This window comes from Megalops cyprinoides, chromosome 13 (assembly GCF_013368585.1).
Source record: "Megalops cyprinoides isolate fMegCyp1 chromosome 13, fMegCyp1.pri, whole genome shotgun sequence".
NCBI lineage: Eukaryota > Metazoa > Chordata > Actinopteri > Elopiformes > Megalopidae > Megalops > Megalops cyprinoides.
The window spans coordinates 10728343-10845000 of record NC_050595.1 but is presented as its reverse complement, the minus strand read 5'-3'; the positions used below and the strand labels follow the sequence as shown (position 1 = coordinate 10845000).

The 116658-nt window shown below is 41.7% G+C and overlaps 6 protein-coding genes across 10 annotated transcripts; 2 read left to right on the top strand and 4 right to left on the bottom strand.

Annotated features, from left to right (window-relative positions):
- Positions 1 to 7496: 7496 nt before the first annotated feature.
- Positions 7497 to 10169, bottom strand: LOC118788040 (BET1-like protein). Its single transcript, XM_036543873.1, has 4 exons — positions 10114 to 10169; positions 9539 to 9624; positions 9327 to 9383; positions 7497 to 9159 (listed from the first exon to the last, which is right to left on the bottom strand). Exons 1-4 carry the CDS (start codon positions 10130 to 10132, stop codon positions 8992 to 8994), a joined length of 330 nt encoding a protein of 109 aa, XP_036399766.1. The 5' UTR covers positions 10133 to 10169; the 3' UTR covers positions 7497 to 8991.
- A 1291-nt stretch (positions 10170 to 11460) lies between these two features.
- On the top strand, positions 11461 to 28148 carry LOC118787918 (synembryn-A-like). Its single transcript, XM_036543685.1, has 10 exons — positions 11461 to 11674; positions 15059 to 15106; positions 17979 to 18605; positions 19220 to 19314; positions 23104 to 23254; positions 23554 to 23649; positions 23769 to 23913; positions 24055 to 24199; positions 24781 to 24900; positions 27631 to 28148. Exons 1-10 carry the CDS (start codon positions 11585 to 11587, stop codon positions 27761 to 27763), a joined length of 1650 nt encoding a protein of 549 aa, XP_036399578.1. The 5' UTR covers positions 11461 to 11584; the 3' UTR covers positions 27764 to 28148.
- Positions 28149 to 47796: 19648 nt separating this feature from the next.
- Positions 47797 to 53641, bottom strand: LOC118788571 (galanin peptides-like). The gene is made up of 6 exons (XM_036544612.1): positions 53580 to 53641; positions 53300 to 53380; positions 52478 to 52532; positions 48360 to 48446; positions 48130 to 48201; positions 47797 to 47864 (listed from the first exon to the last, which is right to left on the bottom strand). The coding sequence occupies exons 2-6, from the start codon at positions 53378 to 53380 to the stop codon at positions 47797 to 47799; spliced, it is 363 nt and encodes a 120-aa protein (XP_036400505.1). The 5' UTR covers positions 53580 to 53641.
- Positions 53642 to 63841: 10200 nt separating this feature from the next.
- Positions 63842 to 85382, bottom strand: LOC118787699 (serine/threonine-protein phosphatase 6 regulatory subunit 3-like). 5 transcript variants are annotated; one of them, XM_036543311.1, is made up of 26 exons: positions 85164 to 85382; positions 78828 to 79003; positions 78261 to 78509; positions 77257 to 77443; positions 76970 to 77107; positions 76412 to 76477; positions 76083 to 76195; positions 75593 to 75706; positions 75371 to 75500; positions 74465 to 74617; positions 73751 to 73909; positions 73600 to 73664; positions 73378 to 73493; positions 72686 to 72771; positions 72505 to 72591; positions 72087 to 72184; positions 71318 to 71372; positions 70086 to 70216; positions 69861 to 69982; positions 69075 to 69264; positions 67538 to 67635; positions 67233 to 67422; positions 66729 to 66746; positions 65519 to 65641; positions 65234 to 65305; positions 63842 to 64671 (listed from the first exon to the last, which is right to left on the bottom strand). In XM_036543311.1, exons 3-26 carry the CDS (start codon positions 78485 to 78487, stop codon positions 64620 to 64622), a joined length of 2790 nt encoding a protein of 929 aa, XP_036399204.1. In that variant the 5' UTR covers positions 78488 to 78509; positions 78828 to 79003; positions 85164 to 85382; the 3' UTR covers positions 63842 to 64619. The 5 variants fall into 5 exon arrangements, with proteins under 5 accessions (XP_036399204.1, XP_036399203.1, XP_036399207.1 ...); XM_036543310.1 differs by having other exon boundaries at positions 85014 to 85192; XM_036543314.1 differs by having other exon boundaries at positions 72087 to 72133; positions 85014 to 85192.
- A 7368-nt stretch (positions 85383 to 92750) lies between these two features.
- On the bottom strand, positions 92751 to 101100 carry LOC118788090 (uncharacterized protein C11orf24 homolog). Its single transcript, XM_036543957.1, has 4 exons — positions 100853 to 101100; positions 95908 to 96141; positions 94828 to 94953; positions 92751 to 94635 (listed from the first exon to the last, which is right to left on the bottom strand). The coding sequence occupies exons 2-4, from the start codon at positions 96041 to 96043 to the stop codon at positions 93704 to 93706; spliced, it is 1194 nt and encodes a 397-aa protein (XP_036399850.1). The 5' UTR covers positions 96044 to 96141; positions 100853 to 101100; the 3' UTR covers positions 92751 to 93703.
- A 4056-nt stretch (positions 101101 to 105156) lies between these two features.
- On the top strand, positions 105157 to 116407 carry LOC118788487 (histone-lysine N-methyltransferase KMT5B-like). The gene is made up of 10 exons (XM_036544503.1): positions 105157 to 105369; positions 108668 to 108917; positions 110445 to 110592; positions 110880 to 111045; positions 111204 to 111313; positions 111476 to 111642; positions 112310 to 112329; positions 112438 to 112574; positions 113171 to 113370; positions 113755 to 116407. Exons 1-10 carry the CDS (start codon positions 105262 to 105264, stop codon positions 115176 to 115178), a joined length of 2730 nt encoding a protein of 909 aa, XP_036400396.1. The 5' UTR covers positions 105157 to 105261; the 3' UTR covers positions 115179 to 116407.
- The last annotated feature ends 251 nt before the right edge of the window (positions 116408 to 116658 follow it).

Genomic DNA, 116658 nt, shown 5'->3' with positions numbered 1-116658 from the left:
CCTTCATTCAAGTTCAGTAATCAAGTGAAGACCCGGGGATAACTACGAATTTGTATGCCAATTTGCTTCCCTGTCACCAGACCTACCTGTGCTGCCAGTCAGACTGAGCCGGGCTCTTGAAGATGGTGACCTTAGCATCCTCAGCTGAATCTTTGTCAAAAGGTCAGGGTGCCTTGCGGTGGTGATCTTGGCCCAAAAGTGACATGGTGATCGGAGTGACAGAAAGGACCACATATGAATTAACCATCATGTCACATACGCCACAGAGGAATCAAAGACATCACAGGCCACAGAGGTGTCAGGCCATGCTGCACATTCCACAGAGGAGGAGTCAAAGTACATCACAAATGCCAAAGAGGAGTCAAAGCAAATTACAAATGCCATAGCAGAGACAAACCATGTTAGACATGCCAGACAGGCCACAGAGGACTCAAACCACACTAGACAGCCCACAGAGAAGACTAAGACAATGATAAACTTCTGTGCCAGTTTGCATTATGGCTTGCACTTAGCTGTGGGAAGAGCAATAACAGACCATGCTCTCTTGCAACGTTCACATGGATGGAAAAGGCATTTTTATGTATATTTTTCATTCACTACAACGTCATAAATCCACAGAATGTTGATCCAATATATGTAGTTAAAGCATGGATATTAAAGCTTGGTGAGATTTCTTTCAAATTGTGACCGGCTCTGAGAAATGTTAGCTGGTGTTGTCAGTAACTCTCATCTCCTTTTGATTCATGGGCTTTCATCCAGGATTGGCAGGACACCCGTGACAGCAGCATTCATCTTTTTGACAGGATGCGGACATTTCCATTGTTCGCTTTCTCCACTCGGAAAAGGCACTATGAGCAATTCACTGCCTGCACTGAGACCTCTCTTCGACAAATCGTGTACAGTTTTGTCTTTCTGAGCTCACCTGTATCTGTTGTCAGAAAAGGGCAAAGGATTAGTGGAACTGAATTGAATCCAGTACTCGTTTCATCACCATTGCTTGACATGAGGCCTTGTGCATTTCTTTTGTTTTAGGTTTAGCCTTTTGGTGTAGCCTTAATAAAATTATTGGATTTAGTTTATGTGAAAAGGGCATTTGTGGGGGAGGGGGGGAATAAAAGGCAGTTTTTTATATCAAGTTTTTTTTGATTCATACAGGAAATTAACTTAACATTGAAACAAAAGTACATTCTGAAATCATGGGGAAAAGGGTACCCACAGCCTTACGTTAGTGCCTATAATATGCATATGCACTTATTTATATATAAGGGCACATGGACAACAGTAGAGATATTGATAAAATCAGTAACATATATTTACAAGGTTATGAATGTATGTATGAATGTATAGAGCTACAATGTCCATGGTGCTATATAGAAAAAAGTGCTACACTGATCAAAAAAACAACTGTAACTTATGTAAAAAAATGCTACATTAACTACAAAGCCCCACACAAATATTTAAGACTGATAAAGCAAGTGTTACGACATAAAAAACACCTTACCTCTAGGAAATTGTAATCAGGTTTAGGAAAGCCAAGATGCTGTGTGAGGTCTTCAGTCTGTATCAGACAGCCATCAACACCGCTGTTCTGACCATTGTGGGAAGCTCATTCCACTACATGTGGGGGAGAGGTCAGAACAGGCAGAAAGTGTCAGCAGAATGTGTGACCCTGAGGGAGTGTGTGGCCAGGTGTCCTGAGGCTGCAGGATGGAGTTGTCTGGTTGATGTGTAAGGTCTGATAATTGCTTGTGAATAAGGGGAAGCTGTTCTCTTCCCTGCCCAATAGTCCATAACCAGTGCTTTGAGGTAGAGAGTGAGTGGTGGGAGAAAAGAAGAGGTGAGACACAAGAGTTTTTTGGGAGGTCACAGACCGGTTGAGTAGTGGTGTTAGAGATGAGCTACAGATGCAGATGTGCTGAGGAGGTGGGACTTCCTCCTTCCTGGATGTGGCCTCTCCACCCTCTCCCTTCCCTTCACATCTTATAGGACAGCAGCAGCTCGAGGCGGGGCCAGACTGGAACAGCATCAAGGGAGAGAGAGAGAAGGACAGTCTTTCTGCCTCTTCCCTCTAAAGAACCTAACAACACCGAAAAGAGACTGTCTAGCAACAAGACCAGAAAGCAACAGCCATGGCCAATCAGGGCCCCTGAGACTGCACATAAGGCTGGACACCGGCAGCTTCTGTGACATGTTGGAATGGAATTTCTTTCTGATGGGACCAGCTACAAATTTACGATCTATTTGTATGGGTGTCCGCAGAGCTCTAAATTAACCGCAAAGCTGCATTCCTCTTTGTCATCTGACCGTGTCATGGAAACAATCTGGAAACTTCTGACACTTCATTATTGAATGCCAATCACACACAATATGGAGCGGACACTCCGTCCGGCCACTGTTGTGAAAGAGAAGGAAGGACACTTTCGATCCGTATCTTTCTATTTCCTTTCGCACATCACACTGTCTGCAGATAAGGGGGAAAACGAAATAAGGCAGCAGTTTGCTATAAAGTATTCTGGGCATTCAAGGGAAATTGTATTTTTCCTAGTCCTTTTTTATCTTAAAAACATACATTAATAAGCCAGGAACTTGAAAGCTTATGCTCCTTCTGTTCCAGCGGGCTGCTACAACTTTGGCTCACAGTTGTTAACTTACAAAATAGGAACACTCAGAATGCGCAGAGGTGCAATTTGAGTTTGACATTTTTCAGGTCATGGGAGTAGTAATAAATTCAGATGACCGTATTTATGTGTCCCCCACTGTGAGAGGCTGCCCATCCTTGAAGCACTAGAGGAAAGATTGAATGAAAAGGACAGAAAAAGCATTGAGAATGTTGTACATCACAATTAGAAGTTTTGAAAAAACATTTCAAACATGCTAAAATTATAATTAGGGATTCCATTGTATGCTGTTCATAAAGTTTATCATAACGAAATCTGTATCTGATCGGATCTACTGTTTTCTTCTACTTAGTGAAACCTGCCTGTGTTCATTGCCGTTTTGAATATGAATTAAACTATATCGCTAAGGTTATGCCACCAAGATTACGTGCGAGTCCGTATTTGAATGCAGGATACTTTGAGGCTGCATGGATTGCCTTTGTAAGCCTAGTTGAGAATCATCTAAAAAAGACTTACCTGCAGTGCAGAGCTGAAAACCTATCATTTTAAAAAGACAGCCCTATATAATCAGAATTTAGCTGGGACCCAGGTGTGAGACTCTGGCAGCAGAACTAAACAACAGCATCACAGCTGGAAGGTGACAGTATCTGGGTGTTGATCAAAATCCCTAAATAAATTCATAGCTCTAATTACAATGAGAAGAGTCACACTGTTTACAAGAAAACATCTGTACTGTACACGAGGGAGAAGTCTTTCTCTCACTCTAAAGAAGTATTAGCACCTAGCACATGACTGCAAAGAGTCAGGTTTGAATCAGAGCAGAAACAGGTCAATTGGTGTATGAAGGGTAGTTGCAGTAGCACTCTCTAGTGTCCAAAGAGTATAATTCGCGTTTTGTTTCTCTACATTGACTGTGGAATATTTCAAGACTTGATACCTCACTTTCAAGCACATATACAAATTTCTTGCTAAACTTTGCATAGGATCTTTTTTTTTTACCACATATAAGGGCAAATATTTAAGTATTTACATATTTACCAAAAATGTGTTCATGAGAATGCTCTTTCCTTTGTGGAAAAAAAATGAGACAGTGTGTAGGAGCATTCCCTTGTGGCCGAATCATGGTACTGCAGGAAAGAAGCATAACTTCTAACCCCCAAGTGAATAAATGGAGTCATTTGTGCCCCAAGGCATATATTATTGTTAATTTTTTAAAGGTGGTTACATTTACATTTACATTCAGTCATTAGCAAATGCTCTCTTCCAGAACAGAATCTGAGTAATTACATAACAGTGACTAGTGACTGTGATGCATGGTAGTATACTTACCTGCGCTTGTATAGTCAGGTTGCACAAGTCAGCTTGTCATAGGGCTTTAATAGTGTTATGCTCATACTCAGTGGTCTGGGAGTGTTGTTAGCCTGGTCTGACACTATTGCTCATTCAGCTTGAATGGATATACTTTTGTTCTTTTGTGCTGGAAGATAAGAGCATCTGTTAAATAATTGTAATGTAATGTTATGTTATATTGTGTTAAATGCCATAGTAGGTGCAAGGTGAAGTTTGAGGGTTCAGTAAATGTATGTGAGGATATAGTATAGATATTCAGACTTCAGTGTTACTTGAGCCAAGATGCAGTTTGAACAAATTAGTTTTCAGTACTTGGTAAAACATTAAACTTAAAACTTAAAAGTTGTTACATGTCTAATGAAACTGTAACAGAAAAGCTAAATAAAACATTTTTGTCATGAATGTAATGTAATCCGCGCAAAACCAATTAAAAACAGTTTGCTATAACCGTGACAATTTGGACCAAAGTAATGGTATGTAGTGTCACAATGACAGATCCTGTGTGTTTGAAAGATCTGGCTAATGTGGCATTCAGGTTAGAGAGTTAAAGGATTTCTTTATTTTTTTAACCAAAGGCAAAGTAAAGCTAACATGTTGTGACTGATTACAAAGAAATTCTCATAAATCTATGGGATGACACAGTGCCTCCATTAACGAGCCCAACATGTTGTACGCATGCTATCCCAACAAACATACAGGTGGCATCAACCCTCTGCTTGTTTGCCCACAGACATCTTTAGATGGGAGATTGCAGACAGGTCAGCGATATCACAGTCAGCTTTAAATAACGCCATGCTTCGCCCTTTATAACACGACCCAGAAATATGGGATCCCTGTGGGGCCAGAAGACACGAAGGGAGATGACCCATTACCAGCTCAGTCTCTAAATGAAGCTGCTATCCAATGATGGTATGAGAACATAATGCACCTGTGAGATTGTACAGGTACAATTTTAATTTAACCAATTGATACAATGGATTTTTTAATATTCTGTTTCAAAGAAACAGATGGTACGAAGCCCCACCATTTTAGAACTGTGATGATTCATTCAATGCTTTTGACAATTTGTCTGTAGGGGACAGGCAGCCGTGGTCTGGGAACGCAAGTACATGTTCAAGCTAACAATCACTCATTGTAAAACAGTTAAATGTGCTCATATATCAATAAATTAATAAACAAATCAATCAATAAATATTTGTTATAGCACATTTTTACAATCAAGATTGTCACTAAGTGCTGTATAGACATGGTCATCAGTTATCAAGTAAAGACTTGTGTCACATTGGCTACATATTTTTTCCACATGCTGTCTGTAGGATGGAGGCCAGTTGGTAAATAACGTAAATGCCTTGGTTACCTGTGACGACCAATGCATTGATGTGTTCGTTGTCTCTGCTGAGGTACATACTAAAAAATACAGTACCATTTATTCAGATATTGTAAGACTACTACACATGTTTTCGTGGTTGGCATGGTCCAGCTGATAATTGTATCTTACTTTTATTTCAGCAAACTATTATCGATTCCATCTTTCTCCTTCCTGCTAAAATTCTAAAAATGAATTTTTGTATTTTTTAGTAAGTTTAGTCAGACATCATCATATTTCACATTGTCAGTGTCCATGTAAATACCAGTAATATAATCCTTTCAGAGCTGTAAATGCAGACTTTCATAAACTATATGCCAGATTAATCCTAGGGATTAGGGAAGTTGTACTTTTACCCCTTTGCTGCATTGTTAGATCATTCATGTAGACTCAATGGAGATGAATGCAAGGAGGAATGCAATTTTTGCATATTGAGATGGGTTTTAATTGGCCTAAAGCAACCTAAGAGGGCAGGTGTTTTAACCTAAATTGTTTTTACAATATGACAGTGCAGTCTCAGGTGTGGCTTTTCACTTCTTTTGCACTGAATTAGGGTTTACAGCAAAAGTATGCACCTGGTTCCTTAGAAAGGGGATTTAAGGCAGAGGCTCTCTCAGCTAACCTCTCAGCTGTACTTACTGCTGTTAGCTAGCTCTGCCAGTTCGTCAACACACTCACATTGTATTTGACACAGTACCTCAAACTGCACAGGCAGATGACACCAGTTACTGTCAACGTGAATGATTCATATGCTATTTATGATCACCAGATGCACTGTATTTATAAGTCCTATTCGTAACAAAATTGTGCAATTTTACAATAATCTTAACAAAGCCCAATAAGGCAAAGATATTAAGGTATTTAAAATATTATTTTAAAATATGTGGAAATTTTTTACAGTAAATGACAGTAGTGCTCAATGAGAGACACTACAGGATACACTACCATTTCATGAATCATACCAGACCCTTTGCCACCCCATGAAACACTGCCGAGTGCCATATGTTAAGAATGTGTATTTCCAAAAATAATCTGGCTGCCAAGAACTTTCCATCATGCTCTCTGGTGCTTTTGCTCCCCCTAGTGGTGGAAGGACATACTTGAGTCCTTTCTGGTTTTAAACTGAATGCCACTGGAGTTCCTGTAGTGTCAATAACGTAACAAAGCAATTGATTAAAAAGTCAATATTGCATTTTTTTTTATTATTTTAAAAGGAATGTCCGGCAATAAATTGTAAGTACTCTTCATAACAAGTGTGCATGACCAAATGGGCTGTAACTCCACATCAGGATAAAATATGTAGTTTCTCAGTACTAAACATGTCAAACTATATTGAAAGAAATCTTCACCATTAAATCAAACCTGCTATACGCACCTTCATTTTTAATTTTTCATTCCATTAACTGTGGTTGGCAAGAAAATGATACGAAAAAAGGAAAGTGCTTTCCACCAGTGAAACTGAAATTGGTCCATCTTTATTGTGCCGGGATTGTAAATATATGAGACTACCCAGAACATGCTGATCTTATTAAGCAGTCTTTATAGAGACTTAAAACCTGAAGACAGCTTCCTTGTTCACAAGCATCAGTTTACAGTTGGCACTATGCAAATCCACTAACCCTGATATGCATTTACTTAAGGAACAAAAAAGTGCAAAACATATCACTTTATAATTTAGTGAGCATCAAACTAAAGACAACCAAACCATCCAAAGGGAGAGAAACCTTCCTTTCATTTCTCAACCTTTACATGCTTTGGCATCTGAATGTACCACTTCCCCTCTCCATTGAATTAGAAGTGAATGGAATCTTCACTTAAGATCCTTGCAAAAATTCAGTATTATTACAATTTGAGCCTTCAAAGCATGTTTAGGTGCCTTTCCTGGACCAGTTATGCCATTCACATTTTCAAAGGGATATTTGGTGAGATTTCAGTTGAAAGAGAACATGAAGCCTTCAACAATGTTCCTGTTTGCCTGCAGTCCCCAGCACGCACAACCACCTTGTCCAGTCCAGACACAGAGAGAAATGGCCAGATCCTTCTGGGGTTTGTAATGAGACTTTGTTGCTGTAGAACTGGTTATGGGATTATGAAAGAATTTCAAAGTTGGTTACTGTGTAGGTTGCCAAAAAAGGCCCTTGGTAAAGAAGAGGGACAACATGTAATTGAGAAACAATTTAATGATCTGCCTCCATTATCAGTCCAGTCTAACCATATATAGGGATTAGTGTATTTGCCTGTGAACAATCAGATTACGTTAACCATTACCTCCAAGCAAACAATTGTGTATCCACTAGATGTACCTCTTCCTACCATTATCTCTCTCATGTTTGGTCAGTGTCTAGTCATGTTCTGAGTCTGCACAATATAATATATTGTTGCACTTTGTACACTGGTCTCCAAAACTATTGATAGAATTTACAGATAAACTATCAAAAAAATAATTTAATTCAAGGAATGCAAGGTACGCAAGTAACGTTTTTTGAACAAATAAGTAAAAATCAGTAATATTTTCAAAATGCTGGCATTTCATAAAGCAACAGTATATTTTACGTGTTTTTCAAAAATCACAATGGTCAGAAGTAATGTCATAATGCATTTATATCAAAATATAATGCTATAAATGTTATCCTGCACCCATGTCTGGAACTTAAAACATGTTTACATCACCAGTGTTAGCATCTGGTGTACAAGGAGATTTCATAATCCCTTGGTAGGTTTCACTGTGGTTCCAGTCAGGAAGCTGTCTGAAAATTCTTTATAACAGCACACTGCATGAGCATGGTTAATGCCTGGATTTGAAGTAAAGGAATGTCAAGACTTAAGTTTAAAATGAAAAAAAAAAAAGAATATCACATAATATCAGTCTATCACCCTTCCGGCTATCAAAAATATTATTATCAGCTTTGAAAAATCAATACTGGTTGACCTCTACTGCATCTATCATTCAGGAGTGTAAAATGCAATGCTGAACTCTACCCGTCTCTCAGCTGTGACCTTTCTGATGAGTTAGAACTGCCACAAGCACTGAAGCCCCACAAGTGCAACCCTACAATATACTAGAATACAACCAGCGGGTAATTTTTACACGACAGGTCCCACAGAGTACCAGGAGAGCAGACACCAAATGGAGAATAGGCACTTATGCCTTATGTCAGCTGACCAACCTGTAAGCGCCCGATCAGTACCAGAGCATGACAGTGGGCCAGGCTGGACCACGCCAGGCCGGGCTCAGAAGCGCCTTAATTAGCAGTGGTACGACGCCACTCAGGAGCCCCCATCAGAATCATTTCCACCACATAATTACAGGAACAGGGACAACTCAGAATGTGGAAGGATGTTCCGATTCTTTTGCTGTCAGCTTGGGAAATTGAACTACACATTAAATGGGGGTCACAGTGTGGGACTCTTTAAGTCTTCTCCACCTACTTGACAACACACAGGTGACTGCTCAAGACACTGGGCTCAGTAACAATCTGTCCCTAAGGAGGATAATCAATCATATGCTCTCTTAGAGTGGAAACAAGAAAACATGCTGTTTTTGGAGGGGTGGGGGGTGGTGAAAGTACAATTCCCATACAACTGAGAAATTAACTCACCACTCCATTGTCTAAGTAGGAGTGAAATCATGACCTATATTCCTCAGACGTGCTTTCCTTATGTCTGGGCTCTGGAGATCGCATAGTAGAGCAGGATGAAGCCGATCACCAGGCCCGCAGACACGTAGCACATTAGCTTGCGATTGTCCCGGCCAGAGCGCACCATGGTGGAGAACCTTTTCACACTTCCGGTCAATAGTCCTGTAGCGCTCAGAAAGTTGGAATCCTTTGGGAAAGGGGGTAAAGTGCGTTTAAACACTCAGATAAAGCACAGTCACAATGCTATAGCATTTATTCTCTAACAACGTTCTACCCTCATATGACATATGTATTTGTGTTGTGGATTTTTTTTTGATGTGTAAACGTGCCAGTGCACTTCTCTGTCAATCTTACCATCCCGTCCAGATACGAATTCTGCTCTTCTGCCTCTTTGTCAATGTCATAGGCCAGCTGAAAAAAGAGCAAGAAAAGTTAACTTATGTGTCACACACGCACACATAAAACACCAGCAGTATTATCAACTGCGGTGCGTCTGCTATGTTTGTAATGCACTGCACTGTACTGTACTAATTATGTGACAGAATACTTAACGTTATCATACATACTGATTTCAGCCTGGAGACTTTGGTGGCCAGGTTATCCGCCAGCAGCTTATTTTCGGCGTCCAACATGTCATCAACCGCGCCATGGCCTATAACAGCAGCAAAATGATACTTTCGGTTTTAGCACTTTAGAACTCCTCAGACGACTGGCTAGACTAGCCACATCAACAAGCTAGTCAGCCCGACGACTAGTCACCATTTAAAATATTTTTCCATGGCAATGTCGAGTATCACAGCTACCCAGTAATTATTAGTAGTGGCTGTTTTTAACCTCACATGAAGTCAAATGTGTTAAGAACATGCATTACCTTACAGGTTAAACTGTTTATATACTAGCAAACTACAGTCTGTACAAGTTCCTCAGTTGTGCTATCTAACGTAGTTCATGTTAGCTTGCTGGACATAGCTCCGTCGAGCTAAAGACATCACGTACAGCAAGATTTTGCTGATATTAACGAGCATCTTAACTTTGAGTGTAGGAAGTCTAGTATTTAATATCAGAATAAGAGAAAGAACCTGAAAAACATATATTCAGTAAAAATGTATAAGTATTTCACAGCTGACGTGTCAGTAATTACCTCTATTCCAGTCTGCCATCTTTGTTTACTTCCTGATTCGGTGAAAGGTCATTTCCTGTCTATGCCATTTTAGAGCCTTCTGATAGGCGCAGATATTGTATTTATTTTGGCCAGATATTCAGCTGACGATCTTGTTCTGTTTTGCTTTCCTTTTTGTAATATTTTTCTGGATCCAAAGAATGCGATAATGTTCTGTGAAGCTTCACTCCATCTGTATATCACTGATCCTAAAAAGGCCCATCTTCACTGGCATTAGCTTAGAGTAAGGTCTGCATCCACTCAGTTTTGTATCATGTGGATGGACTGACAGTGACCGTTGCTAAACAGATTCTGCTTGGGCTCGTGACGTCCTGACGATGTGAATGTAGGCTACTTTATTCCAAATGAATATGGAATTCACGCTCTGTTGTAATGAGAATTTCTGTTTTCCTGGGTTTATTCTGTTTTCTCCCGGTGAATGTAAAGCCGGCCTGTTTTAAACAGCTAAAAAGGGTTACGTATTAGCACTTCATGTAAAATGCCCTGATAAGTGACTGCAAGTGTATGAAGATATACTTTTACATTGTTTCCAAACTGTCAAAGGATTGACATGCCTGTACTGTACTGTGCGTGCCTGGCAGTGAAACTAAAGCCAGATAGTTACTGTAATTACCTATGACAGACTGTAGCTAATTACCTGACAAGCTATATCAACAAAAAGTGAATGCAGTAGATAATAAATAATTACCATTCACAATATGCACTGGGTTATGTATGTGATTAAAGTTTGTTGTTTTATTCACATTTTATTACAGAGATCAGTAAAACCAATTCTATAGTTAGAGGTTTACAGATTACTACCAATTGATAAGTAGTCAGGCAGTGTTACCCAGGAGCTGGAAATATGATTTATGCAGACATATATCAAAGAAGCCAGAAACCAGGAAATGTTTAACTACTGGTTTGTCATTTCAAAAAGCCTCCAGTCTATCTGCTCCATGGTCTATCTGGTGGTTGTTGTCTTGATCTCTACACTATTTACACAAATTAAAGTGCCGCTTAACTTTAACTGTACCTACATTGTTGAGCTGGGTTCATTTAGACAGCAACTGTTCAAACCCTGCCATTGAAATCTATGTACTACCACCCAGATCGAGAGGAAAGCTATTTTTTTGTTGTTGTTTTTATCTTTATTATTATTTAATATGAAAATGGGCAAGTTCGTTTATGTACACATACGCACAATAAATATTTAAAGATGAGATGCGTAGTCTATTTTAGAACTTCATATCCCAGAATCCTCTGCTGTGAGCTTGAGATCCTCCGCTAATCTTATCAACCCAGAGCTTTCTAGTTCCAGGGATCAAAACCTAGGAGTGAGGAGCCGAAGTAAAGAGTAAAGAGCGGTGTGAGTCACATCGGAATATTGCCATCGGAAGGGCTGGTGCGTGATTGTGTCGTGTGAAGATAGGAGTGCACCGGAGACATAGCCATGAAGATGGATTTAAATACCGTTATTGAAAATATGGAAACTGGCGATCAAGATGCTGCGTTGATGGCTCTTCAGGCATACAATAAAGAGGTAAATTGTCATCATCGTATGAATTATTCGTTATCCATCACGTCCAGTTGGATTCAAAACAAACAAAAACATACCGGCAATTGTGAGGCATTTTCAGCTCTTCGATATGTGGGCTGCGTTTAAAAAAAATAATACTGTGGCTGTGAAGTCAAAACAAATCACAAAATGTAGTTACATGTATTGTTCTGTGATACCACGAGAGATCATGATCAGAAATTAACATCAAATGATCAGTGGATTTTTTTGGACATCGTAACTTATAGTCTTGATAACATTTCATGCAACCATGAATGACATAATGCAATTCAATAATACTAATAATCTGTACACAATAATGATATTTCGTGTTAGTGACCGCCGAGAAACCCATCCACCTGTTTTGTGAAAATTTATTTTTTACTAAAATGTCGGCGGTTTGGCATCTGTCTTTTATTTTCGTGTGTATTTGACTGTAAAGTATTTACCTCTACATGCGTGGTCTTGTAATTCTGTTTTTGAACACCAAGCGATTTATTGCAAGTGATTTATTGGGCGTTTATAGAGCCCAATAAATCACTTGCAACACTGCAATCAAACGAAGGAAATGATGTTTTATTTAATTTTATTAAAGCAAAGATAAACGCCGCTCTGAAGTGTTCACGCTCCAATAAAATATGGTATATTTACTTGTAAATGATTACTCTTTAGTATTAACAGCCCATTTGCGAGTTAATACGGATCCTTAAAAACAGAGATCGCTGGTTTTTGGCTTGAGGTGGGGTAGGAGGAAGAACAATTCCATAATTTACTAGAGCATACTCACTATATGAAAAGGGCAGAGGCGATTCTGGAACCAACTGTTAATCCGGCGTTAGACGCCTTTGAGGGTGTCATCGATGCGATTATGACAGTGTCACGGACTTTTTAGAGCAGGCTGATCCACTTAAAACGTGAACTGCAAAATCAACACTAAGACACATTTTAAAGGGCGAGTCTACGTGTGACTAGAAAGTAGGCTAGTGTCTTATTAGACTATGTATGAAATATTGACTACTTTTACACAAGCCCTGACAGGTAATGAAGGAACAACATCGCTTATGTATAAAATCTTTAAAGTGGCCAATTAAGCAATTACATTCACGACTATAACTGTAGCCTATTATTTGACATCATGTCAACTTTAACAGGAGAAAAGGAGCAACAGGAAATCTCATGAAATAAAACACTAGGTTTACGAATTTCAACTTTTTAAAATACATTTAAAAGTAAGATACTATTTACCTAAACAAGATGTCTGAATATCTGGCCACATTCCTCATGTATACTGATACAGTTGTTAAAATCTTTTTATCAATATAAATAGGCCTTTAAAATGTAGTGCAGCCTGGTTCTAGTTTATGTTAAACGTTACTGTGAGGATTTTTTGTTTAAGGGTTATAGAGGTATAAGAGCATTAGGTGTCTTTGTGAGTGGAGTTTTTAATAAAGAATGAGCATGGGACTTCAATGAATAACACCTGTAAGATATGAACATTGTAATTAATATACTCAGAGTAAATTAAATCACCTGGGTTAAATTGGATTAATGCTCTGTGTTTTCACCTCAAGATGTGTCAGACTCTCAGTAAAGGCTCTCTCCTAAGAATTAATGTAGTGTTAAAAAGGTTATTCCTTCCAGTGAAAGTAAGTGAAAGTCATGACTCAAACATGGGATTAAACATTTCTGACATTAAACAGAACAGGAACCAATGCAGTTAGAGAGCTGATCTGTCATATTTCTCAATCTATATATTTAATCTAGTTTAGTCTATTTAATGTATTATTTAGGAGAGAGAGACAAAATTTGGGGCATTTCTTGGAATTTAAAGGCCTGAAATTTCTACCTACAGAGGGTTTTAACTAATACTGTGATGCACCAGGACCATATGTCTGTTCATTTGTGTTTGAATATGTGTGTGTATTCATATGTGCGCACATACACACGTGTGTCTGTGTGTGTTATATCAATTGGATTAGGGTGACCAAGCGGCATGAGCATATTTCTCAGGGCCCTGCCAAATCCAGTGAATCTGTTTCACTCTTGATGTAGCTTGGCAAGAGAGCGCTCTCATCACAGAGGTCCTCTAAGATGAGTACCCTAATCGATGCCGGAGCGTGCTCTGTGTGGCCTGGCTCCAGTGATGAAGAATCAACGTTATCCTGATATTTTTATCCCTGGATGAACCCCGGCTCCATCAGGAAAACGAAAGCAAAGCGGCTGCTCATTTGGGGCTGGGGTGACCAACCTGTAGCCCTGGGGCTTCATGGGGCTCCCTCAGGGCATCATCTGTGTGAAGGAAAAATGCACACATTAATAATTAATTGGAGTAATGCTCTGATTAAAAGCGTTATTGCTGGGTCCTGTAAAACGCATGAAATGCCATTACGGTGTGGACAAATATACAGGCTTTCTTTTTTACGTGTTTGCTCTTTTTCACTCTGACCTTGATGAGGCCAACTGTGCATCACATCTTTGCCCAGGCCCACTGAAGCATGGTAAATGCTCATAGGCAGCCAGTGGTTATTTTTTACACTACAAGTCCCACAACACACCGCACGCATGTGAGCGCCGAATGGAGGATAGACACAGCTGTCACTGATGTCATCCAGTTCATACAAGTACACATCAGATGACTTGTGAGAGTGAACTAATGAGTGGTGTGGCTAATAGAGGACCCTGGCCAATATAAACCACCCTACCCCAGTGGAATGGAGCCGTTACATTCTGCTGCTATGGACCCCAGAATACTGTCAGCTAATGACACAGCTCAGACTCAAACTTGTAATGTTTTGAACTCTAGGGCTCAGCCTGCACTTGCAATGAGTGCCTTTATCGACTGAGCCACTCAAGAGCAATAGGTGGGCTTTCTTGGGCAAGGAGTGTTCAGGATAACCTGGTCGTGTCACCAGGAGCATAAAACTAATGAAACTGGGATGGATGCTTGGAAAAATCGCCATTCTGTCACCTCCCACTGAAGCAGAAAATGAAATATTTCACTTATAATGAATTCAAGGATGGATAAAAAAAGCATTTGAGCATTTGACATTTCTCAATATGAAAAATTGCGTATCACAGTTTGGAAAGTGTATTCATAGTGACCCTTCAAAAATGAGCGTAAAATTCTGGCTCCTACTCTGTCAGACGGCCACACCTAGTTTGAAGTTTGCATGGAATGATGTCACCAGGATGTCTGACACAAATGCCACTTTGTGTTCAGAACACTTTCATTCAAGGCATAAAAGGATGTGAAGGCTATTAGGCATTAATGAGAAAAAGAAATAATTTTTCAGTGTTTTATGAATTATGTAATATCTCAAAATCTGGTATATACTGACATCTTTTTTTGTCTTTTTCTGTTTGTTGTAGAAAAGCCAGTGTTTCACATTTAACACAAAGGAACAAGAAGAGAGAGAGGTATGGCGTTGTTCATAGCAACATTATTGATATCTGAAGATGTACATTTACATATTTTTCTGCATATATCCTTGCTGATAACTGAACTCTTGGCTTTTTCACATTGCTGTGTGGCCTTCTGCTGGTTACTATAGAAACAAGTGCTGACTTTCAGCAAGCTCAAACTAATCACCCTCTTAACTACATGAACAGAGGATGTTGCCAAAGAGAAATGCAGGGTACCATGTCTCATTAATATTAATCACAACCAGCACCGACAAATGTATGTTTTAGATGGTAGCTTTGTAGTGTCATTGAATCTGCTGTTTCTGTTATGCACTAACTTATTCTTTTATCTTTTTCTTGCATGACCATGTATTAGGATGGAAATTTGCAAGAGGTATAAGTGCAGACAAAATATATCAATTGTAGTTCAGTAGGACAATTTAACCCAAGGTGTATTTCTGAATAATAAATTCAATTTACAAACAGCAATGAAAACTTTTATATTTATATATTAGTCAATGTCAAAACTATGACTGTCAAACAAAAACAATCTGAAATTTTTCATGAGTCACATTCTTACATTCTAGATAACATGAACTGGGAGTTGTTGAACATTATTACGAAATAAGCTTTGGGTTTGCGTTGCATTGCATAATCCTCCAAGGTAGACTGATTAGTCTGTCTGGTTTTAAGACAATTTGCATGATGTCATTGTCACTGTGTTTTTCAATTCGACCAGCCTGTGCTCAGTCTTACTGAATGAATAGATGGCTTTGGCCCCTGCCAGCATTGGGACATTCATATTGTATTGACTGCAATGCAGACATTCTTAAGTGACGTCAGCTTTCCCTGCCGCTTTTACCGATTGTGTAATATAGCTTTCCACCTGGCGCAGGACCAGGAGAAGCCTGACATCATTTGTCACCATGGGGTCAAGTAGACACACGTTTGGTGTGAGGTTCTTTTCAGTTTCCATTGGTGGAAAAACATGCGTTATCTAACAAGGAAGAGGAAGCATTACTGCAGGGTGACTGAAAACAAGGACTACGTGACGCCAGCATCCCGACCCTAAGACGTTCGGTAAATCAGCTTAGCGGGGGCTGTGTGTGTTGAGCTTATTTAGGTTGACAACCTGGCAAGTAACTCTTACTTGGCCATCTCATTGACACGCATGTCTTTTGGGGCTTCCTCTCCAGGGCTCACGGGACCATTGCTGTTAATGACTTGCCAAGAAGGCATCTGTTGCTGCATGTATTGGTTGCTTGAGCATTACACCAGGGTATGATTTTTGCTGCACATCAATAAGATTAATTATCGACACAGGCCCGGCTTGTAATGGGCTGGGAGAGAAATAAAGCGGCCATTGTAATTTACAGGAGGGGCTGTTTTATCTGCCTTTTCCCAGATGTTCACTGCAGTAAAACATCATGCCCTGTAACAATTGAAGACACAAAATTTATACAGTCGATTACGTTACATTTCTAGGCTACAGTGGCTGTAGAAAGTGGAGAAGTGGTGCTATCAAATATCAGTGATGGTTTGTCAGTCAGTTTTTTATGTGGTTTGTGCCTCTATGTGTCATTGCCACATCAAACCTATCAAAACATTCAAGCAAGTTAGCACTGCATGTGTTACAATATAGATAAGTCGTGTGCAAGCACGGACTGAAAACTTTTAGGTCAAACTTAAAGGTGAGCTCAGATTCTTTAGAGATACTACAAGTACGATGGTGCCTACAGGCGTGACAAAAGATGAAGATAAAACCAATCATGACAATTAGATAGGTCTGACACATTGTATCATAATTCCCAGTGGATGGAATGATAGACACAATCGTAGCTGGAAATGTGCAAAATAACCACATTCGATTAAAAATGTAGGTTACGTGTCAGCAGAGCTGAGCAAAGACACCAGAGCTAAGGGAATAACTGATTAATACATTGTATCCAGTTCATATTTAGTCTGCAGATCCCATAAAAGCTGCCTTTCCTCCTAAGTCTGTGACAAATGTGCTACAGCCCTGAAACTTGTTCACAGTTTAAAGTGATGTTCGGTGTCATGCAGGAACTGTCCACACTCTGACTAAAGCACTGATAATTACTCTCCGGTAAGCCTTTTACTCAAGTGGAATCCTCTTAAACATAAAGTATTAAATTATAGCCCAGGAAGGTCCTTAGTAAATCCTGAGCAAGAGACTGAAATAGACACCAGTGCACATCTTAATCGCTCACCACAGTGTCCTTGGAAGTGGCCAGGGAGTATGATAGATTTGTGAATTTTGCTATTTTTAATGGTTTATTTGAATTCAGTTTTTTTGTGACTGCGATCAAAGTCAGAAAATAAAGACTTTATCTTCCAGTAAGTGATACTGGAAGGTTAAGGTTAAACTGATTTGTGGATTAGGGAGGAGGCAGTTAGTTCGGATGAAAGCCTCTTGTGGCTTTGGTGTGTTGGTGGAGTCTAGTTGAAGGACACTTTCTCTCAGTAAATCAACAAGCAATGAGTTCAGCCAACAGGCATGCATGTGTCTCATAGACCTGTGAGACTATTGGTGGAACACTCAGATTAAATAATTATGTTGTTTCCTAAAGGTGTGAAAGATTCTGACCCAGGCTTATATGTTGCCTGCAATAACATATCCATGTCTGATTTAGTGCAGCTTGTGAATTACTAGCTTCAGTTGCAGAGCCACTGAAGAGTCATAAAAACAGTAAACCCAATGCTGTGCTGGTGGGACAACATCAAAAATTAAATTCAGTATCGCTCAGTGACATTCAGCCTCATGCAAATAAGAAGTCCCTCCCACGCCTTGCCCTCCCCTTGTAGCCCCGCCCAGGTGGGGGTGTTGGCGAGGAGGGTGCTTACAGCGCTTCCTTGACCCCCGCAGCGGCTCGGCGAGCTGGTGCTGAGCTTCCTGGAGCGGGACCTGCAGCCGTCCTGCCAGCTGGCCTGCCTGGAGACCATCCGCATCCTGTCCCGGGACAAGGGCAGCCTGGCGCCCTTCGCCACGCGCGACGCCATCCAGACGCTGAGCCGGCACGCCGGCATCGCCCATGGAGAGGGCCCCACGCCCGAGATCCCCGACCTGGACGTGATCGTGGAGGCGCTCAAGTGCCTGTGCAACATCGTGTTCAACAGCGAGGCGGCGCAGGAGCTGGGGGCAGAGCTGCGGCTGATGGCGGGCCTGGCCGAGCGGATCAAGCAGTGCCACGAGCGGCAGTGGAGCCACGAGGTGCGCTTCTTCGACCTGCGCCTCGCCTTCCTCTTCACCGCGCTGCGCGTGGACGTGCGCACCCAGCTCGCCCAGGAGCTGCGGGGCGTCAGCCTGCTTGCCAACGCCCTGGAGGCCACGCTGGGGCTCCGATGGCTGGACACCTTCGAGGTGGCCCGGGCTGACGCCGAGGAGGGGGCGGAGGTGCCCCCGCTGGGGCGGGAGGAGACGGAGCGCGCCATGGAGATCCTCAAGATCCTCTTCAACATCACCTACGACACCAACCGCCGCAAGGTGGATGAGGTGAGGCAGGCCACAGTCTGTTTATTATAATCAAGACTTACAGTTGTCTGTTTGATAATTAAAAAAAAAACACTGCTGATGTCTCAATTTCACCATCAACTTGTGGTTTTTAGAGTAACAGGTAGAAAAGAAAAAATTACATTTTCAAAAATTTCATTTTAAAATGTCTTATTTCACTGTAGTCCACTGTAATCATCCTGGAAACAAATGCATACTATACTGATGTACATAGCCTACATTTGGACACGGAGTTTGTGATTTTGAGAAAGACTAGAACGGTAGCAATGAGTAGCACAAAGAGAAAATTGCCCATTATTATGTGAAATAAAAGATGAAAAATATCATATATATTGATTAGAACAATGTGCATGAGTGTTCACATCCTTGATTTATTTTAAATACTGATGAAAGGAGACAATATTTTATATTTTTTAAAAATCAAAGTTAGGAATCAGCGCAACAGTAAGTACTCAAAAACTTACTCCCAATAAATGACAAATAAAGGCTGCAGCATGCAAGTCCTAACTGCAATGCAACTGCATTACAAATTATGCAATTGAAATTGAAAGTCAGTTTCACCTATGTTTTGGCTCCGTTTTACTGGCACCCCTCAGGAGGAGGCAGCTACATACAGACACCTGGCCGCCATCCTGAGGCAGAGTCTGATGTGTGTGGCTGACGGAGAGGAGCGCACGGAGGAGCTCCACAGGTGAGTGAGCACAGAGACACACACAACCGAGAGAGTGCAGATGCACATACAGGTGAGAGTGCAGAGACACACACAGGTGAGTGAGCGCGGAGATACACACAGGTGAGTGGGTGCGGAGATACACACGGGTGAGAGAGAATAGAGATGCACACAGGTGAGAGAGACCACAAAGACAAACCCAGGTAAGCAAGCATAGAAACATAGCTGAGACAGCATAGATACACACAGGTCAGAGAACACAGAGACAAGGATGAGGTAGCCCCAAGGATAAACGAAGGTGAGAGAGTACAGAGACTCACGCCAGCGTGAAACCAGAGAGACATGCAGTTGAGAGAATTTGAATTTTGACTGGGCTTTATTGAAACAAGTAAAGAGAAACAGAAGTCGTACTTTTTTAAAACCAACCATCAAGAGTGAGTCTCATCCAAGGGACACAACAGGAAATTACAATTAATTGTCACAGTGTTAGAATGTTAGGGTGGAATGTTAGCTGGCAGTGAGAGAAGGTTAAAAATTCAATAACAGTTCACTGAGGGTTCATTTCCCTTTGCACACATTCCCTAAACCACGGATAAAATCAGCCACATGGTCAGTAAGCTCATAGTAGGCAAACTCAGTTTTCACTTAAGCAGCGACCAAACCCAGCATCGTATGCAGGAGCCTGTGGGCAACCTAGAAGCGTGTTCTTTCTGGTCTTCAAAATTGCCAGCGTGACCTGACCAGACAAACAGTTCTCCAAACAAACTATCCTTCTCTTTGAGCGTACATATTTGGGTCCCAAAATGAACAGTGAAATCATGGCCCAGCCCATGAAGTAAACAAGCTCCATAATCCTCTGCAGTGGAAAAAAAAGATGTTCTACTGACCCTGCCTGGCCACGGAAATGACACTCCCTCCCCACTGTTGGATCTAGGTGTGTCACGTGTCTGTTTGTAACAATGGCTCCATGCAGAACCCTCCTCAAAAGAGGAGCCTGGTCCAAACAACTCAGCCCATATAGACGCCTTTAGTAACATTAGACAGGCCACATGTGAAATCATCACACTGCCTATTGGCTTCCCAATAGGACCACAGCTCAGGGGTCTTAAAGGAGAGCAGCATCATATCGTCCTTCCATCACTGACCTCCAGCTGCAGGAATGTTAAGGGTTGGAAAAACCACATCAGCCTTCTCATCTTGGCCCTGTGATGCTGTCACCTCAGTGGCCCTTCTGGAAGAAGCCAGCAAACCAGTTGGTATTTCATGCGCCACGTTTGGCAGTAAGCAGAGTGACGATATGCCTGTCATCTCGCCCAGAGGAGCAGCTGAAATCCATCTATTCTGAGAGGGGCAAGCTAGCTTTGTGCACCCAGCTCTAACGAGACAAGCCTATAAACTGGCAGAGAACAAAGATCCGGCCTGCACCAGAGGGTTGTATAGCAGGGGTTCCTCTTTAATCCGTGGGCCTTGAGTGGAAGTGTCTCTGTGAGGTGCCAGCATCAGCTGCCAAGCCTTTAAAGACAGACTCATAATAGGACATTGTAGAGGTCAGATCTATGTCTGTATAAGAACAAGTGTCTGTCATACTCAGGATGGCCAACCTCCGCAATAGTGCACGTGTAGTGTCCTCCCAGCTCAAGTTTTGCTGGTACAAAAGTCTTTGTCACTGTCTGGAGTCAAAAAGCCTTCCCCCTGCTATCAGTGTCAATCAGACCTTGCTCACCTTCCCATAATGGCTACTACAGTACTGCTGCAGTGCTTCCTAGACCGGAAAAAAGTACACCAGTTATCTCTGACCATCCCTAATAAGGTTATTTGGCGGCTGGAGGACAATCAGCTTATGCTACAATGTTGAGCCAGGTGACGTTTGCCAAGCATTGTGAGATGATCTTATAATCAAGGCAGAGCAATGGCACAATTTTTTCAGTAGATCCAACACACCGTTTTTAGGCATAAGTAAATGATCTGCATGACCACAAATTGTTGTCAGCGACTGGTGCTAATAGTATTCTCTACACACCTCAAAGACATCACCCCCGTGTTTTCAACCACAGAAGTGCTTACAGAATTGTGGTTACAGTTCATCCACCCCAGGGGCACATCCTGAGGAGAGCTGTACTGAAGCTGTGAGAGGTGAAGGGTTAGCTCTGTGTCCAGTTCACCCCTTTGCCCAGGAGTGAGCCTGGGCATGTCTCTCAGTAACTCCTCCACGAATCACACATCACCTGCACGAGCCCCTATACAATCTACTCATCCTGGCCCTTATTGATGCTCTTTTCACCCTCCTCTCCAAGAAGGACCCTAGCGGCTGCACGCAGGTGAGAGAGCGCAGACACACAGACAGATGAGAGAATGTGGGAGACACGCAATAAAGAGAGCTCAGAGATTCGCCAGAGAGCGCAGAGAGACTCACGCTGAGAGAGCATAGAGGAGCACACTGCCGCCGCTGTAATGCCTCACGCGGATTCACAGCACACCTGCAAAACAGCCATCAAACAAACAGTCGGCCCACTCTCCGTTCCGCTGGCTTAACCTTGCGCATTTAAGGGAGGCTTAAAATGGAGCGTTTTAAAGTGCAGACCTAGTTTTTAAGGCCCACACCCCCCCTCCCTCTCGTAACTGTTTTTCAACATTCCATTTTGAATGAAAAGTGGAGCAGAGAAAATTGTTCGTCCGTGGGGATTTGTCACATTTTGTTCTCTTGGCTTAGAAAAGGGTTTCTGGAAGAAATGACGAAAGTGAAATACATTGGTGTAAAAGAGAAGTGCAGAGAAAATCTGGGTTTGGCACTCTGGATGGCCGGTATCAACTGAAGGGCACTGCAGCCTGTGCCAACAACTCAGTGTTTTTCATCTGTTCATAAAAGTTGGTTTGATGGCTCTGTGCTACTGACTCCTTGATATTTTTAAATATTTTTAACTCGATGTTCTGTTTTTGTTTCTTGCTTCTTCAACTGTTTACTGTATACTGAGAATTTAGTGCACATTGCTGTCAGGATCAAGCAAGTTAATTCATTATTTCATCTGTTCCAATTCAATTGACTTCCTATAGCTCTCAGTTATGCCTGATATCAGAGCTTACTGGTGCCTTAATCTACTGAATGTGAGCTGTTGAAATAGCATAATAATGTTCTGTCACAGTCCCACAAATTTTCCTGTTCCTTTCAGATGGTGAATTCCTTCCTCTGACCTGACCTGAATGTACCATTATTTATGTTTCTTCTATTTAGACCAGAATATAAATGAATAATCCCTGGGTAATTTTTAGGACTGATGTCTTAGTCCTGTCATGGAAGTGGCGTGAAACTGTGCTCTTTAATGAGGCCTCTAATAGCCTACTCTTACGCTCTTTCCCTCTGGGCGAGGCGGGTGTCTCTCAGGGAGGTCATAGAATGATTTGACCCAGGCTTTACATGCGTATATACAGCCTTCAGAGGTACTGTGTAATGGCTGTCAGCACAATGATCATTCTAAAGGTCAGCTCTCAAATAAAGTGTGACAGCATGTTTTCAGCAGTCAAATATTTTACTGTTCTAAAAAACAGTATCTCTGCTGCCAGTTTTTGGAATGTTCCAGACAATATCGTTGAGCATTGACGGAACATAGACGGAAAGTTTTCTTTAACCCGGTGTCCTTTGTTTGAAGGTGGTCAATGAGCATAGTGGAAATGTAGTGAGAATGCCATATGCAGTATGCCTATATGCAGATTTCTTGGTTTCTCTGTACTTTATGTGAGGACTCAGAGGCTTGTGGTGTGTGTGTGTGTGTGTGTGTGTGTGTGTGTGTGTGTGTGTGTGTGTGCACCCTGCAGTCACACGGTGAACCTGCTGGGGAACCTGCCGCTGCTGTGCCTGGATGTGCTGCTCGTTCCCAAGGTCCAGCAGGGCTCCATCGAGTACATGGGCGTGAACATGGACGCCGTCAACATGCTGCTGGAGTTCATGGAGAAGAGGCTGGACAGGGTGAGCCGGTGTTGCACGCAGAGACGTGAATGAACTCTTAGGTGCAGCTGTGCGTGTTTTAAACCCCCTGCCAGCTTCCTGTAGAGAGAACTGTCAAGGAACATTCATAAGGTGTTTCCACCATCTGGCACAGACAATTACTACGGTCTTTTGTACCTCTCTCTCTCCTTTTCTCTTCATATTCTATATTCATATACAAGACTCTCTGAAATCAGTATCATTTTGATCATTTTTCCAAATATTTGCAAAGGACTGATAGGATTTTATAAATGATGGCATATTCCTCTCTTCACCTCCAGGGAAATAAGCTGAAAGAAACCCTTTTACCCTCCCTGAACCTTCTGACAGAGAGCGCTCGCATCCACAGAGAGACCAGGAAGTTCCTGAGGATGAAAGTGAGACCCTACTATAACCCCACTACTCTGTCCATTCTCACTCCACCCGCTTGTTAATCCACCGCTATTGAAGGTATCTGACTGTGCTCCCGTTTGTGTGCACGCACAATCCCGTGCAGGTTCTGCCACCGCTGCGTGACGTGAAGAACCGGCCGGAGGTGGGGAACGCCCTGCGGAACAAGCTGGTGCGCCTGATGACCCACATCGACACCGACGTCAAGCACTGCGCTGCCGAGTTCCTCTTCGTGCTCTGCAAGGAGAGCGGTGGGTGAGATCCCCTAATTGTGACATCACACTCTTGCAGCCCCACAGTACCATGTAGTCGTGCCCCTAATATGGCTCTAACTCCTGCTGCATTGGTGTAATTCCTCTGCCCTCCACCCCTCCACCCCTTCCACACCACAGTGTCCCGCTTCATCAAGTACACGGGTTACGGCAACGCCGCGGGCCTGCTGGCCGCGCGGGGGCTGATGCGGGGGGGCGGGGCCCCGGGCCACTACTCCGAGGATGAGGACAGTGACACAGAGGAGTACCGGGAGGCCAAGCCGCAGTAAGTGGCAGGACAGCTTATGTGTAAACTAAACAGAATGTTGGTGTTACTTTGTGGCAATGTTATCACATTGGAAAACGCATTCAAGAAAGAGGGGTCACTCACCACTGTCCCTGAAAATCCTTGAAAATACCTGGAAAAGTCCTGGAAAGATGCCTGAATTTGAAAAATTATCCTGACTTTTTTATAGCTTGAAAAATGTGTCCATCTTTCTGACTTAAATCTATAAAGAACTGTCTTCTTGCCAATTTGCTTAATGTGATTTACTATAAGTTCTGCCTACCCTCCATCTTGACATGAATCCAATTTCAAAAATTTTGCGTAGCAATAAGAACAAATACTAATTCATGCAAATCCAATGTTTATCCTTAAAACATCATTGAAATTAAATCATATTTGAGTTGGAACCCTTTAAAAGGTTTGAGAGCATTGTGATACTTTGAAGGCATGCTGCTCAACAGGCAGTCGTAGAGTAGTAGAGGTTGCTGCTTTGGTATTAGGAGGTACACAGGGAAACTGTTGGTTGCATATTCTCTCTCTGATATTATAAATTCGTAATAATATAAATTTCCCTTCGTCAGCATTAACCCGGTGACGGGGCGCGTGGAGGACGAGCAGCCAAACCCCATGGAAGGAATGACAGAGGAACAGAAGGAATACGAGGCCATGAAGCTGGTCAAAATGTTCGACAAGCTCTCCAGGTGAGACAGCATTTTACCATCTGTTTGCAAGACAGATCGCCCGATCCACAAACGGAGCCACAAAGCTGATTGTCTGATTCGTGTACCCCGGTTTCACAGCTGACTAACCACGCAACAGCAGCACGTCTTTTTTTCTTACACAGCTCTTGTGTCAGTGTCAGTGTGTTATTACTGTCAGAAAAAGATGGTCCAGGTTACGGAACCACTTCAATTTAAAGGTTTCTCCTGGGTGGCCATAGAAATTACTTGGCATAATGTTAGAGACACCCACACATTTGTCATATTAAGCACTCATCAGCTGTTTTTTACATTTAGAAAACTGCATTTCTAAAAAGCATTTTTTGCATACTCTGGTACCCATAGCCAATTTCATTTTAATGAATTTTAAGTCTGCAGCTATTTCAGCATAATGTTTTTCGTTCATCTTATCTGTCATCATTGAATCAGGCACCATTTGGCTGCATTTAAAGACATAACTTTTGAGAGAGAAAATGTTATGTCTTTAAATGCAGCCAAATGGTGAGAGAGAAAAGGCACCAGAAAATGTTTTATCAAACACAGTTATGCAGCACTGGTTAAACACAAGCAGGATGGCAAATTAAACAAGCAAGAAAATAGTAGAGTCTGGGCCACCCTACAATAGGGTGTCGGACCCAGGGTCTTTCCCACCTCAACAAAAGATACCACATAACAAACTAAAACAACAAGCCAAGAAAAGGATGCTGCCCACCAGCATACCATCTACAGAAAGACAACAGAGGGCAACTACAGAAAGGAAACAAACAAACACTGAATGGAGGTTAGCTGGAGATCTTTCTGGAGGTCACCTCCCCTTAAAAAGGTGCTGCACAGGTAAACGCAATCAGCACCAATTTGCAGAAAAGCTTTCAGCTGTCAGGTAAGAATGTGGTGGAAACTGCATTAATATTTACTATTAATATTTACTCATTCTATCTAGCTGCTGATAAACTCCATAGCAAGCTATCAGGCTTCCTGTCAGTGTTGTTTTATGAAAGTACTGGTTAATTCACAGGACACTGGCAAGGGACAGCACCTCTAGGCTCCAGACTAACACACAAGCTTCAGTGATAAGCTTGGAATAACAGAGAAAGTGCAGCAATGGAGAGGATGTGTGGGAGGAAAGTGAGAGATGTCTGAGAGCGCTGACACCTCTATGCCGGACCGCACCAGCGAAGGTTGGGCAAGCGGGGGCGGTGAGCGGCGATTTGGGGAAGATTTCCACCTGAAGCATCTTGGGGCGTGAGGGTAGGGGGAGGGGCGGGGGTGGCGGATGTGTGGCCGCGGTGTCTGAGCGAGTGACAGCATGCTGACAGACACCCGCGGAGTCGTGCTATGAAGGCACCGGAGGCTGCCGGTGGGGAGCTGTCCTCCCCTGCTGCTCCGGGCTGACACATCATTAAAGCAGCCCAGGAAGGAGTCAGACAGAGGGGCTGGTTCTGACAGCCTCCGCCGCCCACGCCCAGGCCTCTCCACTCCCTGCACTGCAGCCCCCGGGCAGACAAACCTGGCCCTGCAGTGCTCGTTTCTGTCCCATCTCATCTCTTAATTTCATAACTGAATCAACTATTGGGCTAATTTAACATAAGTGATGCATTCTGAGTGGTAAAATGCTGACTCCCTGGAGAACGTGGTCGCCTGCATTAATTAAGCAGAGTGGTGACATGTGATTAAGAGTCGTGATGGGACATAAATCAGAAACACCTTCACCACTCCAGGACCAGCGTACCTACACCTGCACCCCAAAAGGCTCCTCTGTCTCATATGATTTAGAACTGATTGCATACCTGCATCTCTGTGGTTTTATATTGAGTAACAGAAATGTTCAGGTCAGAAATAGACGTGCGTCACCCTGACACATTCTGCAGGTGATTTCGCTGTTCCACCCACTTCATGTGGGTCTTATGTTGCACTCATGACATTTCAATACATAATGCATCTAAAACATGTCATGAGCATAGGTAACTATTATAACATTATACATTTACATTTACATTTTTTCATTTGGCAGATACTTTTATCCAAAGTGATCTACAAGTGAGGCAGAGTACAACACAAGCTAAAGCCATACAGGGAGTCAACAATATTAGAAGTGCTGCATGACCAAGTTTCAATAGTTTGCCAGACAAGGTACAGGTTAGCTGGTAGATGATGTGTGAAAGGTTATCCACCATTGGGGGACAAAGGCAGAGAAAGATCTGGATAGTGATTTTGTGCCGCAATGTGACAGGACAACTAGACGCCGTTGAGTAGTAGACTGTAGTGGTCAGGAGGGAACATGCGCTTGTAGTATAGCATTCAGGTAGGTAGGTGCAGCTTTGTTGGTTGTTCTGAATGCAAGCAACAAAGCCTTGTACCTGATGCGGGCAGCTACTTGGAGCCAATGGAGCAAAAACAAAGAGAGATGTAACGTGGGCCCTCTTCGGCTGGCCACATTTTTTATCAACTGCAGGGGCCTAATGGTGCATGCAGGAAGGCCAGCCAAGAGAGTTATAACAGATGGGTATGTTTAAAAGGTTTACTGTATCAATCGATGGTCCAGAACCAGTATTTTTGGTGAAAAACCTTACATCTGTAGTTATAAATAGATCATCAATGTTTATGTATGCCCATATGGATTGTAGTCATTGTTTAAAGATAGGCGCATTATGATGGCTATGTACAACAAGGCCCACTTCAAGTAAAATTATATCATATTGTCTTCGTTTGCAGAGACCATGTGATCCAGCCAATGAAACTGGGGCCTGATGGGAAAATGACCTCAATGGATCCTTCTGACTTGCACAGACTACCGCAGCAGGGACCACATCAGTGCTGCTCAGACAGTGAAGAGGAGGGTGACTAGGAAGAACGCCCAGCTTATTCCAGTATTTGTATAGTATATTTACACATCTAAACCTGCCAAAATTAAATCAACAAATTATGACACATTGTGGAATATTGAAATAAATAACTGAAATATTCAAATTAAATATATAAATAATGATACATCCTTCAGTGGCTTTCTAAATTTTGATCCTTTCATTCAACAAACACACTTCACATTTCACACACTTCACTGACATATCGCAATGATATGTTTAATTGCACGGAGATGAGGCAGATGGTTGATAAAACCAGGATGGGTGGTATGAAGCCTGGCATTAGCTACTTACTGCCTGAGGTCAGTGCTCTTTTTATTTCACATTTCACATTATTTCTCATTAACAACTTTGGTGAAAATCAAACTGACACTGAGCAAATCTCCAATTTATTATATTCTTGACTACAGTGTGTTCCCCAGGTATTCCAGCAACTGTTGTTAATAAAATACACATAAGCACCAATCCCAAACAGTGATTAGCCAACGCTATGCTCAAGCTCACCCTTGCTGGTTTCATTGACAGATTGTCTTGTGATTGTTCATTTTAATTTTATTCTGGACAAGAATAAATTCTGAAATAAATCATTCTAAAATGAAATAAGTTATGACATGGAATTCACCAAGAATGGAATAGCTTTGCATTATTTCACTATTTATTTCAAAATTTCATATCTTAATTTTAGCAGGTTTCCTTTGAGTAGAGGTATGACAAAAGAAAGAGTGTTGAGAACACATTCAGCCCCACTATTACGATCTGATGGATTTCATGTGGCTGGACAAAGAATTGTTGAAACAGTACATAACTCCCTTCTGAAGATCTTAGTTTCCTTATGAAAGTACAGCAATTTGTTAAATATATGGGGCACCAAAGGAAGGAAAATGGTACTTCTGCATTTTTATGAAACAAGGAAAAACCTCTTGTTGTGATGTCCTCTTGTAATTTTATAAGTGGAGATAGTGTTTTGAGTCCGTCCAAACTTGGGTCTCCCTTGGCCAATATCTGATCTCTGCTCCAAAGTAGAGCCTTTTCACTACATATGTACTGTAAACTAGCTTCCAAAGTTCACACCTGTTTTGAGCTGTGCCTAGAACATCAGTAGAGGTCAGTTTTTTGTTGTTTTGCATGCTTCTGTAAATGAAATCTAAATTTAACTGAAATACATTTGGATTTTTGGTTTGACAACTTGGAAACAAGAATTTAGGAGAAATTTCCTTTCCTTTTTTGGTGTTGATTTTAAGTCTTGCTTTTTGAAATATTTTAAAAAGCATTTAATATTTAATAAGCTTTGTTGACCTCTAAAAGCTGTGGAACTTTGTTTGGAGTCACAAATATCACATGACACCATCTTCATGGTGTAGTCTGGCAGTGATGTATCTTAATGCCACTGTATAATTTTAGTGGTGATTCCATTAAACAGTGATTGTAAACTGAAGAGATTTTCAGAAATACTGATGCCATTCCAAGGCTGTAACACGTCAACATGTCATTGAGTGATGAGACAGAATCTCTGACCATTATTTTTAGACAGAAAAATGTGCAATTTCCCGTATGTTCAATTAGGCGAGAAAATAAGAAATATGGACATACTTACCTTTATAAGTTTAAAGTGATATTAATAAAAAAAAAAAGTTTCAAACTGTTGTCTTTTTTCCTGTATATTAAGTGTACACTTGTAAGCCACACATTGAGAACAATAGTGCTTCTCTTGTTACCAGGATGAATGCAGGTACATTTCTGGAAGATTACATGGATTTAAGACCTGAGTCACACTCAATTCAGTAGTAGTATTGCTGGTACTTTGCTGGAAGCAGGTGTGATGTAAAAGGGGTAAAACTCAACTGATGTGTGTCCATTTTCTTGTATTATACATGATTGAATAAATTATTTCAGTGGCTGTCCAATGTGTAAGTAATCGCAGCTGTTACAGAAAAAAAATAGTTGTGGTGAATTGTTCAGAGCTATAAACTGTTACTGTGGAACACGGTGGCGACACCATTGAGGATCCTTCCTTCAGCTCTACAAGCTCACACAGTTCCTTAGAAGTCCTTCACTCTCCGAGTCACCTGGCACAAAAGCTTAACACTACGTCAAACGCCTGTAGAGTCAAATTCAAGTGGAAGTCGATAACTGCTTTCCGACATTATGTGGAGTGGAGAGCTGAGTGCAGAGACCTCTCAAGAAGAAACCAGATTATGCTTGGCAGTCCTAGCGCTCAGTGACAGGCACATATAGTATCTTAGACATCCCATTCACAGGCAGAGAGGCCGGAGGGAAGATCGCTGTGATTCATCTTACACCTCAGTCCTCATTGATTTCTGCAGCTGGAAAATGAGAGCCACGTCGGATGTGGTCAGGGAATAGGTAGCGTCAGCTCATCTCATTCAGTTCCTCCCCAACTGTCAGTGAGACTGCTTTCAGTGTGCCATTACCTTCACTCAAGGTGGCCTATAATTACACAGGCATCCAAGTGACACAGAGGTGACAGACTGAAAGGTCTGTGGCCAGAGTCAGACATGTTAGGTTGGGGGTTCTATTACATGAAGCTAGTGAATGTAAACCTGGCAGGTTGCCAATTCTTCAGGGTTAGGCTTCCTTATCCTGGTCCTGGGGACCCCCTGTGTACGCTGCCTCTCATTCCAGCTGAGCTCTCACTTATTTAGGTTTGATCGAGCTGTTAAATGAGTACTCGCCTCTGTTCGACTTCCACAGTACCTGCTGTCAGGTCCCTGGCACAAATATTGGTTGTCTGAAATGTGTTTGCTCTAACAGAAGCATGCAAGTGAGATATTTATGCAAGATACTGAGTCCCTTGCACAGCAGCTAACACCTCAGTCAAACCTAAACAAGCAAGAGCTCATCTGGAATGAAAACCACTACACACAGGGGGTCCCCGGGACCAGGATTTGGAAACACTAAATTAGGGTTTTAGTATTGTTCAGGGAAGACATATTGCATCTCCATAGTGGGACTATTAAAAAAGAAAGGAAGCAATCATGAACTAAATTTAAAAATCAATTCTAATGTTCCAGTGCTAATTATGTTCTTGCAAAGACAATGGGGGGGGGGACCTGAACTGGCAGTCTGTTCAATTTCTCCATGTTGATTTAACGGAGCCATAGACCACAGATAAATCAGCAAAAGACATGTATTTAAATTGTAACATGCTTCTTGCCCAGTAAAGATTAACATTAATTGAATATGCAACACATGACTACACAATCTCTTTACAAGGGGTCTAAAATTAACAGGATTGTGGCTGTCATTGTGCAGTAATACCTTTTACAGGAGCATGTTGTGAAGCTGCTAAATAAGGTCACTGGTATTTAATGTTTTGATTTAACTGAATAGTAAATTCACCTGCACATTAGGAATAATTCTTGTCTGGCAGGACTTAACCCAATTTACCACAAATAAAAATGTGGGGGAAGAGAAACCTGCAGTTAATCTCATTGTGTTGATTTAGTGATCCTTTACTTGTGCATTATTAAAATTTCCTAGCTGTTAGCACAGCTACCGGCTTGAAATAAAAATGAAAAATCTGCATAAAAATGTGCAGATGTTTTACCACCCTTGGGGCTACAAATATGCATACCTTGTTAACAGGCAAATATTAATATCAAAGCATTTAACAGCCAGGTGCAGGTGCTTGCTGAAGTCCATTATCCACTGTGAGGCAATGTGAAACTGGGTTATGGATAGGCTCCATTTACCGGTGAAAAGACACCACCTGCTGGACAGCTGACACACAGCACCTCAACCAACCCAGTACACATACGGTGAAAATTTCAACATGCTCCATCAAGGCAATCATTTGGGATGTACTTAAATGCACGGCTGAAATAAACCTACCAATACTTCAGAATGAAGACTGACAGGGCATCCTCTAACCTTTGACCCCTGTGTTTGTTGCCACAGGGCCATTACAGAACATGTGAATCTCCTACCCCCTACCCCCCAGCCTGTGGGTTGAGCCTCTTCCACATCCCAGGAGACCACCCCATTCCAGAATGGTGACCTGCAATGGGTAAACTGCAGAACCATCTTACGTAGCCTTTTAATACTAGGTATTGTATTTGACAATTATCTGATTTTTGGGGGATACATCTTGGGAAACACACACCTCTGCAAAGAGCACAACACAGCTTTTGTACTTCTACTTTAAATTTAATTAAGGATGCAATATACAATGCATCAGCAGCAGCGCCGCACCGCACCCTGTAAAGCAAACGTCACTGGCTTGCTTTAGCTTGCTTTGTATTCCTCCAAGTGCGAGAGAACCCATCCTGCAGGACCCAGCATGCTGATGAAGAGGGTGACCATCGCAAAGGTCTGCTCCTGAGGAACAAATGATCGATTGGCAGTCACACAAATAGCCTATATGCTATAACCATATTGCACGACTAACAGTTACGCAGCTTAAAAGTCACCCATCAACTTGATTGACAGTACAGACAGCAAACTCCAATTTATGTCAGTATACAAACAACCGTGCATCCTTTTTGGGCCAACTACAATGCACTCAGCCTACAGACAAAGCACTTTAGCAATTTTGGTTCCCTACCTAGCTTGCCCATTATCCAAACCGGTGAGCAATCCAAGTTGCCCATCTAGGAAGAATCTTTTTTATGCATATAATACTTGGCTAACCAGTTGTGTATAGGTGGGCATGCAAGCTCTCTCACCACTTCAGTACCTTGTCTTTTAGGCTAGCCATATGATAGCCTAATATACAGTAGCTAACTGCTTGCGTTGATTTAGTTAAATAGTTACCAGTAGTCATGTTCACATAGATGGGGATTGTTGGAGTGGTTTCCCTCGTTTCCAGTGTGTATAGTTATGATCGACAAGTTTTACGAACAAAAAAGTTATTTGTAGTTGGCAACACTTGATCAACCCGCTATAATGCTTACTTTAATATGCTACGGCTGTCAATTAGACAAGTGCCAAGACAGTCATTCAAAAATAAATAAATAAATAACCGAAACACATTAAGTTGAAGCGAAAGTACACAAACCCACAACTGTTAATAACACAGGGATTTAGCCATATATGAACGCGATAGCAAACGCCATCAGAACTCACACCAACTGGGATAACATGCTTCGCGGGCATGGACGAAATGTTGGCCTTGGGAGTTGTCAACGGCTTCAGCGTGCTTCTGAGAATAGTGAAGGAACGATTAAACCCAGGCATGCTTTCCTCTCTCTTCTGCCCTTTTAATAAATACTACAATGGCGGCCAACAGCTAAGTAGCTGGAACTGACTTAAGTTAGAATTCGTAACTTAATCAGACACGAGGTAGGTCCGATCATGCAGCACTGCTTTTTAAAACTGAAGCGGCGCTCGTGCCCGCGAAATCCAGTCAGATACGTTTTTCATTGGTTGGCTTCATCCTGGTCAATTGAGGGCGATTTCCTGTTCAATTAATGCTAAATTGATTCCGACCGTGTCAAGTGTCTTGTTGACTTATGGCTTGTTAACATTTGGTGCTTTACTGTGTTTAAGAACCATGGTATTTTAAAAACATGAACATCAATTCATACAATGTGCGCTAATGTTCAAATTTGTATTGAAGTTTGAATTTGTGCCAGCTTCCTGAGATTATACAGGACATAAATAAATCTTGGAATACTACTGACAGACATTTTAATCGGTTGATGATGCCCAACTGAAGCTTTAGATTATCCCGAGACAGACGCGGACAATTGGTGTGTAAAGGTCTAATGTTTTAACATTGATTTTAATTTGTTGCTTAAGACCAATTGTTGTTGGCTCTGTAACAATTAACAAACTACCACATTAAATTTAATTATATTATCTATTAGTATATTAAAATCAGACGTATCCGTTTAAATAAAATGTAACATTATGATTACTTTTTTTCTTTTTATTAGCACAAATACACAAAAGCACATTTATTTGACAGAAAAAAAGTAGGTACTGTTCAGTGATATTAAACACAGATCAGTATTTAAGGAAATCTAATAACATTATCTTATTTGGAGCAACAACAACAAACCAACATACACAATAGCTTGGAATGGCTTGGGAATGGACTGATAAATTGTGTCACTGATAAAGCAGTTTGCATTGCAAAATGCAGGTGGGGAGTACAAACAGGAAGGAGATTTGGTCTAAAATCTGCCAGTCTTCCAATGTACACCAAAGGAACAGGCACCACATTGCCTTCCATTGAATCAAACACAACATTCTCTACCCAAAAATGAGATTCTAATCAGGGCAACTTCTCATAAATTCCACCTATAGGGCAGGTAGGTGTATGCATATAAGCACAATCCACAGATGTGACAGGTAAGAAAACCAAACAAACTATGCTGCCATGACATTTTAGACATTAATCATGTTGTTTTCTACATCTTGTACAACATTCCATGCATTACATTGAGCAATACACTTTCAAAGGAGAAAGATACTGTTCTTCTGAATATGGTAGACCCAAACAGCATCAGCTTTAACACAAGCAGCAAACTAACAATCATGTATTGCAAAAATATTTTATGCATAGAAATCCACAGTTGTCTAAAAACAGTGTGAATAAATGTCCATGATTAAATGATAAATTAAGTTCAATATCTGGGGGCTGTAGTATGCTGTGGTACAAGCGTTACATGCCCTCACTCCCGGTAGTGGATTACAACATTTTCAGTCCTCAGCATTCTTCTGGCTTTCCTGACCTCCATTGGCTTTGACCTGGAGAATCCTGACAAGGAATGCAAGAGTATGCAATTGATTCAGCATAATCAACAGAAAAATGTATTTCATAAAACACAAAACCCTGTGATGTTTTATGCAAATCAGACAACTTTAAACAGTTTTCCATTCAGTGTGGTTTTTTGTTTGTTTGTTGCATCTTTGCAATTTGTGTTCTGCAGTTTTGAAACCTCTGAAGTCACCATTGAGAAAGAAGCCTGCAAATAAATGTTTAATGTTCAAATGTAAGTACATATTAAGTACAGAATACAAAATAAACTTTACATACCTTTGAGAACTGTATACCAGTCACTGAATCCTAACTTATATATATTGTCTTCATCATAGTCAGGTACAAATCTTCTGCCATCTGTAAGTCATTAAGAACACTGCTGTCATTTGTCTTTCGTGGATTGTTCTCAGTAAACTAAAGCTGAACACATCAATTAGGGCTCCTTTGGCTAGCTGTTGATTGACTGGCTCTGGTACCTTCTCACCTCTGTACAAGCATGGACCCTTGAAAGAGTGAGCCGGTTATAAAGCTTACATTTTCCTTTAAGGTACATCATCGACTGTGGACCCCAGTTGTTTGCACTCAGTTTATTCTGTTGGAATCACAGACAGTAATCATTATTTGCTTTACTAATTTAACTTATAGAATTGCACTAATTATAATCGCCATCAACATTTTTACAAATTAGTTTCAGTAGATACATACACAGATTGTCTTTTACCTTTGAAGCAGAATGTGATTCCACCGCCAGAAAAATAAATGCGATTGTGCAAGTACACATGAACGTTCTCCTGTTCTGGAAATTGGAGAAAACATGCATTACTTCTTTAAAATTATTATATTAAGGCGCGCAAAATAAGTAATATCAAATGCTTACCATTTCGAAGAGAGTGAGACCAAGTCTTGTAGTCAGGCGAACAAAACAATCTGCAGCTTTAACTGTGTTATTTTCTTTCTTTTATTCTCGCGTAAAAACTGGAAACAACGGGGTCCCGGGTTCGATACTACCCCCTGCGCGAGTCAGCTCTGGCGGTAACGTAGTCTCTGCTGGAGAAGGTGTGTATGCCAAATTGAAAACAAAAGCTTACGTCAAGACCTTAACGGTAGGAATGAACGAAAGCTGACGATTTATCCTCGTACTTAAGTTTAACTTAGCAATTTCTCAGTGTTGCCCAGAAAAGAGTTTTACTTTACAATGACAACGGCGTGAGATTAAAAAAATGGAAAAAGGTTAAACTTTGGACGTAAGTTTGGACATTTAGTGATGTTATGTTTGAATAGCTTTCTGTGAACATGAGCTATGATTAGCTGAAACAATAGGCATAGACATACAAGAGCTCATTACATATGTGCCTATATATGTGAATTTGCTAATCCATTTCTACATGAAAAACAATGATCATTATCTTCACTGAAAAGTCTAGTTAGCTCCTTAAAATTGGGGTGGGGGGGTGAGGAGGCTTTGTGTTCTTGGCCTTTGATGTGACCTGGAAGTTGAAATGGTTCTGGGAGAGCAGTCAGGATAGAACCACTGTCAGTTGTAATCAGACTTAATGCACATTTGGCTTTATTAAGGACTGTGAATCAGGAAAACCTGAGTCTCTGTATTGTGGACTTTTGACCTGGAAACTGGTAGCAGGATAATAGTTATGTCAGGTTTAGTCAAAATTCATGTGCAGTTTCCCAGGTTAGAGACTGGAAAGCACTTTTCTAACAGAACCATGGGAGGACAGATGTACAACATTGAAAACATACTGCCCCTTTGATTTTGTCCCTGGTTCATGAAAAATGTGGAAAAATGCACGTTGCAAAGCTAAATGTACAAGTTCTCTCATTTCATCTTATAGCACAACAGTTTTGATTAGTTATCTGGTTATTCCTTTTAATTTTTTATTCTATTAAAGAGAGGGCTGTGTTGTAATTCAGATGCAAGGTCTGATAGTCTTTCGACCACAGTTAACAAGATGGGCAGTGGAGGTGCTGTTAAAGGACATTCTACCCTGAACATCCCTAGGGCTAAGAAAAATATTTCATTCAATAATTACCCATTTTGTTTTGTAGCTGGTAATTACACGGTTTATTATTAATGGTCGTAAATCTCCACATGGAGAAAGCTGAATTATTGATCAGCTTCAGCTGCTGGACATTTCACCCTCATAAAATAGTTTGCCACAGGATCACCTTTAGAGTGTTACAGATTGATGTATATAGATAAAAATGTGCACATGATCATGAATGAAATTCAGTCTTTTTCATGGGTTTATTCAGTAACAAAAATGTACAAGCTGTAAGATGCACAATCGAATTTTTACAAATGCTATCCTGCAATTCAAAGTGAAGAATCTCAAACCCAAAGTACATACTCTGACAGTTACTCATTTCAAATAAATACTATACAAAAATCAGTCTTGCAGGAAACTTTCTGCTTCTCTTACTGCTCATTAATGTATAAATACTATTAAATAAATACAATATGGTAGCTTACCAACAGAAACAACTCATTGTGTATACTATGAAAAAATAAAAAGGCAATACTATAAACACAACATATTCAGACAGAGTATACTTTTCATTCACAAAAATAAGACTAAAATATACACAAAATAAATAGATGAGGCTTTGTTGGGCAAGAAACACTTTTTCTGAACTAAAATTACCCATCAGAGACCATTGCTTTGCCCTCTCAGAGACCAGTTGGCTTGCCTTCAACGGAACTGGCCTTACATTTAAATATTGACTGGACGATCTGCGTCAAACACAGACCGAACTCCTCCAAAATCATTTGCTCAGCTTGAATCTCAGTGTAGCCTTCCTTTTCAGCCTCCTCGGCCTGGGCGATAAGGCAGCCACATGTTGTTTCCACAACTTCGCGCGTGATGCATGCAAGAGGACACCTATTAACCCCACACAAAAAAAAAATCAATGGTGACCAAAGAAAACAGGGACGCATCTGGTATCATCTGCAGCTTTCACACCTGCATCAAAAATCTCTGACTGGAACCAAGAGACATCAGATGCTGGGTGGTATTTCAGGGTTTTCTCCAACAGTCAGTTCGTTCAGTTAGCACCGTTTCTTGCCGTAAACATATTTTAATATACAGTACAGTTTGAGAGGACAATGCATAGTGCGTACATTTTTTCCATAAGAGCATAGGACCATCAGAAACCTGACTGTTGAGAAAGGGCCATTTAGTCTATCCAGGTTAATCCTTTTCCCCGTTGCCTACAGAATGCATCTTGTGCTGTTAAGATCTTAAGGTCTTGAACACTCTGAGCATTTCTGCACCCACTACAAGAGCTGAAACTATTCCATTCATTAACAGCTGAGTGATGATGATGACTGCCTAGTGTCAGCATGAAATTTGAATTCATAAAATCTTAAGTGTATGTATCATACAAAATGTAATGCCCATTGTCTTTTATTCTTCAGCTTTTATTATCCAATAATGACTGATTTCATGTTCATGACGTGCCGTTTTCAGAATGAGATTTTAATTTATGATTACACAAGACGACAAACAAATGTTTGTGTAGAATTCATGTTACGCAACGTCCTTGTCTAACGTTCTAGGTTTTGGAAAATAGCATTGCTGAGATAATTAACCCGTTAAATTATTGCCTGTAAGTATTTTAGAGACCCTCATTCACAGGGTGCAAAAAGATTTGCCTTGTGTTTGATCACTGTGCAAAGAGAAATTGCTGTTTTGGGATGATGCAAGTGGAAAAAAGTAGCGATTTCACTGAAGTAGCGCCTTGCTTTTGTTGACACTTGAGTGGGTGTAACAGAGCTGTGACAATTATTTTTGTGATGTTGAGTGGTGCAAATGCAGGGTGTAGTAGTCTTAAACCGGTGCTAAAAATCCACAACACGAAAGGTACTTTTAACACAGACACAAGCGCAAAGGATAGCCTGTCAGCAACACCAGAACACCTGATAAGGGGCTACTGTGAGAAAAGTTAAAATTTGTATAGGTAAGGCTTCCACACACAGATAGCCATAGCACTACCATAATGTTATATTGAAAGTATTAATTCTGCTTCAAAATCTTTTGCTTTGTGTTTAACATTTCAGTTGGAACTACAGATAAACCATTTGATAGGAAACTTAACACAATGTCGAATGGAGAACAAGAACATCGAAAATTGGTTAATTTACCCTTCCCACAAAGGCTAATCAATCACATAAGTGTAGCCCTGCAATCAGGATACTCACACAAGGTATGAAGCCAGATCAATACAGTACACCAGTCTCAGTTCAAGAAAACCTGCAATATCACATGACTTCCATGTTCTCCATTCATGGGGAGACTGCTAGACAAACAGTTGGCTATTTTAACAGTTCCACATACTAGCTATAATGAACCGAAACACTCCACCTCCCTTCAAGAAGAGATGCCCCTTTCATTTTGTGGCTCATTCCACCACACTTTGGGGCATCTCACTGGCAAGTCTCAGGTAACTAGTAATCAGTTTCGTCTTATTACGTCAGGACTGTTCAGGAAAGCCCCAGCATACATTAAATTTCCTCTAATCTCTGCCAGACAAGAGCAAACTAAGCAGGAGCTTCTGGACAAGTACAGAATCCCTAGTTTCCTCAGTGTCATTGACTGCAGTTTTGCACCATCGCTCAGAAGTGCCACTTACATCAACCATAAGGGGGCCCCATCTGCTTCCAAGCTTTCAGTCGTCCGATATCAGGCACGTTGTGAACAAATATACTGAATGCACAAAAGGTAGACATTCAGACAGGTCGGATGTGACGCGAATTAACTTATTTTTGCCTTTTTCAAAAACTTATCTTGCATTCCAATCTTTATGCAAGCTTGTATATTGATATATGATATATTATTTAAGAAAATTAACAATTTCAACTAAATTAAAAAAAATGCAAGTAAATAAATACCAAGCATGAAAACTAACAAGTGTTTGTTTGACTAACAAGTGTAATTCTAATGCATTATTCAGTTTTTTTTTAATTCTTCTCAGATTGAACAAGTTCAGTGTGCCAAATGTTCAGCTCTTTGTCATTATATACGGAGTACTGGATGGTGACAGAACCCCTTTTCACTGGTCAGATTGTCATTCCCAATCCTTCTTGAAAGACTTAAAATGTGTCATAGTGAGCAGTGATTTTGCTTGCAATAATACAATGCTAACAACATGGCAAGGTCTCACAACACACAAAGTGCTCCTCCCAAAGTCTCTTGTGATAGAGGAAAAACCCATCCTGATCAAGACATAGATCTAGGGCATCATTTATAGGCTACGATCAATTATCGAGGAAAGGTTTCCCAATAAGGATATTCCAGAAATGTACTTACTTGTTTATCTGCCAAGTAGCCGTTGTGTAAAAGCTGGTGTCCAGCGTGTTCACGCTGCTGGCAGACACAGCGGTCTGTCTCTCCGGACTCTCGTCGTAATTCCTGCAGCTCACACACTTGCAGATGGATGAGCACATGATCTTTGCCTGCAGGAGGTTATAGGGACACAAAACGCTCAAGGTCTTTTGTGTTAATTTCAATGATATTTTAAAAATAATTTGATATGACTGTCAAATTCACGTGTCATGGGACTGAGGATGGAATTCTTCGGAATTCTTCAGACTGAATTCTACATGCATTACGATCGAAATATTTTGTTTCTGCACACAGAACAAAGCGGCCGTACTGTGCAAGCAGACAAGGTAGTAGGTTTATCAGTAATACTGACACAGTGACAACGCTGGAGTTAACAATTGGCATTACGCTGGAAAGCAAGAAAGGTGGACATCTTTTGCTGTCTGTAGAAGAAAAAAGGAATGTGGAATGTGTTTCTTTTCCATAAATTGGGAACGCTTTCCATGACTTCCATGTGGCCATTTTGCCACAGTACAGTGTGTCAGATGCCCACCTCATAGCATTCACAGTAGTTCTTCAGGCACCCAGAGCGCTTGCAGTTGCAGCCCTTGTTGTGCCGGCCTTTAACCTCCCCCTGCTTCCCCTTGCCAATTTTGGGTCGGAAAGCTTCGGGATTCCTGTCGAGGCACGTCTGGCGGGAAACGACACAGGACACTTTCAGGGGTTAAAAAACACAATGCAACAAGGCAGACTCCTTTGTGTACTCCGAAATATTTGTTTGGAACGGAAAAGACGTGTTGCGTACTGCGGAAAGCAAATCTGTCTTGATATGAAGGACTAAATGTGCGCAGTTCCATTTGTCAGAGAAAATGGCATAAGCAGAATATTGTATTACTCACTGGGTGCGCACTGTACAATTTGTCTTTTCACACCTAGCCAGTTAGCAGGTGTAACAGAAATAGTAGAAAATGGAGATACTGTCTTTGAAAATGCTGTGCCGATGGCTGCCTGAACAGCATTTGAGGCGTTGCAATATTTTTAGTGTATGTAAGTTTGCTAGCTAGTCACCGGAACAAAGTCTCATTCTGTTAAGACAGGATTGACTGCACAGCAAGACCTGTATTTTATAGCTCAACAGACATCGGAATGACACCAAGCTTCCATTGAATTACTAGACTAAAATCATTTGGCTCTCCACAGGTAAATGTTTGGCAGGCTGTCTCAATTGAGAAGACCTCTGAGCTGGAAACAGTATTAGAGGATGGAAACAATGAAATGTGTTTGGAAATGGAAAAGCACTGCTCATTTACCACAGCTCTGAAATACCCATGAATATTCGCCAATGATAATAAGCAGGCAGTGTACTTTTGTTATTGCATAACACAACCTGATCAGCACATGGTGCAAACTCGTACTCCTTCGCATCACTCACAGAAAACAAAACCGTCATTTACATAGCACATTACACCCACCCAGCAGGAACTTAAGAGGATAACGCCGCTCATAAACCTTAAAAATTCACATTAAAATATGTTTCTTGAACATACTCCTAAAAGAAACAAATTAAAACAATATAATGTTTTGCATCTGTCAATAGATGCATTGTAAGTTTGCTTTGTATGTTTTACAAATACATAAAAAAGTGTTTTAATTTTGATTTTGAATGCCCTAGTTTAACATTCAACATAACATTCTATAGTCAAGCCCTTGTGAAATCAAGCTAGCACTGTCATACTGGGAGCAATTTGCAATTGGACATTCAATTCAGCATGGTTTCTTCTCAGGAAATCTTAATGCAGCCAGTTTGTGTATTGAATGCACCCCAGAATTTAAAGAACAGGTTTTCCAGAACACTCACTAAAATCACTAACTGAATCAGGCTGAGTGGCAGCTGATTTGATTTGATCAGCAACAACAGGGTAAAATGTGGGTTGTTATGCTTTGGTCACTTAGTTGCATGACAATTACAATAACAGTACATAATGACTAATGAGAGTAACATCTATTGTCATACCTTTATGGCCTGGTACCTCTCAAAGTCATGCTCTGTGTTGTTGTAGCAGTTCATGCATTTACAATTGCTGCAGATGTAACCACTTGCAAAGCAGTCGCAGTAGCTTCAAGAGATGCAAAACAGACATGCCACTGTCTTCACATGGTACTGTACTGTCTTATGACTTAGACTTTAATACACTGCATTTCTGGTCGACATTTATGAGAGCACTGCCTTCCCACTTATGCAATTATAATAAAATATATGATCCGGCCATGTGATTTCCAGATTTAAAGCCATCACTTAGTCCTCATCTAGTGCTCTGTATCTGATAGGCATTTTTTTGCTGATCTTCTATAGACCCACCTTCTCAAAGAAGATACCTTTCCAGCGATGCACAACTGAAAACCAATGCTTTCACAGCATGTCTTCACATCACTTGGCACACACCAACAGACACTCAAGGAATTTTGCCAGCTCACACAATTTGAAGAGAAAGTCTATGGTCAAAATCACTAATTAAATGGGGGATTGTGCCATCAGTAATATCAACCAAAACCACAGAAACTACTGCTTACACCTATAAATGATGCATGCTGTATGCAGATTTACAAAGAAAAAGATAATTTGTCTAATTGTGACTTAGTGGAACTGAAACAATACTTACAGCTTAAGACACTGGGATTTCGTGCAGCTACAGGGCCTTCGTGATTTGGCATCCCAGAACATTCCAGCAAACCTAGTTAAACAGAAACACAAGGGACATTATTACCATCACCACCAGCAGTGTCACCAGTTTTAATTGCAGTTGCAGCACAGTCACAGAGACAAAACACCCGAGATGATAACCATGCAGGACACTTACTGAGATGGGGACATTTTCGGCTGGCTGTCAGGGAATACAGTGCAGGGTGCCTGGAACTGTCCGGGAGAGGCGACAAACAATCATCATAATAAATAATGAGACTGAGCAATACGCTCTGTCCAACAATAACCCCTAACCTATTAGTAAGGATTGTACATTAGATTTATTTCCCCAGTGTCTGACTGCTCGAGTGTGTTGGATATGGTAGTGGGGCAGAAAAGGCCATGTAATCCTGCATTCACGCCTGTGTTCTTGAGAGTTAACTACCTGCGAGAAGCAGGGTCCAGTCAGGAAGTTGTAGGCAGGCCCATGGGGCGCAGGTGGGACCCGTAAGGTGGGGGTGGGCCGGATGAGGGGGAGGCAGGCCTGAGGCAGCACAGGACATGAGCCTTGGACAGCCAAGGACACCACTTTCCCCACCGGGATGGAGCTCACTGAATGAGCCCCATCTGATCACAGAAAATGAACAGGAGAGGGGCAAATGTGATCAGACACAGAAGCTGATATTCCACCATATACACAGTTCTAGGGGTCTACCAATCTTTGACTCGTGCTAAGTGGCATGAGAAAATAACTACCAACCATTTTTCCATAGTATCTGAAATGCAGATCAAGTGGAGCCTAACCCTAAACTAGAATATCAATTATCATTACAACATGTGGATTTGCATATATCACAATATGGCATACCCACATCTAATGGAACACACAGACAGCACTGTGTTGAGCAAAGTGAGGCACGACATTTTTACAAGTTAAATTGTTACATTTTCCCAGTGTGAATCAACAACAGCAGGTGACTTTATATCCACTAGGTGGTGCCACATACACATTTGTAACTGCAAAACACAGGCAAGCTCCAGTCCAAATAAATGAGTATTCTAAGATAACCAAGCCAGAATAATGCGCGATAGTGCTGGTTCTGCAGTGTCAGATCCTGACCTTTCCTGCAAGAGGCTCCATACTCAGGCATGTCCCCTGGGAATGGGGTTTGGAACTGGTGTTCTGAGGTGGGATGCATGCAAGTCGGGGATGGGGAGTGGACCATCTGCCCCTCACCTTCGATACTGCTGAGAATCTGGGTTAGCGATGACAAACATTTCAGAACACCAAGATACAGAACAACCCTTTTTGTATTACCAGATATATCTGGGCCAAATCAAATGTGCTGTGTTAAATGCACAAAAAATGAAAGCCGCCAACTGAAATGTAGAGCAGAATGTGCACTTCACCTGCATTAATTGTTGTGTAGTTTGAGAGAGTCTCACCTGACACACATCAATCCCCTCCACAGTCACGTCTTCCCTTAGTTGGTCTAGGGGCTCCAGGAAAACAGTCATTGGTCCCTGGTGCAAGATCACAACAAACACACGGGCCACAAATCCCATACCATCCCAAATAAATAGATGCATACACAGAAAGTCCCCTGTGTTCAATCTTACAGGCTGATACATGTCCGCTCTGCTCTGGGCGGTCTGCTCAGGTGCCACTTCCTGTCTGAGGAAGGCCTCCTCTGTAGGGTTCTCTTCCGCACTGTCTGGAATAATACTGGCTACAGCCTCACACATTTCTTCCTGGGGTAAAAAAAAAGACCAGGTTAGTAAGTGAATTCATGATCCAACAAAAACATCAATGACACAGTGTCTGTGTGGTCAAGGAGCTGAGAGAAATAGAACAGGCTTGGGTTGCAAGTGATGGAGTTTTTTTTTTTTTTTTTTTTTTTTAAATGCTATGATCATACTGTGACACTGACCCTCAGATTCAACATTTGGGATAGAAAACAAAGAACATGGAATTTTTGCTTCAAACATAGAGGTTTACGCTTTTATTTTCCAGCACAAACAGTAGAAAACGCAAAATGTCCATGCTTTACTTCATTTAAGCCAGAGGAAAGGTCAAAACATAAGTGTATTCACAACAGAAGAACAACCACATCTATGAACTAAAAATGTGCTTGAAAACTTCCATTTGGGTCACTTTAGCTTTTCAATGACATTCATTTCAGGTTGGTTTTGGTTTGCACTTACTGACATCATGCCATAGTGAACCATGCTTTGGGGCGTCCAAGTGCTGCTGCCGTTGGTGACGGGGTACCTGGCACCCACTCTGTGAATGGGGTCTAAGGGGAACTGGAATGGGCTGGACTGTGAGAATGTAAAATCCGGTAACGGGGTAGGGAGGAACTGGGAAAGTTCAGGCTGAGGGTTGGCTGGAGGCAAAGCAAGGAAGCTGGTGGTGGCTCCACCATCATCCTCCCCATTGAATGGCCAGCCTAGTTCATCCAGTCCACTCTGCACCGCCCCCTCCCCACTTGGTGGTCGGGGTGTGACCTCATGGGGCTGACTGATCATATGGTCTTCGTTTTGGGAGGGTGAGGTCTTGGTGTCATCGTTGTGGATTATACATTGCTCCTGCTCTGTATAGCTTGTCATGCCGCTCTGTACACCAAACACACAGTTTCAGCTGCTTGCCAACAAAATGAATGCACATGGGTACACGTTCTAAAGTTTCAGTGGCCGGACAAGCTAACCGGTATACTAAGAAATGAATAGTTTGTATGTGCTGTCACTTGAGTGTGTAACTATAGCTAAATTATTGTACTCTTTCTAATCCAACAGGAAAAAAGTAGACCGCAACCCGCAACTATACAACTAGCGGTTTTCACAGATTCAGAAACATGACAATAGAAACCTCTTATTTTCATTTTACAGTATCGGTGGCTAGCTAATTTGCCAATATAGCCAACATCCTCTGGCAACAATCTGGAGAAACTAGCGATAAAAGACAGCTAGTTTATCATGATCGAGCCGCAGTTATCTTACTAGTTTGCTTTTAGTCAGCAGGGAATGGGGTAATTAGCTAGCTAGGCTAACTAGCTGCGATACACCAGTTGACAAGCACCATGATAGCGAATCGAAGGCTTCCGTAAATCCTTACCTAGATTTCAGATCAAATACCAAAAACACAAACTGTGTAACTAGCTCGCTAGCTTGCTGGGTATTTAAGTGCGATGACCGTCGATCTGATAATATGGTAAATTGGCCAGCGGCGCTAGCTAATTCCTTCAATCATAACCAGCTAATCGCCTCACTGAACTGTTGTCACGTGCCGTGCTAGTGAGGCGTTGGATAACTGTTTATTGTAAGCGTGCACAATGAAATTACCATCGTTAGCAAACAGTGTTACTGTTAGCGTAAACTTTTCCCAAATTATATATTGTAAAAGCCTTCTGTTTGCAGTAGCCTAAGTGGCGGAAATGGGGTAGGCTATGATTAAGAGAAAGGATCTGAGGATGCGAGCGCTGACCCACACGCTAATGCTCAAAATAAATTTTCTTTGTCGTTCGTTTCCTTAAATGTCTGTAGATTTTTTTTATTATTATTTCTTACAGTGCAGGCAAGTGAGAACTGCGGGACTGAGGGATGTGCAACGAGCGCTCACATTCAGATGCGAAATGCAGAAAGGAAATTGCAAAAATGTTCCTATCATCAAAATAAAATTGAACTGTCTTGAAAAGTCTGCCTGAGATCATGTAATATAAGAGTAGGGTGATTCATATTGCAGTTAAGTTTTTTCTGTTCCTGGCAGTTTGTTATATAGCCAAATTTGAAAACATTTCGAAAATTCTTGCACAATTCCAGGAATAGGAATAAACGATAATTCGACACTCACATATTTCAGCAAATTTACTAATAGTGCTACCTTTCCTGCCCACCTACTGCTGCACAGTTGTCAAACACCTGCTTCAGCTATCAGTATGTTTTTAAAGGAACAGCAACACTGATCTTCATGTTTTGTTCTGACATGTATGCAGTGGCAGAGATAATGCCGAGAGTGAACAATGATTGCAGCTTGGATTAATGGACCAGGCCTGTTAATGCCACTTTCTGCAGCATGGGAGTCTGTGATTTGATTCTTGTAAAGTCTGCACCGATTCCACCTCCCACATGCTCAATATAGTATTTTCTCCTCAATAGCATTGTGAACACTCTGTGATAATATCTAAGCCTTGGAACAGAGGGAAATAATCACCAAAGACAGATGAGTAAATGACTCCTGCATCGCTTGCAATGTCTCTCTAGCGGTTACAATTGTTTAACCATTAAATAGTGCACATCCATATGATTTGCATGAGAGGAAAAGTTAGTTCAGAGATGGATGTATCAGGCCTGGATATTCATTAGCAGGTATATATCAAGTGTACAGTATTATATCTCTGGGTAAGTGAGAGTTTTGTACCTCAGAGAACCTCCACTGATCCAACAGATGGCACATGTGGAGTAATAACATTTCGCATAACATTTCATATCACATGCAGTGGCATCCAGAGAGCTCTGCTGGACAATGTCTCCATCTTGACTAGCTGTCATGCCACTGACCTGGAATCAGTGGGGAACATGTGTATGGGCCTTTGCCTGAGCATAAGGTAGGGTGTGCACTGACATGGGTGGACAACACCTGAGTGTCAGATAACTTTAACAGAGCTATACAGAGTTATGCTCACATATCATATAGATTTCCATCCCTCAGTTTAGACTGCCAATGATCTGAGCATTTGGGAGCATTGTCTGATTCACATTAAATTAAGTTTTTTGTGGTTGCTGTAAACGTAATGGAGTGTGGAAGAGAGCATTTCATTACATCTGGCTGTTACTTCTGGATTGAAAAGGATCATGCAGTATACCCAGGGAAACTGTTTCTCTGATTACTCATATATTACATACATCCATCGTGTCTGTAGTAAGGCACAAGTATACATAATGCATTTGTGTCTAATTCTGAGAAATCTGACACAGGCTGCTAATTTCGTGCAATCCCATAATGTTTATATTTGCACATTCAAACTAATTAAAACAGAGTACTAGCAGAAGCTAGCACACAATGTTAAAAAAAGACAGAAATTAGTAGGAGCTGATGCAGTTAAATAGCTTTATTCATGTTTATTCAAACCAACCAACCAGCCAATCAGCTGAGAGAATGAGAGGTATCACAGCAGAGACGAGCTGTCGTAGCCCAAATACGGAGGCTGACAGTTAAGCACGTGAGAGGTTTAAGGGTTCTGAAGCAGTAGTCACAATGTGCAGCGTCAGGTCATCTTAGGCCTCGTTGATCTCATCCATGTCATCCGTGATTGAAGAGGGTAGACTGTCAAATGTTTCCATTTCTGAAAGATTTTTAAAAATGAAAGTACATTGTTAGTATGTCAATAAAATGACAGATGCCATGGGCACAAATATAGTTAATGTGAAGTTACACCTTTATGCTTCTTTCGCCTCGAAAAAGAAAGCGGTATTTTGTTTGAAGCAGAAAGTATTTATGCATTAACACTGATAGGATACATTTGCAGTGCACATGTAGAACACACAGGAATATAAGATGAACAGCCTGAAATAATCTATTCTGATAGCGGATAGGCACATTAGCCTCACCTCTTAGTTTCAAATACGTTAAGAAGTCAGCGATGGTGTGGATTACGTTCTCATCTGCTATTCTCAAAGCACCTGCAGAAGCAGAAGACACCAAGGTGAGGCTTTTGGCTGAGGTGTAGACTGCAACACATCAGAAAGGCCTTAGCAATTGAGGCATAATTTGCCCCAGTCTGCTGTACATTGGCCCCTCTGCAGAGTAGGCTGTATGAGGTCAGCGGCATGGCCCTCACCTGGTCTGAAGTCATCTCCCATGAGCAAGTCTCTCTTCCCTGCTAGGCCATGCTTGTCGTTGATGGTTCTGTGGCTGTCAATGGCATCTGTCCACAAAACAAAGACAGCACAGACAGAGCAGCCATTAAACTAATATGGCAGTAACAACACACAGCCTTTGGCCCTAGCCAAAGCTGAAACAGTTCCCTAAACACAGCTATGCTGCCCCATCTTGTTGCCCACCCACTGCCTCCACACTACTGTATGCAGCCTGCCTTCTTACTGTGGTACATTACATCATTCAAAGGGCATTACAAAGCCAAAAAAAGCTTTCACAACTTGCCAGTAGTTCACTGATTTCATACTATCCCAAAGTTGCTAGTCTGATTCCCAGGTGGGCCACTGCTGTTATATTCGTAGACAAGGTACTTAATCTGATTGTTCTTAGAAATTACCAACTTTACAAATGGATAACATAAAAAATTGTAAGATATGTAAAGGAAGTCACTCCTGAGCAATGAATCTGCTGAGGAAATGTAATATAATGTAAATAACACACCAATAACAAATTTTAGTAATTACAAGGGAGGAGGGACTCACCACACATCAACAAAACCAAATCAACCACCAAAAACCAAGGCAGACTCCACTGGGTAGAAGACAGCAGAGCAGACAAAATCAAGCTTCACAACTACTCTGAACACACTCCATTGTCTTAATGGCAGACCAATCACAAAGGACAGAACCGAAAAGGGTGTGACATTTTGAGGAGACTGTGATCAGACTAAAATACACAAATTCTCTGAGCAAGAGCACACAGCTTTCGCCCACCTCAAAACTCTGACTGAGCCAATCACAACAAACTTAGCAGGGGTTTAAACCTCAAGTTTACGCCACTGGAACACTGAACAATATGAGGCCTGGAACAGACGTTCCTAATCTCATCCAGTAAAGGCACATGGATTAAACCTGAGGTTTAAATCCCCGCTGAGGTTGTTTCAATTGGCCCAAATTGTGCTTACACACAGTAGTCATTCATAATGAATAATTACTGTGACCAAGTGCTCCTAAAACCATATTGTTCTCCCGCCAATCACACAGCTGCTTTTTAATCTTATTGCATTGCACACATAAGTGTAAATCTCTATGATCTCCAATCTACCAGGAAAGCACAGAGAGGGACATCGGAGTTCATAATGGCAAAATTCAGTGCATTGTACAGATCCTGAACATGAAGGAAACCAAAGTCATTTTTAAATGAAAGGCTGCTAAGAACTTGTGCCTTTACACACTCTAAAAAGTGTGTTTGGTATACATCTAAGAGAGCAGGCTCAAGATTTCCTTCTCTTGTCTTCTATTGTGTAAATACTAGTAACATGCACCAATGAACATGAAAGTCAAAAGAATCATATCAGAGAACAGTTCCTGTATAAACATCAGCAGCCTGCAAGACCAGAACGTTATACATCTACCAAGCAGTTGTCCTCCTCCTCTTTTTTCTGTAAATCTGAAGTGAAGGGGAAATGACACAATTCTCAGGTAATCTGACTCAGATCTCCTGCTGTGCTCAAAGAGGGTGAGGTGGATCTGATGTGGTGTACACTGCGAAAAGTCAGCTGATAAACAGCTTCCCATCAGGTCATGTGTAATTTACAATTTTGACAGTGTTAATGGCAAATAACTACAAGCTTGCAACCATGGAAACTGCCAATCCACAATAACCTATGAGGACACTCTCATCCTCATTGATATTTGGGCAGGGAATGAAATCCAGATAAATTTCTGAGGCATTGTCCTTGACACATATGTATGACATTGTGAAGTTGGCATAAGAGGGGGTTTTTGAGAACTGAAAAAGCAGAGCTTGAAGGTGACAGCAACCGTTTACCAAAGAACTCCATGCAGCTTGGCAGGTATACTGCAATTCAAATTAAAGGAGTGCAAAGCATTTTCATATACATAACATTACAAGCTCTTTAACAGAACATGGTTTTCCACCTTGGGTGCTGAAGACAACTTTTCCCCCTCTTTTCTGATTAAGACAAAGGGGCATGTTTTGTTTTCAAGTTTTTTTTCTGATAGATGATTCTGTTTTTGCTATATCTCCACTGTGCTTATCATCTCTCTGCTGTTTCTACTGTTCGCGTGTCTTTATCCACAGTCTTCCTATTCCAAGAAATGGAAACAGGTCTGAAATCCCAGGACAATAAACTCCAGACCTACACACAGTCAATACAGTGTATTTAGAATTGATTTGAATCCAAGTCATAAAATGGGTGTTACAATGTCCAACCAGCTCATCTCTCCCTCTTGTACTAAGAGTGCTTCTTATCTGTACAGAATTTTCACCTGAATCATGGTGGTGACCGTTTGAGCTAACCCAGGCATACGTTTCTTCAATGCTTTACAAACAGATAGCACATCCTTCATTAAACCCAGCAACACAGAACAGCTCTCTCCACTGACAGGTGGCGTACTCCTCTCAGATTTTCAGTTTTCATATTTGCATTAGAGCAATTTTTTCCAAATAGTTGAGCTTGTATATCATTTGTGTATTAAATGAATGGATTGCGTGAAATCTCTTCTGCAAAAGCACTGTACATGACGGTCACATGCAAGCATGCACACACTGATACATGCACAAACTCACTGTTTGCCTTAGGTTTGGAAGTGTCTTTATCAGAACACAGAAATAAAACAGATTGGGAAAATGATAAGACAGATTTCATGAATTTTGGAGCTTTTCAAAAAAAAGATAAACAAGTAATAGGTCCAGGTTATTACCCATTAGGCACAACAGTAACAGCAGAGGAAAGTGCTGCTATCGAGAGCTCAAACAGGGACTTGGCAGCGCACATGCTGTTTTGTGGAATTAGGGCTCTATATTAAAATATTTCCTCTGATCCCAGTAGTGAAGTTGTTAGCAGTTATTTTCCAGCACAGTAGGGGTAGACATCTCATATGAGGATTAAAGAGGATGAACTGTTGAAAATGAACCACTGAAAATGAAATCCATACAATGAAATCCAACAAAGATATAATAACATTTTTAGTCTTGTGTCCAATGCGCCACATTAAATAGTATCCATCAAATTTTCAGATGAAAGAATATGCTTTTGAAAGTAAGGCAAGCACTGAGGTTTACGCATTTGAAATTCCTGTTATTCCCAACTAGAGGGATAGAGGGAAGTGGCATGAAATAAGCTCCTTCATCCCTCAGTGGAAAGGTCAGTCTGAGTCTGGCTAGAATCAACTACACTATGCAATAATCAGTGATGTTTGGAGCTACTGGACAGAAAAGGTCTTCAACACTATGGATGCTGCATCTACAAGATGTACAGATACCTGATCTATATAATTATCTATACTATAATGTAAAATACTGACACCTTAAGACATATGACCTCAACCAGCCTTATACATTTCAAAAGGATTCAACATGCAAAAGTATGCTTTAGACTGAATGGCCAGTCAGATATATAATTACTCCTTTATATCTCATGCAAAAGACATGCTAATTCAAATAAAGTGTCCCTTTAAAAGGGTGCCATCTAACCTGCTCCTGGTCAGAGATTTTCATTACAGGGCTTTCCATTTGATTTTAAACCCTACATTTCAGCAAACCTCCTTCATAAGTAGCTCCTCAGGAATTTTTTTTATAGCTAGAGTCAAGGGGCACATTTTTTAAGCAAATATTAATCAAACCCTCCCAAAAGGAGGCTGTAAAAAATGATTTTTCTACAGAAAGGCTGTAGAAATTTTGGCTATTTATATGACGGTGGGATGTTAGCATTTTGATTTGATCTCCATAATGAAAATGCAGTACTGGTCATCGTTTCATCAAGTCCCAACAGGAAGGCGGGCATACATCTTTTAAAGAATGCTGCTATACATCCAGGGAATTTGGAGCTACATTTCTGCACATGCGAGGGAATGCAGAGCATTATGGGAAATTATGTACTCAGAACTGAGATCGAAGGAAGACAGAGACCATGTGGGAAAGGATTAAATTCTTCAAACATGGCAAATTATTTTTGAGTGTCTGTGCTGTTGCAAATTGCACAGGCAGCGCGGCAACAATGCCACGGGGCAGTCAATGTCTCAAACATAAGATAATACAGCAAAGAGAGAGACTCACGGGGCCCAAGGAGATACCCAGCACTGTTCAGTGTCCAGCCCCGTTTCTCTTTGGCCTGTGAAGGAGACTATGGGAAAAGATAGCACGTCAGGCAGAAAATTCATGTTCTAATGCCAGATCTAACCTGATATTTTATATATACATCTTTTGTGTGTGCTTCCTTTGTGCGTGTGCATGTGTGTGCATGTGTGTGCGTGTGTGTATGTGTGTGTGTGTGTGAAGTTTTGAAGCGTTGAGTAAATGTGCTCGTAAAATAACAACAATCCAAATACTATCCTGCAGCTAACAGCTATTGTTGTTGTCATTATTATGATCATTGTTTCACCACAGTGCTGTTCCTTTGCTGTACTGAAGCAGTCACATTCACAAATACTTTTCAGAGGAAAATGAAACCAAAAAAAAGAAACTTCATTAAATAAAATGGTCATAAAATAACATTAAACTACATTACACACAATTCAATGGTCATACCTCTCCAGTGACAGAAAATGCATTCAAACCCGTACTCTCTTTAAAGCCAGTCCCTTCAAATTACAGTGCAAAGTGATCCCTGAACTCTTAGACACAGCAACACGCATTAACTTAATATAGCTCCATTCCTGTTTAAATTTGGTAAGATATTTAAGCACGTTACATTAACGCAATAATTTCAGCTGCATTAGCATTTTAATTAAATTGATTTTTTAATTATTATTTTACCGATGCAACTGCATAGACAAGTATTCTGCAAAAATTGTCCTGCGGAAAATGCTTGTAATTTTAACATCAAATAAACACACCATGAAGAGACAAAGGAGTAAATCGACTGAAAGTTCATCTTACCGCAATTACAAACCCAACAGTCTCTGACAAAGCAGCGGAAAAGATGAGGGAAACGCAGACGACACCGAAGCACTTCTGCATCTACGAGGTGTAAAAAACATGCACAATCGGTTAGGTGAAGGGGACTAAATCTTACTTCAAAGTCAAATTCAACGTGCTATAAACAAAAATACAACTTTAATTTAAAATAAGCAAAACCAAATGTACAATTAGCAAGTATTTTAAACCGATCTGACATTGCTATTACTGTAAACTACACCTACATACAATCTGATCTTACCTTGAGTGTTTTCAGGTGATTGTTCGAAGAGATATGTAGAATTACCAATAACTTCACAAGAAACAAATACACTCTATGTAACAAAATATGATATATTCCTAAAACAACAATTCCATTGTCTGGTTGTTCTCGGCGTGCACTAGAATGGGGAACGTTTGCGCTGCCTTTTATTTAATATGCCAAATTTGAAAAAAAAAAAAAAAAAACTGCCCCTTGACGTCTTAACGCGGTACAGTTCTATCACCACTTTATTAAGAATGCCAACTTATTTTATCACGGCTCTAAGGAAGTCTTTTGAGATATGTCGTTGAATTAAAGTTCGATTATTATATCGAATTATGATTTGCCTGCTTTGCGTTAAGAGGAGAGAAGATGACGTTATTCTGACATCACCATCAATTTATTTATTCCCCAACCATGTTTGAAGAACGAAAATGTCAGGTTTTTTTAGATCGATATGTCTTCCTGTACATGCGTCCTTTTCCATGAATGGAAATGTAGGACTGGGGTCTGATTACAAGATAATGATAAAAGCACAAGTGTACATCATCAAGTTCTAAAGTTCACTTAAAGACATAAACTGACACTGATAAGGCTATAGTCTCTCTGAGTATTAAATTATAGGGGAAATTACCAGGCTGCTACGGTTCAAGAGCATCTAATCCAAACAAATGGGTGAGTGATTTATAAGGGATTTCAATCCATTGATATTTCAATTTTGCCTTTAGCTTTGATCAAATGAAATGTAAGGTTCTTTTCCTGAGACAGAATTTTCACGAACTTTAATATGAAACGGAAACAAAATACTGTGTAATAGAAAGCAGTGAGAGATTTACTTTTAAGACTTGCGTACATCCAATAAAAATATTCAAATAATCAACAGACAATAACAGAATTATATGCCACAAGTATTTATTTCCATGCACAACTGACATTTATATACGATTGTCAAATTGTTTTCAAGATATAGCATTGTGTAACTGATCAAAAGATTGCGTTGTTGTTATTGTCAAGCAAACACCAATTCGTTTTCACTTCTGTGCACAGTATCAGGTTTGATAGCTGCAGTGAGCAGTACAATAAAATGAAAACATTCACTTGGTTGGGCATTCAGTTCAAGAGTATGTTACCAGGGTGTTACTTCTGTGCAATTTTATGGGCCACTTATTTGAAAGTGGTTGTTTTTTTCACAGATTTGACGCAGCTCATTACAGTTTTGTTACACTGCTACACTATAGCTATGAAAGATTTGTAAATTCGCAGTCGCTCATTCCAGTCAGTGGAGGGCAGAGAGAAGAATGGGCAGCTCCCACTTTTGGCAGACTACGACTGGCCATTGTGATCGTCTCCCAAAGCCTGGGAGTCCATCAGCACCTTGGTCAGCAACAGCCTAGCAGACATGAACTCACACCTGCAGGGTACGCCCACAGTACGTCCTGGCTCAGCAAACCCTAAATCAGACCTGTGTCTTGCACATCCTCCCAGCCCCTGTAAGAGGGCTCTTTCAGAATCGGTCCCTTTTGTGTTTGCCTTGTTGTGTTGTAGTTGCTGCCCCGCCCTGTAGAGGGTGATCAAATGAGCAATTACCTAATATACAGTTTTTTAATTGTGTCTCTCATCCACTTACCACCTGAGATGGTGTCCACATCTGACATCTGCCATAATGTGTCCATACAACATTATAACATTATGCCATAATGTGTCCACTACACTGCAATCAAAAGTCCTGTAAAATTCCTCTGCAAGCATGGCATCTTCTCCTTTTGGAGTCCGACAAAGGGGTGGCACCTTGCCACGGGCAGAAGTTGTTGACCCCCTAAGTGGACATCATAAACTGGGAAAGGATAGGGGTGGAGAAGGGATGCTGTGAACAGCTGACATGGAAAGGTGATGGTGAGTGGGATTTTTGTAGTTATGGACAGGACCAGGTTGTCTAGGTTTGGTAAATTGCATAAGGTATGTCTGACAATTCTCCTCCCAAATCTTCACTTGGAGCTTCAGTAGATGAGATACCTAGTATGCCTACTAATTGGGCATTCCATAAAATACCAGTGCTAATCTGGGTTTGAGAGCTCTATGGAAATGGAGGTGAGGGAAGGGTTTCAGTCATCTCGCAAGAGGGGGAAACTGCTCCCTCTGACCTGTAAATGCACTTTAGGAGCTGTACAGACCTCACCCTGGACTGGATTTTAATCATGGCTGACTCTGAACATTGCTACACCACAGAGCAACACAGCACTGCATCCCTGGAGCCTCATCCCTATACCTTATGATGGGTCACCAGCTACAACTGCCCCTGGGTAAGGGCTGGTCCTCACTGACCCAAGTCCCTGCTGGTGATACGCAGTGGTTAAGGAGTGGGGGTTGAATCTCAGAGGTTGCAGGCTCAATTCCCAAGGGTGTCATAGTATACTTCAGAACTACTTAACCAGAGCTGCTTCAGCAAACATCCAGCTGGGTAAAAGGATTTTATGTAAAATGTAAGTTGTCCCATATTTTCTAAACAAATCACTAATATAACTTTCTCCCACACAACACCACTGCAGTGAAATTTCACTGTGATCCTGAAGACTTAGAGGTGGAAGAATAGTCCATATTAAACAGTTTGGATTTCTTGGCCATTCTGGTCGCAGGTGCTTCCAGTATAAAAACGTGTCAAAACTCAGATATGCTTTTGTACAGACTCAGAGCATTATAATCCTGAAATGGAGCTTGCTGCTGCCAGTGTGGGTATTGTAGTGCCGAGGTCATGTTACCCCTGTCACAGATTGCTGGGCATATCCTGCATTTAAGCTCTTTCTTCTGTTTAGTTTTTTCCACAATATCAGGCTAAACAAGCAAGGAAAAAGACCTGTAATTTCATGCTTTTAGACCTGTCTTACTGGGCACAACCATCAAACAAAATAGGAGATGCAAAATGTCAATGATTAGGCTTTCCTATATGTGTAGACATTGGGGTTTAAGACGAAGAAAATGAGCAAGGTAGAAGCACTAGTCCATTATGAACGGCAAAAGGCAGAAAAGGGACAGAGATAACCCTCCAAAGAGGGGCATATAAATGTATTCCTAGTCAACGCAAGACAACAGTAGGATGCAGTATAAAAATAACACGCAATGCCTTAATAACACTAACATCTCACTGATCCATTTTCTCAGATGCCCAGGAGGCATGGATGGTTTCTCTTTTGCTCCAGCCACGTCAGTTTGAGGCACTTCACACATCATTAGCATTTACAAACCAACTTTTGTCAGCCTTAATGCGGTACCACTGATGCCAGTTTTCGCCCGCCCAAGGAAACGCAGAACATCTTACACTACTCACTAACAACATGTTAGCAATATCAGATTAACCATGTAATGAGCGTCTTGTGTTTAACACCCACGGAGGTAGGAAATAATGCCATGTAGGAAATCCAGGTGTTTTGCTTTGAAGAGCTGTGAGACAATCCAAAGACTACCATATAAATGAAACCACCACACACTGTCCAGACCATTCTGAAGGTTACGAGTCCTGGGTGTCACAGAGGTATAGCAATACAGGAAAATGTGTAAAATGGTAGACTTTTGCTTGGTGAACTTTTTATCTGTTGGGAGCATCTAGCAATGAAAATGTCCCCATTCTTCATTCTACAAAGTCACAAATATTATTATGGAAGCCCATTTTTGGCTATGGCAGGCATCATATCAGAAAGTGAGAATCAGAGGCTGGTCCCAGTGTTGGCTGAAGTAAACCTGGACGTCATGGAAATGACACAACAACCACAGGCCAATTCATATTTACATTAGCTAAATCCTGGCTTATTTAAACAGGCTATTCATAACAGTATATAAACAGATAGCTTAGTCAAGCTGGAAAACAACCTTTTATAAGATATTTTCATATACTGCTTTTACCAATGGACACCCAAATGCTGTTTTTCCCAGATGGGGTCCTTTTAGATGTGAATAGAAGTGGACTTTGAAATCCAATTTAATTTTTTTTTATTTTTAACAATGAGCTTGACTGTATTGCTTTAAGGTTAAAATTAACAGGATTCCTTTAAGCATATATTGTATCTTACACTCATTTTGCATCGTCATCATGACTCCAGATGGAATTCACTCATTTACAGTTTGGGGAAAAAAGTGTCTCTATTTTCTGTTCCTTTGTGAAAAAGAAATGTTACTGACAAAAACCATTGTTGTTAACCTTAGCAGGGTGTTAAAGTAATTGATGTTTTCACTTTTGAGTCTGCAGCCAACCTGATAAGCGGTTATTTTAATCTCAAAAGCGGACCAAACTTTTCTTTCAAAATTAAAACAGTAACATTTTTCAGTAACCTTCCTTAACTCGTAAATCAGTGTAGTAAAGTCCATTTGAAAAGAATTTAGAAGGGCCCCTCAAATGTGAAAAATTATTTAGACTGGATGAGCACTGGGAAGAGCAAGCCAGAAAAATCTACCGTAAAAAGGTTAAATATTGTAATAGTGCCTTATTTCAGCTGTCCCACCACTCAACAAATTTACAGATTGTAGGATTATATAGTAATAACCATTATCAGACTAAAGACAAAAGGAAATATTAATGTACTACCCAGTCAAGTAAGGGTATCCAGCCCTCTCCTGTTCTGGGACCTCTCCTGTTCTGGGACACCCTTAAGCATACTTTAGGAATATTATTGACAGATACAACCTCAATGGAGAGCAATATGCTAAGAGGCAAATACAGTGCACCAACACTGAAATGGAATAACTGAAACTGAAAAATAAATTGCCATGAAATTATGAAATGTTTTTGATGTCACACTTTTTCTGTATCCAGACTGGCACTGTTTATTAAATGTGTAAGTGTGTGACAAATTGACACGTACGGTCTGTTATTTTCTGTAAGTGCTGATATTCATGTGAACCTCTTATACCTTTGGGCCATCATTCTGGGTACGAGCGTCGGTCAAGTGGCTAAATGCAAATATAAATGTGTTGTTAAGGAGGCTTGTGTCTCCTGCATGTGATATTTCTCTTTTTTTCTCTTGGGCAGTTTCTCAAGGTCTACAGGAAATAGGTCTCATGAGGGTGTAGTGATGCTAAAAAGAGCTATGGAAAGCAAGCTTTCAGCAATGGTCCCTCTATACCTGAATGAATTTTACTTTATTTATTTGGGAGTATCTGTTTATGTCTCTGTAGTACATGAATATGTTTTTCTTCTCCATTATTTTATCAATACATGCTAACTATTGCCTGACTATTGTAGGAAATCTCAGAAAGTTCTTTTTGTTAAAGGAGTGTGAAGGCTTATCTTCATGTAGTGGGAATTTTTGAATAGGATTACACTCTCTGCCTGAGCTATGCATCAGATCCCACGTGTTTGTACTTAATAACAGGACAGATCGCGTCATTCATGGCAAATGGTTTCCGGTGTGAATCAAATATGCTTCTCCAACAGTGATGCTAAACACAACCCAGAGTTCATCTGTCTTTGAGCATTAAGAAGACAGTCTGGTCATATTCAGCAGGTACAAAAGTACATCATTTCAGATAGAATTACTATTGAATGCCTAAATGCAAATATATACATTTTAGAGGTATACAGACATAAACCAATGTCCAGTTTATAGACTGAACTTTGCAGTATCTCTGTACTGAAACTTTATTTAATTAGATACTAAATGGGTGTGCCTTTAGTTTACTGCGTGAGGATATACTCAGCCTGCCGCCTGTTTTTTGTCAATGAACACATTTCAATCATTACCTTGAAAGGTAAACAAAATCAAATTAGATTTTCTACCTTTCTTGGAATAAATTTACCAAGTAAAAGGTCAAGACTTGAATTCTCCAATATTACATTTCTCACATCTACTTTATTGTTCATAAAAAGGCTAAGCCGTAATGGAGCACAGGAACTGCAATGTAAAAGCCATGCAGTACTTCCTAATACTGAAAGTTACTGTGTTTTACATAAATGGTGAAATACAGATACTTTTTGGATGATATTTTTGTGATGAAAATAAATGATGATTAAAGACAAACCTGGTGGCACATGGTTTATTAGGGACCATATTTCCTCCATAATTCCTCACATGTGATTGGTCTAAGCTTTCTTAGGGGTATGTAATCTAGCTTTAAATATGGTAACATGTATTGCTTTCAAATGTAGAGAAATAATGAATACCAATTATTGGTCACCACCACATTAGAGCAAGTGCTGCGTATTCCGTGTTAAAAAAAGGAGATAAAGGAAAATAATCCAGTCTATCTAATACACTGGTTCCTCATTGCAACATTTAATGAGCCCAAGTAAAGTCATGTGACGACACTGGTTGTCCTGTTCTAGTATTAATTATCCATCTCCCATGCCATTAAGATAATTTTGACATTAGACAACACAAACTGTGAATGCTATTAGTATGTATAAATTGCACATGATTAGTCATTGCTTTGCTCCTTATAATGGGACTTCAAAAGTGCCTTTTTTTAAAGTGAACACAGTATTTCAGCCCATCACGCCACCATGACACTGACATTATAGTTGATTTTGAAAGGAAGGGAGATAACAACCCTCTCTTTGTAGTGGCACATTTGCTGCCTTCGCTAACGGTGATGTGAGCTATGCAAACAGTGCATTTTCTTCACTTCTGAGCTCCAGAAAGTGCAGGAGGCTGTAGATCTAGGATAACGTATCTGTGACCACCTGGGCTGAGATTTTCCATTAGTAGTGACCCAGTCTACAATAGTACTACATTAAAAAAAAAAAAAAAAAAAAACTTTATGGAGCTATGGTCTCTTTCATATAAGATTCACAAAAATTCACATGGCTATATGAAAAAATAGGAATGTTCATTTTTTTCCCCCAGAAGTAAATGTATTAATAATAATGTTTCAATAATTTTTATTATTGTTGTGGCTCTTGGAATACAAATTTGTCCTGGATTAATTTGATTGGATATCAAATTAATCCACTGCATGTCAGCAAAGCAATGTGTGCAACAAAGAATGCAGGCCAGGGTTGTAGGTTCTTTTAGGGTCATATACTCACTTGTAACATAATTTTTGGGATTTATCATTCTAGCCTTACTATAGCTACTACTAGTGGACAAGCTAAAATATATTAATATCTTTCATGATGATTTAACCCTTTTCTGGAGTTTTTAGAAGGCATGCACAGAAATTCATATTGACATGATTATCACATTCAAATTAATCGCCTGTCATTATATTATTCTATAAATCATAAATGAAAAGGTATAATTTCCCATTGCTCATTTCAATATGTACACGGATTCCATACAAGAAGAGGAACACGCCCTATTTATCTTGCAACTTGCTTGAAACCACGTCAACGAGTGGGATGTCGGTTCTGGTATCGGTAATGTAGTGGCTGTGACACAGGAACGACGACGCACGTAAGCCGCTAGAATTAGTCAGAGTCTGTTGATCCGACCAGGGAAACGGTTGGGAAAAGAAGCAAAAAATAAACGTGTGCTGCAGAGAGGCACTGAAGCTGCCCCCACCCGGTCCATACGCTGTCATGGCACTGGCCTCTGCATGTCAGACCGTGTCCTTTGCTCCGGAGTGGCAATCTGAAGTGGCTCTTACGGTGCTGATCGCTAGGATAATGCTATTGCCTTAATGGTTATCTTAATGACACCTGGTGCGGGGGCTGGCCTCTTGTAATGAAAATAATTGCAGCCCTTGTTCACAGCAATTAGTCAAGTGCCACTCCGGCCACTGGTCATCATCCACAGTGTGTTAACACACATAACGTCGTTGTGTTAAAAGCTGGCCTCCACAGATGAAATGTCATCTGCTGACCTACCGGTTAGCATGTTTGCATGAGAGAGGATTATTCCTTTGAAACCGGAGAGACGCAGTCGCTGGGAGCTGGGAGGAGGGTTCATTGCGCGCCCCTTGCAACATTTGTGGTATTTATGATAATGATACGATGTTCAGCTTTCCTCAGTAAAATTATGGATGATCTCCATTTAAAGTAAAAGTCGACTTTTAAAATAGAAGTTCTCCAATGCACTGAATTGGCCACAAAAGAGAGTCAAAGCTTGGGACTTGCGAATGGGGAAATAAGAATGTCCTATACGTTATTGTAATTTAGCAGATGCTCTTATTCTATATGCTCTTATGCTTATACAGGGTGTAATTTTACGTTACCTATTTATACAGCTGGATATTTACTGAGGCAATTCTGAGGCAACAGCTTGCCCAAGGATACAGCAGCAGTGCCCCCAGGGGGTATCAAACCAGCAACCTTTTGGTTACAAGCCTCCTTACCACTACATCACACTGCATGCTGTGGGACATCATTACTGTTTACATATACTTTGTAGTCTTTAACAGTTCCCCCTCTGAGCCAAGACATGTACAGTTCTCAAAGAAATAAACTCTGTAGGCTTCAAACTGTAGCCATAATTGTCTGCATGTGGCACCTAGATAAGACTATCTGGAGATAAAGACCAAAACCCCCAGTTTAAAGAACTAATAATTGTCCCCAGGTTCTGGCTCTTAGCCCTGGTGTAAGTTGTGTCAACTGGTGGAGACTCACATTACTGACCTCTGGAAAATAAAGATAGTACATTAGAACAACGGTCAACTTGCGGCTCAGTGGTTACTGCCACAGAATTCAATTCGAGAGAGGTCATGGGTCATACAGTCACAGCCTGCAGTGTGCTTCACACAAGAGGGGAGAGCAAGCCATCTACAGTTTGAAGGAAACACTGTACGCATGGTCAAAGATGATCAGTTTCTCTGTGATGATTTTTTTGTTAAAATGTTTTTGATGGATTGACCTGGTTGCAACCCTTTTGAGGGCAAGACATCAAGTGCCAAAACTTTGTCTTCTGGCTTCATTTCCTTTGTAAACGAGGCAAAAATTAAAGAGCAGCAACAGTCCAAAGTCATGAACCATGCTTTCAGTGTTATTAGTCTGAGCTTTCTTCCTGGTTTACGCAAGCGTGACCGCTTTTTTTTTCTTCAATCTGAAGGTGTCATCATTCAAACGCTGTCAACGCTGACTGCAAATATTTGCATAATGTCATTGCTTTGGTGTGTTGATGTTAGCTAGAAAACAAGACATCAAATGCAACACCAGAGATAAGTCTGTGGAACCAGTCGTTGCAGCACTGACTAGTGAAACATTTCTGTGAAGTGGCACTACTCTCAACCTTTGACTTTTTGTTTTAAGTTTGCAGTGCTGCCACCTTGTGACAATTAAATTCAAGGCAACTACAACTGCATTCCTGGCACTGTGCACATTTTTTCCCAATAGTGCATTTTAGAGGGGAAATTAATGGGTCCCCTGAGATTCTACAAAAGCTGTGCGCACACGTGCTTCTAAGATACCCGAGCATCCAGTGAGGTGGCCACATTCCTGTTGTCACACCCACTGGGCTTGGGATCCAAGTTTGCAGAGACAAGTTCCTGGGAAGTGTTCCCTAGGCAACACTGCATTAGCAGCACTATCAGAACTGGAGCTCTCACACTTACTAAGGACACAGCCGCCTTCAGCCCTGTGTTCAGCAATTAGAGAGACTTTCCATTCTATTCAATTAACACCGAGCAGGCCTCAGTGATCCAAGCCAAGCGATTAACCCTCACCTCAAAACGAAACACTGCAGTAAACACGTGGTTACATGTTAAGGATGTATGGAATATGTTTGTACAGATTTAGCAGAGGACTTTCACCCGTTCTCCTTCACCTCACAGCTGTCCCTAAAATTCAAACCAACTCTGCATACGCAATCATATGAAACATTTCCATTCAGTCCCATCTGCACCAACTTTCTGCAGTTCTGTAAGAACAATCAGACAAAGAGCAAACGGGCGTTTCTCCAGCAGTGTTCAGGATTTGTCATTGTATTTGTTCATCAAATCATAATCAGTCCATTAAAGAAATTAAAGTTACATAAGACTGCCTGCCAGAGGCTGAGGTTGAAAAAGAAAAAAAGATATCATCACTAATGGTAAAGGGGCAGGTAAAAAGTATTAATATAGAGAATTGTTCTTAGTTTTTTACTGCAGGCACTGATTGCCAGTTTATTTGAAGAAAAAAAAAATATCAATGACCGATGCACACTTTTCGAAGTGTTAGGGATATTATGGATCGCTAAGTTTTCGATTGCTATTTGCAACAACATCATATATAGACGCACAAATATTTGTTGCTTGCAGGTAAAAAAAAAAAAAGGATGTCTGTGACAGGGAACAATCCTTCAATGGGTCTCACTATAGCAAGCCTTCAGCAAGAGTGACAAGTAACGGGAAACCATTCTCTTGCATTCTTCACCTTACAGTTTGAACAGTTTAATTTTTTCAAGCCGGAGAACAAGCGTATGGCTCTTTCAGAAACATAACATTAACTACTGTTCAATAATAAATAAAGTTAAAAACTATACCAAAGGTTTTCAAATCTTGCTCATATTTAAAGGATACAAGAAACATTTACAAATAATACCTGTAGCAAAAACCCTTTGTTGTATATTTATAATGATACATTTCCCTAATAATTACCTTAAGGAAAAACAGACCAACATAAACTGCAGATTAACATATTTCCTGGTAGCTGTTGCTTTAAATTGGAAGGTAATTAAATATCCATTCTGTGCAAGAGGACACCCTATTAAAAACAGCTTCATTTTTTGGTCACATAACATGTTCCAATTGGGATAATTCAGGTATATATTTTTCAGTTTATGTATACATTTTCTTTTTTATAAAATACTTTATTCATACAATCTTTTTTTAACTATAGCAACATTACTATTACCTTTGAGTGGCAAAATAACAGACAGGTCATTTCATTAGAACAATAGTATATAAACAAATGGGAAAAAAAAAACCTTTCTATGTATCCATTTGAGTGTGTTTGTTGCTTTCTTTTCATACAGTTCAAAGTTTCTGTACAACTGTCTGTAAAACCTAAGTATGAATATTGCTGGTCCTGATCTGCTGAAGTCAGCGCAGTGGTGGCTCTGGCTTTGAGCTTGCACTGCCCCCTACTGGAACCCCCTGGAGGTGAGCTGTGTGGGACAGATGTGGGACGCCCAGCGCTGCCCGTCACGCCGGCCCATTCACCGCTGCCTCAGGTGAGGGCACTCGCTGGTCTGCTCTGGAAGGACAGAGGGAGAGACTGATACGGAGTACAAAGCACACATTAGCTGCTCATCCACTGACAGAGCATGAACCTGGAAGCCCTGGAGCTAGAGGCCCCCCCGCCTTCCCCCTTTCTTCAGGGCAGTAAGGCCGCAAAGGAGGCTAAGACGGACCCTAACCTGCTCATGGCTTTGCCCGTGTCCCTGAGACAGGACAGGACAGCAGGGCTAAGCCCGGAGTTATGATGTAACACTACAATGTCTGCGATTTTTTTATACACAAAAGTACAGTCACCATTTTCTTTCAGCTGACAGTGAATAAAGCTAGCCAGTGAAGCCGTAAAGAGGTACAAATGCACACTTCTGCTCCTTCTTCGGTGGGACCTACTAAGACAATTCTTACTTTGGAAGTAGCCTACAACAGAAAAACACTAAAGCTTACTGGGTGCATACTTGGGGCTACAGTGAACAATGACAGTAGCCAAGTGGATGGGCAGCCTTGGACTAACATCTGTGGTGTGATGAAACCAATTAATTATTACTGCAAGACAGTCACCAATGCCAGGTGCACAGACTTACTTGGCTTCTTCTTCGAGAGGACCATTGAAAGCTTCACTTGGAGATTTTACTTTGTCTTCTACATGTTTCACACTGTTCAAAAAGAGGCACGGAGAATGGAGAGCAATCATGACCACCTTCTTCACCAGGATTGAGAAACTGCTCACTTATACAGGTAAACACTGGCACCAAGAGGAATAAACCTGGACTAAAATCCACATACGTCACACCGAGCGGTCATGGCACGAATACTTTGCATTTCATATTGGCAGTGTGAAATTTCCCAGAATGCCGTGCCTCCCTCACCTCGGTTTCTGACAGTTGCTGGCAGTCTGGGCTGACGGGGCGAGACTCGTGTCTGGCTCTGCGCTCTCTGCCACGGCGTACTTAGCAGACACGTCTTCAGAGGTAGACAGCTTCTCCTCCTCGCTGGAAGACAGGAGGCGCCCGTTTATCAAAGCCTACACGCTACCGGGAGCGCAGGGTTCCACAGACAGAGCAAACGGCTTTAACACAGAGCGGAGGCATGCAGAATGGAAACGAGAGGGTCATGTTAATGCCCGGCGCAGACATGTGAAATGTGGTTCCTAGAACTGGCTGCTCAAAAAAAAACAAAAAAAAAACAGGGAAGACATAAAAAAGAAAAACGTACCAAGGGTCTCATGGGTAAACACACATACATCACAACATACTGGCCAAGCCACAGAAGGAAAGTTGACTGATTTCTGACTTTCTCTTTACAAGCTTCTGCCTCAACAAAAGGCTGTTCATTTACAACATGTGAAAGTCATAGCACTAATACAGTCACCCCTCTTGGTTCACATTACGAAACCACCAAAAGTAAGAGGCTGGGTGAAGTACTGATGGTGAGGAGATTGACATTTGCTTACTCATACAACTCCTCCCTTCAGAACGGTGTTTTGTTTACGTAACCTTTCCTGCACTCAAACCAGCACCCATGTATTCCAAACAAGATACACCAGGAGAACAGGACTTGAACCCGCTAAAGAGTTCTGCCATAAATACTACCACTCTGTCAATTACGTCTATTTTATTTCTACCTCAAAAGTTTCTACACGAGCAAGAGGCAATTAAGGTTAGTCAGATAAATGCCGGATGACTTAGCTAGAAAATACTTCTGTATTCAAGCCCTGCATTTACATGAACTCTTTTTTTCTAAATGTAATCTAGCACAAGAGCTTTCATCTGCGAGAGCAGGCTTTCTGGCAGGTGCTGCTGCAAAACAGCAAGGCTGCCCCTGCTGTGCAAACTGGGTTCTTCCTCCTCAAGGTGGAGCGACCTCCAGTGTACGGAGGGGGCATTTCAACAAACCCAATAAACAAGAGAGGTGTGGCACTGCATCCTGTGGGCCTGCAGACATTTTGTGTTGTCAACAAACATGCAGATGGAGATGGGGGGGGGGGGGGGGGGGGGAACGGTCACTGAAAACTGAAAACGTGGCCGACGCAGAAACAAAGACACTGCAGACGCGTGCCCTCCGACTGGCTGTACGTACCGACAGGATTTCAACACTCTGGAAGCACGCGCGCCGGGGAGGGAAAGAGGAAGCTCATGTTGTAAGTGTTGCAGTTACAGCGAGGAGCAGTTTCTCAAACACACACACTCACACACATGCACGCACACGGGACCCACTTTCTCCATCTGTCTCCCACGTTCCCCTCTATACTTAGCCTTTGAAATTCCTCATTGCCTTTGCACAAAAGGGCTCTCATTTTCAAAAATGTAAACTACAGAACAGGAAAACGCACTTTTAGTACTTGTGTCCAGTTACATCACATGGGTTATTGGGTCAAACGTCTTGTGCTTTTCATATATTCATGTGTTTTAACATTCTAAATTTAACATTAACATAGCACCGAATGCCTGGTATGCAAGAAAACACAGATTCTAGCTTCAAGGCTCCAACTTGCACTCGAGAGGATGGAGGGACAAGGCAGGGACTGTGGTCCGGTGTGCAGTGTGAGCTGGTGGGGAGTGGTGCTGCTGGGGGCGGCCTCACCTCTTGAAAACAGCAGTTTCGGTTTTGGCATCGACAGTAAGGCTGACAGTTTCCTTCATCAAGCCGTTGGTGACGGTCTCGGTGACGGGGTCCGTGGCCGGCTCGTCCTCTGCATCCGGGCCACCGTCCCCCTTCCCCCCAGGCGACACGGCCGAATGGGATGTCTCCTCCCCAGGCCAACCCTCCATCACTTTCAGGGACAAAGACGCGATGGTCACAGACTGTTCAATGGACCCAACCACAGAGCGCCAGCTCCGGACGGTCCAGCAAATCAGATCAGGCGTGGAAACTCCCGGAAATCTTACCTTCTGGATGTGACAGTGCGTTGACACCCAGGGGGTCTGCAGGCTCTGTGCTGGTCTCCATGGCCACAGGTGAGGAGCTCCTCAGAGGATCTCTGGGACTGTGGCAGTAACAAGAAATCAGTCTAACACAAGGACTCAGCACTTCCCAGCACAGGGCCACAGCACAGGTCTGCTGCCTCTGACCTATGTCACTGTTACTACTGTGAAAAACAAAGAACTATTGCACTATAAATAACTAGAATTACAGTCATCACCCCTTACCCACAACAGTCTGCGAGTCAGAAAAATATTCTGGTAAAAGAAGTCCCCCTTCAAACAAATATGCACAAATATGTACACAAACACAGAAACAACATACATTAACCACACTTGTAGCTTAATAAAAATACACATCTACATAATTAAGCTGGAAACAAAATACATTTGCATATACAGCCTTTCTTTGTAAAAAATTTAATATACATAACCTACAGCATACTTAGACAAATATGAATAAACTGTAAAAATAGGCTGAGCTGAGTAGATTCTGGTTAGAAAACCAACATTTCCTGAAGCCTTCCCACAGATCTACCTGCACTTCTGTGTTTCCAAGCAACCGTGATAAGAGGAAAAAACAAACAAAAACACAGCAGAATGACTGAGCCTGCCACAAAAGTGTGAAACCAGATGCCACACAAGATCTTTTTAAACGTGGCATAGTGTTCTTAACTCAAATCATCCCCAGCGGTGAGATTCTTTGTTTATACACAGTCAATGCTAGATTGCACTGCCTTGATCCATTTTATCACTTGGCAAGAACCTCTCAGCCTCTCTCTCCATCTCCCTTATGCTCACACACACACAGACATTTACCTACAAACCTCAAGAAGCATTACAAGGAAGAGAAAAATCAAATTCAGCAGATGCCTTGTCCTGTGTATTATGTAAAAAATAACACTGAGTTGGAATGTTTGTCAAAGACTGTCCCTTTTAACCAGTGATCCCCTTCATCTATAGTGGTTTTGACTACACATGTCTAAATAAGGTTACGGTGCAAAATGACCATTAGCTGGTCTGTATGACAAATACAATACTATGCACCATTGCAAAAATCTTGTGGTTGGGTTACAGATTTGTCAGTATTTCACTTTAGATCGTATTTCTTCTGACGTGAGGGGAGGGGCCGTTCAGAAGCAGAGTAGACTGCTTATGCATTTCTACCACCGCCCACTGCCTCACCTATAGGCATCTACACCAGAAGCTCACTGCTAACGGAAGCAGGTGTTGCTAGCTGCCTCCACTGGGCCTTTTGCCAATGACTCTCTGCGAAAATCACCTGCTGGAAGCCTGGCAAGAAGGAGCCTGTCCTCTCAGCCCCCGCGGGAGCCCTTTACCTTTGAGCAACGGCAGCAATGGGATCCCCATCCAACCTGGATGGGTACTTTTTTTGTTTTGTTTGCTTTCACCCGTCGCCTAGCTTACGGTCCGTTTGTGTATGTCCTACCCAATCACCACTCGGTGTGGCCCACACCAACATCGCCTGTCGGAAAGCACTTACCTCACGGTTGCTGAGAAGCTGCTGAAGTCAGCCCAGCCTGTCTCCTTTGCTGAGGAAGGATTGGGCGAGCTCCACCCCTCGGGCTCAGGCAGGACTGCGGGCGCGGACGCTGTGGCGGCTGGTGTTCCTGCCGCTGTGGAGCTGCCGGTCTCCATGGGGATGTCATCAAAGTTGGCTGTCCATGTGGGTGCTGCAAAGAACAACCAATGTAAGGAATATCTCCAGCATACATGTTCAAAGGCATTTAGACACATATGCACGCACAGACACATAATCCTCCCCTCCACCTTTTCACCACAACTTCAGAATGACCAATCGTGAGTTAGACTGACCACTACACCTCTCATACACGTATATATAAAGGGGAATCCCACCCCCATACCCTTGCACACAACATTTTTCACCCTACAAGCCACAATGCCTCCTACAGGGGAGGTGGCATCAATTGGAGGAGCAGTGCATCTCCCACTTACAACAACCTGGTGACTTACTGGACCACATATCACAAGGAGGCGCTGATGCCACAGTTACTGCAGAAATTTTTGCCAACGGACTCCTAGTCATAGGTAGCTAATGACACTGCCTAGTCTTAAACTAAGCGCTCAACCTGTACTCGAAGCAAGCGTCTTCACAGCCTGAGCTGCTCCTGCGCAATGAATTCTGACACAGCCAGTCTGAACTTGAGACAAAGGTTGGTCATATTTCGGTGGCTGGCTGTGACTGGAAACATCAGTCTGTACAAGCTAAATGTGCGTGCTAGTGCAGTGAAGTCGCCCTGCTCCTCACCTTCACCGGTATCGACTTCCATTCTGTCGTCAGAGTTGGTGTTGCTCGGTGCGAAAGGGTCTCGCTTCACGTCCTCCTCCTCAGAATCTGTGCTCTCCTCGCTGTCGGTGCTGCCTGAGCTCCTGGGGGGAAAAGGGACAGGTGAAGATTTGGTTAACACAGTCAGTTAAAGCACATGGGACGATGGCATCTCCACGCGACTGTTCTTTTCAGCCAGGCTACTACCGAGGACGTCTCTGGGCCTCCGGAGCGAAGGTGACATCTTTCTCGTCCCAAATGTCCTCCTCATCAGATCCAGTGTCTTCGAACTGCTGGATTTTCTCCTTACAGCAGGCTTCAAAGAGGGCTATGTTTGCCTGCAGGGCAGAGTGAGCACGGCGGTTACCACGCTAAGGAAATGCTGAAGAGCTTTTGCATTCTCCTTTCAAAGACCGGACAGTAAAAACAAACCAACACACAAGCAGTGATTCATAACTAAAATGCTCATATTCATGCAATTTCGATTAATTCAATGGAGATCGGTTTAAGAAAATGATATACTGGAGACGGGCTGGCAAATTTGGGGGCGGACAGGGTGGGCAGGCGAAGCTGACTCACAGACCGAAAGCGGAGCTTAAGTGTGCAGTCTGCTTGTTTTTCACCCTTTCAAGAAACTTAAAGTTTGAAACACAAGAGCCAACTATTCCCGTTTGCCCTAATACTAGTTAGCTAGGTAAACGGACTTACCTTGCAAGCTGAACAGCTTGTTAGGGGTACATCAGTCTGTAGTTAACTAATGTTAAAATAGTTGTGTAGATAAGTTAGTTAGCAAAGGCTGCCCTATATGTATATTTGAAAAGGTTTGTGTAGCACAGCTAGCCACTTAGCCAGCTAGCTAATTAAATTACTTAATAGGTCTGACTAAATTCAACGTGTCAAGTGACATCACATGGATAGCTGTGGTAAACTGGCTGTCCGAAGTTATGAAGTCACTTAAAAAAAAACATTACAACACATACCAGTTTTTTTCCCCAAACTACTGGCATTTTCAATACAGTCTCTTTCCAGTGTTCTTGAGGTATTTCATATAATACTAAGTTAGCAGTTTCTGTACCCCCAGAATAACTTTTCCCTCATCCTTCAACATTTAATACTCCTTGATCTACTGACCAGATACATGGACAGCTATCAAGAATAAACAAATCTCATTAGTCAAATGTTTCCTGCCGAGGCAGGTAGTGAAAAAACCTAATTCAGCTTTAAAATCTATCAAATCAGACTCTTGCAGCTACACCTGTACAGACACTCATTTATTACAATAAAGTTTAAAAATGAAATTTCTGCCTGCCCGTCTCCAGTATATACATGTTTTTAATATAGAGATTTTATATGAAAAAGAGAAAGTTACGTAATTTCAGTGTAAAGACATCCTTAATTTTTCATCTGGCACAAACAAAAAAACAGCAAATTATACTTACGCTTTCATTTGTATTCAAGGAAAAATTGATGTCTGATATTCTATCAAAGGGAATACTGCAACATCAAAAATATTAATGTAAGTACAGGTGAACCTTTTAGGCAGTAGTTTCACACAGTAGGCTTTTTCACTAAAACCCATGTTTAAAAGAGGTCGGAAGAACACTAACTGGTAAAAGCAGAACTCCCAAGATTGCCCAGCCACAGTATAAAGGAAAATTAAGTGATCCCCATCCAACCCAAATCCTCGAGTGATCCACCAGCTAAGAAAGGCCTCTACCCAGCAGTGCCTCCTAACTAACACCCCCCCCCAAAAAAACCCACACCAAAGAGGGGGAGAGGGCTTTAAAAGCACTTGCCCTTTCACCTTCCAACACACTGGGATCTTTAACTTTACAGGTGCAGCCACATCCTCTGTAAAATGCCTTACACACTCCAGATTCATGCTTGCTCACAGTGTAACCAAACAACAGGGCCAAGTTACAGAAGTTTTATGTGGTAAACAGTGAATTAAAGTAAATACTTCTATTTTTATATTTACATGTTCAAAATGCACACGTGGACATGGGAGGAAAGTATGCAACATCCTCAAACATCCTCCTCCAGCACAGTTATACGTTTTTAAGGAGTGAAAATTTTGGTCTCTTGTGGATTTGGACAGGTTCAGCTTCATTCACAGAGAATGCTACACTCAAGCCCAACCAAAATATGATAGGCTGACCCTGTGGGAGGGAGGTCACTATAGAAACGGCATGCATTATCAGTACTCACTCCACGACATCATCCTGATCAGCAAACTCCTCGTCATTGAAGCCAAACTGCTCAATAAAATTGGACGTCATTTGTTGCATCTGATAATCAGAAAAGGCCTGGCAAACCCAGGACCAATGATAATGATATAATCTTGGCGCTACAAAAGAAACTTTTGAGTTCTTCATTTCAAGACATGGAATAATTGCTAACATTCATGCAAGCACTAGCCAGTTATACTTAACATTTACAGCTTCGTGTTGACAAAAATGATGCATTACATAGATTTATGATAATTACGACACACAGTTAGTATTACAGCAGAAACAGACACTGAATTTACACTGTGAGCTTTAATTTATAATTAGATTACATCAAAATTAGGACATATAAAAGATAATTGCAGGATTTTTGTTGACTCATCCAGTTACAGACTTACTTGTTGTAAGGATGAATCCTGGTGAAATCCACTGTCCTTGAAGTCTACCTCATCATCACTGGACGAGTGAATATGGTGCGTATTCACCTGAGTGCGACACACAGCATCATTTTCCCCATGTCAGTCCTCTCAAACACGCTTGGATAATACAAAATGTAAAAGGCTTAGAAATGGTAATTACCAAGTCTACAGTGTTTTTCTTGTTTGTGTCTGCTAGTGGGCCAGACAAGAAAGCCTCCCATTTTTCCCTCACATCCTCAGGAAGCTCTGGAAAGCAGAAATGGGAGTGTTTTCATTATGAAAATGACTCAACATGTGCGTATAAGCAAATTTCATAACAACAACAAGCAATTCATCCCACCTCAACTCACCATTCTGCAGTACATCCATACACTGCATCAAGCCTAGTCTTGAACAACCCCAGTCCCTGCTTCTGCTGAGGCTTGGTAAGATGCTTCATGCATAAATACTTCCTAATCCTAAAACTTCAATTTCCATCTATGCCTTCTTGATCTAGTGGCGGTACCCAACTTGAAATAGTTTTTGAAGTCCCCCTTATAAATCCCATTAAAAAAATGTAAAATTGTAAAACCAAATCCGCTCATGGGTCTCCCTTTGCTGAGACTACATAAATTAACAGTCTTAAATCCCTCCTCAAAATTTATATATTTGACACTCAGGACAAGTTTTGTCCTTCTAGGTATTTTTTTCCAAAGAGACACTATGTCCTTTCTCATAGTGTGGTGCCAAGAACTGGAAACAATAGTCTAAATGTATTTTGACAAAGGCATTGCATAACGTTGATCTGATAATCCTTCTAAACAATTACAATTCCTGGGCTGCTGCAGGGTAGCAGTATGTCATGCCACTCACCTGAAATGAGCTGCTGTATTAGTGCACTGTTGGGCCCCTTATCACTGTTGTGCACAATGGAATTGGCTATTCTGGTCAGGTGGCCCATGTACCCTCTTCGTCGTCCACCCTCGGCCCTGGAGCACGAAAACGTAATCTCATTCTGAGACTCAAGCCGCACGATTTCAAAACAAGACGAATCAATTATGAAATTAAACCCATTGATACTGCTCTTGTACTTACTGTTCCTTTTCATTGGAGGCCCACGCATCAAGTATTCTCTGGATTAACTGGCACTTCTGAAACAGCTGAAGACAGAGGGAAAACATGGGTTTAGCTTCTTTGTTGTATAGACTGCAGCATACACATCAGAGGACCAAGGGGACAGACTCACGTGTTTGACCAGGAGGTTTTCCCTGACCGGCTCTTGATCGTTGTCCGTGTTGATCTCAGGGTTTTCACTTTGAGCAGGGGGCATGGCAAGGATAAGCGCAGTGCAGATCTCTACTTGTATGTGCAGAAAATTATTCCATATATATTTAAAGTACATATCCTAAAAACAAACAAGAGAAAAAAAGGCCATTAAAAACAAGCTCCTCATGCAAGCCGGTTTCGTAGAAACATTTGTTGGAGAAATGGAATGGTGAGATCAATTAAATCTCACACAGTCCACATAACATGTGTCTTACAAATACTGCTTTGGAAATGAATATTTTAAGTATTTTAAAGAAGGAAACTTAGTTGTATTTTTGTGTTTGTATTGTAAAATTACACCATACTAAAGTAGGAATTCAGCCTGAAGCCGGTAAATGTGCTTATTTTTAGATAAACAAAATCTGATACAGGTTGAAAATGAGGCTGAACCCTTTATGTTATGCAAACAGCATACGCAGCTTTACTGGAACCAGGTGAGATCTGTGGTATGGACTAAAATATTAAATTAAATGACGTCTTCAGTAACCAAACTGGGTGAGCGATCCCTTCAAAATAGATCACTACAAGAAACCAAAGTTGTGGGGAAAAGACACACAGCATGTTACTTACATAGCTTTTGCTGCGCCAATGCACAGCTGTGACTGACGTATGAGCCAGCCTGCAGGATACTTACAAGTATGACTCCAACAGTGTTGAGATCAATCAGCTCCAGGTTGATGATGTGCGTGTTTGCCTGCAGAAGGCTGGCCACGAGACGGACCACATTCAGGCGAGTGTTTCCCACCGGGGGGTCCAGCACTCCCCATGTAGTTTTCAGGACGTTCGTCTGCAGGGAGATGAAAGAAAGAATAAGCACAAAATCGATAACGCTGCTGCCAAGAACTGACTGGGGCTGTTTCTAAATATATTCTTCTTTGCCTCCACCAAGAACAGTAGTTAGTGCTGACCTACCTACCTACATTTGGACAGAACATCCACAGTGTCTGTAGGAAAAACTAGAATGATCAAATTTAACTGTCCCAAAATGACTATCTACGACAAAGCCCATGGAAATTCAAACACTCAGGCTGACTGCTTTTGGGTCTGAGGGCTGGTGGGAGTAAAGGAAAACTAACAAATGAATGCAAACACATCTAACCTGTGGTCCTGTTTCCTAACTTTTAAGTAAGGTGCAGTGAAAAAGCAGATAACATGACTGCCCTACATGCATTTCATTACACATATCCCAGAACATGACAAGACATGTAAAGCAACAGATATGCAAACCCTTTAAATAGCCTTTAGCATAGACATATGATAAACTGTGTTAACGCTTTCCATGGAAGGTACTACACAGGAATTACAGGCTGTCACTTTGTGTGCCATGTCATTATCAATATACGCAATATTACGGTGACGTTCTGAATTGTTATGTAACGGTAAAACCATATGTCATGGACAGTGACACAGAATTCTCTGATGGCTGGCATAAATGTTTAGGTGGTGCTTATGAAGGCACTATGTAGTTCATAAATAGAACTCTTCAGAGAAAGCGTCTGGTAAAACGTGATGTACGCTTTGTGTAAGTGTGTCTATTTACCTTTGGGGGCTCCAGCAGCAGTTGGTGGAAGTGTTTGAGCCTGGGTCTGACTGCTTCCAGCACGCTCTGATTGACTGAGAACGAGGGGTGGTTCATTCCAGGGGGGCAGATCTCCAAGTGCCCTTCGAAACTACAAAAGTAAGGCGCACAGCTGCATGTCAAAACAACCCTAACAACGAGCACAACTGTTAGAAAATCCCTCGGGTGAAAACGGGCACTTACGCAGGCCTTCGTGTCTCAAAAAGCGTCAACAGTATCTGGATAACACTGACTATAGCCGATTCGTTCTTCTCTTTGTCAAAGATGTTGGACAGAAACTGCTCCACTGTCTCTTGTCTGCCAGAGAGAGGACACACACTAGGTTCATGTCAGGCTGACACTTCCAACTTCCCAGTCAAAAATGCTCAGTGAGCACTGAAACGTCACAACAATGCATACTAAAACTTCAAACACAGCTTCTGAACAAACAATGCAGCCGCACTCAGGTTAGAGCACAGGCATTTGAAAAATGTCCTTCCACTCACTGAGCACTTGCAGAATAGACTCAACGACAAGCCAAAGTTTGTGCTGAATAAATATTACAATGCGGTACAAACACACACACGATCATACGTATTTGCACGCCATGTTACTAATTTCTGGGATGTAAAGCTCCTCCTCCTGCTGCTGCTGGTGTTGCGGAGCCTGTGGCAGGAGTGAGAGGGGAGCGTACCTTTCCAGTGTGGCCAGTAAGGGGTCTGGCTCTGAGCAGCCCTGCACTTGGAACATCTGGTCTCTGCTGAGCCGGATTATTTCACACAGTGACTGGGACGCGTTCGAGTGCCTCTGGCAGAGGGAAACGATGGAGAGGCACATCAGAGAAAAACCCAAAGGAATGCGACCTCGCAGCCAGAGAGCTCAACACGCACAGATACGGAACAATCGCATGCCCTTTTTTTTTTTTTTTTTAAAAAGGCGGACAACAACAGATCCAACTGGCTTCTTACAAAAAAGGCAGTAACAGCCCTGCCATCTGAAAGGAGTTAATGTAATCTTTCTTACGTCTTCATCCTGAGATGGCTGTACCATGTCTATGAGCCGCTGGATAACTTTCTCCTCATTCAACCACTGTGGGAGGAAATTAAATTGAATTACTGAACAATGAAGACTTGTACTGAAAGGAGAAAAAAAAATTACAGCAAAACAAGACAAAAAACGACCAAACAAGTTGACAAAACAACCCCCAGCCTAAATGTCTGCTTCTGGACTATAAATAGCCATCAACATCTCACACATGAACTTCTGTCTGAGAAACATTCAAACATTAAGGTCCATTGGTTATGTTTCATCAGTTAACTCATAATCTGGTTATGTTGAAGCAGGGCTCAAGGACTGAGGAGGCTTTATACAGCCACAGTTTATAAGACAACTGGGCAAACATTCATTCACTGAAAAGGGGTATGACAGAGCAAAATCACTCTGCATAAGCAATGACAACAACACTGGGAAGAATGACACAGGAAATCCTACCTGGGGTCTGATCCATTGACTCAGTCAGGCCCACATTCATTAAAACTTCAACAAGAGAGTAGGCAATAATATTAAGAGGGATGTACTTACGTTTAGAACATCTTGCCTTAGCTGCTGAGGTTCGATGCAGGTCAGCATTCTCAGCAGCAGGTCCATAATGGCCGAGGTCCCTATGTGTTTGATCATGAGATCCACAAAGTCCTCCCTCTTTCGCAGGAACTCCACAATCTACGAGAGACAGCCGATGGATAAGTGGCTGCTGGCCACAGTAAATGCAGAAAACAATATGGATGCCATTTCAAACTCTTTTATCCTCAGCTGTAAGGGGATCGCCTAAATGTAATAAAACTTCGCTGTGCAATGCCCAGCATGCCTACCTGTTCGGGCTTCCTGCTGATGAGAATGCTCAGCACCTTGCTGAAGAAGCTGGCCAGCAGAGGGTTGAGAGGGGGCTCATTCTGCAGAAAGCTGTAGAGCTTCATCAGCAAGCTTTCATCCTCACCCAGTCTGTCATTGATTTGTCCCACATCAGAGGTGAGGAGTTCACAGGATATGTTTGGGTACCTGAAATCACACCAACCAATTCATTATATGGTGTCAAGGAAAAAAGAAAAACAAGGCTGTCAGACACTACACCATGCAACATTACACCACAGGTCACCCCTCTTGTTAAAAATACTGACATAACAAAAACACTTGAACTGCAACATAGCACCAATTATCATTAGTAAACTCAAAACTTTAGTAATGTGAGTCCAATTAAGTCAAACAATTTCTTTAATGAATTTATTAATGGTTTACTTCACTTGGCTGAGCAATGCACTGTAGCTCAAACAGGGCCAGTAAAATTATTTACATGAATCATGGTATTTTATTTAATAAACGAAGAATTTAGCTAAGGATATTTCTCAGTTAGGAAAGGAAAAAAAATTAAAATATAAGACTATTTTATTCTTTGATTTAGAATTACACTTTTTATGAACCAACTGCTTATAAAAACCAAATCATCCTGGATATGATCCACATTAGCAGAGTGCTCTGCACTTTTCCCGATGCATTCCCTACAAGCTGTGTTCTCACTTCCTATTCCCTTTGTGAACTGTGGGCCCCATAATCCACCATTACTGCACTAAGGCATGAAAATCCAAAGCTGATGAATAGTTAAGTTCTTTTGTACGCCCAGGTCAACGGTTACTTTGGCTTTAACAATCACATGGAGTACAGGGCCACTGAACTGCAACATTCACAAACCACTTCAAGTTATAAGGCAGAGTTCCCTCTCCAGCCACATTCACTGCATGCGGCTACATTCGTGCGCTAATGCTAACGTATGGAGCAACAAACACTTCCAACAACAACACGGCAAGTCCCGGCTGCTCACTTGTACTTGATCTTCTCGTCCATGTCGTCGGAGGGCTCCTGGGTGATGAACGTGACCAGGTCCTCCATGCACTGCGGCCGCACCAGGAAGTCCACCAGCTTGCGGTTCTGGGCCTTGCACTCCTGCAGGACGTCCTCCTCGTCCATCACCTCCGTCAGGGTCACGTCCTCCTTCTCCAGGAGGGTGTCGATGTGGGACGTCGTGTGTAGATCAAACTTCCAGAACATGGTGCCGGTGCTGCTGCTGCCGCTGTTGGGGGGGGGGGGGGGGGGGGGGGGGGGGGGAGTTGGCACAGAGGACGTGTGAGCGTGTGAGCGCCGGGAAAAGCGCTCTGCAGTGCGATCAGCCTCTCTCATTAAAGCACAGCTGCGAACACAGACTTGTTCTTTGGGTGCAAACTGACAGTCCTTTCATAACACATTTCCTGTAGCTGTACAAAAACATCTGAGAGATGCTGATTTTTTTTTCTAGTTACTTTCTGAAACCTACTTTGGTTGTGCTGCTTACATTAATACAATAGACAACAATGGCTAAGTTATGATTCTGACTTGTGCTGGACGGTCGTACCTGGTTGAGGCAGTAACCTGTGGGTAAAACTCTAATCAAAAATAAAATAATGCTTGTGCTCTTGGTGAGTTCTTGCCCATTACAGGCTTTCAAGGCAGCGGCAAGCACAGAACCCCTTGGACACAGGACACATGCAGCAGAAAAGACCTCGGCCCCACAAAACAATCAATGCACACCTGCAACACAAAGAACAAGGAGAACGACTTTACTTAAACTCAATAAATCACTCATGACTACGAGAGATCTGATGGATAATACATCTAAATCAACAAAAAAGGCTACATAAGGATCATTACATGCGAAATGGGACTGACGATGCCATTACCCTCTTAGATTTTCCTGACAGCTGACTTATGTATCTGCGGTGGAGATTTGGACAAAGACAATATCTGAGGCCTATTATAAACTATTTCCAAGACATGGGTACATTCATTTTAGCCATCTGTATGCCTACTTAGATGTCATTTAAGACACTGTACATTTCTAACCTATAAAAGATGCTGTCTTAATCCTGACATCATATTGAAGTCTTTGTTGTGCTCCTATCTATTTGTGGCTTGTTGGCATAGCTAAGTAATGAACCACAAAATAAAATCCAAATAAAACAAAATCTGAACAAGGATTACAAAAATGGTAAATGGCATTAACAGACAAAGACGTTGTAAAAGATGCCCTGTAAACTGCACAGTTTCACTGGACAGTATATTTGGCTGTCACCCATTGTGAAAACTTTGTGAAGCAGTGAGAATTCCCAACTGCAACAGCAGCGGTCCAGGCATTTGTGTGCATTTTTTTAATAAAGCTTACTTCCAGCTAAGTACCATTCTTCATACATCATTCTTCGCATAGAATTTCATGCCAGAAAATTAATATTTCCTTCCAGTGCTGTACACCAGATCTACACTCATTCTGCATTATTTTCAATGTAGTTATGCTCACTCCACAAAAGGAGTAACAAAAGCTTAAGTGAAGATTTCTTCCTCCATCAGATAAAAACGAGTGCATATGCGTCATTTGGGGAGCAACTGTTCCCTTTCATTTCCAAAAACACATGCCGTGTAGGTGGATGCAGACAGTACAGGAAGAGGCCTTGCCTTTGGTCAGCAGCAACTGAGCAGTAGGGGAGACTCAATAAATGGAAACAAACCGCCCTGCCAGCTTGGCTCCAGGCAGGTTAGTGCACACCTGGTAAAAGCCCACCGAGCTGAGATTTCTGAACCACGAGGAGTTCTGATGCGAAATGAAATTTTACTCCTAGTCTGAACACACTAGGGCAGTAATGCCATCACACAATTCACTGCAACTGTTTCAGACAAACAATGTCCTAGTAGGTACAGTCCCCAAAGCAAGATGATGATTAGCTGTTATTAACTCTACAAGGGGTTGAGTTCATTTGTGCAAAAATCTTTCTTTTGTACTGTTCATTTGTGGCAAGTGACTGCCAATTTCAAAGCTGAAATTGGCAGTCACTTGCCACAAATGAACAGTGCAAAAGAAAGATTTTTGCAAGATGCTGTGTGTGAAACATTACCTTTCCCCCGTTTTGTAGTAAAAGTAAATTAATTGGATAAATCTTAGTTTTGAGCTGTGACTGCTTCAGAACGCAAAAACCTCATTAACAGTTGCATTCAGGGCATCTGCCGATTAAAGGAATTCTTTGGACGCACTGCTTCCTTTGCGGATTGAACTAAGCTACAGACTTGCTGCTGTTTAACTATGAGCGAGGGCAGTCTATACTCCAACAGTTGGAGAAATGTCTGTAAAGAGCTGGAAGCTAACAAATTCTCTAACAGTAAAACCTTGGTTAGCTCAAACAAGAACATGTAAAATTATTGGAAATCTAATTTTGTTAAAAAAACACAAATGCTAATGACAATGATACCACTGCCAAATGCACTAGGGTTAAACAGAATGTGTCAGACAGGAAAATCTGACATCATGCCATAAGAGCATCTTACCAAAAAATGTGTCACCCAAAAAAATATCAACAAATAAGTGGATTAAAAATGACAGCAAACCCCAGCAAACTACACAGGTCAAAAATGTCACTGGCAGAATAGTAATTTTACATTTCTGTTGACTTCAACCAAGTTTTGTTTGGAAGTCTACAGCAATATTGCCTGCCAGATGCAGATCTATATGAAACATGTGTGCACCATGTGCTCTTGTTCAGCCACATTGTTGCTATGAGTTCAATTTTTATTCAGATTACATCAATATGGAGTTCAAACACCAGTTTGATTGCTATCTGTGGCATGCTTTAAAGTACTTTATGTTGTCAATTTGTTTGCAGTCAGCATCTAAAAAGACAAACAACCAGACAGCCCTCTTCCTGTAAATATCTCTCTTTAAACATTTGTCATAATTCCCTAATTGGAAGTGATTACACTACAGCTGGTAGTTAGCTAGCTGTCTTTCAGCTACACTTAATATAATAACTTTAAATGTGTGTTTTCCTTCACACCAGAACTGGTGAATCATGATTTAATGAGGAAGGTCTGAAGGGGTAGCTCTAATTTCAATTTCCCTTTATTTCTGGCATTTGATAAATGCTTCAGATACATTCTTTAATATTATAACACTATGAAGTAGTGAGACACAAACTGGTTGATTACTATGCATTTACCATTAGCTAGGTATACACATAATAGTGAATGAACTGGTTACACCAAATAATCTTGCGGGTCACCATGTGAAACTGAAATCTACATATATCTGAGCCATTGGGCAGTCATGTAGGTCTTCAGAACTAAGTATCTGTGTTTAAAGTATAGCATTCATACAGCTTGTTAAACAAAAAAGCATGGAATGCAGAAAACACTCCAAACCAGCTACCTAGGAATTCTGAACCAAGGCACTGTACACAATCCCAAACAAAAATCATACTCTTTTGACAATAATCCCTTTATAAATGTCAGCTGTGCAACTGTTAAGTATTTCTCTTTTGTTCGCTTTGTGGGCATCTGAAGAAAAATACTGCAGGGGTTAACTGTACTTCATCAAGATGAACTTTGACCCTGAGCATACCAATCTGCCACAATGATCTTACAACATGGTTCACCTGCTGAGACAGCTAGGAATTGTAAAAACCTCTAAATATTGACAGACAAGGGCATATAAAATGGTGGTTCTTCAAAGTTCCTGCTACTTAAGTCTGACATTAAAATCTGCTTTTTACTTAAACTATGAAACAACTACAGACAAACATATTGGCAAATTAACACAAATTAATATTTGTATTTTTAGCATTAATATGAAACCATAAATCTACAAGTTTCAGTGCTACTTAAACATAATGAGCTTCTTTCTTTCTTCAAATACTCAGTTCCATTAAAATATCAAAATCAAAAATGGATGGCAAAACAAGTATTTTTACACTTAATAAAAACCCTTAAATTAAAAATGAATTAATCCAACTCCCAGGTGTGTGTTTTTTGTTTCTGGGAAGGAAGGCATCTGACAAGCTGGTAAAAGGTCACAGAGGAGTCATCTTGAGTTATGTTCATCCAGAGGTACCGTCAGTGCTCATGGATGGATCAGAGGAAACCAAGCTTTGAGGTTTGGTTAGAGCCCAGGGGAGCCAAGCAGAACTAGACACATTTACCCTGTAAAATACCATGGCCAGAGCATGACTTTTCTCAGTGGTTACTACTAACTAGGTAGCACAGGCTTACAAGAGTAAGAATTTACCAAGTGACCTTGCTCACTTGTTTACAAACAAACATGAGACAGTCTGAGACATATAGATGGTATGGGGTCAGCAACCACTGTCCAGAATACAGGGTCACAGGGATGGAAATAGCACTCCCAATGCTTAGCAGTATAAGTCTTTTTAGGTCACACTAGCTGCACTTGATGTTGCATTTTACTTTGAAAAAAACTTGATTCGAATCAAAACCTAGAGCTTAAACTACAATGTACTGAGAGCTCCATTTCCACCTCTGGGGTCGCATTCAAACAGCAAACACACAGCTGAGGCAGGTCACAGGAAATGTGCCTGTAACCCTCTTATATCATGTCCACCAATACCAGGATCTCAGTACATAAGTGTGAAAGGCCAAAGTCCTGGGCAACAAACTGAATATTAGCACTGACTCAGCAACTCTACTGCCAGAGTGCTTAGACCAGAGATGTGGAAGTGGTTCCTCTGTTTCGAAAACAGCGGCTAAATGCATGTGTGCATGTGTACACTTCATTACACCTTTAAGGCGCTGCAGCTCAGGGTAGCCCATCTGGTCCCCCTAACCAAGATAAGGTTGCAATGCTTTTCATTCTGTAATTAAAACAACAGCGTGGGTACCCGCATAGCATACATTGTCTGCAAATGAAAAGCATGTACTTTATCCTTTAATTTCAAAACGTTATCCGGCCCCTCACCTGTAGTGCAAGAATCTGTGTAGCTGTCCTCCTACCTGGAAATATATATTTTGTTTCACTGGAACATTTCTCCTTAAGTTGCACTGATGTCTTACCTCAGGAGATGAGAGTGGGATTCACAGACAACTGTAGAGAGCAAAGTTATGAACCACTGAACCAATGTCACTTAACTGCAGACCACTGTCATGTGCAGAGATGTTTTGACACATTGCCTTCCATTCGAAGCTCGAAGGTGGAGTTTAATAGAATAGTTGGCTAGCCAACACTTTACCCTTTAAAAATGATCTAGCTTCTCAGATGTCCTTGCGAAGTGGATCTAAAAAAGGACATCACACATGCTTCTGAGCCAATAGATAGTTGTATGATGATGGATGCTTACTAATCAGCTCATATACATTTACCTTTCCAATTAGCTTATTAGCTAAGCTAGCTAATATGAGTGCGAGTTAAGATGGAATCTATATGTACCGATAGGAATATTAACTGCACCTCGGTCGAAAGTTGTAACAACAAAATCAACAATCCCCAGTTCGCAGAAACATGAAACACAGTAAACTAGTTGGTTTCCTACATTAGTTAGCAAGCATGTGTGTTGTGTGGCTGTCTGTCAGTGGCTAAACTCAACTGCTATCAGTAAACTAACGCTACTATTTACTAGCGTTCACAACATTTATTATAACTAGCTACCGCTTGTATAATATAATAGCTATACCAACTAAGCAAACTGTGCTACAATAAACTTGTTAGCTAGTTATCTACCTTGCTCTCGGCCGCCATCACGTAGATGGACGAAAGTAACTAGCTAACTGTTAGCTACGGTTCCCTGATAAGCATCTACAGCTAACGCTAGCTATCGGCTAACATAATGCCGCTAACATTAACGAGGCAATCAGTAATAAGTAAGTCGATAAGTTTATCTTAACATAGTTATCTGATGGAATGAAAAACTTCCTACACAACTCGCAGAGTAATGACAACGGACAGTTTCTGGCAAACAAGCAAACCTCAGTAACGTTCGATTGAAAGTAAAGCATGACGGATATTAAATACTGCCTTTATTTATTCGCTTCCCTACGTTGGACAGCATAAAACATGCGGGATCAGAGAGACGCTGGGTAGATATCGTTAGACTAGTTCGCTAGCCTGACCAGCCAATTTTGTATAGCTAGCACACGCTAGCTACCCATTTCCAAATAGACTCCGGAGATATCATCATAAGAACAGACTTCCTAGCTTGCTGCTGTCTGACTGGAGTTCCAACGTACCTAGCTAGCTAGCCAGTCAGCTGAGTAGCTAACATTAGCTACCTCAACCCCCACCCCACCCCCACCCCCCAAAGATTTTAGAGAAAACAGCCTTCTAAATAACTGCATAACTCCGAATCGTAGGAAGAAATGAGACAACACATACATAAGACTGGAAGCTAACTAGACTAGCTAACAGCCCGCGTCCATGTAACTAACTAACGTTAGCTAACTAGCTAGCAACCTATACCGTAGTCGGCTGCAAACAAGCAGTGTAGCTAGCCACTGAATATTTGAGCGCTTATTTACTATAGCTAACTAGCTAGCTACAACGTTACCGTAAATATGTTATGTTATTAATACAACATAAAAACAGTTGTAAAACGCAAGCTATACTCTCAAGATAGCTAACCATCCAATCGATTTTGACTTTGAAAAACATCCGAATTGGCTTGCTAGTAAGTGCTTAGCAATCTAGCTAGCTATAGCTACTCCTGTCGCCAATAAAGAGAACTGCATTGACTAGCTAGCATGGTGCTACCTAACTAGCTAGCTTGCTACGTACCGAAACACAGCGGAAAATGACGACTCCACGACATGTAGCTTAGAAAACCCTTTGCTTCAAGTGTTGCGAACATAAAATACGATCTAAATATGACTCTTATTTGAAAACAAACCGTTTAAACTAGACTCCGGCAAACGGGAAAAGGCATACCATAAGACGGCACTTTTCAAGATGGCGGTACTATCAACTTCAACTACCCCTTCCCCCCACAGCGCGGCCATATCTATCACTCAAACGCAGTGTCCGACGTCCATTGGCTAAATTAGGTCTGACGCCCGTATTTTCAGACTTATGGTTGGACAGTTTCAGTGTCACTCAGACGGGTAAGCACAGTCAACTCCTCGCTCGTTCGACTGCCTGCGACATTAATCCGTCCAGCAAATCTCGAAACTGTAGCTCTTGCAGCATCGACACAGGACAGTTTTTTGAGCCAGCATGGCGTCACTTTCATCCCGCTGTTTTATCGCTGAATCTTATTGGATTAGATATACGTCAATCAGAGCAAACACCCTTCGTCTAAAGGAGGAAAAGTACATTTCAGCACTTTCCAAAATATTAAGTACACTAACTTTAAATCGTGACACTTGACATCACGTTAGTCAAAGAGCAAGTGGATCCAAACAAAACTATACAGTAAAAGTGTTTCTGAAATCTGGAGTGTATGAGGCGTCCTGTTTCCAACGCCCCAATCCACCTCGATTTCGCATTTGCTGCGAACCTTTCCCTCGGTCATCTTCAACGCCCTAGCAACAATAAGACGTCATCGATATACAGTACGATTCGTACTCAATAATTAGCATAGCTTGTTGCTTGCTAGCTGAATCTATCCTAGACCATAAAGCAGTAGGCTACAGTTTCAGCATGGGAAATAGAACAAATGATGCACCACCGCTGGTACTGCTTCTGTATTACTGAATGTGACTTATGGGACTGATTTGGTTGTCGGTTAGCTAGGTAAAACTTTTTTGCTTCCAGTTTCTTGTGGTTGCAAACATCAGTTGGTTATCTAGCTAGACAAACGATTTAGTTTGGCCACTAAGCTAATCCAGAGGGAAAGTATGGTAACTAGCTAAATTAACCTTTCTTTTAATGTGAAAAAATTCTTCTTGGATTGGAGAGTAGGGTTGTATTCCAGGACATGCTTATATTTTCATTACAATGTTGCAGTTATTGATAGTTTATATGGCTGGCCACATAGCTAGAAAATAAATCATCTTCGCTGAGATATTCTACATTATTTAACATCATGTTTTATGAAAATCAGGCCCGGCTATGGATTGTTAGGGCATGTGTGGGGGGAGACGGACCTCAGTGCACCCCCAGTTGTTTTCTTATATCCCGATGTCTACATCGTATTTATGATTTTTGTGTATCCAGTGATTTGCAGTTTCATTCTATATTTTCTCCTGGCGCCGAGCCTGATGAAAATAGCGGCATGATTTTGATCGAAACGAATGTAACTGCTTGACGTACAATGGTACGCGACTATGTTAGGGTGACGTCACCAAGAGTGCTTGCAGCAGGACGTTTCAGCCTAGCTACGACTGTCGGCATGGTTGTGTTGTGTCTCTGGGAGACTAAGGTATATTTCCCAGGCCCGACAATTAAGCTTATCATAGTGAAATGGGCCCACATGTGTTAGAAGCACAGTGACTCTGTGAGTACGGAGAGCAGTGTGGCAATCACGCCCGTCACGGTGCCGTCGCAAAGTGAGTTTGCAGCAGGACGTTTTCACCTTATTTTGAGTCCAAGCATTTCGACAATGTAGCCATGTCGCCAAGTTTCGGTTCTCAACTCATCGCCTCCCCTATAAACTTACCGCTCACCACAGTATAATTGCAAACTGGAAAGGCTTACGGAAATCATATTGCAGCAAACTGAAAATTGAAAAGGTTTACAAATATGGCTTATTGTTTACTTGTGTCATTGTTTGTGGTATTCGTTATAGCAGAAAACACACTTTTGAGGTAGTTAGCCTGAGAGATACAGTATAAGGACAAACTTTGTTATTTTAACTTGTTTTCTTTATTTGATTCCTCCTGCTAACAGTCTGCATTTAAAAACTAGGTTTACTCCACCTGGGTCCTCAAACGGCTATGGCCTAGCTTGAATAAGCTTGAACACATGGTAGTGCGTGCATAAAATTAGGCAAAATGAGGCGTGTCAAATGAAATGTAATATTAATTATGATATAGGAATCAAAGAGGAAATCAGGCATGTTTAATTTGTATGTTATGTGAGTGTGATTGTGCGTGTGTGTAGACTGAGTGTGTTCATGCTATATTGTCTGTGGGGCTCCATTGATGAAATTTGGGTCAGATGCACTCTGGTTTTGTCCAGTGTGTAAAGTGCATTCAGGCACGGGCAGACTCAGTGCAGTATAGCAGAAAGAACATGACACACACCCTTGTTAGGCCTATGTGATTACGTATGCCTCAGAACACGGTGAACTACAAACCTATAAAGGTATGTGTGCAAATCACAGCTATCTAAATTGGTGCAACACTTATACGCATGTGCCAGCAACCACACCATTCTCTAATTTGCTCTTGCCTGCTGTTTGAAGCAAAGTGCAGCTGGGTTTGGTTAATACTTTCAGGGAAAACCAGGTTGGTGATGAAAGTGCGGTTGGTGATCCAGTGAGGGGTACTCTGACCCAAGCAAATGTAATGCCCCAGTACAATGATGGGGACATTGTCCTGCAGGAGGTTCTGTCTTTCATATAAGATGTTAAACTAAAAAACAGTCATCAGTGTGTTAGGAGAAGTTGATCTTGCTGTGTAACCAAAAAGTAATGATGGGCCATAATCATCAAAAACATTTTTGAGTATGAAAATGAGATTCTCAGCCGAACTATGACAAACTCTCAGCTGACTCTAGTCCTCCATTCAAAAACACTATCCATGACAAGGTTGAACATTTTTAGATTGTGGCAACATCAGTCAAAAATTGGAACAGCTTTTGCCAAAGGACTTCCACATTATACCTGTTCTCCAAAACGCAACCAAAAACACAAGGGTCTTCAACAGCACTCTGAAGGCCCATTCTATCCTGTGCAGGCTCCCTAACAGATAAAAATACCCAACTTTTTGGGTTTTCCCCCCTTTTGTTTTCCCTGGGATGCAGCTCTACTGTCTTCAGATACAATAGACAAGATGAACAGACTGGCATCTAATGGTCATGTTAAAGGCAACTGTAAGGAGATAGCTTCTAACAATTTAGTTTATACTATTTAGTTTTTTTCCCATGACTCACATGGCTAACAATGGCAAGTAATACATAAAAGAAAGAATGATTGTCAGTGTATTTTAACAAATAAACTGTCATTGTATTTATTATCATACTGAAGCAGCTGGCCAACACAGTATTCCAAACACCTAATTAGGTAAGGGAGCTCCACACCTGGCACTTCAAAACGTAGTAGCTTAGCTGGCAAAGTGATCACCTAGCAACAGTGGCCAGTAAGTGGAACATTCTCAAAAGGTAACAAAATTGGATGGGAGGGATTGCATCTTAAAGCTTGAAAATGTAAAAGTAATACTATAACCTCACACATCTTGATTGTAGCTTGAAAGCTACAGGAGAGCTTAGTTTTTGTGGTTGGAATGGGCCATTAAAATGTGTGTTACATGCAGACTAAATTTGTTGTTCCAGAAGATGGCGACAGTGGGTAGTTAAATTTGGATTTCACTCATCTTACCTCTGAAAGATGAAAAACGGTGCACAAGGCCACCAATGCTGCTTCACGGTTACATGTCCTCTCCTCTAATCTGAAGCACAAAGAAGTCTTTCCCTATTGAGGATGCTCTGAATGCCATACCTTGTACAAGCATGTTGTACCTAACGTCATCTTTGTTTCATACTCTGGCAAATGAACAGTGTGTTTCGCAGAGACATCAGTCATGTCTGTATCTAAACCAACTTAACACACATTTCAACCATCTATATGTATCTAATGTTTATACTTGCATTATGTTTGCATTAAAAGTCCTGCATATAATATATGGACTGATGGCTTCAGGTTCTCTGTGTCCAGCAGATGGCACACTGCTCCCATCCCAAACTCTTGGCATGCTTCCTGTAACTGTGTCTCCACCCTCTGTCAGTGATGGTTGTCAGTAGATTATTGCTCCACTAAGCAAACAATGTGTGCTGTTCTGAGCTGCCATTGACATACTGTAGATGAATTGTGCAAAATATAAGGTTGTTGCATCATTCAGTCCAGTTTTTTTTTTTCTGTTGCTTTTCTCACTGTGTGGGTTGAAGTGAGGGTCCATGTCTAAATGGTTGTTTTATTTTACATCTATTTTCTATGGTAAAGGTCTTCAGAAGAATGAGATTAAGGAAATAATTCATCATTGTTTGAAATACTCACCATGTGATGTCAGAATTTATGTTTCAAGGGTCGTATGGTAGACAACCTAACAGCATAAATTGAGCACAGTAACCACACATTGCTGATATTTAATCCAACCACACACATACATATGTGTATATGTGTACTTACAGTTTTTAATTAAGTATGCATATATAGATCCACATGAATTTTAATGTCAGAAACCTTTTTTGTTACTTTCCTTACTGGTAGTTACCATGTTTTTTCCATTTATTTGTAAATAATTAAAATAATTGAATTAACTGTAGAAACATTGGGAATAGCCCAAGCATCTAAGGAACAAAATGGGCACTCTCACCACATTAATTTAAACCTGACGCACTTTCAAGAGCAAAAAAAAAAAAAAAGCTCTCAAACTCATTAAGAGCTCCCTTGGCAGGTCTGGTCTTTGTGATTGTGCTGCTCTGTGGGGGCATTGCAAAAACCCAGTATGAGCCAACACATTCAAACCATGTGTGAAGACTGTAATGGCCTGCATTTAAAAAACAAGCCAATTTTTCACACTCCATTTAAACTCAACTGCATTATTTTAAAGTGTGAAGACCTAAAGAGAAAAAGAGAGAGGCTTTCTCCAATGGAGCTGGAACCATGCTGGCTCATTATACCCCTTTTTCCACTGCAGAGCTAGAACCTGGCTGGCTCATTATAACACTTTTTCACTGTAGAGCTTGTACTATGCAAGGGTTACCCCCAGGGTAATTCCAGGCAGATCTGGCTGTGTAATGGGTGGTTGTGTGTAGGGGAGGATAGTGACTTGTGAGTTATGTCAAATGAATTTCATCAGCAGCTCCCACTTGTTTCAACCACAGACCGTGTCCTGCGAAACTTCGTCTTGCCTTGTCATTTTCCAACAGTGACTGGGAGCCCACAGTGGCAGAACAGATTGGCATTGTATTATCTGTAAGGATGGGTAGGTCATCCAGGGCATCCTTAAATGGCTCATGAGGCACCTGCAAAGTCCCTTGGTGACGTCAGTGATGATGCTTCAGTCCTCCACTTGGCATTTGCCCTGCTGTGGTGCACTGAGTTGGGACTCGTGCCTTGTGAAATCACTTTCTAGACTTCACAAAAGCATAACACAGCCTTCATGTCTGGCATGCAGATGTGTGGAGTTTAATTACGACACAGGGACGTGGAAAAGCAGTGATATCACCTACTTGTGCAATTTGCTTGGCCGTAAGGACGCCACAAGTTCAAGTCCTTAAAAAAGAGACATTATCATCCCAAGTTCTTTCAAATTCCTAGTCAGCTGCCCTTTGTACAAAATGTAATCAACAGAAATGTACAGAAATCAACATTGCCCCTTACATGCCACAAACACAATTCTCACTCACCGAAATACATGATGATAGATGAAGAAAAAACAGCGATGAGACATTCTGAATTTACATCCGACAACGTGTGGGCTTATGATGCACTGGCATCAGCATCCGTTGCCGGACAGGTGTCGACAGACACCCTGGTGCCAACAACCACTCCTGCACACAACAGGCAAAGCTCCAGTCCTGCTGAAATAGCAGCACAGTAAGCAGCTCCAAGTAAAGATGACCGCCCATCTGCCTTGGTTATAAAAGGACCACTGAGATGAGCTGCATGTAAATGGAGACATAAAGCCAAGGTGGCCCATCCTGGGCCAGCTTCATTCTAGCCAAGAAAGGAGTGGTTCAAAGGAGATGAGCCCACCTCAGGGGGACACAGGCAGAACGGTGCCATGACACGTGAGGTGTCGGACCGTGCAGGGCCAGAAACGGACAGATGGGAGGGAGATGGCATGGTGTGAACAGAGAGTCGGGTGACGGAGGAGTCAGATGCCAGCTTTTTCTTCCCCTGTTTCTATGTATGTACATACATTGGGACTACACCACATGGCAACTAATGAGAAACAGGGGTGTGCGGTTTTGTGTAATTGCAGTCGTAAAAACTGAACAACTTTGTTTACTGGTCTTAATTAATCAATAAAACTGGCTGTTTTTGTTTACTTAAAATCACATTGATTGTAGCTGGGTATGATTAGTTTGACTCCCAGGTGGGGCTCTCCTGTTCTACCTTCGAGCAAAGTACTTGTTGAACTGCTTCGGTAAATACAGTATCCGGCTCTTTTAATAGATAATGCATTGAAAAAAAGAAAAAGGAGTGCTCTGCAAGTCACCTGGGACAAGGGCTCTAATAATGGTACATTGGAAATTTGACCTACCTTGATTCTTTACTGTGCTTATGAGTTTATTTCTTGTGTGAATGCTCCTATTTCAGCTTTCATTGTCATAGAAATGAAACAAGAATGGAAGGCAATGCTAAATAAGGTGTTCTTTTCTTAAACTATTACTCTATTTCCTATTAGAAACAAATTTAAACTAAAGGCTTACATGGGTAACATGTTGAAAAAGCGCTGAATCTTGCTCCACTGTATAAATCACCAGTTTCAGAATGACAATATCTCAGGTCAAGTGCCTGAGGGTTTATTATTCCTTTAGACCCCCTCACCTAGTAACCAATTCTGAGTCCAAGAGATTGTCTACAGGAAGTGCTAATATGAGTGTTGCAAGAGAGGTTTATTACATAATTACCTGCAGAAACCATTATGATAAGACATGCTTCATAGAAACAACTTTCACTAGGGTCAAGGTTAGGGATACATTTAGAGGGCAGGTAAACTGCATGTGACACTTTTTTGGAGTCAGTACTTCCTTGACTCTTGGCTATGGTATTAAAGTAAGGTAAAAGGGTAAATCCTGACAGTATGACAACCTGACAAACCAGGTTGAAGAGGACTAAATGGAACAAGATACAAGGTTTGCAGATAACTTGAAAGGGATTTGATTGATGAGTGGTGCAATAAACACACACAAGCAGCTTTTTACAACATATACTCATCCATGCAGTTTAAACATGCATTTAGCAGTGAAGTTGAAATTGTTTATTTTAATGCAAGCCATGCTTACCATGCTTTCCTCTCAGTTATTGTTTCCACTTCAGATATTCATCCCTGGTCCGAATGCTTGCAAAGGTGCCTAAACACCTCCCTCTTTGCGAATAATGAATAATGTTTTTTCTTTGCCAGTTAAATTTTCCTACGTCTAGTTTTTCCCCCTGTAAAAACAGGCAGTGCAACAGTACTGAGCTCCCTGGGTATAATTATTGCTCTGAAACAGCAGCCTGTGTATTTTTATCTACTTATGCTCTTCTTGAACAAAATGTACAGAACCTGAAACATAGGCTGTGCATTAGGAAATGGACTGTGCATTTGTTTTTTTTGTTTTTTTTTTTTAAAACTGAGGAAGTGGACTCCAACAAACAGTGTACAGCATACATTTTTGTGAGGTGTAAACATCTGGCATTGCCACACCATGTAAAAATCGGGCACCTTAAACACGTCAGTCATAGTTTTTGGGTAAAAGAGGTAATACTAATTACGGCGTGTTTGTTTGCATTTATTGCAAAACCCGTTTCAATTTTTAACAGTGCATCATTAAACAGGCTACAGACAGAAATTGGCACATAGGCAATCTGATCCGTGTCACTCCTTGACCACAGCTCCTATGCATGAGACAGTCTTTACGCTTGCCGAGCTTGTTGTCAACTGGAATGCACTTCACAATGGCTGTCCCATTCCCTTGGCTTTGTATGGATGCTCTCCCGAGTTCTAGGAAGTGTTTTGGCATCAACTTGGCATTCAAATTCTAACAAATTCAATGGAATTTAAAACAAAGAGAAAAAGCTGGTGATAACTGAAGGCAAAAGGCATTACCAACTAAGCCTTTGTTGTATAAACCGTTAACAGAGTCCATGGATTTACAAGAAAAGGCAATTAGTATCGCTTGTGTCATTTCCAAGGGAGTGAAATGTTGAACATGTTTACACTTGTTTCTACTTGAACTAAACATTATAAAAGAGAAATGATTTAATCATTTGAGTCTCCTGTCAGTGTTTAGTAAATACTGAAGCTGTAGTCTCTCTGTATTCTGAGCATGAACATGAAGAGGATTCACCGTCTGCATAGAACAGAGTAGTGCATACAAACACACCAGACACCGCTGTCCCAGTGCATGAAGGCCTACCAAACATGTTCTACCAAGTGTGTTCAAAAGAAAAATGCAGAGATGTAACATCTGCCTATAACTATGAAATCTGTGCGTGTGTAGCCTTATTGTGGCAAAGTTCGGTGCACTCTTCAGCCATCAAAACTGCAACCAGACTACAGTCCTGATCCCAAACAAAAAGCAACAGAAACAATAGAAAAATGAGGGGGAAAAAACACCTGGAATGTAAACAACACTCTCCCATAGTACTGCAGCTGTTAGACGCCTGAATCCGAATACATTCCATTGATCAGGTAGTCCACTTGGGTGTAGTCTCTCTTCTTGTAGCTGTCGTAAGCCTTCCTGAGGAAGAGTGCTACTGTCACAAGGAAGAAGATCAGACCGAACAGGAAGACGGCCAGCAGGGAGCTGGTGTCCACCAGCTGCCTGGTCAGAGGCCCAGCAGCTATGTCTATACCAGCATTGTTGGTTCCACCCTCCTCTCCTGTACCAGCTTTGGAGGTGGTGGTCCCCGCCTGTGGAACATTCCCTGAGGGACCCTGGGTGCTCGTAGCCTTCTTCGTGGTCGGTGGTGACGCCTCCTTGACCACAGCTGTCGTCGAGGTGGTGGTTGTTACAATTTCGGTGATGGGGGTTGTTGACGCTGTCGTCGTGGTCACTGTGGAGGTTGCAGGCGATGTTGTCGTGGTAATGGTTGTTGTTCGTGGCGGAGTCCTTGCTGTGGTGGGAATTGGCTGCCTCTGGGTTGTTGTTGTTGTTGTTGTGCTTGTCGTTGTGCTTGTTGACTTGGTAGTATGCAATGTGGTTGCAGTTGCTGTCGTGGGAGCAGGATGGGTGGTGGCAGCCACAGCAACAGAGGGCACCATGCTACTTGACTGAGGTGATACAGGTTCCTTAGCCTTGGGTGTAGCAGTGGGAATAATTACTGAACTCTGATTCTGGGTCTGGTTTACAACAGGGGTGCCCTGCCCAAGGTCATCACCAATGGTCCCATTGAGGGTTAAAGAATCGTTAAGTTTTCGGTCTGCGTTGGTGGACCCAGCAGCTTTGAGTGTACCATTGTCAGAGGTGTTGGCGGGGACTAAGGAGGCTGGCTGTGGGGTGGAAGTGGTTTCAGGAACAGGCATGTGAGGAGTAGATGTGGACAAGGCTGGGGTTACAGGTTCAGGGTCAGTGCTAACATCAGCTTCTGAAAGGGAAAAATACAGGACCGTTCTGTTTACTCCTATCCACTGCAGTTGAGCTCCTGTAATCAAGTGAAGTTAAACACCATCACGGACACCCACGAAGCATTTCAACAGATAAACTATTAACTATTACAATCTCATTAAGTTCACACCATTCACACAATGCAGAAACAGCGAACCTCCGTTGGACACACCTTGTTTTTTCAGCAGCGCTTCCACGTTGATGCTTTGGCAGATGGTGATATTGGGACATTCTAAGAAATAGCACGTTGAGTTTACACTATCAAAGACTGTCCAGTTGCACATACTGCTGACTTCACCTGTTAGAACAAGACATACACAAACAGTATTCAGAAAATTTAGTATGTGGTGTTGGCAAGCAAAAGACATGACGACGACTCTGGGTGTATGGCTTCCAGATGCCAGGAAGAGCGTAAGAGTGCCCTCACAGTCAAGTACGAAAAAAGGAAAAACAAAAATACAAAAATTGCCCAATACTTTTTGGTGCACTTGCAGTGCTTGGCAGCTATAAGTTTTGTGTTTCTGCCATCTTCAGCCAAACCGATAAGTTACATAAGCCCTTCCAAGTAAGCACTGCTGGTAGCAAGAAGCTTTGTGTCTTATACCAAAAACCCACAATTGTTTTTTTTGTCTACTTAAGCTTGCTGCTTTGTGTTTTTGTTCAGCTGTGGATATGGCACAGAAGCAGCCTGTTTCAAGCACTCCTATATTCACGCCACTGCTCTGTTTTAGAATTGTTTCAGTGTACGGTACCAGCAAAATGATTAACAAATTCATAAATCAACTGATGGAGTATGTGCTCCTCAGGACCTTCTGCAAAATACACAGAAACAAAACATATCTCATTACAACTGAGTCACATTCACGCCATGACAGTGCAACACAAGAGTAAAAGTTCTACACATCAATAGCAGAAGATCCATTCTACAACCACTTTCCCAGGGGCTTTGCTCAACACAGCATTTCAAACTGAAAAAACAGACTGTGTGCTGAAACAGTAGATACCTGAGACCACCAGAGCTTTCATTTTCATAAGAGTGGAGTTTTTTGAGTGACATTTGTATCATTTAGAGAAAAACCTGGACTGCCCTGTGTCCCCAGAGGACAAGAGAGCCCAAGTCATGTGGTGTGTGAGGTGAGTCACCCTCTCTTTCACTGTAAAGCCCTCTGAGATCCTTGATTATCTTTAATAATGCATCACTATGTAAATGTGATCCTTATTAATATTAAACATCATCCCTGGCCGAGCTTACAAGCAGAGGCACACATCGATTCATTCACGGTCTGGATGGTTGTGAATCTGGGAGTGTTCCCTGCATGGCTGGAGAGACAGAGCGCTGCCAACACCGCCAGGACGGGCAGGAGGGCGAGGAGAGTGCGCAGGGTCATGGCAAACCGGGTGTCCTCTGGGGCGGGGCGGTCTGAGGGGCTGGGTGGCGTGGGGTCACACAGAGGGCTAGGTAAACGTCACCATCACACCTGCACACCTGCAAGACAAAAGGTAGAAGCACACATAGATAAACTGTTGAACAGAATTTTTTTTTTTCCGAGTCTGTGTGGTGCTTCACTAACATCAGTACCTGACTTAACAGTTCTTTACAGTTCATACTTTATGACTGGATTTTGAAATTCCTTGCATCCCATGTCATGCCATGTAAATCAGTCATTGACATTTGTGTGTGTCGGTGTGTATGTATGTCTGGGAAAGAGGCCAGAAAAAGTAAGGAAGTTTTGAAATTTTGTCGCAGCGCACAGCACGTGGTACAACACGCTAACACTAACGTTTGGCTCAGGTACAGTATCCCTAAAACTGCATAGTAGTGGGTTTGTTCTATAAACATTTCACAACTCTGCAGAACTCTTTAATTAGTCATGTTGCTTCATCTGAATGCCATATGCCTAACGAGGAGCAGAAAAGCAGCAGATCAAAGTTGTGGCTGGAACTACGCCAGAGAGTTTGTTTCCGCCGAAACAAAGTGAATGCACTGAACTTCGGCCCTATTTGGTAACTAAATGAGGCAAATGCTGTTCATCCTCCACAGCCTAATGATTGTGCTTTACTATAAAAAGACTCAATATGAGGAGCATAATGATAGGGAGCCTTAGCTGCAGCCTAGGGCCTTAACTCTGTCCTGCTGAAGGGGGATTACGGCATGCTCATTAACAACTGCAACGATATTCATGATCTTGCTGCGGTTGCTCACGACCTTAAGCAACTCTTTTTAAACTCTCTGCAAGTATTTGCATGTCGTCAGGAAGCCGCATTGGTGCCTCCAACATCGTGTAGATTTTGAAAATCTACGACCAAGACTTCACAAATTACTCTGTGACAGATTCTAGCAGTCAGGTGAAGAATTTACTCTCAATTTTGGAATTTTCATGCACCTTTACATTTGTGTCATTTAGCAAATGTTCTAATCCAGAGCAACTTAAAGTGCATCTAATAAAGCTGCAGAAGTATTTGTACAAGCAGGAGCTCCTAATCATATTCCACCATGTGTCAGCATCGAACACAGTGGTGAGATCACAAGCTTGTACTTCAAGGTTCAAGGGCTATTATTCAGCTCCAGGGTGTGTCACCATGTGTCGCAAACACCACCATGTCCGGCGGACCTGATTAAATGGTTTTCACAGCAGACTTCGGGTCCCAGGCGGAATGAAGGGAGCTCCGGTCTTCCAGACACAGAGGAAGAGAATCCATCCCTGTGATCTCCGGGCTCGATGACATCATTGCTGGCCCTGTCATGGCAGCCTGCCCCTGGGGACAATGTTCAGCTGCGCACAACACAAGCCACACTCACATGTCTGAACAGAGCCAACTGCACTGCGAAAGAGAGGACAAGCCAGGGCTTCGTCCTCCTGGGCAAGGCGTACTCAGTGCTCCTTCTCACCTCCTGGATTCCAGCGAGACATCGAACCTCCAGTCAGTCTGCTCATCTGTTCATATCCATTTCTGCACAGGCTCCTTTTTACAGGAGGAATAGAAATTGCGATGCCTGCAGTGATTATTTTCAGACAGCTCTAGTACCATCCAGGGGTTATAAGCCCTTACGACAAGTGACCATTTTTGTCAGATTCAAGAATACAGACATAAAGTGTGGTCCCTACTATGTTTTGTCCCTGCAGCAAGTAGACATATAAGGTGTTTGTGAAATAACATATAGCTTTACACCTATCCCGCACCATAAACACAACAAATATATGTAGATAATGTAATTAACTAATTTCCTCACTAACGTTACTTGGATTACCAATCTATCAACAAAACAGCTTCTCTTCCCGATCAACACTGACACTTCTTACGGGACTTATTGTTGTCAAGTTGTATAGAAGCTCAAATTGTATAGACGCTAAAAATAGTCAACATGATCAAAAATATTTCTCCACCATCTGAAATGTGCAGGTGCAAACATAAACATTTACACCTTTGCGGCTGTCTGGCTCTTCTGACAACACAACTATTGAGTGATTATTGGCAGAAGGAGGTGAGGACAAGAAACGACCACGAGCACCTACGCGCTTTGAACCATGTAAACCTGCCGAATGGCTACAACCACTCCAATGCTAATGGATGCCGACAGGCCTGACCCACTGAGCTACTTCTTGCATTCAGGCGGCTGCAGAACTGCAGTAGTGAAATCTGTGCACACAATTACCTCCCTCCTTCAGCCCTGGGTCTGATAGCCAACTGCAGGCTGGCCTGTCAGAGCTGGAGCTCCACCAGCCACGAGGGGAAGAACCAGTGATGCCAGGGACATTTGCGGTCACTGACTGCTGCCCGCCTGCGTTCTGTGACAGGTAGCGGGCTGACTGTGCTCTCAAACATCCTCTAGCTCTAGCAGGAGCTCCCGGCTTTCACAAGAACCTCTCCTTGTCCACAGTCAGTTGAGAGGAAAACGCCATTCCTATGTTACTGAAATTAAACCTCTCATTGTTTTGCCTTGCAATTACTAATCAGGGAAAATGTTCCTCTTAAGATATTCATGCCAAGAGGATCTGAACACATTGCTGTGGCTTTACTGCCCAAGTGCGGTTTGCAGACAGAGAACTGAGCAGGAGATACATGGCAGTTTCAATTTGAATGCTACGGGGATAACTGTAAATAGCATGCAGTATGAAAGATAAATCCACAAACAAACTCCTTCTTGCTGTATAAACCATACAGTTGCAAGAGAGAATGGTGCTGTAGGGAATGCAGTCTCAGGTAAAATTCAACAAAAACTGCAACATCCACATTATCCAAACACCATCCTGTCCAACAAGGTATGGTCCACTGTACTTACCCTTGAATGAATAAAATAATAAACTGCACAAGCCACCAGCAGTTTCTGATTCTGATTCATTAATCACATGACACCTTTACACAGTTTTGACCTGTCACCACTGACACAATTACATACAACTGACCTAACATTCTTGCAGGACTGCAGCATTATCTCTGAACACACAGGCTTGCAACCATTTTTGATGCACCTTTTTTGATGCACAAAAGCGTTTTTCTTATTTTTAAACACACAGATACACAAGTGCATTTTATAGCTAATCAGCAGTTCAACGGCATTCTCCAACAGTGTCCACCTGCCACAGGAGACGGAAGTACTGCCACAGATTAGTAGTCCTCATTAACTCCGCCTCCAATCCAGTGCTGTGCTCAGCTCTTTTATAGCTGTTATGTCACCTGTGTGCATTTTTTTCCATTGTCATTCCACTGGTAACTAATAATCATATAGAGGTATTTTCATGAATACTATTGGCACTGCTTTACAAATCATTTCACAGTCCCCACTTTTAATTAAATGATGTTTATTATGAACGAAACATCTGCTTTTTCTTAAGATGTGAACAATCTTTGTTACTTTCTAACCCTCACACACCATCTATGAAACAGCAAACACAGATACTGTTTAATTATAAACAAAGCACTCATAGGACCCACAGCCACTGCCCTTAAGGTAAACACTCCGTTTCACTTCTGTAAACGTGGAAAACTGGGGATCAGGTGACACTTCCCACCACTGATATCACCAACAGCCTCTATTCCTTTCTTGCACAAGTGTCCTACTTACAACACACCGCTAGCAGACAAACAGAAAACACATAAAAGCCGTTTTTGGTGCATCAACACACACATTCAGGACATAATCAACTGGATAACCCTACGGTTACTGATGTTTTTCCATAGAATCTCAAAAAGGAAAACAAACGTCATTCCCTCCCTTGGACTTCTTCATAGACCCCAAGTCCAAGCTTCACATTTCTGAAAGTCTGCTCAAGCACTGTGTATGCAGACCAGCTGTGAGAGAATCTCAGATCTTGCTAACATGTCTTCGAATATGAGCAGTGTCCATTCTGAACAGATATCTAGGTAAGCACAGTTGCTTACCTAGAGGCATTAGACAGGCACTGATTACACATGTAAAGGATCCCTACCCTTGATATTTAATGGTCTGGGTCTAATGATACCCACTAGGTATAATATCAAATTAAAACACACACTGTTGCCAGGTAAGATACACAAATGCTATTCGATAACAATCCGCAAAGGGTCAGACAGTACTGCAGCAGACGATGTTATTAGAGTTGACTGTTGACCTTATTTTATAGAATGCAAGATAAGAGCGTCGTATCACAATGTTCAAAATGTTGCATTTGAGAGGTTGAGTTCCCAACAGATCGGGGCGGTGCACAGATTAATTAACACTACTACTGACAGTGAGATGGCAAATGTTACCCTGCTAACTGGGTAACTCAATTGATTAAAAATAAGCAATCCTTTGCAGATATAGTAAGTGTAACTTACTGCACCGCTAGCTTGCTTGCCACCATTAATGCTGGTGTGTCTGACTACAGCTCTAGTTTGCCATCAACGTACTGACTCACAAGTCCAAATTTACGGGAAGGGAATAGCTGGCTATGCTTTACAGGCAAGCTGCTTAGCAAACAAGCTCACATGCGTCCTGTGTTTGATGTAACGTTAGCCAGTCATTCTACACGGCTAGCGAGCTAGCTAGCAAGGTAATTAAATAAATCCCAATCACATCCCGGACAGCTGAAGCCAGAGTCTTTCTCCTGGAGCTTGTTGTTTCTCTTTTAATTCGGCAAACCCAACGCGTGACCCCTAAAATTCTGAATGTTCCTAACTACATACACACACTAGAAACTTTTAGATATTCAAAAACTGCTAGCTGCGTTACTTACCACTGACGATACTGCAAAACGGATATGGCGCTGTCGGCTATTCTGCCCACACCGTCATGCACATCATTATCGAACAGTCGGCAAGCTAGAAGCAGCCAGCTAGCAACACAGATGGCTAGACACTGTTTATAAGTCTATACACACTATTTAAGAAGCGGTTACGCAATCTGATGCTGCGTTTCATTCCTCTTCAGCAGCCCAGGATAAAGTTCCTTCTCGTTTCTGTCCGTAAGAAATAGTGAGCCAGCTAGTCAGGTCTGGAAACGTCACCACATGCCTCCACACTGCCCCTGTCATCATTGAACAGGAAACAACGGGCGAAGTTTGCGGACCGGAACGGATGTAGCCACCCGCTTCAGCGAGGGATGGTGCCGCTAATCAGCAGAGAAGAACTGTAGTGGGATGAAAACAAAAAAAAAAAAATAATAATAATTTATCCCAATTAATAATAACAACATGATAAACCCTGCAACGAAGTTGAACACACAATTTATGTAAGTGCCTAGGACCCTCAAATTATTAAATCAAATTATCAAATTATTCATTCCCTTGTTATGTCTTAACTAACAAACTGATTTAACAGGAAAAAATATAGGTTATAATTAAATTAAACATTTTTTTTCCCACACGTAGGCAATGTTGTAGCCTATATTGCAACATATATCTCACAGACAATTATATTTCTTTTCAAACTCACAATAATAAAATTTACTCACATCCCTGCAATCAGTATGTTGAAAATTTGCTGAGTATTTGAATGACACTGAGAAAAAAACTTCTTGTAGCATTTTATAAGGTTGTGGCCCTTTTCTCTACAGAAAAATCCTCTAGCTCCTTCACAATTTAAACCACAAATGTTCTATTGAATTGATGTCTGGAAATAACAATGGGCAAATAAGAACACTGATTTTTGTGCTTACTAAACTATTTCTTTGTATATTTGGAGGGATGCGTTGGACCATTGTCTGCTTGTGCCTCACCTTTTTTGGGCCAAACACAATGCTGATAGGCACGTGCATAAAGGTCAATCTGTCATTGAGTTGGAGAATGGCAAATTTATATTTCCTATATATTAAATGGACTCCTTTCAGATGTTATATGGATATGACATTACTGAAATTAAAACAAGTAGGCCTATAATTCATGGTTAACTCATGGATACATTGGTAGTTATTCTTACAGAAACAATAAAGCATAACATTTTTATACATCACCAGGACATTAATGTTGTAAAAAAAAAAAAAATTCACATCAAGCTAAAAGCTTCACTTAACAGTTTTACAGGGACTGTGTGAAAAATCTCCTGTTATTGTTTATTAATGAAGAGATGTTGTTTAAAAGTACAGTATTTCGCATCTGCCTGTTCAGAAGTCCTTTCAAAGTCCTGCATCACACTTTCAACAAATACATTTAACTACATATGATGATGATATGCATGCCATATATGTGTCTAAATACTTCACTTCATTGCTTTTTATCTCTGATTCTGTCACACAACTCTGTACACTTGTTTCTTGTGGCATAAGACAGAAGTGCTCAACTTCCCCTTATTACTCAAACACAGTTTGGCAGTTTCTTTTAATTTTTTTAAACTACTCTTTAATATGATCAATTTTTCAACCGCTTTTGCAGGAATTGCTATAAATCAAACATGCACCCTCAAACTTGGGCATAGCTTTAGAGGCCTCTGTGTCTTAAGCACTGATATGGCCTCAAGGACTCTTTTCATTCAGATTACAGATTTTTTTTTTTCTTTGAAAAGTTTGTCAAAAAATTAAACATGCAGTGTTTAAAAAATGCAAATATATCTCCAAAACCACAGAGAAAAAAACTTGTAATATAATAATAAGCCTTTTTTGCTGCTCTGATCCTTCCTTAAATATGGTACACATAAGTGTTTTAAATATCAACCCAATCCATTCAAAAACTAGGCACTAGGCACAGGCAAGCATCATGTCTGAGACATGTCACGAAACACTTGACATCATGTTACCCTTGATACTCATACTTGTGTAAGTAAGTTTTGACCCAGCAAGCAGTGCATAACCATATTATTTTCCTTGAGATTTTTCAGCAAAATTATCTTCAAATTGACCCCAAAATCTGCATGGAGCCATATTTGTATTTAAAATGAAAATGGGATAATGTGTTTTTCATGTTTTACTGTCAGAAATATTAAAAAAACAGCCTTTTCTCATTTTCATATTTGTTGATTAGGAACGGAAAATGGAGGGAAAAAGCATGTTGTACATAGACCCAAATGTCTAATTACTTGGTTTTTTCAAATTCAGCAGCTGTTTGATTGGCAAGGTGAGCACCCAGCAGCAGAATCCTTGAGTTGCCTTGAGAATTCCCAATAATGTGGGCGAGCAAATTGAAACTGACAGACTTGAATGAAGATATCATTGCATGATTTGTTGAAAAACGTATCAGAAGGGTATGTATTATATTTACCAACTAGGCTGCTGTGGTTTCTACTACTGCCTTACACTTTTAACTAGACAAGCTTGCCCATCGGCACCTATGCTATTTGCATTCTTACTCTCTGACTCAACCCCTATCTCAAATCATTAGACAAAATTAAATATTTTATGTCAAAATTTATTAATCTAAACATGTTATTTCTCTATATGCTTGTTATTGTTCTGCTGTTCATGGCTAACATTCAAAAATCAAGACCAGCCCTTCTGTTCATCTTCACACAGTTGATTGATTTTTCCATCTAAGGTATCTTCTGTACTAGCCATTCTTTGAAAGAAATGACAAATGCAAATGCTTTGTCAGTCTTTATTCCAATTATTCCAATTGTGAGTCAACTCACAAACCTACATACATTGACATACAGATCTCACTAAATGGTGTTGTCAAGGAAAGAATCTGGGGAAAATATTAGCAAAAACTAAAGCATATGGCATATGGAAAAAAAACAGTCCATCCAGTAAGATCTCAGAATATTTTACTGATTTTAAAAAATGCAGGCTCAGTTTTAGTCCCACAACAACAAGTAGAGAATCAAATTTCAGAACACTGGAGGATCTACTGGGGAACAGAAATAAATGGCATCCACACAGTTCAGTCCAGGATAACAAGTACACCATATCCAGATAGAACCCTGTTTGCATTCAAATAATAGTCAAAGAAAGGCCTTTGATTTTTCATATACCAGGATCCTTTTGTATTCTAATGTTGCACTCATTTCTGTTATTGGGTTTCTTGTAAGCAGAACTAGAAATGCATCTTTTCATCTGGATCATTAAGAATTAATTTGGAGGTTTTGCCTTTTTTATAGATTCTCATTTTCTATGCTTAACACACACGACCATTCCGTTAACTATGGCTCTGTTTTTAGAGAAAAGCATATTTACTTTATCTTCAAATGATTGATTCCTTTAAAGGTCGCACATACCACAAAAAGACACATGTAGGCTACTTCAAATCCATACTGTAGTGTATGTGCTCAACATAAAAAAGTACATTGATGAACTCCACTGCAAGGACAGTCTTAAATCAAGATATAGCCTTCCCAGTTCAGGTTAAATTCAGTGGCATTGACTCTTGCTTTATACTTTATATGTGTCAGGATATTAATATAAATGCTATACTCGTGCTGAGTCATTGTATTCATGATTAAGTAAAACTTTAAATTGTCATTCACCATTTTAAATATAACCTGTACTGCTGTGGAAACCGAAACCAATTAGGCAAATAAATTGAAACACATGACTATCTGTGCGTGTGCGCGTACACCGGAACGCAGTTACGACAGGTAATACGATTAAAAACGTAGAGAAACAGCTACCTGGTTAACATTAAACTCAAGGAAGCCAAATAAGTCTGAAGTTAATATTCTATTGTTCTGTAGTTTTAGCTAGCTTGCTACATACAACAGAACAACACAAACAGCTAACTGTGACGGTGATACAGATATATAGTCCCATGGACTCTTCTGATAAAATCGATCGATTTTGACGTACATTTGTAAACTGAAGCTTAAAAACTAACGAACTTTTTCAGCAGACCGTCTGAACAACTATAACGTTAGTAAGGATGTGAATTTTTAAGAGCGGTTCAGCTAGCTACAAAGTTCCCGTTCACTTGCTGTCGCGGAGTCTCTCGGCGTCTGCAAGGGAAGAGGTTTAAAGGGAAAAGTGGTTTGTTTATGCAGCACTACTTGTGTATACCTCCGAGAAGGATTTAAAGTAATTACAAGATCTTACTCGCTGCCACGCAGAGCCCCGCCAGCAGACAGTAAATTTGCAGAAATATGTTCCAATTTACATAACTTTAAAATTGGGGTTGGATTTCGGTGGTGGTCAAATAGTAGACATATTCGACCGGTCTATTTCTTGTCGCTGGCAGTGCTGCGCCTCTTCTCTACTCTCCTATGCTGGCCGCCATATTGAATTTTAATGTTAATTTCTGGAAATTTTTGTTTCCTCCTATATTTTACCGAATGGATTTCATGGCTATTCTGTACCCTTAGGACGGAGCAACTATATCGTAGGAGAAAGGTTAAAGTGAGTATTTTTGGCCTTGTGTTGGGTCGGGGAGAACACTGCCTTGTTACATACTTTTTTTCCGGGTGAAAATGTTGCAGGGTGGTTAGCTAGCGAGGTGGATGGAGCCGAGGCCGGGGTCATCGAGATTACTTGTTATAAAATTGCCCAATACTTGGCATTTTCAGGGTATATCTCAAGTGTAAGATCATCGTATGCTTTAACGCAATGGGTAATTAGTTGATTTTGTTTAGCTTTGTTATATGGTTTCCATATCCTTGATTTGGGCCAGGGCTGACCATAGCTCAGCAGTAGCTACCTAGCTAGTCGCTATCCTGTTAGCTGGTTTATTTTGATCCAGCTAGCTAACGTGATTCCTAGTCCATCAGACATAATTATAGTTCATAACTATTGCTTACGATAAGTGTAGTTGGCCATCTAAACACAAATATACTTTCAGTGGTAGCTTGATCGCGAATGCATTTACAAAACGTTAGCTAATGTAGGTAAGAGACAATGCATAAATTAGCAAGCTTGCTAGCTAGCTAGCTGTTAACCAATGTCCACATGTTACGCGGTGCGGGGCCTCTTTTGAGCTAACAAGCCATATAGTGAATGCCACTTCACTAGCTAGCTTACACCCTTGTAGGTTAAGTTAAGATCCGGGGTATTTGATAGTTTACCATATAGTCAGCCAGGTATTTGCTGAATCTGATTAGCTATTACTCAGCTATGAAGTGTGGCTGCTCAACAAGCGGGTGGAGATGCAGCGTACCAGCAGGTGGCAGCATTGTGCCAGTGAGCTGGCGGTGTCAGCCGCACGGTACTTGAGTTTTAAATAGACAGCTAGCCAGGTATTGAGCTAAAGTCTTTGTGGCAGCTAGAACAATGAGTAGCTGTGGCTGTCACTGACAAACGCTAATATAGACTCTCAGCGTGGGGGATAATGAACTGTGGACAAATGCAGCAGTCTATAGGAACGATGTGCTGTTGACACTGAAATGCAACTGAAAATATGTGACAAGACACGCTGTGTAGTATAGCTACGTATGTTCATGTACGGCCCGACCCGTACCGCATACGGTCATGCCTCGCCTTTACGTGTTAGCACCAGCCTCGGTTAATGAATTGTTAAGCAACTAAATAAGCATTCCTCCTTATGGAATGGAAGTGACTTTGACATGACTTTCTCTCACTTTCTTAAAAGTTGCTTCAAGCATTTGTAGTGTGGTAATTCAACCTTACACAATACTTTTAAATCGTTTATTAATAATCTGTGAGATATGGTTAATTGAAGTTGTCATTTCTTTGTTTTTGGGTATTAGTTTGTTTAAGGAGTGTGGATGAGGACATATGCCTGTAACTTAAATCTTGTCATAAACACCTTTGTCTGCTCATCTGAATACAAAGACTTATGGCAAACGGTTAACTAAACTTGATGTAAAGTTTAAATTGGTTGAAAGATTATAAGTCAGCCCAACTAATGGAGTGGCTCTGGAAGAAAAAAATCAATACATATGGTACTCTAGGACCAGGTTTGCAAAACACTGCCATAAGCTCCTAAATCTTCATGACAGCCACTCAGTTTTTGGACTGTGTTCTTCACTGGCAGCCACTGGAGACCAGATATAGACAAGAGAAGCTGGCATGTTGATGTAGTTAGAAATGGTTCATATTTTTGTCCGTGATAGTCATTGTATGATTTTGAGATATTGTACAAAGAACAATACTGCTTCCCTCTCAGTAGCACCTGTGTTCAGCTGTGATTACAACAGCAACATTTACCTTCATAGTATGAGCAGATTTTCCTGTTGGTTTGGTAGAGGCTGGAAAGTCAGTCTGCCAGTCAGTGAACAGTTAGTGAACTGTATTAAGGTGTTAGGGGTTGATCTGTTATCTGTGAGAACATGAGTGAGCTCACTTGTGTAATCTGTTCACCTTTGTTTTTAAATTATATCTGCCTGAATAGAAGCTGTAATGCAATTCAGGGAAGCCAAAAGTGTGCAGAGTATTTGTGGGGTTGTTTCATTTAGTCCCTCAAAACCCTGAATGGGTATCATTTTTTGGACCAAGCACATAACTTTCTTCTTGTGTGAGTGCACCTGTGCATGAGTGAGTGTGCATGTGAATGAGAAAGTGAAATGTGCGCAAGTGAGTAGGGATGCACCGATGTATCGGCCAAACATCAGTATCAGCTGATATTCGCCTTGTTGACTGCCATTGGCCTATCGGCAAATAAGATGACATTCACCAATGGCAGTGGCCGATGATCTGTTGTGTCGCATCAGTTTTGCAAAGGCTAAATGTTGTTGGTTATTTGCAGTCTGATTTGGACAGCAGAAGTCTACCTAGCTGCAGATTCAGAGAAGATCCAATAGGTGGTACTATAATTAGCTTTATTCATATGGCGGCCATTTTGCTCTTACGTCATGCTCAGGGTGGGAGCAGGGTAACTCTTCAGTCAGCATCTATGGCAAAGTGGACCAAAAGTTTTACGTGTGTCTGTATGTAATTATTGAAGATAATGGATAGATAGATTGATAGCTAGCTCGCTCTTAGTAATATGACAGCTGCACAATGTGTGTGAAAGCCAAATTAGCTAGCAAGCTATCTAGCTTTCTACGTTGTTTTTATTGTAGCTAGCTAGCTATGTGTTTGTTTGCAAGGTGATATTTGTATTTGTCAGCGGAATGTGATAGTAGCTAGCTAGTTATGTTTATTGTTTTGTTTGTATTGTAGCTAGCTAGCTAGATTTGTCTTTGTAAGATGGTATTTGTATGTTTCAGCTGAATGTCCAAGTAGCTAGCTGGCTCATTTGGCTTTCACTCACTTTGCTAGCTATCAAACTAATACAGCTTCATCATGTTTCTTATGAACAAATAGTTAATTTTAACATTCGTACTGCAAGCCAAGGTATTGACTTCTGATCTTAAGTACCCTTTGCTAGCTAGCTAGCAAGTTAACGTTAGTTAGCTAACTAGCTAGCTTCCCTGGCACAAAAGGGGAAATAAATGACAACAAAAAAAGCATAGGCTATCGGGGAAATTGTTCATTTAAACATCGGTATCGGCCCAGAATTTCACAATCAGTGCATTCATACAAGTGAGTGATTTGAGTGAGTGTGTATGTGAATGAGAAACTGTGTGCACGAGTCAGTGAGTGAGCATACATATGGGCAAGTGACTGAGTGCACGAGTGATGTGCATGAGTGAGTGTGCATATGGCCAGGCAAATTGGAAGGGCTGAGAAATGCCCAGGCCGGGGATGGCGCGTGAATGAGCAGTGCACGCTAACAGGTCGTCCCGCTCCGCTTTCCCAGGAGACACGCCCGGGCCCACCCACCCCCGCTCTGCAGGGCCCCTCCAGCACAGGGACTAAATGCTCCTGGACCAGGTGGCTTGCTGGCATGAAGTGGCTGGGAGAATCCAAGAACATGGTGTTAAATGGCAGGCGTCACAGCAGCCGGTTCTCCAGTGATCTGTCCCTGGGTCAGACTGAGCCGCAGCACCAGCAGCGGGCCCAGCTGCGCCACAGCAAGAGCTCCCCCAGCAGCCGGAGATGCAGTCGCCGTAAGTCCTGCTGCCAGACTCTCTTTAACGGGCACCGGGGGACGCTGTGAGAAACGAGTGCTCACCCAATTCATCTGTCTTTCAGTTAGCCGTTTAGAGCTAACTGGAGACTGGACTGAAACAGCATTGTCCGTATGCATTTGGGCACACACCCCAGGGAAAGTGTTTAGTTGGACATACCAAGTAAACATCATGCCAGTGGACCTCAAAGGCTGGGTTTTGCTGTCTTTGCGCATTCAGTATCCAGGGTTTTATTTTCCTGAAGCACTGTTGTAGGACCTTTTTAACATGCACTTGCACAGCCATAGACATAATCCCAGTCATTTGCATTTGGGTTTATGAAACATGGAAGAATGTACATATTTTACTAACATTGTAGGCAAGTGCTGATGGAAGAAAGCAAAAGGTGGCTGGGTCTTTGCTTTGACAGAAGTTTCTGCCCAAACACCATGAGAATAGGAGACATATTCTCCCATCGGTCAATGCTGGTCACATGGGCAGACTAACAGCAGGTGTTGAAATTAGCAACAGGTGCACAGATTGACTGCATCAATTCTCTCCTAGATAGGGAGAATGCATTGTTATTATTTTAGTTTTAAGAGGAAATCCATCATATAGACAACTAAAAATGCAGAGTATATTTGTGTTTCTGCAGATTTGTTATTTGCAGTATCATTCCTATTCTGGAAACCTCACATTTTCAGACTTAAATTTTAACAGGATTTTTTAAGTGCAGACAGTTTTGGCCTCATTTATATCAAAAGTAATAATATCAAACAAAGGCCACATACAGTCAAAGAAAGACTAGTGGAGTGGAAAAGCCAAACACTTGAAATTTTCCAATCCATTGAATGTCATGGGATGGAACATTCTTCCATCTGTAGAGTCAAGCCTGTAATAGCTGGTGGAACACACCTAGAGGTCATCTTTGATGGTTCTGTGAAATAAAGAGTTTAAAATGGTGATGAGTGGGTGGGTATTGGGTGACTGAGTATCACAGTCAGGGTACATGCACAAGCACCCTAATGTAGTATTAGGGTCTGTGTGTGAGTAGAAATACTAGCATTGCTAGTATTTCTACTCACACACAGTCATTTCACACCCTGTGCTTCCTTTTAAAAGTAGTACAGTACCGCTGTTGTGTCACTGTGTGTCATTATCAGTCAGTTACAGTCATTTAGTTGGTAGGTCATCTTGCATGACCTATGACTTAATTACCACAGCTGTAAGATACTGTGAATGGGTGGTATGTGTTTTGGTGGTGTTATGCTGTAAGAACAGTGGCTAATAATGCCAAGGACAACCTCTCCTTTACTTTTGATGTAGTTTCAGTGTGGACCAAGCTAAATGCATGAGGGTAGCGTAATACAGCCTTGTCTGTAGCATTTACAGTAGTAAAATAATAGTTCATACAAATAGTTCCCACAACATATTTCCCCAATTGGTCTTCTTGCTTAGATTGATTAACTGATTCCTCCTCTCCTGCCCCCCCCCCCCCCCCCCCCCCCCCCCCCCACCCCCCACCAGGTTTCAATGCAGCACCCCTGGAATCAGAGAGGCGCTATGTCCCCTCCTCAGGAATGACCGCCAAGGAGCTGTGTGAGAACGATGACTTGACCACCAGCCTGATCCTGGACCCCTACTTAGGTTTTCAAACCCACAAGATGAACACCAGGTTTGTGCTGCTGCATTCTGTATATATACATCTCCTGCTTCCGCTGGCCTCACGAACACCCTGTGTTTACCTTTGACACAACAGGACATCAGGAATATAACACTTCCAGGTCATCAAGGTCAAAGGTCATTTTAGGAAAGTTAGTGTGTTCTTAAACATGGACAGCAGAATGCATGTTTGAGTAATTTAGACATTTGTGGCTTGCGTGTTGAGATATAGCAATTACAGTGTATATGTTTGATGGGAATACTCATGGTGAGAGAGTGTATGCTGTGGTGTCCCCATAGGTTTCGGCCCATTAAGGGAAGACAGGAGGAGCTGAAGGAGGTGATAGAGCACTTCAAGAAGCATGACAACCTTGAGAAAGCCTTCCAAGCCCTGATCGCCGGAGACTGGTCAAGACACTACTTTCTTCACAAAAACAAGGCCCAGGAGAAACTCTTCAAAGAGCATGTAAAATATTGTTAGAACAGCTCTCTAGTTTTGTGCTAAAAATGTAACTGTTGGTGTTTTTTATTGCTTTTATAGCATGTCCACACATGGGCTTTAATGACTGTGAGTGAGGCCTTTGCATGAAAGCACACTTTGTTTTTTCCCTCTGTCTCTTACAGGTATTTGTTTACTTACGAATGTTTGCCACGGACAGTGGGTTTGAGATCCTTCCTTGTAATCGCTATTCTTCAGAGCAAAATGGAGCCAAAATCGTTGCAACAAAAGAATGGTAAGGGTTAGAAACATCTGTAACTGAAATTGAGCCGCGATCAAAGAGAACTAGGCTTTCAAAGTATTGTGGCATGCCCGATAAACAAATTTCCATGTCCTTGTATGTGTGCAGTTTAAATGCAAGTGGGGTATGGGTTTTCCCATGTGTTTGTGATTGCAGGAAGAGGAATGATAAGATTGAGTACTTGGTTGGCTGCATTGCTGAGCTGTCGGAGAGTGAGGAGAACATGCTGTTGCGGCACGGGGAGAACGACTTCAGCGTCATGTACTCCACCCGCAAGAACTGCGCCCAGCTGTGGCTGGGGCCCGCTGCCTTCATCAACCACGGTATGAGCACACAGCCTCACATGCACTGCACTGTCTCACATAGCTGCCCACCCGACAGTAATAAGGCCAAAGTAGGCCCTTCTGAGGGGAGGCTGCAGTGAGCAGTTCTAAAAACCTGCTCATTCAGTTTTATACAAAAGACAAACACAGAAAATACAATATTTCAAAATCTGCCTTGCTGATGGAAGAAGAGGCATTACGTAAAGAGGATGGTTTAGATGGGTTTGTTCAGTCTTACTCTGCTCTGAGCTCGGAAGTTCATGCACCTTTGATTTAAATGTGCTGTATGTGGTATGCTTAAAAGTGAATAATTCAGGGTTGGGCGGGGCAGCTTGATCATTGGGTTTTTTTGAGGGCATCTGAAACAGGTCAGCACTTGATAAACACCAGGTGCAACACATGATGAACTTGTGGTGTCTGATAAAAACTAACCATTTTTGGATTTGTAATGCTCTTCACCAGGGCAGTTTCCTGATATGACACAGTAGCCCTAAGGCTGATTGTGTTGATAAATACAGCATCGCTAAAGGCACAGAGCTTGTAAAGGCAAGACCCATAAACCTCAGTTATGCTAAAACAGTTATGGTCAAAAAGCGGTGTTTTCTTGCACTAATAAAACCCAACATTATTTCATGTGCTTTGTTCTTTGTTTTTCTTTATCTTACAGATTGTCGGCCAAATTGCAAGGTGAGTGCATTTCAGGTTCTCGTGTAGAATGCTATCTGCATGGTGTGGGAATCCTCCCAACAGGCACGAAACAGCTGTGTGAAACACTGCTCTGTTCCTCTGTTCCAGTTCGTCTCCACCGGCCGAGACACCGCCTGTGTGAAGGTTCTTCGGGACATTGAACCGGGGGAAGAGATCTCCTGTTACTATGGCGATGGATTCTTTGGCGAAAACAATGAATTCTGTGAATGCTACACCTGTGAAAGGTATCGGTTGTCAGGTTTCTGCCCTTTCTCCCTGTGAATTGTAATTTCACCACTGAAAGACCCCTGAAGGAAATGTAGCCGAGAAAGTGTAGCCTGTGGAATGCCTCTATAAAGAACTAAGGAGGCAGCACATGATCAGAATGAATCTGAATTGGCAAAGTAGCAGTACCAGGTATAAATGGGACACTCAAAAATAATTAACATCCGTCAGATTATTTTACGGTTTCATTTAATTAAGGATTTTGACTGCACTATGGGATTGTAGCTCAGACTGTTCACATCGTGATAACTAGCATTGGTGATAATATTTAAAATTTTATTTAGTAAAGGATTGTCAAAAATATTGAACACTTCAGATGGATTTTGTTCCATGTTTGAAGGATTTAGTAAGGCAAATGTATTTCTCAGTGAGTAAAAAAAAAAAATGAGCAAATCAAATACCATTTTACTGCTTCATTTTGGAGCTTGTGCTTGTAAGAATCACTCGCTTGTAAGAGTGAAATCATGCTGGAGGGATGTGGTTTTTAAAAGTGGAGGGAATTTTATTGTAATCTGTGTGTTCTCTCAAAAAAATAACCCCTTTCCTCACTTCACAGACGAGGAACCGGTGCTTTCAAATCGAAAGCTGGACTTCCGGTGGCGGCTCCCGTGATTAACAGCAAGTACGGCCTGAGGGAGACGGACAAGCGGCTCAACAGGCTGAAGAAGCTGGGAGAGGGCAGCAAGAACTCGGACAGCCAGTCCGTGGGCTCCCAGACGGACGCCGACTCTCAGGAACCGCAGAACGCGCATCCGTGTAAGCGCCGGCCAAGCACGAATTTCATATCCACATGGTGAAATAAGTGAAGCCCCTAGGTGATGCAGAGGTTGAACACACGCACTGTTACATTCAGTGTTCGCATGAACACGTGTTGTTGCGTTTTGTGTACTTCCATTTGTCATTCCTCTTTTTAAGTAGTAGGTGGAATCTGACATTCTTCTCTCTCCCTGTTTGTGTAATAGCCTTTTGAGAGAGAGATTAAATGGGTCTGTTGTCTTGACTGGAAATCCGTTTCGCATGACTTTCTTGTCTCATTCTGGATTTTAGATTTAAGACTAAATTTAGTTTCTAATGTAAATTTGTCAACAAATGGGAAAAAGATGTTTTTTTATTCTTATGTTTTATCTTCAATTGTTTTAGCTTCGAGGAGAAGGACGTCCGCCAACGTGAAAAAGTTCAGCAAAACTCGGACTCTAACCAGGCAGTCTCTCTCAAGAACTCCTACCTCTACCTCACCCTCTAAACAAAGTCATATGAACAATTCCAGGGTACCAAAGAAACTAAAATCCAAACCTACGAAGCCTTTGCTCTCGAAAGTGAAGTTGAGGAGCCGGTGCCAGGCTGTGGAGCCGAGGGGCTCCAAAGCGGACGCGATGCGCTTGGGCCTGAAGGAGCCCAAAGTGGTGCTCTGCAAGAACGTCTCTGTGAAGAAGGACAGGGACGCTAAGGGACCAGCGCCGGCAGAGGGGGCGAGGGGCTGCCTGACACGGCACGCGGCCAAGGAGGACGGCCGTGCCTCCCCCAGGGGCTCACCGGGGGGCGCCCCGACGTGCGAGGGGGGTCTGGCTTGCTCTTACAGAACTCGGAGGTCGACCAGGAGCCTGCCAGGCGCCCAGCAGGCTGTTGGCATTAAGGTCGAGCCCAACACGCTGGACGGCCTCGGGGCCCTGCCAGGGGGCGTGGTCATTAAAACGGAGCCGGCGGACATTGAGGAGTATGTGATGCAGCTGAAGGAGCCGGGCCTGGACAGCGGCTGCCCACAGGGGGGCGCCGGTGCACGGCGGAGGCGGCTGCCGCAGAGGACGATAAAGCTGGAGGAGAGGGGCTCCTACGGCGAGGGCGTCGCGCCCGCCGCGGCGGACTGCGGCAAGGTGCTCCTGGGCCTCCCGGACGGGCACCGGAACTGCAATGGGGGGTCCAACGGTGACGGGCCCCCCGGGAGGGACAGGTCAAAGGGCGGCTGCCGGGCGGCAGGCAAAGGGAAGAAGAAGCGGCGGATCACGCGCTACGACGCGCAGCTGATCCTGGAGAACAGCTCGGGCATCCCCAAGCTGACGCTGCGCCGGCGGCGGGACAGCAGCAGCAGCAAGACCAACGAGCCAGGCGAGGCCGAGCTCGTCAGCTCCCCCTCCAAAATCAGCATCAAGTTCAGCAAGGAGCGCGACCAGGAGCGTGGGGCCAGCGCCTACGCCGCCAAGCTCAGCAACGGCAACGGCTTCGCCCCCCGCGCCCACGGCAGCGCCGCCAAGGTCAAGATCCAGGTGAAGCGCGAGGACAACGGGCGGGGGGTCGCCCCGGTGCACCCCGGCGAGGCGGCCCCCGACAGGGGGGCAGAGGAGGGGGGCCCAGAGCGCCGAGTGAGGGGGGGCCGCCACCCAAACGGGCAAGAGGACTCTGCCTCTGAGGAGGACGAGGACGAGGACTACTTCGACGACGAGTTTGAGGACGACTTCATTCCACTCCCGCCGGCCAAACGCCTCCGGCTCATCGTAGGGAAAGACTCCATAGACATTGACATCTCCTCCAGGAGGCGGGAGGATCAGTCTCTGAGGCTCAACGCCTGAGCATCGGAGCGAGGGTCAAAGCTTGACCATAATGTACATAGTTATAGCTATCTCTTCAATCAACTGTGGGTTGATTTTAAAAAAAAGTAATTGAATTGAAACAAGCTGAGGAAATCTAAAAAGAAGCAAAACTATTGGAAAAATCGAATCGACTCACGAATTTTAGTAATGGCACTTCTCTATTGTTTATTCATTATGCACATAAATATTGTAGAAAGTGTACAGTATATGAACTCCTTCTCAAGTCTGATGTGCAGATTTGTATTGGACTTTTTTTGTTAGCTTCAAAATGTGCAATTTTGAATTCTGTTGACTGCCTGGGCTTGTTTGTAGAAAAAAAAAAGACTAAACAAAAAAAGCCAGTAACACACTGAATAATTCAGTCATTTGGAACAGTGGTTGTGCTATTTTAGACTTCTCAGTCTTGGTGCACTGTTACCAGACAGTTAACTCCGTGGGTTCATAAATAGCATATGTATGAGTGTAAGTGTAGTGTATATACAGGACATATATTACATTGCCTCATGATATGTAGAGGGAAGAAGCACAAAATAATGTACAGAACAACTGGGTTAATTTTCTAAAAATGTTTTGCTCTGTTTGTCTCTCTTGAGAGTGTAAGAAGAATCATGAATTATAATAACCCTAAGTACAAACTCCACCTTTTACCCCAGCAATGTTAAAATGAAATCATATCGGGTTTAGTGTCTGCTGCTGGCAGCAATATAGCATAAACATACATTAGGTGAAATTATGGCTTCTCAGCTGGTTCTCACTCATTGCAAAGGTGCTCTTTCTTTGTATAGTTCTCTGTTTAATGTGGTTAGCTGTCATCATATGATGGCTGCCAGATAAGTAGCTGTTCAGAATAATAATTAGGATTCCATGACCTTTTTTTAAATGGCTGATTTCTTGTTTAAAAAACAAGGATTATTCATGTCTGTACAATGTGTCCACACACTAAGCTCATTCCACATAATGCCTAGTGTCATTCAGCAGCACGATGCAGCATTCAGGACGTCCGAGAAGGGGAAAGGAACCAACACCTGGAGTAATGTATAATCCATAAACTGGAGTTTACTGAATTGGCCTCTTATTTCATTAGCACGTTTGTTTTTCCTTTAAACAAATACGTAAATGTCTACCCAAACATGGACGTGCATAGGCTTCAGTCAAAGCCAACGGCTTCCTGTGGAAACTCCACAACTGCATCACTCAGTTCTTCTCTATATTATTTTGTCGTCTGCAGCGTGTATTGCAAAAAGGGATTATTTTTTAGAAATGATCAGTACCACCCCCCCCCCCTTTTTTTTTTTTAAAGTGAATTCATATCACCAGCAGCCTGCTGCAGCTTGGAACCGGGCTGAACGTCCTGTCCTTGATTACGTGTTAGTACAACGTATGCAGTCCCAAAGGTACAGTCTGTGGTCCTTCAGTCTGTCGAAATTCCAATTGAGCGATTAAAGAGAAATTTTGCATG

Bases quoted from the DNA above. Each gene is read 5' to 3' on its own strand.
- LOC118788040 (XM_036543873.1), bottom strand. The intron at 9,384-9,538 runs GTATGTATGATA...CTCTTTTTTCAG, and splicing joins AAGTCTCCAGGCTGAAATCA to CTGGCCTATGACATTGACAA. The intron at 9,160-9,326 runs GTAAGATTGACA...CCTTTCCCAAAG, and splicing joins ATTCGTATCTGGACGGGATG to GATTCCAACTTTCTGAGCGC.
- LOC118787918 (XM_036543685.1), top strand. From the start codon at position 11,585: ATGAAGATGGATTTAAATACCGTTATTGAAAATATGGAAACTGGCGAT. The intron at 24,200-24,780 runs GTAAGTGGCAGG...TCCCTTCGTCAG, and splicing joins TACCGGGAGGCCAAGCCGCA to CATTAACCCGGTGACGGGGC. The intron at 24,901-27,630 runs GTGAGACAGCAT...CTTCGTTTGCAG, and splicing joins ATGTTCGACAAGCTCTCCAG to AGACCATGTGATCCAGCCAA.
- LOC118788571 (XM_036544612.1), bottom strand. From the start codon at position 53,380: ATGCAGAAGTGCTTCGGTGTCGTCTGCGTTTCCCTCATCTTTTCCGCT. The intron at 48,447-52,477 runs GTGAGTCTCTCT...TTTTGTGGACAG, and splicing joins TGGGTATCTCCTTGGGCCCC to ATGCCATTGACAGCCACAGA. The intron at 47,865-48,129 runs GTGAGGCTAATG...AAAATCTTTCAG, and splicing joins AACGTATTTGAAACTAAGAG to AAATGGAAACATTTGACAGT.
- LOC118787699 (XM_036543311.1), bottom strand. From the start codon at position 78,487: ATGTTCTGGAAGTTTGATCTACACACGACGTCCCACATCGACACCCTC. The intron at 76,478-76,969 runs GTAAGTACATCC...TTCCTCCCACAG, and splicing joins TAAGGCAAGATGTTCTAAAC to TGGTTGAATGAGGAGAAAGT. The intron at 76,196-76,411 runs GTAAGAAAGATT...TCCCTCTGCCAG, and splicing joins AGCCATCTCAGGATGAAGAC to AGGCACTCGAACGCGTCCCA.
- LOC118788090 (XM_036543957.1), bottom strand. From the start codon at position 96,043: ATGACCCTGCGCACTCTCCTCGCCCTCCTGCCCGTCCTGGCGGTGTTG. The intron at 94,954-95,907 runs GTAAGCTCGGCC...TTGTTCTAACAG, and splicing joins ATCGATGTGTGCCTCTGCTT to GTGAAGTCAGCAGTATGTGC. The intron at 94,636-94,827 runs GTGTGTCCAACG...TTTCCCTTTCAG, and splicing joins AGCGCTGCTGAAAAAACAAG to AAGCTGATGTTAGCACTGAC.
- LOC118788487 (XM_036544503.1), top strand. From the start codon at position 105,262: ATGTTAATTTCTGGAAATTTTTGTTTCCTCCTATATTTTACCGAATGG. The intron at 111,643-112,309 runs GTATGAGCACAC...TTTATCTTACAG, and splicing joins CGCTGCCTTCATCAACCACG to ATTGTCGGCCAAATTGCAAG. The intron at 112,575-113,170 runs GTATCGGTTGTC...CTCACTTCACAG, and splicing joins GAATGCTACACCTGTGAAAG to ACGAGGAACCGGTGCTTTCA.